Source organism: Glycine max, chromosome 4 (genome assembly GCF_000004515.6).
Source record: "Glycine max cultivar Williams 82 chromosome 4, Glycine_max_v4.0, whole genome shotgun sequence".
Lineage (NCBI taxonomy): Eukaryota > Viridiplantae > Streptophyta > Magnoliopsida > Fabales > Fabaceae > Glycine > Glycine max.
Window position 1 is genome coordinate 49894872 of NC_016091.4, and position 144179 is coordinate 50039050.

Here is a 144179-nt window from a genome sequence, read left to right on the forward strand (position 1 = left end):
CACGAGAAAATGCAAAAGCGAGAAAGTGAAGCTGAGAGGATTTTTTGTTTTGAGGGAAATCATCGCTTGACGGTGGACCCTGTAAAATGGATAGCTCAAGAAGACGGTGGCGGTGGCAAGGGCAAAGAAAGCCAAGTTCCATAGAGTGTCCAAGACGATGGTGGTCGCTGCCTCCCGCACCACCACGAATGACTCTCCCTCTCCTTTTTGGCTTTCATTTTTTTAAAATTAAAAAAAAACAAAAATTAATGACGTGGATGTTTGTGCCTACGTGTTTAGTGACTAGACGCGACCACGTAACACTCTGTCTGCTACGTCATCACTTAACAAATGCAGATTAACAACATGTATTAAAATGAAACGCAAAAATTTTCTAGGTATCTAGGAAAAAATGAATGTTAGGTAGTTTTTTAAAAAATGAGCTATATTCTAGATATGAAAAAATTAATTAAACCAAAATTTAATAAATCAGTTTGATATTCAAGAGTCACAAATTCATTAAATTGAAGAATAATTCTCAATTATTCAATTTATTAGATCTTGAATTTTGGTGAAATTTTTTTTAAGCGATTCATAAAAGAATAAATAGAGAAAAAATGTATGAATATCTCAATTACAAGAAAGGATTTCATGATAGTTAATATGAGGAGAGACAACGTCTAGTTCAGTTGGTGGAATAAAATATATAAATTATTATAAACTTTTGATACTTATTTTTTATTTTTTATAGATAAAAGAAAATAAATAAATAATTTAGTTGGCGCTTGAAATAAAAAGAATCAACTAACCGAACTAATATTCAAACCAATTTAATTTATTTATTTGGATTGCCAAAGTTCTCATTCACGAAATCTGATTTGATAAAGACCCCACATATGTATGTTATACAAGATAAATAAAAAATTCATTTTCTGAATGCAGAAGATTAGGTTAATTAAAATAATATGTACATTTATTTATTAAAGCCCAAAGATTAGAAGTTTTTTTTCTTCTTTTTTTTACAACAAAAAAGATTAGAAGTCTCACCGATCCCCGCGCTTCTTGCACTATCCTCAAGGAATAAAACTATACTTATACTTATAGTCAAATAAAACTATAACAGGGACTATGTGTTAGTATATATTTTTTCATTTTTTTAACACATAACAATATATATTTTTTATGCAGTGCACGTAACAACATTGAGGAGATTTGGTCAAAAACAAAGAAAAAGTCCCTCATCCATGATCCATCGGTAGTAAGATAATCTTACCCAATTTAAGTAAGATTGTTTTTTTTATAAAAAAAGATACGTTCAGTTTATAAATAAATATAAAATCGTAAAAAGCTATGCTATTTCTTTTTATTGTTATTCTGATTCTTCTCTTTCTCCATTTTTTCCTTTTTAAAACTTTTCTTATAACAATAGTTTTTTTTTACAGCGTTTATAACAATAATTTTAAATATTGAAAGAAGCATAATAAATCATTATTCCCTTAATTTAATTGTGTTCACACAATATTTGTATTTGTTTGGTTGAGAATTTTCAATATTATAATTTTCATAAATTATGAGATTGTAGAATAATTACATTAAAAATAAACACTAATTATAAGTGCAAAATATCATGTAATATGTTTATATATATATATATATATATATATATATATATATATATATATACACGTTAAAATAAATGTTAGCAAAAAATTGTAATGATTACATGAAAGTTTAAAATAGTTACTTTTGATTATTAAAGGGTTTTTAGAAAAATTAAAGAGAAAAATGATTATATATTAATAATGTAAAAAGTTTTACACAATCATCTAATTATAATATATCATGTATGATAAATTTGTTGACTTTAAAAATAATTATTTTAAATTAATTCTAAAAAAAATTGTGATTGGAAAAAAATGTAAAATATAATATAATATAATACTTATAATATAATATATATTGCGAACAAAATTAGAGACTTTTCATTTTTATTGCTTTCCTAAAAATTTAGCTTATATATTGATAATTATTACATATCATGATTATTATTATATTAATATTTATTATGGAGGACTTCTGATTACATCTCGAAAACTATCAAAAAAGAACATGGTGTTTGCGTAAGAAAATAAATTATTAATAATGATTGATATTTTAAAATATCATGGAAAAAATATTTTCATTTTTTTTATTGTATTTTAAATTTTGAAAGAAAAAAAAAAGAAATCTTCTTTTGTAATAGTGTGATACGTGTGTTGATAGATCGTCAACAACTTTTATTTTATATTTTATATACAATACATGATATGATTCAAGCTTCGAGAATGTACAAGTGGAGTGTCAGGTATTATTTTTGAGTATGAGTGAGTTGATGCAGCTTTCGGGAAATTTGTCTCAAGTGCCTAGCTTTAGTTAATCCATGCATTTTTAACTTATCTTCATTTAAACATGCCTTTGAAGCCTTGAGGATTGAGCAAAGGAAAACCATGAATTCCCAGGAATGTCTACATACGCACTGAATCTTGCATGGGTTTTCGTCTGAGTGCATTCCATCATGTCATGGTATAAAAAAAGGAAAGAAATTAGGGTAAAGACCCTAGCTATCTCAAGTACAAACTTTCAAAATTCAGGAAGATAATCATTGTGCAGCATGGGGATTGATTCAATCATTGAAGGACTCGTATTTTCTTATAAAAATTTCATTTTTAATTCTTTGTTTTAAATATTTATATAAAATCATTTTTTTTATTTAATGTGCAAAACTGAAAAAGTATACAGAATTGCATTTTTATAATTATTAATAAAAATATTTCTTTAATTTGGAAAATGTTTGTTGAGTTGATCAATATTACCTGACTACTTCTTGACTAACAAGATGGTTTGATTTTATTAATTTAAAATTATTTAATAGTTAAAATAAAATTATTTAATAACATTATTAATATATCATAAAACAATGCATAGTCAATTAATTATTTTTATATTTATATTAAATTCATTGAATATATACATAACCTACATATTGAGCTAAGTATAATCAATTTTATTCTTGAAGAGAATGTATATATATGTAGATAGAGAACGTTTCTTTCTTCCGCCCAACCGTATTCTTAAATAATAAGGAGATATTAAATATTTAACTTTTTTTTTTTGCTGAGCTTAAGAAAATCTCTTAATCAAAAGTTAAAATTTATTTTTTTATGATATTGAGATTCATTTAAAAAATTAACATCTTTTAATAATAAATATTTTTCTTACTCAAACAGAAACTAAGCATTTGGAATTGCCCATATGTTTCTGTCATTAGAAAATTGAGAAAGGAAACTTGTAAGACACTTGCATCACATCATAAATGAATAAAGAACCCATAAACTATCATTAATACAGTTTTTTCTAATACTTGTTTCCTCTGATAAATAATTTAATTTTGTAATCCCCTTCGGCATCGGAACATTTTTTTTTCAATTACTTGACGTGCTATATCTTATCTTAATCTGGACAAGCAACAACTTTGACCACTTATCATTACCCGTCTTTGCTTGCGTTTCAACTTTCAAACCAGAATTGGGACGTAGCCGCGTAGGTAGCTTACAGCAACCAAAATCCATTTTCTATGTGTTTCTTTATGTACTAGTATGTTTTTAATTAAGATCCAATTCAATTTAATAAAAAAATTACATAGTAAACTTAAGTTGGATCTAGTTGCCGAGTCAACTCATATTTTACTTAGGATACTTTATCACCATCAATGATAAACTACAAATCGATTATTCAGGAATTATAATTTATGATTATGTATAGTTACAAACAAAATAATCCTAAACGTGTAACATTATCTTTAAAAACTTGTCCGCATAATATGTAAGTCCCTCAAGATATAACAAGTTTTTTTCAAGATTAATTTGAGACAATAGAAATAACAATTTTTTTTAATAAGAAAACCCAAGAACTCAGAGTAAGAATAAAGAGTCTCATCTTCATTCTCTAAAATTTTTCAATATAAATATTCATAATAATTAATCAGAAATAATTGTTAATCAATATAATTAGAATGAAATTCACATTAAAATATGTAATTGAATTGATTAAATGATATGTTATCCTTTTGAAATATCTAACCAAAATATACACCAAGTAATATTTCAATGAGTAAAATCGTGGCATGTCATCACGAAAACTCAAGGCTATCCATCTTTACTTGTTTGGAAAAATTGAAACAAGTCAGTTGTACAACAAAATCACACATATCAACTCAATTGTAGCGACACTCTAATGGAGAAAAAAAAAGGAAAAGATAATTTCATGTCGCAATATATTTCATTGGAAAAAAAAATGTTAGTGTCAACAACTATATTTAAAATTTGTAGATCCATAAAACACCAACATTCATATGGTAAACGGAAAGGATACAAGGAGATTATAAATGATTATTCAAATTAGGGGTGAGAATAGGTCAGACCGGTCTCCAGGGACCTACGATCTGACCTACATAAAGTCTGACATGTACTGACCTATTTAATAAAAATGTTAGGGTCGGACTTTTTTAAAAGCCTATTAAATTAAATAGACCAAGCTTAGACTTACTAAAAAACTTTATAAGCCTGATAGATCGGCCTATATATATATACTTATATTATTTTTTTGGATACCAATATATATGTGTCATTGCATTGAACAAAACACACATAATTAATATTTTTTTTTTTTGAAACTAGCAGATTTTGATTACACACTATTGCTCTATAACTTTCATTCCTATAATTAAGTAAGACTTTAATTACAATTTAAGTTGTGTGAGTCATGTGCTGTTGTTTCATTCTCTTTACTAGTTTTCATTCCCTTTATATTCATATTCCTCTTAACTTTTCCTTTTCCTATTAGGTTTCTATCTCTGTTGAAGTAAAATAGAATAGAGAACACAACTAACAAAAATTATAAAACAAAAATTGTATCCTTTTCACTTCAAGATTTGATAGAGGTAAAACTTCAAAACCTTGCCATTTTTTCTTTGATCTTCTTATTCCTTTAACAAGTTTCATTATGATTCCTGATTTAGGCGTGTTCACGTTGGTTTTTTGTTACTTGGTGATATATGATTTCTATCAATACTTTTTTGCATGTCATTATAACTATTATATTTAGATAGCTTTTTCATTACAGAGGCAATGTAGTTTTGGGACATCAATATGCAAACCCTGATGTTGAGGATTATATTTGAATGTGGGCCTTCCAATATGCAAACCCTGATTTTCATAAGGTTACTCATAAGGTTATAATGACTCATGCATAAGATTACAATGGCTTATGCCTTCAAATTCAAATAACCCTTTTATGATTCTCGGTGTTAGATACTACAATGAAAAGATGAGGGGAATAATTGCAACTGCTATCATGGTTCATGAATGAGGTTCTCTTTTGTAATAGTTAATATGTTAGTTTGATAGACTTGGATAATGTTACCTCAAGTATGAGGTTCTCTTTTGTTTTGGATTATTTTATATCATATGGTGATTTCAGTTTATATTATTAATATATGGCAAAATTGCAAACTTGATTTCCCACTTTATCTCTAGTTTCTGATTTGGTCCCCTATTTTTTTAATTCACGAATTTGGTTCCCCTATTTTGTAAAATCGTGCAATGTTGGTCTTTAGACAATAATTGGACGTTGATTGTTAGCAAGTGACGTTGACTGTCACGTGTCACGTTCTTATTGGATGATGACTACCACGTGTCATGTTCTAATTGGATGTCAATTCCATGAAAGATGAAATGCATTGTTGTTTTCATTGATCAATCAGAACATGACACATGACAATCATCATCTAATAAGATCGTAACACGTGGCAGTCAACATTCCTTTGTAACAGTTAACGTCCAATTGTGGCCTGGGGGACCAACATTGCACAATTTTACAAAATAGGGGACCAAATTCGTGAATTAAAAAACTGGGAGACCAAATCCGAAATTGGAGATAAAGTGGGAGACCAATTTTACAATTTTACCTTAATATATTTGTAGGATTACCAACCAAATTAATGTTAGATTAAAAAATTAAGTCAAATTATATATTAAGGTCTTGTTTAGCCTATTATAGAATGTGTGTTATTTTTTTTTTGGTAAAAACAACTATCAGAGGAATATTAAAAATGTTTAATGTGAAGAAGGCTTTTAAAAAGACTATCAGGTCATGTTAGGCTTTTAAAAAGACCAGATCGAGTCAAAATAAAAGCCTGTAATAAGCTATAAGTCAGACTCAGGCCTAAAAAATTCATCATATGCTAGGCTCAAACCTTTTAAAGTCTAACCTGCCTATTCTCACCCTAATTCGAACCTTGTCAATGCATACTGATTAGCAAAGGATTGATTGTAACGGTGCTTTCCATTCATTTCAATTGTGTTCATCCAACTATAGCCTAGAAATGTAATTGAGGATAATTTTTTTTTTAGAATCAGTCAAGAGAATAGATCATAATAGAAAAAACAAAAGATATAAATAATATCCATGAAAAATTATAAGGTCCCGATAACTAATTTAAGACCATTTAATACAAATTATACATATCCAAGGTTATAAAAATTTGAATAACATAGCATCCAACAAAACCAGAATAATGTCCACCGCATAAGACACAACACAAGCATAGACTAGAAAATGAGCACGTTATCCCTCACAAACACAGAAAAAGAAAAAGAGGTTGAGCCCACCATTTCATAGAAATCAAGCTCCAGAAGGGACCTCAAAATTTGAAGGAAATAAAATTATACTATTTATTTTTACTTGTCCAGCTTGTTTGATGTTGATTGCTATGTAATGATCCGTGGCCGGTCCAATGTTGTTCAAATGTTTTCTCTCTAGTTTATACCTTCCAATTTGTTTCCTTTGATTTGTTTGTAAAGTTGTTGGAGGAGTTATCAACTTGCATAATTTATATGGTTTATATTTGATAAGATTGACGAGAAGTTGATAAATAAGTTTGTAATTAATTGAAAGTTGGAAATTTAATTTTTTGAATCATAAGTATTTATTTGATAAGATTATTTATTGAAATAGCTGAAAAATATAAAATGATAAAAAATATATTTATGTGATATTTTATATTAATTTTAACTTTATTGATAAAAATATATTTTGAGATATTTATAATTTTAGTTTTAATTAATTTTAAATGGTTGTAATTTTTTTATTTATATAAAAATTATTTTAATTATATCTTTTACTTTTAATTATTATATTTGTTACATATTGTGATTTTTTTAATATTCATGTTACTATATTCTAAAATATTTTCAATCAAATTTAAAATAAAGTAAAAAACATTATTTTAAGTAGACATCTCACTTTCTTGTATTAATGCCCTTCACTGTTCTCTTTCTCTTTCGACGGGTCTCTCTCTACTGGGCCATTAACAAATTAAAGCTCATATTCATTCTTGACAACTCGATGCAGTGAATTATTGTTTCGTAACACTTTCTTTATTAACGGAACCATCCCTTTTTAATTTAAGAATTTTAATTCCAACATATATTAAATTTTTTTTCTTAGAGAAAACCAACCTCAACTAATTGGGAGTTCAACTAGGTAAAAACTGACAAAAAATCAGTCCAGAACTAAACTTGGATACTATATAAATAATTCAATTTTAACTTCAATACATTAACCATTTGTGTCCAATTACTTAATTATATTAAATTTTCTTTTTGAATTAGTATTAAATTTTTAGAAAAAAATTAAAATATTCTTTTTAAGTTTCAAAATTCTCTTTTGAAATCAAAATTTCGTAATTTAGAAAATGAAAGCACTGGCCTTTGATTTTGATGTATGTGAAACTCACCCGACCCACCCTCCAGTTCCCTATATGTTTTTGTTTCTTTTATGGTACTTGTCATATAGCCAAGATTTGTTTCAACTAAAGATGTTCTAACCAATATAAGTAACACCTAATTTGGATTCAAGCAGGAAAAGTTATAGACTAAAAATTAAAAGGAGTATAATCAGAGTGATGCTAGGTGCACCCAACATTTTAAGTCAATGGGCGAAAATGCCCTTCACTCAAGTTGATCCCTATGACTCATATGGATCAACTTGATTCGTATGCGTAATTTTAACTCACGGATCAACTTGATCCGTATAGATCTTACAGATCAACTCATGCACACCCAGCAAAATGCAACAAAATGGCGTACCTTAAATGCCGACGATGATGAAACAACCACCGCAATAATCACCATCGACCCGTAACACTTTTACCTCAACCCAAGCAGCAACTCTCTCAACAATGAAAAACCAACACGAACCAACAACAGAGGGAGAAAGCGAATAAAAAAACAATGGAGGCGTAAGAGAAAAAATAACACTGCAACCAACTTTAAAAGGAAGAAAACACCAGGGGCATTTAGGGAATTAAAAAAATTGCTGGGTGCACAAGCAATAATGCTGGTGCACCTAGGATCACCCGTATAATCAGGGCCCTTTTTCCTTGTAGCCCAATGGGGTTCTTGATAGATGTCCGGACCAGTCCAACTTAATCAAAGGAATGAGTAGTAAAACTTTTTTTTTTTCTTTTAACAAATAGACGCTCTATTTTAATTTCTTTTCTGATCCATAAATTCTCCTCTTTTTACAAATAAATATTTTAAACTTTAATTTCACCTCCCAACTATTTCTGTTAGTTTTTAAAATACTTATTTTGGAAACAATTTGCAAAACTTAATAGATTTTAGATGAGAAATAGACTGATGAGTAGTCGGGAAATCTTTTAGAAAACAATTTTAAAAAAACCAAAGAGCATTTATTTCAAGGTATATTGCATTACCAAGAACCATTCTCAAGAATATTGTTGAAATATGAAGCACAAATGTGTATCAAACTCATTAGATTGGGTCCCTCTGTTCTTATGTAACTTTTGTTTGTCTTTATTTGCTTGATGCGAGACTTGGTGGTTCTACTATAAATATTTTGCCTAAATAATTACTTCAATTTTCATTCCAATGAAAATATCATATACTCACTTTTCACCGCAGAAATAGGAAATAAAGTGAATATAAAATATTTTATAACTAGACCTATTTAATTTTATATATATATACAGAAGACCCATTTAATCCATCAAAAAGAAAAACAAAACCTATTTAATGACATCTAAATATTAAAATGCTAAAATATCATTTATGATTGGAGAAGGGTAATGGGGGCAGAGAATTAAAACAGGATACATGAGAGATGAAAAAAGTGTAGAAGGCGGAATATAACTGAAGCATTATTGTTATGATATTTAACAATAGGTCAAAGTCCATGTTTGAGATACAAAACAGCTTTATTCTTCTATACATAATCATGTGCCTTTTACTAAGGAACCAGACCATATGCATGATTATCATCATCAGGTCAAGAACCTTTCCAACAAGTTACCAAAGAAGAAACTAGTTTTAGCCCATCCTCGGGTCTCTGGTGCTTTGGCATTGCTTGGCACTCTCTTCACATCCACCATCATTGTCTTACCTATTTCTTTACGAAGTGCTTCCATAGTTTTCATGTCCACAGGGTTCCCTGATGCATCCCTCACGTAGAACACATTCAGTGCTTGCTCCCCTCTTGTTGATACACCTGCCCTACACACTGTCAACCCATTCTCTCGTAGAATCCTTGTTACTTCTGACAGCAACCCCACTCTATCCTTCGCACACAGCTCAAGGCTCACTCCCTGTGTTCACAATCAAGAGAGTCAATGAATGACTTCAGATATTGTCTATTCCTTGAAAACTAATCAACATTTTGAAGAAAGTGACAATAAAGAATATGATAAGAATTTAATTTAAATATACTTATCCGGTGGAAGTTTTTTTTACAAGATCATCCCATCGTAAACATAAATTATTATGTATAATATAATTGTTGATTTTCTAATAACTACTTTAATTGTTATAGTTATGATGATTTCTAATTGGTTGATAATGTAAACTTACAATGTTTGAAAATTAAACTCAAATGACGGTTGACATGACCGCATTATTGATATTCAATTCGTCATAAGCTTAATTTGAATATGATTGAAAAGGAAGTAAATAAATAAATAACTTGTCCTTCATCTGGATTTTTGTGCTTTTAAGATATAGGGATGTAGATGATATTACATGGAGCATATAGATTCTTAAGCTCTATTGAAGACAAATGACCATCATTGTCACTACAGGATATGATGGTCAGATACAATCTGAGTAGCCACATGTATTTGCCGTACCATTGCAGCAATACAAGTAGATAGCTGCAGATGCAAAAATGCAATAATTCTGTTAAATTCAGAAAACTTTCTATTGCAGAATCACATACACTACATACTAAGTAGAACAATAGCCAAACTTTCTATTACAGGAAAATGATAGGTGAAGGATTCTACTCTACTTCTACTCCTATCATTCTACAACTAAGAGATAAATGTAACAATTATGGTTCTTTATTGATTCATTGACAGAGGGATACAATATATTTATAACAAACACACTCAAACAGATTTCTAACAAACTCTATTCTATAACCCACCTATATGAGATATTATCTACATCTATCTATTATTATTAAAAGACAAATAAAGGATATTAATACTAACAATGGACCTAAAAGTACATAGTACTATTAAAACTCTATTGGGCCATAGAATAGTGTATTATTCGTAACAGAAAACTTCCAAACTAAACCAAAATCCTTGTTTAGAGCTAAGATTTTAGAATCAGAAGTTCATCCGTCTTTGTTTTTTTTTTTTTTTTCACAATAGTTAAACAAGCATAAAGAAATCAATTCAAATCTGAAAGTTACCTCGCTTACTCTTCTTCGAATAGCAGCTTCAATACATTGGATGACCCTTTCTTTCTCTCCTTGTGTATCAAGCGTGCATCCATCCATATGTCGAATAAAATACTCCTAAAAGTACAACATCAACTAACTCACTCCTAAAATTTGTTCCAAGTTCAAATATGTTTCAGCTATGTCATTTCTTACAACTACATGCTTCAAAAAATTTGTAACAATCAAGTTGAAGCAAATTTAAACATACATGGATTGAATAAACATAATTAGTGGTAAAACCAAATAGATAAAAGATGGATACATGGATCAAGATATTCCTATTGTCTATAAAACATTATTCTATTTCTTCATTAGACCATTTGAAGGAACAAATCCTCCAAAAGCAATTTCATGTTTTCATACAAATTTTTTTCTTAAGAAATCAAACAAATATGTTACAGACAACCAGTTGCACCCTGGATAAGTGAATCAGCAGACTCAATGAATAAGTCCTCTACATGATTCATAAATTAACATGCAGAATAGAATATAAATGTAATATACCTGCAATGCATAAGGGCCATCTGATGAGACTGTGGCATGGAAAACAACATATTGCATATCAGTAAGAGTGCAAACAATGTCAAACATGAGTTTTGCCCTATCTTTGCACTTCACACTGACCACTGAGTACCCTTTTTCCTCACAACGTTCTATTGTGATTTTTGGCCTTAAAGAGGGAGGACTATCAACCTCTCTTGCTACTGCATAACTTTCATAATCCCGATCAGCGAACAACATTTGGTGAAGCCGCCGATCCATATGGGTGGAACCCATGGAGAAACTGGTCCTAGCAACTTTCTCACCATCACATCCACGTAAGATGTTGTTGAGCTGCTCCTCCATAAGAGATAATCTGTTTGCTTCATCTACAGCTTGGTTTGTAGCATCATTGACATAAAGAACACAAGCGATTCGCCTGTTATGAGTCCAAACTTCTGCTGCAAAAACATTAAAATGGAGGTTGGCAAGAACAGCTGAAATCTCAGACAAGAGACCTGGGCGGTCTCTGCCAATTAGCTCAATGGCTGTATGATCACCAACAGAATGCACTCCAACGCGTTTGCTTGGCCAATTTTTCACCCCTTCTGTGCTCTGGCTCTTTGGTCCTAGAGCCTATTGTAAGAAAAACTGTTAAAAAGTATCTCTCAGTATTTGATATGCATTATTATACAGGTGCTATACTGCTATGCAGTCAAGGGAATGGTAGGGTGAGCTGGTAGTAAGGGTACCTGATCTCTGGTTTCTTACTTTTTTCTACACTTATGAGTAATATCACTATGATGTACCTGATTTATACTACTATCATAGTTTTGGATGGAACGAAAAATAGGAACTCTCAATCATGCCTGGTTTCTTTGAGACAGATAAAGTTTATTCTTCAAAGATTCCTCCCTCATTGAGTATATTTGTATATATTCATAGAGTTGTGATACTTCAAATTTTCACCTATAATTTTCAGTCTTTCACATTGTGGTTACATAGTTAACATATTTAATGAAAGAATATATTTGATAAATATGTTGGAGAAAAAGCAGATGGTTAGATAGTTACCTTTTCAATGAAGTCGATGGTTTTGCTATCTGTTATCTTTTTTCCTTGCTGATCCGTTACATGAAATACTGTATTTCATTAGGTGAACAAGTTAGCTTCTTGAACATTTGATTCAGGTAAGGAGTGTTGGGGCACATGTGAGCGACTGAGCATGTAGGTGTGCGTGTCTGTTTTTGAAAGAGAGTAGATAATGTTTTTCTAAACCTCGTGTCAAACTCATTTTCTTGACAATTTTAGATTAGCTGCAAGACATACAAGTGCACGTTTGCTGTCCAAGAACTCGGATGCAACGACAAAAATAAAATACAAAAACCAAACCTTTTTTCTCAGCAGGTGGAGTTGCCTAATCAGTAATCAGTGATGCAAAGACACAAGAGAGGGAGGAAAACCACTTCATGTTCTCATGGATACATTCATATAGTCAAGAGAATAATGACAGTAATAGAGAGAAACTTGATAGCAGCCAAAGTTTTCTATAGTCATCCACATTTAATTAGGCCAATAAAAAGCATGAACAGGACACATCATTGTAGTTTTTAATGCATTTCAAGTAAAAGTTCAATTCAGTCTCAAACATACCATCCATAAACCAACCCCCATCAGAAGATATGTAAGCTTTGGTAATTATGAAGTCAAGGTCTGTCAAGATTTGCACAACTTCCAGCAGAATTCCAGGTTTGTTAACACTATCAACCTGTGTTTTTTTTTTTTGGGGGGGGGGGGTTGGGGCAATAAAAATCCATTAGTAGAGTATAGCGTTACAGTTGCATATTGCAGTCACTTGTCTCCAAATAAATGATGCTTTCAAGAACTAAGAAAAATGATATTCTGATGACTATGCAGTGGGTATCCTTATGGTTCACATCACTTACAAGGAATAAAGAAATCTTTTATCATAGTGGATTAAATTTTAACAGTGTTTTTATCTGTTTAATTTTCAGTTTGAATTTTGTAATTACTTCTCTTCATGGACTTAAAAGTAGAACAGAACGAAATATTTCAAAAAAATGGTTTCTGCAAATTCCTAGGTGGATTGATCATGATCCTAAAGTCAAATTATGTTTGACTGAAGCTTTGACTTTAGATTGAAGTCACTGAGGGCTAATGAAATCTCATTTGACCTATAAGTTTGAAAATCTAGGTTCTGAACTTTAAACACCACATAAGCTGGTCTTCTTAAGAAGCTCAATGCCCAAATCACAAACCACAACAAAAGTCATAATTTATTATTTTGAGAAATTATACCTTGATCAGTGTACAATCATGGCAACTAGCATTGTCCATAGAGACCCTGCGAAGTGTAAACAAAATTCACCATCAACGAATCATTTCTTTCAACTTTCTAGAAAGTCCTACTATAAAACCCAATTCTACAAGGTGTTGAGTGTTGATTATCTCTTTTTTATAACAAGGAGAAGTGAGGAATTAAAGCAGCATTTTTAAATTTATATATTGTTCCATTCTTGTTTAGTAAGGCTGAGTTAATGCAGTTAATTGACATTCAGGGGATTTTTCTTTTGGGTACATACACTTAGGAAAATGATTATGAATTTATGATTAGTGATCCCTTTCCTTTAGTTAGAAAGAGGCTATTCAATTTGATGGCCATTCAACAACAAACTTGTAATTCCAGAGAATAAAATAGCAAACCTTGGAGGGTTCATTCTATTGCTGAAGTTCTCATACTCAGGATCAAAATATGGCCAACAAACTTTAGCCATTAAACCAACTTCTCCAATCAATGAGGTTCTTCGTTTTCCTGCATGAATGCAGATTAAAAAGCATGAATGCTTGGTAACAGGGAAGAAGCATGCAGATAAAAAAAGTATACCAACAAGAAAAAGGCTAATCATTTTAGGGATGGACAGCAGAGCGAAGGGACCAACAACAGTTTAACAGTTACTAGCATATATTTTTGGACTTAATAGATTTTATATACGAGTATTCAGTGATTTTTTAGTTTAATATCATAGCCATACTATACTTCAGTCCAGCAACAGTTAGTTAGTAATAACTATACAGTTTTTGACTTTGGTGCAGCGATAAGTAGCATTATTCAAGATAAATGTTCACATAGCAGTAACAATGTGTGTTATAGGAAAAAGAGGTGCAATTCTGTTATTTCAATATTTACATTATTTTTGTTTGAGTCGGGAACAGAGATTCTAGTTTGGGTAAGGTGACTAGTAAGTTATGTTTTCTTTTTCTTTTGGTCAGAGATCTTCCAATATAATGAACAACATTGAAGCCCTAGTGCATATTCTTGCTCTTACATCAGACATTGTAAGGTGTCAAACATTGTAAGGGAGCAAGTGATCAGTACAATGCTAAAATGCTTTCAGTCACTCACTATTTCAAGCATCCTTCCTTAGCCCTTAGTCCTTATTACAGAATCTATGATTCCGCATGCTCCTTCTCTTGACCTTTGAACATGATTTTAGGAATAAGGTAAATGCTGACTGTTCCATGTGCAGTGGATTACCAAAAGTTTGGAGAAGGAGATAAGAATAAAGGGCCAACAAGAAGAATGCCTGGAGCATCACGGCATCACCAAAAGGATTTTACTTTTTCTTTTGATGAGCACAGCCAAAAAAAGCATTTTACTTTACAAAGTTCATCATTAATTTGGTTATTTTGGATTAGTTTTCTCATCATATATTTTTTTTCAATCGATACAGTTTCGTTTCATTGAGAATCATTTCATTCCACCTACCTTCATTAATGCAAGAAAAAGAATAATGTGTTGGAGGCAGAACCAAATGAGTAATAATTAAATAAAAAACAAAACCAAACAAAGTTTTATAATTTAGCTTACTCTTTTAAACAACCAAGCTCACTCTTAAAAAAGACACATAAAATTGGAATGTGTTACTTTGAGAAGGAGATTCAAACGAAATTAAAATTTAATTTGGCGAAGAGACATTCTCAAGCCAATTTATGTGATAACAGCCCGAAGGAATTGAGACTGAAACTAGGCCACGCCAGGGACTTGTAAAAAGGCAGCACACGCTTGGGTGAGTAAACACAATAGATTCTCGAGCCAAAAAAGCAAAAACCATTTGAATGTGACATAAAGATTTGATTCCAATTCCAACCAGAATACTAATTTTTATTTCAATCATCACAATGGGTAAGTCCATGCCAAATTGTCATCACCGTATTATCTAAAATTATCTAAAAATCTATAAAGGTCCCGCAATCCAACTTGACCAATACTCTAACAAGCGACATCTTCTAAAATTGGAAAAAAAAATATTTCGAATTAAGAACATAATCCGTTAAGACATTTTTGTAAACTTTTTTCAAAGAAAAAAATAGATAAAGTATAACATAAAAAAACCTAAAATTTGTGTATATTTTTTTTTTCTTCTTTTAACTAACTATGTCTTTGAGAGTATTGTACGGGGTGGGATAAGAAAATTGGCTTCCCCAAGAAATAATTAGTTGGGACTGGGGCGAGTTTGGACAAAGCAATGCAAGTTACTACTTGGGCAATACCCGAGCGAGCGAACTACCTTCAAACATGGATAGAAACAATGCAAACCACATGGTGCTTAACGTTTCGACTATAAAAACTAAAGCAACATCCAAATTAAGCATAAAATGTCACATATACCACAATTTGAAAGCTATTGAAACCTTTTGTTCATTGTTGAAAACTTTTTTAAATGTATTTCTTAAGTACTGTTAGTTAGTTCAGCTCTCATTAAAATTAGAGTTTTACCTTTATAACATGCATAATAAAGGTGATAACTGTGTATATTAAATATTAATATATACTACCACCTACAATACTCTCAAAGATACGTGTTTAATGAAATATACTCAAATTATAAAATAATTTTATACTATCATTTAATTATAAATAATCTTTTTTAATAAATAATTTTATGTTATCATTCAATTATAAATAACCCTTTTATATGAATAATTTTATACTATTATCCAATTATAAATAATCTTTTTACATGACTTTAAAGATAATTTTATAAAAATCAATAAATTTATTGTAATTAAAAGATAATATAAAATAATTTTCATAATATAAAATAATTTTACCCTATCAATATCAATACATATTTTTGTTTTGCTATAAATAACTGGATGTAATTTTGTTTCTAAAAAAGGGCGCAGAATAAAGAACACAAACCACAAGCTCTCAAATCGATGTCCTGTATCCACTAATTCATTTTGGCATAGTTTACTCGACGAACAGAACCTTAACAGGAACACACCCGAGTAACAGTATCTGGTGGGCATGTAGAATGATGGACTAGAAACAGGAACAAAACGATTAGATTTTTTTTGTTTTTGTTTTGTTTTTCCACTTGACTTTGGAAATATAATAACACAATTATATTGTCAACTGAAAACGGCGACGCACCGCAACTACAGCCGCCATATCTCTATCGAAATCTCAACCCCGCATGTTTTTCGCCCCCACCGAAACAAAAACATCCTTTTTTTTTTCTTTTCCAAAACACAAAGAAAAGAAAAAATACAAAGAGGAGTCACCGAAATCAACGACTAATATGGATGAAAACTAGTCTAGAGGCTAATTAGAGGAAGAGAAATTATTCATTGTATGGTAAGTGTGTGAGTAGCTAATTCAGCACAAACACTACTTCCTTAGATAACACAATTCACATGGAAGTTGGAGAAAGAAACACATACATATGTAAACATACCTTAATTTTTTCCAAGGGTGGGTTCTCCCAACATTCTAACACAAGACCAAAACCTTGCAGCTCCCGAATTGTCACATGAGGGACATGACCACCGGTCTGAGTGATGTAGGCGGAGTCACATAGATATATAGAAAGAGAGAGAATTAAAAATAGAGCACTTTAGGAGAAACCTTAGTGTTTCTCCTCTCTGCTTTCGACGTTGGAATACCACTCAATTCAAATCTGTCTCCTTTCTCTCTCTCTCTGTGCAAAATAATAACTCGAGCGAAGCAAATGGAAAGGCTTGGAAGTGGCGTGCCCAGAGGTGCTGGGAAGTGGGAGTCCATTAAATATCAATAATAATAAATAATTACGTGAGAAGAAATATCCTATTAAAAGACGATCAATAAGATACTTTTACAGTTATACAAACTAACAAAATGAAAAAAAAAATCACTTTCATCTTAAAAATAATAAGAAAGGTGAATCAATTGGTATAAAATTGTTTTAACTTAATTTATAATTTCAAATTTATAGTTTAAATATGTAATTATGAAGGATGATTTTAAATCATCAAGAATCGAATCTTGCATAACATTAAAAAAATATGTTAATTATGTCACTCATAATAATCTTATTTGTAGTCTTATACCAAATAAACACTTTTATCCTTAGGATTTTATTTTGTGCACTATACTGTACAAAATAAATATTTTTTTTATATCATTAAATTCATTATAAATATTTTTTAATATATAAACTATGATATAATATTATTTTTTAGCAATAAATAATTTTAAAATATTTATTGACATTTAATTTAGAGATAGTGATAAAAGAATGGTAGTTTGAGATGATTAATAAACACTTTTTTTTATTAGTGACAAGGTTAGTGGGTGAATGAAAAAAAAAATATTGAGAATGTCTAATCGATAAAGTTATTACCAAACTGTCCTTTAGACTGCCGTCCCTGGAAAGATATAAGTATTACACCACAATTCCCTCTTGTGTTAAGATATACACTTCCCTCCCTTGATAAATGCAAATATATTACACTTTATTTTGTTCATAATTTTTTTGTTAAAAATAGTTTTATGACTAAAATATCTTTTACACTCCACTACCTTAAGAAATTTAAATATTACACTTTTTTTTCTTATTTTAAGATATAGAATTTTCCCTTTAATAAAGATAACATGTCATAATTATATTTTTTTTATCAACAACAAATTTATGTCATTTTAAAACTGTTAGAAAAGTGTAAAAAAGAAAAAAAAAATATTAGGTGATCCTAAGTATTACGTCTATATCCTAATTTTTATTTAGATCCGGAGATAGGACTTTTGCAATCTTTCATTACTTGCGAAAGACTGAAAAGTTTGTGTGGTCAAAAGAATGCGAGGAGGTGTTCGATCGGTTTAAAGAGTTTCTTTCAAGTCCACCAATTTTGACAATGCCCTAACAAGTAAGGGCTAGCTCCCTTTAATGCTATATCTCGTTAACTCTTGAACGCATTTCACTCTGATCAAACTCCTCACACTTATTATTGCCAAACACTCATTAAGATTAGCCTCGATACCACTATGCATAAGCATAAACTTGAGGGGCTTACTTGCCTGCACACCAAAAGAACACCACGTGGTACATAATCCTAACCAGTTTGTACATGCATTCAAGTATTTGGTTTTCTTTTTTAAAATCAAAAGAATTAAATATGTGTTACACAAATATCAATTGAAATTATAAACAAATAGTAATCTAAGACGGGCTTAATAATTTCTTGTTAAAACCACCACAAATTGATTTAACAAAAGCAAAATCAACTTTCAAAGCAACTTTAGTATTAGACTTGAGTTCAAGATCTAGCCTTGTGTAGATCTTGCAGTAAAGGGGGACCAGAGATTTTTAGGGTGGAGAATACAAGAATCCTAAAGATCTCTGGCCATACATGAAAAAAATTAAAAAAAAAACATTCAAAACAAAAAATCAGACATCAGCAGAAAAGAGAAAAGGTAGTTGAAGAAAAAAAAACAAGAGAAGAGGAAGAACAAAAAAATGTACTTACTTGGAGGTGGCCGCGGACGATCGCGAAGGGGTAAGCAGGAAGGGGGAGGGGCAGGGAGGAAGGAGAAGAAGGTGGAGGGAAGGGGTAGTGGTAGGAAAGAAAAAGAAAAAAATGGAAGAAGAAAGGTCAGGACAAAGGGAGGAGAAGAAAAAGAAGTAAGTGTGAATGTTGGGGAAAAGAAAGAAAAAGGAAGCGAGAACGTTGGGGGAGCGTGAACATTGAGGGAGAAGAAAGGCACCGTGAAAGGAAGCACTGTGTACACAGTGATAGTAATGGTCGAAAAATTTATACACTATAAATTGGTCCAAACAGTAACAATTTGTACACTCAATTGTCATTTTCATTTGTCAATCTCTATTTTCCAAACTCAAGCTCAATTAATTTTTTTTTCAAATGGATCCAACATCAGTTTGATTGGCAAAGTTATAAAATTTTTTTTACAAAATTACAACATGTTTCCTTCAATAAAAAATTCACAAAATTATTCTCCTTCACCCCCTCCATTTTTTACCACTACCACCACTAAATTATTTATGTCAAACACTCAAACTCATTATACCGTTAATTCTCAAAGTTCGTAAACATTTCCTTCAATCCTATCAAAGAGTTCTATGATGGTTTCAAATGATGACGTTGGTTTGCAGTTTCCACAATTTTCTACCCAAATTGGGTAAACGAGATCGCCGTTGAGGAAATAAGAGGGTCTTCGACAAAAAGGAAGTCTCGAGTCGCCTTTACAATTGAAGAAGACACATACATCATTAGTTCATGGCTCAATATTTCAATTGATCCGATTGTTGGTGTTGGTCAAGGAAAAAAAATTGGTTGAGAGTCACGAAAAATTACAATAAATTTCGAAGTGAACTCCACGGAAGAGTAGTTAATCAACCGAAATGGTTAGAGCAGTTTACTGAAAATTACTCTAAAAGGACAAAGATTTTCGCATTTGAGGCATATTCATCATCATCTAATCTATAAACACTGGTCGAAGATGTTGAAGCTGACAAACCGTCTCCAATTATCCGTCCAATGGGGCAAAAGGCAGCCAAAAGGAAAAACAAGGGAAAAGGAGTAGGAACATTTACCGATCTTGTGGACTTGACTGGTGTAGAAGAAGCAATGAGGGAAATAAATATTCTCAATGCCAAACTAGCAGCCTTAAGGGAGAAATAATTGAAAAAGGAGTATTACGACATTCTAATGAAAGACACATCTATAATGTTTGAAACTTAACTCGAAGACCATAAAGCCTTTTGTAAAATAATTAAGCGTAAACTAGGAATTTACTATTAATTTGTTAGGTAGTTTTAATTTGTTGTAATCATCTTTTAATTTGTACTTTTAGTAATTATGTTTGACTTGAATTTTTTTAAAAAATTTGTAACTGTATTTTAATTTATTCTTTTTTTTATTTGTGAAACTTGATTGTTATGAAACTAGCCAGTATGAAAGTAGTCGTTATGAAAGTAGTCGTTGCAAAATTAGTTGTTGTACAATTTGTTATTTTATTGTTCAATTCTCATTTATTGTTGTATGTATCCTTGAAACAATATTCTTCTTTCACTTGTTTGTGCAATCATTCATTCATACAATGGGTCGGAATAATGACTTTGATAGAGTTTGGAAATAAATTGTTTATGAAACACTTGACAAAGACAATGATAAACAAATCATGAGCTACTTATGTGCGATGCAACAACAAGGAGGCAACAACAGTCAACATAGAAGGCCTAGAAGAATCATTAATCGCAATTGTGAAGATGGACATCTACGATTGCTGAATGACTACTTCTCAGAAAATTCGGTATACATAGAGACTCAATTCCAATGTAGGTTCCCAATGCAATGACAATTGTTTATTCAAATTATCAACGCTTAATTACAATGAGTATTTCCAAATGAGATATGATGTTGTTGGTAGATTGGGTCTCTCGCCACTACAAAAGTGCACTATAGTTATTCGTATACTAGCATACGGATCACCTGCTGATTGTTTGGATGAGTACGTTAAAATTGACAAATGCAGTGCAACTCGATGCTTCTAGAAATTTGTAAGGGGTGTCAATGAGATATTTGGACAAGAGTACTTAAGAAGACCCGATAACAATGACATCAATCACCTACTACAAATTGGATATGCACAAGGGTTTTCAGATATGTTAGGTTCTATTGATTGCATGCATTGGGAGTGGAAAAATTGTCTAGTTGCATGACAAGGCCAATATCATAGAGATGATCATCGCAAATCCACAATAATACTTGAAACCATCGTTTCATAAGACTTGTGGATTTGACATGCATTTTTTGGAGTTGTAGGTTCAAACAATGACATTAATGTGTTAAACTAATCGCCTGTGTTTGATGACATTTTGTAAAGTCGAGATCCTCTAGTATAATTTACAATTAATGAAATTCCATATAATATGGGGTACCATCTTGCAGATGATATTTATCCTGATTCGATCATATTTGTGAAGATCATATCGATGCTACAAGGTCCCAATAGAAAATTATTTACAAAATGTCAAGAAGCAACGAGAAAGGATGTGGAACGAGTATTTGGTGTACTCAAATATTGATTTGCAAATATATGTGATCCATCGCATGTCTAGAACATGGATATAATGAAGGATATAATGTTGACATGCATTATATTGCATAACATGATTCTTGAAGATGAACGAGAGACGTTCAATGATAATGTCGATGTTGATTATGATCACGTAGATAATGATATTTCAAATGTTGGAGTATCTCATGGTATTCCTCCTGACTTTACTACGTACTTGCAAACAAGACAAGCTATGTATACAAGAGGAATTCATCAACAACCTCGAGCTGACTTGGTGAGACATATTTAGGAGCATAGTCACAACAATAATGAAATTTGATTTTTTTTTTACATTAATGTGTTGCATTTTTTTATTATCTAATTTATGTATTTTTTATTTGTTTAACATTTAGTCATAAATAAAAAATAAATTTATGCTCATTTTCATATTTCTTAATATTTATATTTTTTTTCATGTTTCATTAAATTTAATTACTTAATTAAGTATATTTAATTTAATAAAAATAAAATAAAATATTTAAAATTAGAATTCATATGAGACCTACAAAAAGTTATATAAAATCTCAAAATGAGATCTATCAGTAAAAAAAAAATGAGAAAAAAAAATTTTTAATCATACATAACGATATGAGATTTATAAAAAAAATAATTTAAAATTTCAATTTGAGATTTATCCCTAAATTCTTAAAAAGTCCCCTTCCATGTAAAAACTTTTATATTACTTTAATAATTTTTTAAACAAAATATACTAATTTTGCATTAAAGGCGATCACTTTTCTTGCTTCTGACAGTCGCGTGAGAAAAGTATTTCTAGGGCGCGTTACGGTGTATAGCTGTACCAAATCTGTTGGATGTTGTCGTATTCCTCGGATCGACGTAACATCCTGTAGGCTACACTACAGTGATTCTGTGAAATGACGCTGCATCGCCAAAGATAAAAAATAAAATCATAGAAATATATAAAAAAGCATTATGTAAATAGTACTATACAATTTTATTTTATGAATACAATATAATATTTTAACGAAAAATACAAAGTGCTATCTGTGCTGTCTCCTTGATGTGATTTATTATGAATGAAATGGAACTGTCACTAACTTAATATGAAAGCAGCTTTCTGCATAACCTTAATCACGTGCAATTAACCTTTCGTTTTCTTGCATTGTAGTTTGCAGAATAAAAAAATTGCATTTGCAATTTTTGCACACGGTATTTCTCTGCTCAACTTTAAAAATTAATGAAGATATGTGAAAATGTATCCTATTTATTCTTGAAAAAAGAATAGAGAACTGAAAAAATTCATGTTGTGTTTGATTGAGTGAGGAGAGAGAAATAAAAAGGAAATTGTCTATATTTCAGGTAGGTCTCACAGCTCTTACATTTTATTTTAATTAAAAAGTTTTTTTTTCATTCTCTAAATTAAATACATTATTAATGTAACTTATACATTTGTAGAACTGTCAATTTGATCCTTCTTTATGGTCCTAGGGGCTTTAGTCCACCTAATGAAGACCCCTACAAGCTCACAGTCCACACAACTCCACTTAACATGGGATCAAGGTCAGGAGAAGCCCACTTTCATGTTATTTTAAAAATGATTTTCTCTAAATATTCACAACATATATTTTTAATTTGGTCAACCTTGATCAATATTGTTTTTGATTGACATTTGTTAGGGTTATTTTTGTTGACTTCAACTAAGATTATTTTTCTTAGTAAAAATTATTTTTTTACTAATCTTGTTTAGGGTTAAAATTGGTGACCTCTGTTAGGATTATATTTGACCGATTTTGATTAGGGTTAATTTTGATTGATCGCGATCAAGATTAGTTTTTACCTTTTTTAGTTGAGGTTATTTTTGGCCAACCTCAATTAGGGTCATTTTTGACTGACCCCGATCAAAATTATTTTTTGATCGACCTTAACTAAACTATTTTCCGTTGACCTTAGTTAGAGTTAATTTTGATCCACCTTAATTGAAACTATTTTTTTATCAACTTCAACTAAAATTACTTTTGATTAACATTAATTATAACTGTTTTTGGTCGACTTCGACCGAAACTGATTTTAACTTACCTAACATATTTGGTTACCAATTATCGTGACAATATCAACATATAAGTGGGCAATGGCAGACATAGCATATTTTTTAAACTTATTTTGACTTTTTTTTTTATAAAAAAAATTACTCCTTTTTAAAGGCTTGTGTGACATACTGAATTATGTAATAGTTTATTTTTTTATTCAAATAAGTAATTAAAAGTTTTTTAATGTTGATGTTTTTAATTATATATTAATATTTTTTTATTTGATACAATTATAATATAATTCTTATTGAATGCTATTTTAAAATTGAAAATTTTAAATTTCTTAACATATTTAAAGAATTTTAAGTCATTAATTTAATTAATTTTTTAAATATATTGTTTAGGTCAAACTATACGTCTACATTTTTTTATAAACAGATAAGCTGATGCAAGTTAGGATCATTCCATTGTTATACAAAATATATTACGTTAATTTGGAATATATTAATGATGAGAAAAAATATTTTTTATGGTAAGGAGTGAAATAACAAATAGTTATTTTCATTTTTTATAATATTACCATAATTTTGTAAGATAAAATCAGTTCTCATATGTTGTTCAAACAGAGTTTTGTCTTTATTTTTTCACACACACAGAACAGCAAGTTTTTTTTTTTACTGGATTCACAGCAAGTGATAAAAAGAAAATCTTAGAGAATCACTTAATTGATTTTATTACTTTAAAACCCACTTAAGAGACAAGAAAATATTTGAGACAAAATTGAAGGGTTTTTTTTTTTAATTTAATACTAAGTTGACAATTTCAGCTTTAAATTAAAAAATAATTCTTCAACTTTTAATTTCTTATGAGTTATTTTTGTCAAACAAAACAATCCTGCATCGAATCAAGTTAAATTCAAGTTCATTAGTTCATGGTCAGCCCATAAATACTCTTTGTAAAGGAGACCACAAAAGCAATGACAGTGGTTAGTGGACGACATAAAAAGAGGTTGACAACGGAAAGGAATTGAAGATGAAATATCTCACTTTCAACTTTCAAGAGCTCTAGTGGCTAACTCATGACGAACCCCACTTCTTTCTCTCTCTCTCTCTCTCTCTCCAACTTGACTGGCATTAATATTTATTCAAGAAACATATTCACTACTTGTTTCAAATTTGTATAATGCATAAATAATTTTTCTTTTTCTTTTGGTGATCACATAAATAATTTTTCTTTCATCTACTACAACCGAATGAATTTTGCATGCATGTTCCAGTTAAGAATTGGATTGCGATTATACCAATTTGTTTCAAAGTTCAAAAACTTACTCATCTTGAAATTATAAGACTAACATGATGGTTAATTAAAGCAAGAAGAAAAAAGGAAGAGATTGTGTGTTGAATTTTTCTCATTAATAAAAACTCACGCCTAATATTTGTCAATAAAAAAAGTATTTACTCATCTTAATGTTCATTGGTCTGATTAATTGACTGTTCTAAAATGAATATTATTTGAGATATACATAGCGCATTGAATAAATTTAGTAAAGGCATCAGTTGTACATAAGTTTCTTTCGAATGCTAAATTACACTAGTACATGACATGAGAAAAGCAACATGTTTTGAAAATTCATAACGTATCTTATCAAATCCTATGGCTCTCCTATAATCTCGCTACGTTGTTATGTGCTTGCTCCTCATTCCCGGGAACACTTTCCATCCATTGGCTTAGCTAGTAATTTCATGCATGGTCGGGCCCAGACATTAATACCTGAGTAGATAAAGCGTAGGGAAGCATATTATTATTATTATGCAGATTTGAGTTCCAGAGCTGACCAATGTTGTGAAAAGGCTCTCAATAAAACCTTAGAGACATATTTACAAGTTACTATCAATTAACAAGGTCTTCATAGTGACACTGGGACTTGGACTCACTACTAATATAAGTCTGGATGTTACCAATTAGACTAATCATTTTTTGTTTAGCAATAGTTATGCAATCATTTTCTATCTTAATTTTTAGTATGAACTATTTAGGCTCACCTTTGATATATCTTGTTTATATATCATTAGATTAAGGATTCAAGATGGGCACAATTATTTCTAATCTTTGATTCCTTTGTAAATTCTAACACTAAGACTGAAACAAGCTAGAGAGAGCGTGTTCAATTAAGAGTAGAATTGTCAATCAAAAATCTAGATTTCTAATTAACTCAACTTAATATATACTGGTGTGTTAACTTGTGCTATTGTTAATTAATATTAATTAGTATAAGTAATAATTAACTTGTGTCCTTTAATAAAGTAATCTAAGATTTAAAATTTTATCTTAAATATGAAATAAATCATATAAAAAAATAATTAACTTCTAATATATGTTCATAGTCCTCGAATACAATTAATTAGGACTTTGACAAAATTCTTGGTGATGAAATATTTTATGAAGCTAAATCAAATAAATATTTGGGATTTATTTTTTCTCTGAGCAAGATGGTTGTTCATGCATGAGGTGGGTTATGAAGAAGCGACACTTCTAATGGCTCACGGCATGAGGCAGAAGTGCGTCGCCATCTAGAGAATCTCCCACCGAGTAAGACAAAACCGCAATGATTCCTTTTCTATTTATGCGCAACTTGTGCTCAGTAATGTTCGGTCTATTTTCGAAGGATACTGTTCATTAGAATGCACATGCAATTTGGAAGAATACACTAAGCCAAAAGAAAAATAAAAAATTGACCATTAGACCATCATAGCTGCTTACTCCACTTTTAGGATTGGGCATCAATAATTGACCATGTCCGATTGTACACAATTACAATGACTGTTATTGTAATTACAATTTATTATTATTATTTTAAAATACAGTTTAATTTTCATATGCTGTAAATTTATATTGATAATATCACTTTAGATATGTCAGTAAATATTATAAAAATTAACGTTCAAGTATATAACAATTAATTATTAGAAAATATATAAAAAAAATACATGGGTTATTTTATCTAAATCTTTAAAAATGTTGATTAAATAAAAATTAATAAATAATAATATTTTTATTAAAAACTATGATCTTTACTACATTAGTAACATTAAGTAGTACAATTTTTAATAAAAAATATTTTTGATTCCTACACGTAATGATCAGTAAAACCATTGTAATATGCGCAATTATAAAATATATTCATTCAGAATTAATTTGACTCTTATTACTTACAATCGATGAAAAACAATGTGTGCTTTCGGATATTAGTAATAGTTGGGTTCAACTAAATTCACCTTCTACGTCAATTTAATACATATTTTACTTCAACATTTATGTATTGAAAAGTATACAATTTCTGTTTAACATAGATCAAATTCTTTTCTAAGAGCATCTCCAATGAAAATTTTTTAAATGAGTTTATTATTTTTTGTGATTCTCATATTATTTTTTTTAATCTTCAAAATGACATGTTATTATAAAAAATCTATATACAATTTTACTTTAATGATAAGAAATTGTAGGAAACTTTAACAAACTCACATTTTTATATTTTTTTTTATTTTCATTTAATTATAGTTTAATTATGATTTTGTTATGTGTTAGGTAAATATTATTTTTTATTATTATAATTTCTTGCAGAAGATACATATCTTATTTTTAAAAAAACTTTCATTGCCACATAGATTTACTCAAATGAAAAAAAACAATAACAAATAATTTTTCACTTAAAAAACCATTTAAGAAACCACACTAGAGATGCTGGCAAGTTTTTTTTTTTTATATATATACAAATATTAACGGTGGGTTTATTAGTTTTTATTAGTGGTAGAGATTCAAATCTATTACTTTTTCCTATCTCCTTTTTCTTTTAATTATTAAATTAACTTTATAATTTTTCAAACAAATTATTGATACTAGTGATTTCACATTTTGAATCCATTAAGCAAATTAGTGTTCGACTCTTAAAGTGGAAATGTAGTTGCAACCCAAAGTATTATTTTACCTCAAAAAAGAACAATTTAATAAGAGAGAAATAAGGCAGGTGTCTAATAAAAGTCTTGGTTAAAAAGTAAATAGTGGCTAATTACAGAGATGGCTTTATACACACACAAGTCAAGGCAGTGTTTGTGTTTTGTCCCCCTTGTTGGGGGCTCCTCACAAGAGTCATAGTTGGGGTACTTAATTCAACTTTCTACAGTTGCATCTTACGGCACCAATCCAAATAGATGATGTTCCGTGAAAGCAATTCCATCAATGTACATAATGGAATCCACAAAATATTCCCAAATGTTGGTAACTTTTGAGTCAACTTTGACACTTATTTGCAACTTCCACTAAGCCAAGTAGCCAACACTCTCCAAAATCCAAAAAATTCTGCCATTCCAAGCTAGAGGCTGGGTGCTACCCGGCAGAGGATGCTTTGCCGAAAAGAAATTCGCACAATTGAACCAAAGTACCTGTAAAACTCAATTTAATTAAGTGCATTAGGATATATGGTATTTGTAGCTTAAAATATGACTTTAATTAAAAGAATAATTTAAATTTACATAATCTACTAACAACATAAAAAGAGATTTTGTATTATCATTCAAATGTATAAAGAATATATTGTGATGTATGCTAAATTTATTAATTTTTATAACAAATACTACTACTTAGTTAAAAAGTTATGCCTAATATACTTTCTAATTAAAAGTATAAACTTTTCTATAATAGTATATAAAAATTAAACTTTTGAAAGAATAACAGTTATCTTATTCTTTAATAAAAGAACACATATATAGAAAGCACATACCTTACTATTAGTTCTATATATTCTATAAAGGGTACAACTCCTAAAATAATAAATTTTTAATTTTTTTGAAATTTATATTGCACGAAATGTTAAATTAAATTCTGATACACTAACATACATTTCAAAATGTATGTGCCCTTGAGAGGTCATATTTAATTATGTCTCCATAGAATTTACTTATAATATTATTACTTGTAATTTCACGGTCACCCCGGTGGAAAGTATTTTTTATAACTACTGTAATGGAGGAATTTTTCTTTCCCTCTCCAATGAAACTATAAGATATTTTCACAGGCATTAATCTCTGATTGATTATGAGATTAATTTTTTATTTAAAATTTAATAACAAATTATTTCTTTTCAAAAATCAAACTCCGATCTTCCATACACGACTCCACTTTTAGTGTGTATGCTGTCAACTGCCAATTCATTGGATAAGAAGAGTTTAATTTCTTGGTATATAAGGTGTGGGATAGAAAACTACCATACTATCTTCTCCTATATATCTATCAATATAAAAAATGACACGTTAGTTGTTGAAAGAATGTTCTCTTTTATTTACTATTTTTTTCCACCGGGGTGTCATTTTTTCATTGAAGGAAAAGAAGCACGAGTACGTAATTCGTATCCATTCCATCACGATAACATAAAAGGCATTTGTAAGAACCAACCGACGTGCAGTAAGCCATCCTTTTATACAAACTATATAATCTCCCAAGCACAAAAAAAGATGGGAGAAACCAAAGCAGAAAGGGCACGCACACAATGAAGAAAATTACTACAACACACATAGTGAGCCGATGCAACCTTAACCGTTATAAATTGTAATTAGGTACAAGGAGTGGAACTGGCTACTTTCTCACTCAAAAAGTCGCACAACCTGGAGAACAAGCTATTAACTGTAATTTGCAGTAACTAGACAGAAAGGAATGCAAGATATTTGTCAGCATAAAAAATTTAATTTTGATATCTTATTTGATTCCTTAAATTTAAAAAAAATTGCATTTTATTTTGTTTAGAGTGTTTCCTAGAGTATGTTGGACCAAGTTGGTTATGTTAGTTTATCACATTAGTTAATTTGATCAACTTAGTTAACACGTGATAAACTTTGAAAAATGTTACGTCACACGAGTGTTTATCATGTGCATCTAAAATTAACATTGCTAAAAACATTTTAAAGGATTAATTTGTCTATTATTTAAAATTTAAAACACAAAAAAATGAAACTTAAATTTTAGCCAAATAAAAATGAAGTAAAAGTAAAAGGTCCAATAAACTATATACCTCTCCCATTGAAGGACGCATCTCAGGTTTCCTTTGCACACAGAAGTATGCGTCTTTAGCCATGAGGTAGAGTTCATACGTGTCATATGATTCCCCTAGACGAGTGTCAATCAGTTCATGTAAAGCCAACTTCTCTATCATAGGCTCAGCCTAAATGTTTCCACATGTAACATTATTTATCAAGGTCAATAATAATAATAATAATAATAATAATAATAATAATAATAATTTTTTCTTAATTTCTATGGACATGGAAGAGTTTTGAAAATATCTAAAGACATAAACAATTGAAGATACCCATAGTCGGAGAGATTGTTGTTGTTCTGGATTTTTGGAATTGCCAACCTGGCGCCCTGATATCAATAGAATAATGCCATAAGAATACACATCTGTTCCCACAGAAACAATTCCGTCTTCAGCATACTCAGGAGCAAGGTATTTACAATAAGTCAATATTACAAAAACAAAAATTGTTTATTTTAGCTATACTTTTAAGTTTGGAATTCCAAAATTATATGATCTGGCTAGTTAGTAATAACAATCTTGAACAAATCCTCACCCTAATGTGCCCATTATCCTTGTTTGTAGAGTATCATCACCAGTCTTCCATTTGGCAAGGCCAAAGTCACCTAGCTGCATTTGTAACACACCACTTAATTGAAAGCGCACATTCCCTATTTGTCATCAAATGGGTACATGAGTTGCATGTGTAAAGGGAATGTGAATACAAGAAGAAGCCTCTCAGAAAGATGGGAATACTGATTACATGTTTAGATTAAAATTGGGAGAGTTCAAAAGTATTTTTACCTCAGAAGTAATAATTTTTTTTATTCTTAGGGTCTGTTTGGGTTAACGTTGAACGAACAAATATTCTTAGGCATATTTTATGATAATAGGAATTCATAACTTTTAATTCAACAGTGTTAGGGGTCTTTCAATGGATAAACCAAACACACTTAATTCATGTATCTATTGAAGCGTGCAATTTTGTAGTGAAATTGGCAAAAATACTTTTGTAATTGTAAACCAAACATAGGCCGAGTAATGTGAATGTTATCAAACCAAAACTGTTTTATACACTATCCATGAACCTTAACTTGTGCTACCTTACCATGGGAACAAAATCATGGGTGAGAAGTCTATTGCTTGGTCGCATGTCCCGATGAATAATAGGACCACCACGACATTCCTCATGTAGAAAACGCAATTCCTTTGCAGTCCCAATGGCGATGGCATACCTTTGGTGCCACTCAAGAACAGCTTCATTATTTTCTACAAGAATGTTTTCCCATATTCACAAAAAATAAACTTTAGTGGATATAAAATGTAATTTTTGAGACTTGAAGCATAAGATATGTTAGAAATAAACTAAAGGCAACCTACCAAATAAATGCCAATGGAGAGACTTGTTGCAAATATATTCATAAATCAGGATGTTTTTCTTTTCTTTGCAACAGTAACCCAACAGCATCACTATGTTCTTGTGTCGAGAAAAACTTAAGACACACCTCAGAATGAAATTCAGAAAACCCGGCCCGTGTGAACTTTCTTCTTTCCTTACCTTTGCGGCAATTTGCTGTCCATCTTTAAGAACACCGTTATATACGTGACCATATCCACCTTCACCTAATAATTTATCCTTTGAAAAATCATTTGTTGCACTTTGAATGTCAGAATAGCTGAACCTCATTGACTCCTTGATAGACAATCTTGTACCACAGCCAGTACAAAGAAGCGGAGCATCTGAATGTTTTGGCAGAAAGCCACTTTGATTTTGTTTTTGGTCAATCTGAGAAGTAATTAGCCTACATTCTCCTTTGATGCTTATGCCTGCATGACAGCTAAAACTCTTATTTATTACAAAGAACTAACTTGAATACATAATGAGGGAAAACTGCAGTTCCCGCCAATCATTGGACCATAGATGGATTGCTTTACAATTTTCAACTTCAAAATGCATCAAACATTTGAGTTAGTTTCCTGTTTCCACCAATCCAAATGCTTAATGAATATGCCTTTACAGTCTCTAGTATGTACAAAAGAAACACAGAAAGGAAAAGGCATTCTATGAATAAGAAGTGTGTCCAATTGCTTGTTTCAAATCAACACTACTTTCCCTTTGATTCTGTTAAAAGACCAAACATAATTATAGGACTAAACTTCAGACTATTGGACCACTGGACATCATACTATCGAACTGACACATTAGATTAGACTATCAGACTGAAACATCAGACAATGGAAATGAAACATCAAGATTCAAGATCAAACAATCGAACTGAGCATAAATGCAAAAGACATCACGACTAAGCTGCAAAAGTAAGCATTATTACCCCACAATTAGCTATTCCTAAACTAAAGCAGCTTTTAACCAACTTTACAAGAAACTAGAAACTGAAGAGACATTTAATATGACAGCCAGAAAAATCTCAATTTCTTACTGATATTTCTGTTTTTCTTTCTCCAATTTAGGAGTTATGAGATGGAATGAAATGCAATTAATTGATTATTTATCATTCTACCCATTTCTCAGCAATAGAATGGAATCTATATTCCATTCGACACCTCCCAATCAACCAAATAACATATTATAATACTCCACAAGAAGGAATAAGAATCATGCATAAAAAACAGTTTCGAAAATAAATTATATGCTTATATTTTCCTGACAAGCCAGTGATACATGTTCATTTCCAAACACAATGATTCAATACCGCTACAAGAAAAGCTTGCATGCAGAAATCCTAAGACTTATAAGACAGGCTGAAGTGTAATTAAGTACATGATTAAAAAATATTTAAACAGGCTTGCTGACCTGATCTATCTTGCTTAGAAGAAGATCCAAAATCTGATAAGGAACTGTTCTCCCGTGACCTGTTACCATATGATGACTGCTTTGTGTAGCTCCTAATCGTACTAGAGCTATCAGAAGAAAATATAGAATGGGGATAACTTTTGCAAGAGATAATAGAATCCTCAATGTCTTCAACACTATGACAATCTGCTAGCGACACAAACTTTGGCAAAGAATATACGCATTTTGTTTCTGTGATCTTTGTCTCATGTACATAATGAGATCTCCAGATATCCAGAGACAAGTCATATTTAACCAATGCAATCTTGCATGGCATCTTATTAAGGTGGTACCTCAGGTCTCGCCGAAGATGTCTGTTCAAATTTACCCAATAAAGTTGAAAACCATAAGAAGAAAATAAATAGGAAACAAAGAAAAATGAAATTTTATTATTTGGAAAACAAAATTGAAACAAAGTTTCATATATCCACTACTAGATATGCCTATTGACACATTAGGATAAGACAAATTTATTTGGTAATATCCTCATTAGAGGACTAACTAATGGAAATTAATCATGCGTCACATGCAAGAAATAATATGGTTATTCACAAGCGGAGAGATAGTAATGCCTGTCAAGTATTACCCAAGATGCATTATATTTTGTAACCTCTTGTAAAACAACCTGTTTAATTGGAAATCCCGCGGTGACTTTAACTTCGATAACAACCTTCACATGAACATAACTATTACTTAGAAAATATAATAGCCCTTGAAAACATTCTCTCTAAGGTTATGTAGTATTTACAACCACCTACATTGCATAGATACGGAATACTTAATCGGTACCAGATATAGGTAACGGGATTTTTAAAAAATTGAGAATATGGATACGTACATTTTTAAAAATATACATAAATAAATTACAGAATTATATATAAACATGATTAAATTGTATAAATGATAAAAACACACACAATTAAATATAACTATTAAAAAAAATCTTCGACATGACAAAAAGATTGTAATAAAAATTATAATGAGTACATGTTCAGCAATAATTTTTTTTAATTGATAGGAATAAAAATAAATGACAGTATTTATAATAATTCGTGCACAATCTATTCAATCAATTATCAACTGAGTTAGATCTCCTTGACTTCAACAATAAATATTATAACACCTAAACATAATTATGATATCACACTTTAACATTTTTAATCTAATAATTTCTTTGTTCATCAAACTTGCCTCTAAATTTATATATAGTTCATCAAAAGAAAGATTAGCAATTTCATTAAAGTTAATCCCTTAAAATAAATCTCATTCATCTTCAGATGATTCACAATAACAGAATTATTGGAATGAGTTAAACTCAACACTCACAGTGACAAATTGAGAGGTCGAGAACATAGAGTCAAAGGATAATGTTTTTATTTATTAAAAAAATTGAGGAACTACATCTGATGCATACCCAGATAGTACGTATTTATACCCAACTTAAGTATCCATTTTTTTTTTACAGTAAAGAATTTTTATAACCGGAAGTATAAGACTAATCTTTAAAGTAGAGTATCAAATAAAGAAAAACTCTTCTCCCCACATGTACGGCTCTATTCACATATCCAGAGATCAAACCTTAACATATGCTTAAAAAAGGACCCAAGCTACTTGCCTCTTGTACCAATTTAGGAGTCCAAGTTACTAATATATATTCATATCCGCACAATTAATAGGCATGCATTTGCTAGGAGTAATTGCAAAGGTCTCTAGAACTTAAATAATGTACCCCCTTCACTTTCAAAATCTTCATAACTTGGCAAAAGCTTAGTTGCATATGCATCAACTTTCTTCTTGACTTCATCCTCCCTTGCACGAAAGTTGGTTCCAGCAAAAGACTCGGGACATGTTAATGTCTGGTACCCCACTGTCAATCCAAAAGGAGGAACAAGATAGTCATGCAACATTTGATAGAACAATTTATATATCTATATCACTATAACTTTCCATCTATACACAAACTGATGCTGATGCAGATCAACATTTGATAGAATAAGTAAAACAAGGTAGCACAATAACACTCCCTAGGGTGAGACACTTTAATTATGCAAGATAGATAGCACAAGCAACTTGTCACCAGAAGGGAGAAAGACATGCCTTTCCTGAACATGATCAACAACGAGTTTGATCTCGTGTTCAGTGCGCTCCCTAGTGGCATCACATGCAACCACTACGTAAGATGCAGAAGCTGGAGGGCTATCCATACTCATACTCGAATATTAATTATTCTATGCTCCAAGCAGCGCTGTGATGATGATGTTAAACCTTGAACAAACGTTGACATGAAATGAGGTTATACAGAAATGCACATAATAACGTGAAAAGTGTTGCAATGAAGAGTGAGAAACGATGGTCCAATGAATCAAGGACAGAAGCATGCACTTCCCTTGTCTAGTCCAAAACAGCAACAGTAGTCTTCTTTCTCTCAATGTGAGGGTTGGGACAATACCGAGATAATATTCTTGAGGATATTCGGAGAGAGAACATGAATAGAAGGATACTATGCCACCTTGGACAGTGCCAACAGGGGAAGAGTACGAGAAACTTGAAGACAGCTTTTGGTTACTATTTGCTCGGACATGCTTTTTCAAGATTCTGGATTCTCTTCTTTCTTAACTTGTAAATTATTATTTGAATCTGTCATTTCTCAGCTTTATTTAAACTATTCTATTTTCCCTCAACCCTTCTTAGCGTTGACCCACTCAACAATCATTCCTGTCAGAAAAACAACAAACTTGAAGGAGTATCAAACAAACAAAAATTATTAGCTTTATCCGTTTGAGCAATATTCTGCAATGATAGGCCATGATACAATAGTTGCATTTTTATATTTATAGGCAACACAAACTATGGAGCACTATTTTGTGCATCTTCAAAGGCCAGGGTGCCTAAATTGAGCACATAGATATTTGGATTATTCTTGGAGTTTAATTTCTATACTCATCATTTATATAAATTTTATTACAATTGTGTTTGTGAAATTTTGCCGGCGTTTACCCCGTCAGATGCGCAACACCACCCTTCATTCTATCCCTTACCATTTTAATTAGTATTTGAAATCACCTAATACACTTGTCGAGGTTCCATTTGAAAACAAATACATCTCATCGTATAGCCAATCTTTTTTATGGAACCAAAATGACTAATCTGTGCGTGTACAGTGTACTAACCAAGTTTATCGGCTTCTTGATGAATGATAAGTTTATCTTCAATGGCAATCGTATGTGCATTTTTTATTGATCTGTGAACTTATCTTGTTTCAAGTGTTTTCGTTTCAAACTTGATTCCAAGGGCTAAATGTTATATTGAAATGTTACTTTTAGGTAAGATTATTGTGGAACTAATTTAATGGAAAATATCATAAGAAGCATCAAAATAAAAGATAAGGACAGGGCATCCAATCCCTTTATTTTATATTTTGACTGTTAGATTTAATACAATTCCTTGTTTGAATTGGGAATATCTACAAAGGAACATCAGAAGGGTAGTCTTTGGGATGCTTCTGGATGGTCTTTCTAAGTAGTCTCTCTTGCTCCTGAAGGTTTGATGGCAATTGATCATAGACATCACTAAATAAGTCCTCAAGTGGAGGTTTTTGTGCTTTCTCTGCCACCTGAATCGCATGCATTAACTGTAGAAAAGAAACATAAATCCGAAAACAAAATGTCAGAACAACTGAACAAGTTGGTGTGTCATGTGTGTACAAAGGTGGATTAAATGCAATATGCAAAATAAAATTTACCTGCTTCCTAACACTGCTTCTAAGCTCCAATTCATCCTTGTCACTCCACCAATCATTCCTTTCTACCCATCTTTTGAATCGATTCACAGGATTCCTTGCCGTCTTCCAATATTCAATCTCACCGGTTCCCCGGTACTTAGTTGAATCATCAGATGTAGAGTGATGTCCTACTCTATAAGTGAGAGCCTGAAAGTTACGTAACAATTAGCATAAGATTGCTGAACACTAAAATGATGTGGTATCAAACAATGATCATCTTAGCATGAAGGAAGCTCAATGCACCTCAATTAAAACAGGCCTTTTTTCTCTTATAGCGATTTCTCTAGCAGTGTGTACTGCACTATAAACAGCAAGAGCATCATTTCCATCTACTCTGATACTCCAGATGCCATAAGCTTTACCTTTAACTACAATACCATCGCCTATCCAAACAGGAAAAAATTAACATATGCTTTCTATGCTTCTGATAGACTTGAACTTTATATATTTGATCAAATAAAGAGTACACTAGATGAATTTCTCAATAAATATTTATAGGAGAAAAAAATAATAAGGTAAAATGAATTAAATTTCTTTGTCTTCAACTAACAAGCTAATTTTAACTCATAAGTACTTACTGAGAAGTTTATCCAAATAAGGTCTAAAGCTTAATCAGATACCGAAACGGGTATGGAGGGAGTAAAATAATTTTTAACAAAAAGAGTGTGACAAAAAACAATGAAATGAAAGAGTACTTCGAAATTGGTCTTCTACAGGTGTACTGATGGCCCATCCATTATTACGACAGATAAAAACAACAGGGGCCTCCATGACTGCTGCAAAATTCATAGCAGCATGAAAATCTCCCTGCAATGTTTGATGTTGTCAGATAATAGCAATCAGCATGGTGGTGTTCCATTTTATACTAGTTAATTGAGAGAGATAGTTTATCACCACTAACCTCACTGGTGGCACCATCCCCACAAAAAGTGACTGCACATGCACTTTTCCCATCCATTTTAAGGGAATAAGCAGCCCCCACAGCTTGAGGAAGTTGTGTTCTGAATTTATTGCCAAACAACATTAACTTGTTCAGAGAGTAAGTCACCAATTAACAATTTAATTATTAATTGTAATGATTGAAACATGTTTTAGACTATGGTGAATATGTCTTACGCAATGGGGGATGACACTGTGAAGTAATTGTGCTTGTTAGAACCATAATGTATAGGCATCTGCCTGCCTTTTCCAAAATCATGTGTGTTTCCAAAGCACTGATGAACAAATTGCTGCAGTGTAAAACCACGCCACAATAGAACTCCAGGCTCTCGGTACTGCCAGTGAAAACATGATGATGCACATTCTCATTATCAACAAACATGTATCAGCTGGAGATAGATTTGTTCATTTGTGGATGCTAACAACTAAATAATTACATGATCCGTTTCCACATGACACAATTGATAAATTATAAAACTGGGTTTTGTGTCATAAAAATCAGTCAGAACTCAGAACCATAGAGATGTGACAGTTTTAAATTATATAATAATTTCTCCCTAGTGACATGTTCTTTGTAGCACATTTCCTATTAATGAAAATTACATGATCATAAGTTGAGCTCAGTAAATGAGAAGAAAGACTCACATTGTAATTTTCAATAAAATTCAACTAGTGTGTTTAAAATGGAAATGGTTTCAGTGACTTTGTAGTAACTTTTCCTTATTTTTTCATTAAGTTGTTGGGGGCATATTTAAGTTGTTGTCCACTTATATAAGAATAAGAAAAAGTCACCCTGACTGCTGCTTCTCATTAAGTCCGTGCCAGTTTTTCATTTTGCTCACTTATTTATTAGTGAAGAAAAGTTAGGATACTTGAAGCTGAAATATTTTGGATTTTCAGTTTTCCTGTTTTCTCATTAGAGATCCACAATAGCAGAATAATAATAATAATAATAATAATAATAATAATAATAATAATAATAAGAGTTGAACATGCATGACCAGGCGCTATTGTAGGCAAACCTGAGGCAATATGATGTCATCAGGAGAAAGTGCAGCAGCAGATGCAATGTTAACTGCTTCTTCCCCCATTTGGGTGAGGTAGAAGGAAATTCTACCTTGCCTCTGCACTTCATAGAATATGCTGTCCATAGTTTGAAGAGTGACCATGTCAGAATACATCTTCACACCCATTTCCTTGCCAACCTGTTCAATGATCGTCCACACATTATTCAACAATCAGTTATGCAAATGCCAAGCCAATGATAAGTAAACTAATAAAGTCCCCATGTGATGTGTTTCATGCATTGTATTGCCAAAAATTATTCTAAATTCTTGCATAAAATCTTTTTACTAATCTTTCTTACTTGTAAAATAAAATTGTCAAATAATTTTATGTTGTAAAAATGAATTTAATGACTATGTATGTAAAATAATTCTATATTATTATTTAATTATTAATTATTATTTGTATGGCTTTTATAATAATTATTATAAAAGTCAATAAATTTAGGAATTTGTGATTGGATGATTATGTCACTTTATAGCGCTTTTTTTCTCTTTTAGAGTATCATACACAATATACATTATTTATAAAGTATTGTAGAAAAATATAATATTAATGCATTACTCTATCACAGTGCTAAAGTCAAGTTTTGGTTACTGACATAGCTGAACTGAGATACCTGTACATAGTCGCTGTATTTAAGGATCTCACCATTGCCATCAAGAACACGATAACAGGGCACCCTTTTCTGAGGAGACTCAGAAATGAATCTCATTTCAGAAGTAAATCCAACTTTCCCTCCAGGAAAATCAATTATCTGACACAGTGAGAGGCATAATTAAATAATTAATCTCGGGGAATAAGGCGACAACAACATTGGAATATTTTAGTTTCTGAAACAAGTACTCGCTGTATATTTATCATTAAGATTTAGTGGGTTAAGATTATGGAATATTTTAAATTAAGTTAATAGATAAGTATTACTATTTTCTTTAGTTGATTTATATGAATGGAAATGAAAAATAGAAAAATATAAAACATCCATATTATCGGAGATGTCACAATGCGGGTCTAAGTCAAATACACATCGCATATAGATAGGTATACCTCAAACTAGAACGTTGCTAATTCAACCTTAGTTTTTTAGTTATGTATGCCTATTTAGTTAGGTACACTTCAAACTATTCCGACCATTCACATGTTTTTACTTATTTATATAAAATTAAAAAAATATATATGTAATTAATTTATATTAATATTTATTTAAATAAATAAATATTCATTATAAATGACGTTTAAATAAATTGAAGAAAAATAAAGTTAAAAATTTGGATTGTTTAGTTTGTGAATTTGCAAGGTTTTAGATCACTCCTACTTTCGCCAGTCAGGCTGCATCCGGTAAAAGGAAGTCAGACCAAAATAATTTAAAATTCTAACTTAGTATTTTTATTAATTAATTTGTAATATTAAAGAATTAGTTTAAATCTAAAAAAAGTAAGTGATTTGTGAATGGACAATACCTTGGAGTAGGCATTATCACGTGTGAACCTTTCAATATAATACTTTAAGACAAAAATTTAATTTTTATCACGTGTTATGTTTGGATTAAAATAACGCGTTGCTTTGTCAATCAATAATAATAATAATGATGCGTTGCTTTCAAAATTTACAGAAAGAAATGGCAGTGAAATGATATATTAATTAATTAATGGGGGTTTATATTTCTTTTTTAGTTGAATAAGGAAAGGAAAGATGTAACAAAAAAACTATAATAAAAACTTCCGAAACGAATCTGCGCTGTGTTGCTTCCTGCATTTCTTTTTTCCTTTTCGAATGTAATTTTATATTTTGGAATATATTCCCTTTTTGCCTTCAGAAATAATCATTCTAAAAGATTAAAAAACATTTCAGAAAAAATGCAGAAATTAATAGTCTGTGTACAAGCATGTAATTTACTAATTTGTGTAAACTTTTTTTCTTCATGATGGGCTGTGAATTGTGATTCGTGTAGACTGTACACTCATATTTAAATAAGAATAAATAAATAATAGATATAACAAGCGTAATTTTTATATTATTATCTAACCATAAATTATTTTATATAATAATTTACTGATTTTATAATAATTATCTTTAAAATTAAATTAAAGATAATTTTTAATTTATTGACGGTATAATTTTTTAGTTACACATGTTCATTAAACTCTTTTTTTTACTGTATTCGTTAAGCTGATAAAAAAAACAAGGATACATATAAAGATAAATATTGTAGTTTGAAATTATTGAGAGAGAATTTTTTTAGTTAGTAACATGAAAAATATGTAAAATACACATTCAAAATAGAGAGAAAAATATAAAAATATTTAATTAAAAAATGAAAAGTTCACTCTAATTTATAATGTAAAATAAATTTCATACTAACTATAAAAAATTATATTATGATTGTGTGTGTGTGTGTGAATCAAAAAATTAAATTGAATAAAAGTAATATTACTCATGTCCGTACTTGCAGTTACTGTGGACTGGGTAGACAAGAAATCAAATAAAGATTTTAAGGAGAGAAAAAATACAAACAAGTTGTGATCACAGATCTGTATTTCATAATTAGCCGTTCAATATTTTGGAACATATAGTTTTCACTTTTATTTTCTCACGTTTATTTTCCTAGTAGTTCTTTCGTTCGAGATTTAGGCCCGTTGAATAACAAATAAAAAAAGTTTAACTCAAACTTAAAGGCTACAAACTTTAATTCAACTAAGATGACTTTTCTATCGTAGGTTTGGAACGAAAATATTGTAATTAAAAAACATATAAAAATATTTCTTTTAAGAGTATCATTTGAAGAGAAAAAAATCGCGAATTATTAAGGAACTTAAAATTTCACTAAGCCCCCCAAATAAATAACGAAAGAAATTAAAGAACTGATCCATCAATTTAAAGGTCTCACAGACTCTTAACCAACTTCTAATGATAACTTGTTAATTAAAGTCTAGTTTAATTAACGCCACCGAGTGAAGTGGGTCTAGTAGAATAGATTTATCCTACAACATTAACATAGTGAATCAAGGTTTATATTGCCACTTAAAGTGAAGTGCATTAAACCGTGTCTTAGACAGAATTGTCTCTAGAAAAAAATGATTGGGTTCACTAATAGTAATTAAGTACCTGTTTAGGGTCATCCTCGGTGACATCTTGCTCCAATTCCAATTGTGCCTCAGCTTTGGTTGATTCATGACGCCAAAAGCGGAAAAGGGTAGGTGACGAGTTCTTACCCGGTAATGCATCACGGCACCTAAATGGCTCAGTTGATCGAAAAGAGGAACAAGAGCTATTATAGTTAAGAAATGGTCCCTTGTGAAGCTGTTGTTGTTGATGAATTAAGATCCTACTAGACCTTCCCAATAACCAGGATGTCATATTCTTCTGGATAAACAAAAAAAGTTCACAAAGGAAGGGGCTAGAACTAGAAGCTAGAGATAGCTACTAGCAAACGGAAGCTTAATTGCTAAAATGGACTAAAGAAGGAAAGAGTTATAATGGTGTCCAAGCTCCACTCACCACACCACACCTAGTTATTGTCTTTCTTGGGGGGATTGGCATGTGCATGAGATGTAGGTGGCTGAAATTTTTAAATAAAAACATTTGAAGATGTTATCCTTGCGTGGGACCACGTGGGATTCAAGATTATTGTTATCTTCAAAGCTATTATTTAGAGGAAAAGCTAAATAATTGATTGGCAAATTTTTTTTTCTAATATTTTATTATTATTGGATAAATTTTTATATAGTTAAAATAATGTGAATTTTCTATGAATGCACGAGACTAGCATGGGATAAAGAATGGAATTAGGACAAGGTTGGCGTTGACCTAACATTATAATTTATTTTTTTTTTCCTTTTTAGCTTTCTAAAATGCCTAACTATTATCTTAAAAGAATGCCAAATTATTTATTATAGTATGGTTTAGGTTTAAATTCACCTTTAATCTTTATAGTTTGATAATTGTATACTTTTTGATTCCTTAAAAAAATATATTTCAAATTTGATCCTTTATATTTTTAAACTTTAGCAATTTTAGTCTTTAAAAATAAGTTTTTTTATCATTTTTTTAACAAAAATGATTGATATAACATCTAAGTAATGATGTGACACTACACACTAACATGATAATCCAACACATATACTTATCCAACACATATACTTATATGACATTTATATGTAAAATGAATGATTTAAATTATAATTAGGTTGATGTTTTTTCTTATAAGTAACAGAAATTTAATGAGATTATACTAAGATGATGGTTTGTGGTTTATTAAAAAAGTCAATGTAAATGGATTTATATGATAGATTTGTCAAAATGTAGTTTTGTCTTAGCCCTTGGTTGTAGGAAACAATGAAGCATATTGTTACATTGGTCCTGCTATCATCTAATGGAGATGTATGCGATGGGGAAACATAAGATAATCCCAATAGAAAGGTGGCTCTTATGGTGCATAAAATTGATGGTTTAAACTTTATTCAGGTTGAAGTTCTTTTTCTAAGCAAGCGAAACATGATGGACTATATTAAACAAGATTGTTCTGTTTGTGGATCATCAAAACTCAAAAGTCAAGGTAAATGGATTTATTTGATGGATTTGTTAAAAGTAGTTTTGCTTCTTCCCTCAATTATGGGAAGTATGCTGTAACGTTGGTTTTGTTTTTATCTAATGGATGTATGTGTTAAAGGAAAATGTAATCAGGTCGAACTTTGAAGATAAAATTAATGCTGCAACGTTGGTAACTCTTATGGTACATAAAATTAATGTCTCAAATTTTAATCAGGTCGAGCTTCTTTCTCTATGTAAGGTAAGGAAAACTTGATGAGACTATTTTAAACAAGATTCTTATCATGATTTATCAAAAGAAGTCAAGGTATAACATGATAATCCCATATTATGATAATCCAACACAAATACTTATATGACATTGATGATACAAATTTCGGTTCTTATTGTCACATGAATACATTATCATACATTTAATGTCACATCATTACTTAGATGTCATGATATCAATCTATGTTAAAAAATTTGTTGCAAACTAATGATAAACCTTAATTACTAAATTTTAAAAATGTCAAAGACATACTATACAATAAATATTTTTAAAGGATAAAAAATATACCATCATAAAATTATAGGAACCAAAAGTTAATTCAAGTTTATCATTTTATAATTTTTTTTTAGATTACTCATGAATTGTGACTAGAGTCGTTCTAAAAGAATAGATTTTTTTATATTGATCCTTGCTACAATTGACTTCATAAAAGGTGACTTACTGTATTAATTATGGTCACAACAAACGTAAAAATTTATCTTAATTAATAAGCATTGAATGTGTAGATTAAATGATGTAAGGTATTCTAACTTAACTAATAGTTTTGAATTCAAGTTAAATGTTGAAAGAGGAATTTTAACACGCATAGTAATCTTAGCCAACTTAAGACTAAGATTGTCTCAAGGATACTTATTACAGAAAGAGTTTAACCAATGGAAACTTGTTTCTATCAGAAGTATTTTTTGTAATAAAAAAAGGACAAGAATTATAGGGCGTGAACGTAGCAAAATAGAGGTTGGAAATAGTCTAACGGGCCAGGGTGAGTGAGATGGCCCAATAAGAAGAAGAAGAAAAAAAGAAAACTTTTCCAGTTATCTCTTTCATTCGGAACAAAACCTAGTCTTGTCCCTGGTGAGGAAAGAGCGGCATGGAAGTAGCGAAAGACCCTAACTCACAGGCGGATTCAGATTCGGAACTGGAACTCTACACCATCCCAAGCTCTTCAAGTAAGTAAGCAAGCATTCTCTGAACCCTAATTTAGTTTGAAGGAATCTAAGCGGCGCGGTTTTTGGCAGGATGGTTCGCGTGGGAAGAAATTCACGAAACGGAGAGAGCAGCATTCAAGGAATACTTCGACGGAAGCTCGATATCGCGAAGCCCGAAGATATACAAAGAGTACCGAGACTTCATCATCAACAAGTACAGAGAAGAGCCCTCCAGAAGGCTCACATTCAGCGAGGTTCGAAAGTCGCTCGTGGGAGACGTCACGTTCCTTCACAAGGTCTTCCTCTTCTTGGAGCATTGGGCCTTGATCAACTACGGCACCGCAGAGGATGTGGAGGAGGACCATTGCAAGGTTCGCTTCGAAGAAGGCGCCCCCAGTGGGATTCGAGTCGCCGCCACGCCCAATTCCTTGAAGCCTATGCTGCTGCCTCGCAATGGGAAGAGTGCCGCCAATGCCACTGGGGCTTCTCTCAAATTGCCGCCTCTGGCCTCTTACTCTGATGTTTATGGTGATTTGATTAGGCAGAAAGAGGGCAACTGTGCCCTCTGCGCTCACCAATGTGGTTCTGGACATTACCGATGTACACAGGTTGGTTTTTTTTTTTTTTTATGTGTTATCACATTACTTGGCTTGTATAATAGGGGTTGGAAGGGGGATGAAGATGATGAACTTAATGCTCATAGAAGTGAATATGGGAGGGATTTGGAGGATTGCAGGATAATTCTTCATTTCACATACTCTGAATTGAGGAGAATTTTTTTCTGACTCGGGCTATATTTGTAAACCATTTTCACTCTTATTATTCCCTCCTAATTACAATTTGAAAGAGTTTCTAAGAGCAATGAAATTGAGAGAATCTGAGAACAGAAAGTGGAGTTTTGTTTTAATCATTACTCAAATGAAAAAAGGTTACAAGTAGAGCTTATGTAGGCCATTAGGACAGTCAGGATGTCTAAGTAACTGACTAGGTTATTTACATATATATCCTAATACAATTAGTAAAGCTATATCTTTGACATTATTTTGCAACACATATATATTATATTCATCTGCTAAAAAATGGAGTTGATTGATTGATTTCATTTAACGCCCCTATGGTCACAGGACATGTTTGAAGTTAAATTTATATTGGTGATTTGTCTCGTTTTTTTCTGCTTTTTGAGAGCAAGTGTTATCATATCCCATTTCATTGATCTATCTATCTGGTGTTTTGCTGGTATTTCTGAACCAGTACCATTGTTAGTTATTCCATTTTTATGTACCATGGCAGGATAATTTTATTATTTGTGCAAATTGTTTCAAAAGTGGGAATTATGGGGAGAAAAGGTCCGCAGAGGATTTTGTATTTAGTGAGTCAAGTGAAAATAGTGTCAAACATGACACTGTCTGGACTGAGGCTGAAACTCTTCTCCTTTTAGAATCTGTTTTGAAGCATGGGGATGATTGGGAGCTTGTTGCTCAAAGTGTTCAAACCAAGACCAAACTTGATTGTATCTCGAAACTCATTGAGCTGCCCTTTGGGGAGCTCATGTTGGGCCCTACTCACAAAAATGTTAACATTAACGGTGCTAATGGCATCATGAACAATGCCAAACAAGTTCAATCATCTTCATCTGACAACCAAGAAATTTCAAAGACAAAGGACCAGACTCCTGAGCTTACAAATGAAAATGAGCAGAACGGAGATGCAGTGAAGGAAAGTCCTTCAAAAAGACAGCGTGTTGCTGCCCTTTCAGATTCCAGCAGTTTGCTAATGAATCAGGTAAGAGATAATCTTGAATTTTCTTTCCTTTGTTATGATTATAAGTTATAATTTTCCAAATCTGGCTGCATTTCCCTTTTTGCTGACATTCTGTAGAGTTATCTTAGGTATAACATATCTATATTTTGTGAAAGGCTCATGCCTGTGCACACTGTGCAGATGCTTCTTTGGCTGTTACATCTCTAGTATATATTGATTGAGCAGGGAAAATAACACAAAAGAACATGTGAATATTGATGTCATTTGGACCTCATTCATTATGATACCTACATTTTGGTTGGTTTTTGTCCTTTTTTTTTGGAAATAAAGGTGTGTGTATGTGAATCAGTTATTTGCTTTCACCTCCTTCGGTATGACCAAGGGTTATGGTGTTTTGAATTAGGTGGGACTGATCTCTAATGTGGTTGACCCTCATATCACAGCTGCTGCAGCTGATGCAGCTGTTTCAGCTCTTTGTGATGAGGATTTGTGTCCAAGGGAGATATTTGATGTTGAAGAGGATTATTCAGCAAGGTTATCCCTAAACCTATTGTTTTCATTAATCAGATTTTGCTGTATAGTAACTTAATCTTAAATTGAGGCTTCACTTTATACAGTTCTAATACTTGTTATTATCTGTGACAGAGCTCTTGAGGGTGAAGAAGGTTTAGAGATGGAGAGGTCCTCTCTATCAGGTATTTTCTATTGTATGTGTACATTAAGATGATATTCTTTTTGACAAATCCTATAACTTTTGAGTAAATTTGCATTCCCCAAAACTTGTCTAGTTTCCTAGATACATGAAGAAAAAAATTATTGGCTCCTTCAAATGCAAGTTATATAAATAACGATGATGATGGTGATACTTGTCCATCGTTTTTCTTCATAACTTCTGCTGTTTTGCATGTTACACTTCTCAATACTTACAATACTAGTTTAATTTGTCAGTAAACTTAGGTTGTTTAATTAGGTGGACATTATTAAATTAGGAAACCATCTTATGGACGGCAATGATTACTCAGTGGTGAGTTCATGTTCCTTGTTAGATGAATGTTTGACCCAGTACCTTGTGATGGTGCATTTTAGGGATTTTTTATGGGATTGAGCTCCTAGAAGTTACGTTCCTCAAATAGCTAAGCCAAAACCAAGGTTTTTTGCAAGTGTATTTGCATAGGCCTAAGGCAACAAAAACTGGTTAGAAAGCACCAAGTGAGTTAGTAAGGAGTATTATGTGATGTTGAGAGTTAGTTAGAGGATGGAGAAGGTGAATCTGATGTAAAAGGGAAAGAGTGAGTTATGTGGGATTTTGATGCTTTTTTTGTGTTTCTTCACTAAGCCTGAGCTATGAGAGATCCTTCATAGCTTGGGAGCATTCTGCTCTTTTTTTTTTTATCTCTTTCCAGTTTTTCATTAACAAAATTGTCTCCCTATTTCCAGATAGGAATCACTTCCTATTTGATTTTTTGAGCAATCCAGTTTAGGGCAAGGATTGCTTACTTAAAATGAACTATAAAACTTGAGGATGAAGGGGAAAACTATTGAGAAAAAGGGAATAGGTAAAAGGACTGCACTAATAAATATATATTTGGGTGTCGTTTGTTAATATATATTTGTGGATAAACATTGCGTATGGAGTATTGCTGCATGTCGCCTTTAATCTGAGCTTGCCCTTGCAGAAATACCTTTGACACTGCGTGTAAGAGCTGCCACTGCAACTGCTCTTGGAGCTGCTGCTGCACGAGCAAAATTGTTGGCAGATCAGGAAGACAGAGAGATTGAACATTTAGTAGCAACTATAATTGAAGCACAGGTTCCTAGTTCATGATTTTTAAATCTTCAACTCCTAGCTCTAGCCAAATTACTCTGGTTCAGGTATGCATTTTAGGGATTAACTATTTTTTCTTTGCTTATTTGTTAACTAGATTGAGAAAATGCTACGCAAGGTTAAACATTTTGACAATCTGGAGCTGTTGATGGAAAAGGAACACGCTGAAATGGAAAATCTAAAAGATTCTATCTTGACTGAACGGATTGATGTGTTGCGGAGAACATTTAGATCTGGAGTCACTAGATGGAAGGATTATTCTTATGCAAAATCTTAGACCAGTTTGTATGCATGTGTATAGTAAGATTACTGTTCACTGTTATTTTACATCAGGGCCAATGAAGTACTGTAACATTTATTATTTATTATAACCATATAATCCAGTGATCAGCTAACGGCTTTTAGAAGGTTATATCTTAGATACTATCTAAACCTTTTTGGGTAGCTATGTGCTGTTGGATACTTTTAATTTTGGCTTTTGAATGGATTCTATAAATTCATGTAACTTGTAATGTATTAAATTGTACAAAATTCAATTTCTTTCATTTATAAAGTTCCTTGTCTAGATAATTACACCGCATCATCGAAAAGGCCATGGTGCAGAAGTGATCTGTGGTGTTCCAAATTCATCGATTGAATTTATATATTTGTATATCAATTTATATTTATTTTAAAAATATTTAATTAAAGATAATGTTTAAATAAACATTTGAGTACGTAATTACCAAACTTTGTATAACAGTTTATAGATGAAATATTTGATATTTTCATTGTTTTTTATAATATTTATTACATATTTAATATTTTCTTCAAAGAAAAGATAAAAGTAAGACTAAAACTGAAAATGGATTTAGTATAAATCATTTTAAATTGCATTGGATCGGATTTAAATTTTAAATAAAATTGATTGAATGAATCAAGAAAATCATGATTGAATCAAATGGGTTTTTTTTTTTTTTCCTTTAAAACTAATAACAATTTGTTATTCCTATCAGAAAATATGGACCTGTTGGTTTTTTTTTTAATAAAAAAGACTATTTTTTTTCTCTAAAATCAAACGAAAAAGATTGCCTGACAATGAGTTGTCATTTGTGTGAAATTATTTTTAAAAAACATTATCTGTGTTTTTGTTTTTAGAACACTTTGGCTGGAAGGGTGAGACTGTGAGAGAGAACCTTGTCTTGTGTGAGAGCTTGTGGTTTGAGTGGGCCCCTCTCATGTCCTCATCCACGTGGGCATCTAAGTCGATCGAGGAGCCCTATGAGAAAACACTGAAACAGGATTAACATCTTGACCCGGCATCTATTGATAATGTTGAGTTCCAAATTATGTGGAGTTTTGTTTTTGTGTAAAATTTGTACCTTCTAACGTGTTCAGATTTTGGATTGGATTAATCACATCTCTCTTTTGTGTTTTTGTTGTGGGTTCATCTGTATTAATGAAAGTGAGAGTACATGGTGTGTGAAATGGGTGTTACTGTTGAATCTATCAAACTGATTAATATTTATTTCAAACTAATGTGGACTCGTGCTTATACATGATTTAAAAAAAACAAATCAGAAAGTGAAAAAGTAATTCACTGGGAGAGAAGAAGTAAAAATGAGATGTAAAAAATAGTAAGTTTTGTGTCCAACCAATCCATGATAATTCACAGGACATAATACATATATATATATATATATATATATATATATATATATATATATATATATAACAGGACTATATATTTGGTACAATTACTTTTCAGTTAGATTGTTTCGAATTGTGATATGGCAACCATAATTGTAGATGAAATGTCAAGATTTGAGATGTCACCCAATTGCATAATAATTGGGTTTAACGTCTAGGTTAGTCACGTTTACCTGTCTCATTTATCAAAATTTTGAAAATCTCCATCGCTATGATTACAACAACAATTAAGACTCTTTTTTTTTGGTACCGAACAATTAAGACTTTGGAATGAAGGAAAATAAATCATAATTCATTATTAAAAAGATGAGTAAAAAAATAAATGTAAAATGCACTAAATAAAAAGATAAAAATATCCAACAACAGTAAACTAAATTGATGATTTATTGGTGACACAATTTGGATGTAATTTTATGCACAAGAGAAGAGCTTGTCAAGTGGACTATTTTCCCATGATCTTTTGAGTGCTATAGAGCACAGGGTTGTCAGATGGAACGTTGTCATCGAGGGATGAATCTGAAAATGGTCTGATTCCATTTCCTTCCGATGGTTACCATTTTGCGTTATACTAATTTTATGAGATATGATCAGATAAACATGTCCTCTGAAAAAACATGCACTAGCTTTGCTCTTTATCATCCCTATTAAATTGGTTTTATTAATTTGTTGTGGACTTGTAATTGAAATCGTAGATGGTGAGAAGTTGAATGCCACCTATATCAGTCTTGCATGAAAGCGGTTGTTCCATCCTTCTGTTACCAAAGAGTTCCATTCATAGTTATTACAAAACTTTATAGATTATACACACAATTTAATATGGAAAAGATACCAAAAAATTGAGTTGCCACCTTCCGGATTGACCCTTAATGGCGGGTTATTCAAAACATGATTATCACTCTTTGCAACCAATACAATGTACCAGAGCCTTCCTAGGAAAAAAACATAAAATGACATTATCTTTGCAAAACCGAACCTATATTTTTTTTAATACATATAGATTATTATTTTTATTATGTTTTTTTTTCACGTATTCAACCAATGTAGCAAAATTATATATACTTTGTTCTCGATCTTGAGCTTTGATTTTGAATGTATATGTTCTTATCTTAGAAAAAAAGAAACTATGTTGTAGGAAAATTAATCAAATGACTGACATGCTTCTTTTTCATCTTCTATACTCTTTATTTTTAAATAAGTTTTTAGAATACTTAAAGATAGTTAGCTTAGTTTAAAAATAATGTTCAATTTTGAAGCTATTGATACCTAGTAATAAGAAATTAAAATGTTAAAAAACATTGTTGGTGAAAATCAAATCATCCATTTCAATTCAAACCACATTTTATCGGATTGAATTGAATCATTTTTTTATATAAAAAAATCTATCCAAATCAAATCACAAGTTGTTTTAATATCTTGATCTGGATGGGTCTTTAGCTCAAAAACCAATTCAAACCAGCATGCAAACACCCCTAAATATGCCCTCATTCTTTTGGACTTTCATTTATCTTGTAGTTTGGCTACCCTAAAACTAAAGTAGCCTTCCTTTTGCCCTTGACTGTGAGAACTGAGAAGGAGATTGGAACATTGGTTCGTTCTTTTATCTGAGATATGTGCGATGGAGAAACATAATATAGTCACACTATAAGGCGACATTTATCTTTTGATGTGTAAAATTAACAGTTTAAATTATAACTAGGTTAAGGTTCTTTCTTATAAGCAAGGGAAACTTGATGGGACTACAGCAACATGATCGTTTATGGTTTATCAAAGAAGTCAATGTAAGTGTGTTCATTAGATAGATTTGTCAAAAGTAGTTTTGCCTTTGCCCTTGGTTATAGGAAACAATGAAGCATATTGTTACATTGGTTCTGCTATCATCTAATGGAGATGTATGCGATGGGGAAACATAAGATAGTCCCACAAGAAAGGTGACTCTTATGGTACATAAAATTGATGGTTTAAACATTACTCAGGTTGAAGTTCTTTTTCTAAGCAAGCGAAACATGATGGACTATATTGAACAAGACTGTTCTATTTGTGGATCATCAAAACTCAAAAGTCAAGGTAAATGGATTTATTTGATGGATTTGTCAAAAGTAGTTTTGCCTCTTCCCTCAATTATGGGATGTATGCTGTAGCGTTGGTTCTGTTTTTATCTAACGGATGTATATGTCAAAGGAAAATGTAGCATAGTCCCAGTAGAAAGGTTATTCTTATGGTACATAAAATTAATGCCTCAAATTGTAATCAGGTCGAACTTCTTTGCTCTAGGTAAGGTAAGGAAAACTTGATGAGACTATTTTAAACAAGACTCTTATTATGATTTATCAAAAGAAGTCAAGGTAAATAGATTTAGTGATGCTGTGCGGAATATGGCCGCCTAGAACTCACAATCACTTGAGCAACATATGCCTGGTGTAAAAACCACATGCATACCAAATGTGAGAACATTGTTAAAATCCATGAGCCCCTAATATTATGCTCCAAATCATATTTCTGTATGAGCCAAAATCTGTGATGAACGAAGGCGTGAGACAGAGAGGTGAATGCATGGAGACAAAAAATCCGGAATTTGTAATATTTTCTTAATAATTGAATAGTCATTATTTAATCCTATGATAAAAAAAAACATTATTTAATCCTTAATATATCATTTATTTATTTCATAAGCGATGTGAAATTCTATCATTTATTGTTGATCTACTTTAAACCGAGTCAACATTCCATTATATTGAACTATACCTATTCTGAGATGGATCAACAATGAAGAGTATCGTGTCATTAATAATTTCTTTCAGGGTAGATAGTAGATACTATCAAATAATTTCCTATGAGAACTAATATAAAGAATTGATACAATTTGTACTTTGTTATATACTTTTCTGCCTCCTTCCACCCTCCCCTAGCACTATCAGTCTAGTTTATAACTCACTTCAATTCAATTCAACATTCACATTCCTTCCCAACTGCTACATCTTTCTTTCCTCTCTATTTTGGCCTATACAATTTTTAGACATAACCTTCAGTCTCCATCTCCCAGACCAGTAAATTCAACACCAGATAAAGATCCTTGCCACCATAATGCTGTAATTGATTTGACGCAAAAGTGTACACATTATTTTTTATTCCAATCCAACTGTGTCCAATGAACTCTTTAGAACCTCTATTTTCTGCAGCCTTCCTCATTCGAACCATGGAATCCCATCTACCCCTCATTTGATATGCTTGAGCCAACACCAAGTACGGTAAGGATATCAGTGATTCCATATCCATTATTTTCTTCGCCACCCCTTCTATAATTTGCAAGTCTCCATAAATTGCACATGCAGAAAAAATTGACCTCCAAATGTCAGAGGTAGTTCTATATGGCATCGTTTCTATGATATCAATGGCTTCTTTGAGCTTACCAGCTTTACACAACATCTCCACAACACATGCATAATGTTCTTCTCCTGGTTTTACTCTGAATTCCATCTCCATTGAGGAAAATATTTCAATTCCTTCATCAACCAATAACCCATAGTTGCATGCTAGTAGAACCGCAGTAAGTGTTATTCGATCTGGTAGCATGCCTTCTCTAGTCAATAATTCCCTAAAGAGGTCCATGGTCAAAGACACTCTGCCATAGTAAGTCAATCCCATCATTATAGTGTTCCATGATACCAAATCTTTTATTTTCATTTCATTGAAGATATTCAAGGCATCATTAATAAATCCAAATTTAGCATACATATGGACAAGGGAATTAGCAACAACTGCATCTGACTCAAAACCCAATTTAGGAACCAAAGAATGGATTTGATTACCCACTTCAACAGGTAAGAATATCGAAACAGAACTCAGGAGAGAGCTAACCATGTATTCTGTTGGCCTGATATTCTTTCTCAAGGTCAGCACAAAAAGTTGCAAGGTATCTTCCCCTAAATAATGTCTAGCATAGCTTGAAATCATGGAATTGCATAGAGCTGAATCCCATTGATCTTGTTCCTTAAAGAGCCGCACAGAATCCTCCAATCTGTTGCATTTGGAAAAGAGGTCAATAGCAGCACTGGATACAATGCTATTATAAACAAATCCCATCTTGAAACAAAAGGCAAAAACCTGCTTACCCTTGTCCAAGTCTCGCAAGTTAGAACAGACACTCATCAACACTGAACACGTAAATTGATCAGGTAAAAACTCAGCACCTCTCATCCAATAGAACTGCTCCAAAGCCAACTCATGGTGTCCAGCTCTATGACAAGCCCAGATCAAAGAGTTCCAAGATATGACATCAAACTGCTTCATAGTCATAATCACACCAAAAGAATATTCAACAAGACCAAGCCTCCCATACATAGTTATCAACGAATTCCCAAGCACTACATTATCCAAATCCACCCCACTTCTGATCATCCTAGAGTGAATCTGCTTAGCATGAGAGGGACTTGACACGAGTGACATCAAAATGGAGAAAGTGAACCCACTTGGCCTTACACCAGTGCCTTGCATTTCAACAAAAAGCTCCAAGGCATGACTAAAATACCCACAAGAAGCATAACCCGAAATCATGGAGTTCCAAGTAACGACATCTCTAACAGGCATTGCATCAAACAAGTGGCAGGCCTTGCCAAACTGGCCACTTTTGAGCAACCATTTCAAGCAAATGTTCCAAGACGTGGAATTCTTATGGGAAATATCATCAAACACCTTCGGTGCATCGTTAAGGTGGCCGAACTCAGAGTAAAGGTCGAGACAGCGATTGCCCAAGTATGTGTAGGTGTTAAGACCCAATTTGAGGAAGTGGGCATGCACGATTTTGACAAAGTTAAGCGATTTTTTAGATAAACAGTGGTTTAGGAGAAGAGAGCAATATGAAAGAGAAGAATAAGGACCTTGCGCTTGCTTCAATAATGGGTACATGCAAATGCTAATGCCACGCTCACAACTACAAGGCACAGGCACGTTTAAGAGCTAGCGATGGCAATCCAAAATTAAACAGTGAATCACACGCTTCCTCAAATTTAAGGGTACGGTTCCAACCCTTCTTCATACTGATTCCATCAGCTCTATCACAACGTCTTATTATTGTTATAAAAATAGACAAGAGGAGATTCTATTCATTTGGGACACAAGCTAAATGGATTAGTAATCTATTTATACTAGAGCAACATATAATTATTACATAAGTCTTCCATTAACACACTTAACGAGTATAATGATAATGGGTGAGTTTTTTTAAATTAAAATAAACGCTTTTTTATAAGATTTTTTTAAGAAACATATAGAATTAATTTCTTAAAAAAGTAAAAAAAAATATTTATTTTAAGTAAAAATAATTTTGACAAACACATAAAAAATCATAAGACTACTTATTTTATTTAAAAAAAACATTTATTTTAAAAATAAGCTAAAAAAATTAGCCAAATCATCCTTCGAATTCTTAGCGATTACAAAAGAATAATGTCCCTTCCAGCTTACCAACTTATACCCATTCATCTTCTAACACTACTCCCTTCGGATTGAAATATAAAGAGAAAAAAACTAAATTACATTCATTAAAAAAATTAGTTATTAACATTATAGTTCAAAAAAAAATAATTCATTTTATAAAGTACCATTTACATTACGTAAAGACAAAAAAAAATTAAGATAATTAAAAATGAAACTCTAATTAAATGAAGAAGTATTTTGAATATGATAATTAGTTAAAAGTTACTTATATTTTAATTCGATCACATTTTTTTTCTTTTTTTTCCGGTCAAGAGATAATAACTCACAACTTATTATTATTATTATTATTATTATTATTATTATTATTATTATTATTATTATTATTATTATATGTGATGTTAGTATTTGGTTGTACGAGTAAAATACCTATTATTACTTTACCATAAATATGATAAATTAATCAAATTTGAGTTCAATTCTCATATTTTCTCTATTAGTAGATGATATATAAATTTCATTAAATTTTTTTGTTGAGATTGGTAATGTGTTTTTTACCTCGCAAATGAGTGTCTTTCCCTAATTTGAATTTTTATGTACCAAAAAAATTTCGTGATAGTAAAGTAATATAGGAAAGTAACACAAGGTTTTCATTAACTCTATAAGTCTAATATCAAAACCAAACTTTTGATAAGAATTGTACTTGCTTGTTACACATGACAAATGATATATATTTTATAATTTTGTGAGTTTTATGTAGAACTGATTAAATTGTCTTTTTTTTTTCCTTATCTACTGAGTCTTATAATGAATAAGATTCACATATATTGGAGTGTTAACTTTTAACATTCCTCTCGTCTATTTATCTTCAGTTATTATTTGCATTAAATTTGTTAAGTAATTTAAATTTAAATATTTTCTGCAACAATTTTTATTTTCTTTTCATAAAAACACATGCAAGTAATTAAAAAAGAAAAAAAGAAACGAATCCTCTACAATCTTAATATAAATAGTGGAAATAGGTGGGTTGTGGATCAATTCACGTAACCCAGACCAATTGAATTTTGCTCGACTTAATTATTGATCTACATAGGTTAATTTGCAAAAAATGTCGAGTTATATGTGTTTGATTTACGGATTTTATAAACCAAATTATTTACTTATTTTTTGCTTTATCTGCAAAAAAAATCATCTTTTTTTTTTTATAAAAAAAAGTCATTTTGAACTAGTGCGTAGATCATTTAAGTCTACTAATAAATTAGATGTTTTTGAAACAAAAAAAAGTAAGCATATGGGCCAACATCCACTTGGACCGGTGCACAGTGAATCAATCTACACAGTCAATGGTCCAATAGTCATTTACATAATAGGAGTCATTTACAATTACATAGTGTTCAATTTGATGGGAAATGATGAAAGGAAAAGGGGGGAATTTTTCTATAAAAAAAAACTTGTTTTGTTCAAATATTTGGAGAGAAGAAAAGGGGAATTAATGGGATCAAAATTGTTTTCCTCTCATTTTTACTCCCGGTGCAATTCTAGGGAGGCCTAACGTCCCAAAACTTCTGCCTTGTGATAGATAGCAGTAGCACCAATCCAACCCACACATGACACAACCTGTAAGGAACCAACATTTGCAAATAATTCCAAATACTCCCTAGAGGCTTTGTTCCAATAAGTTAGTTTTCTGAACCTCAAGACAACTTCCTATAAACACTTTGCAACAATATGTACAACCGATGTTTGCTAAGATTAGCTGTGCTCCAAATTTACACCCGAATCACAGCTAGAGGATAAGGCTCTTAGCAGAGAAAGAAGATTGTTATGGCACAATCATATGACCAATTCCCTTCCCCATCAACCAAATTCAGTTTGAGATGATGTATAAAATAACTGCAAGTTTACTAGACTACATAATATGCTTTGGTGCAGACAGCATAACATGTTCGTTGGTTAGATTGATGTCACTGACAGTAAAGAATGTGATTGTAAGCGTCAAGTTTTTTCAATTTTTGAAGCTAATAGTCCAACACTCAAAGTGCCACCTGCTAGAGCAAGAAACTTACTTTAACCCAACTAGAGCCACATACTTTTAAGCTGTTCATTCTCTTCAAATCAGTTAGTCAACCTGAAAATGGGCCAAAAACACTTTTGAAAGCTAATGGTGGTTCCAAGCTTATTTCTGTCCAGAGTTTCCTCCTAAGATTGGTTAACCTTCACCTGGAAACTAAAAAGCTCAGCGGAGTTTCTCATTCAACAATCTGCCCAACTGCAACCAGGAATCTTCTGAAAATGTTTATCTCTCATCAGTTCTCTTACTAGTGCTGATCCTTCCCAGTCCCCAGAAGATGCAAGTATGTTAGATAATTGTATATAAGCACCTGTATTTTCAGGTTCAAGCTGAATGATTTGCTCTGCAGCCATCTTGCCAATAGTCTTATTTCCATGAGCTATGCAGCCTCTCAATACTGACAACCACATGTTTGCATCAGCCTGAAAAGGCATCTCTTCAATAAGATCCATTGCTTCCTCAAAGTATCCAGCTCGGGCAAAAAGGTCAACCATGCAAGAGAAATGTTCAATCCCTGGATTTATATTATATGAATGTTTCATTGTATGGAACAAATTTCTTCCTTCTTCAACCAAACCACTATGATCACAGGCTGAGAGAACTCCAGTAAAAGTAATGGCAGAAGGCCAGACACCACCATACGTCATTTCACAAAAGAGTGTCAGTGCTTCAATTCCATATCCATTTGTGGCATACCCCATCAACATTGTGTTCCAAGAGACTTCATCAGTTTTTACCATTCCATCAAAAACTTTTCGCCCTATCTCAACAAAACCACATTTACAATAAAAATCAACAAGGGAGGTAGAAATTATCTGGTCAGATTCAAGCCCGATGGTAATAGCTTTACCAAATACTTGCTCACCAAGTTCAAGGGATGATCTGCAGGCACAAGCACTAATAACACTAGCAAAGCTAAACCTGTCCATTTTCAAGTCCAGCTTATTCATCTGACTAAAAATATTCAATGCTTCGCTCGGACATGCATTCTGAGTTAGGCCAACAAGGATCGAATTCCATGAAATTAAGGTTTTACTAGGCATCGTGTTAAAAATCAATTTTGCATCTTCAATCCTTCCACAATTAGAATACACAGTGATCATAGTATTAAGCAAAATGGTATCATACTCTTTGAGCTCACTAAACAACTTGCAAGCTTCACAAGGGCTTTGACATTTGGAGTAGGCATCAAGAAGAGAACTAGCAACCACTATATCATGAGTCACACCAGCTTTACAAGCATACACATGCATTTGCTTAACAAGTTCAACAACGAGCAAACCACTGGCTGCACTCAAAATATTAGCAACAGCAGACGCATCTCCCTGAACACCATTCCTAAGCATTGCACTGAAAAGATTCACCGCTTCCACCTCCTCACCATTGGACACATAACCTGAAATAATCGAATTCCACAGCACAGCACACGGATCAACCTTACTATCAAAAACACTTCTTGCCTCCCTCATTCTGCCAGCATTGGCATAACCAGATATCAAAGCTGACAAAGAGAACTCATCCACATCCCTCACAAAACTCACAATGCGAGCAGCACTATCCAAATCACCACACTTCCCATACAGGTTAATCAGAGAGCTGCACAAGACCCTGTCAAGCTCCAACCCCATGCCATCGACAAAAACACGCGCATGGACTTGTTTCCCACAGTTGAGAGCCAGCGAGTCAGCACAAGCGCCAAGAGCAGTGGCCAGCACAAAGGCATCACGGTACACTATTTGTGAAGGGTCCAAGTTCATGCTCTTGAAGAGGAACAGCGCTTTCCCGGGATGCCCGTGTCGGGAATAACTATGAATTATGGAATTCCAGACGAGGTGGTTCTTGGAGGGCATGGCATTGAAGAGAGAGTGGGCTAGTTGGAGGTGTCCGGACTTGGCAAATGCGGAAACGACCATGTTCCATGAGAAGTGGGTCTTGTGAGGCATGGCATTGAACAAGTGGAGGGCACTGTGGGTGTGACCTGAGTTGAGGTGCGCTTGGACCAGGGTGTTCCAAGAGAAAGAATTTGTTTGGGGCATTTCGTCGAACAAGTGGGACGCATCCTGGAGATTGCGGCAGCGAGAATATAGTTGGAGAAGCCGGTTTGCTACGGCGACGGAGGAGTTTAGGATGCCGGTTTTAAGGAATGCCACGTGGAGTTGCCTCCCTTCACGAAGCGTGGACCAAGACTGAAGCGTGCGTACCAGGCCATGCAATTCCATGTCAATGATACCATATACTCATTCTGTGACCATTCTCACTTCCTTATTCTCTATTTTTACATATTGGTTACCCGTAACTCATCGGGTTCGGTGTGTTGTGCAATTTGTAAATATCTCAAAAGTTAGTATGTATAATACTCACTAATCGCACATTGATTAAACAAGGAATATTAAAAATAGTTTTATCTTAACATTAAAATTTTATTTTACCTAAACAGTTCTTATGGGATAAGCTTTAAGTTAGTCTATCCTTTAAGATTTTCTGATATTTTAACTTAGTCTATTTAAGACTTTATTTGGGCAAATTTTATCCAATATTAATATATATAGACTTCCATTTTTTTAAACAATATATGTCCCTCTCTCTTGCTCTTACCATGATTCATGAAACATATTAGCTCTCTGGCTCTCTTCTGTTCTGTTATCATCTTCTCTCTTTTCTCTGCGATATTAGTTAACAAATTATTTTCTGTCAATTCTTGTCACCTGAGTTTATCCCAAAAGAACATATTGTATCTTAGGAGATTTTTGCATCATTAAAAACACATTGTGTGAGGCTAATACATGTAAATAAAACCAAGTTTTCAGAATTTCACATATATTCCTTTTAGCAAATCGTTAATATAATGAATTCAAAAGTAGAAATATTACAATTTACAAGTGGATGAGGAAAACAAAAATTAAATGGTTCCCAAGGGAGTGGGTGGCTCCTTGGCCGCTTGGAAAGGAAGAGCGGAGAAGCGAATTTGTTGAGCACAATATTTATTTTTCAAGGCATATATATTAACCATTGAACGTACTACTAAATTGACCAAATGAAAACACCCCCAAATTAAGCAAAAGTATCCTATGAAACCATTAGTTCTCAGCTTTCCACATAAATATTTTGCTGAGAATCCAACTGTATAATGAGATGTAGCTCTCCCCTAATTGAGTAGTTTTGGTTGACGTAACAATCATGTTTCGGCGTGCCCACTGTCAAGACACACTATCATTTGCATTTCCTACCACATTATTTCATCACCGTCTATCCTTGCAATTTCCAAACCAGCTATAGTTTCATCAGAGTTCAAATCCCAAATTGCAAAAAAAGCTTCCTTCTGCAATTTATTCTCCAAACAAGGATCAGGTAGTTCCAAATTACGACACTTCCCCTCAATGCTTCAATATCGTATGATTTCCTCAAATGTATGTTAAAGTATGCTTATAAACTTGAAAAATAGACTCCATGTAAACCTTAAGGCCCACTACGGCACTAGTTCCTTGAAAAATAGACACCATGATTATTTTTCTTTCAGCAAAATCAAAGAATGTCTTGCTCACTGCAACTGCAGAAAGTAGTAGTCCTGTAGTAGCAAATCCAGGGATTGATCCGATTATCATCATTACAGACAGGACCTTGATCATAGTCATATTCCATTGCATATATTTGCCATCTGATGTATGGCCTTTATAATGAAAGTCATGAAACAAATATCAGCTCCCATCGCTGCTTGTTGAAATTACTTAGTATTTGAATTCATTAATTTTTTCTGCAATCCATTCTCCCAATCTTGGGCACTCATTTTTCTGACAGACATCAAGAACTCTTTTCAACATGGGAAGTGTGGGCTCCATTGTCATTGTCCTCATAAAATTCTCGAGCTCGTCCATGTATCTATGCCGACTGTAGAGTTCAATCATGCAGTCATAATGCTCCATCCGGGGCAGGACATGGAATTCACTGCTCATAGACTTAAAGCATCCAGTGCCAAACTCAACAAGGCCTTCTTCAATGCAAGCAAGCAGTATACCCTTAAAGGTCACATGGTCTGGCTTGATGCCTTCAGCTTCCATTATCACAAAGAGTTCAAGCGCTTCTTTACCCTTATGGTTGTGAACACATCCCATAATTATGGTATTCCAAATGATCACATCCCTGGAAACTGCCCTCTTCAGAACCTCAATAGCATACTCAAGACAACGACATTTACAGTACATGTAAACCAAAGCAGTTCTGGTTACAGTATCTATGTGAAATCCATGTCTAATCATGAATCCATGAATTTGTTTGCCAAGACAAAGCGTAAAGGTATTTGCACATGCTAACAAAAGGGTTACAAATGTATACTGGGTTGGTTTTGTCTCCCACTGCATCTTTGAAAACATTGTTAGTGCCTGTTCACTTAATTGATGCTGACCATAGCTAGCCAACAAAGCATTCCAAGAAACCCTGTCACGCCTATCACTCATCTGGTTAAACCAAACCCTGGTGCTGTTCAAGTTCCCACATTTGCCATACATGTCAAGAAGGGCATTGCTGAGCCTAAGGTCTGAGTGGAAGCCATGTCTATAGATATATCCATGAACCTGTTTCCCCATTTCATGATCTGAAATGCCCGCCGAAACATTTAACAACAAACCAAGAGTCACATGATCCACATCTTTAATCACATCAAGCATGAGATACACAAAGTCTAACGCCTTGGACCATTCAGAGCACTGAGTATATCCCGCCAACATTGCATTCCACGAGATCACATTCCGTTCAGGCATCTCATCAAAGAACTCTCTTGCCTCCAAAGTTTTCCCACTCATCGCATACCCCGACACAATGGAAGTCCAACACACCAAATCTCTAAACCCAAGCTGATCAAAAACCTGAAAACCATCCTCCAGCCTACCACACTTGACATACATGTTCACAAGCGAGCTTGAAACAACATTATCCTCACGGAGACCCAACTTCACAACCACCCCATGAATCTGCACCCCCTCCCGGAGTGCAGACACGCTGGAACAAGCAACAAGAGCATTAGAGAAAGTAAAATTCATCGGCCTAACCGCCGAGGTGGAAAACATCCGCGAGAACATGAAAACCGCCTCCTTTGCATCACCGGCATCGAGATACCGCCTCACTATCACATTCCAAGTGACAGCATTAGGCTGCGGAATCTCATGAAACATCCTGCGAGCATCAGCCATTACCCCGCACTTTCCATAAACATCAACAAGGGAACTCCCGAGAATCACGTTGCCACAAAAGCCAAACTTTGTCACCAACCCATGAACCTGCTTGGAAAGAAGAAGCTCAGAAGAAGCAGCACAAGAGGCGAGAACGCTAGCAAAAGTAACCTCAGTAGGGAAAAAACCAGACCTAGTCATGCACAGGAACAAGGAAAATGTCTCGTTGGGGAAACCCAATTGGGAATAAGCGGTAATGAGGGCGTTCCAGGAGCCGCCATCTGGTTGGGGCATTTCGTCGAACAGTTCGCGGGCGTCGCGGAGGCAGTGGCATTTGGCGTAGGCTTCGATGGCGCGGTTGAGGAGGAAGGTGGGGGGGTTGGGGGAGAAGGTGAGCAGGTGGGACTCGACCTTGCGGGCCTCCACGACGGCGCGGTGGGAGGAGCAGAGGCGGAAGAAGAGGGCGTAGAGAGAGAAAGGGAAGGGCTTGGGGAAGGCGAAGAGAATGGAAGTGGCTTTTCGGATGCGACCCGCTTTGAGGTACGTGAGGATCGTGTTGATCACTGCATTGGTGGCGGGTTGGGTTTGAGAGTGTGGATGTGGTTTCAGGTTTTGCTTGCGGAGGAGCTGGTTCAGTATAGAAGCTGCACTTACACCCATGCAATGCAACACGATTGATTATCACTCATTCACATTCTGCTTCATTGTCTATAGAAGATCAACTTTTCTCCCCTAATATTTACCACAGATGTTAAATTAAAACAACCCTTTGTCATTAGGACCACACTTAGTGGTTTAACGGGTCGTCCTATTAAAAATTAATAAAAACTTTGGACTAGAATAACCATCTTCTCTCCATTAATTGTTATGTTCCCTTCCTTTGGTCAATTGGTGCTCAAGCTCTCCCTTTTGAATCCAACGTTAAGCAAAATTTATATAAATGAAAAGCATAAACAAATATTTGAGAATCAATACTTGAAAAAGCGCGGTAAGTACATTAGTTAAGAAAACTGTTTACTTCTACAAAAGAAATTGCTTAGTGGCGTAATACAACAAACCCTCTTATTATGAAATAATCTACATTGATGAATTTCTTCACCTCTTCCTCTGCTATGTTTTTTTTTTTTTTTTATGAAATTAGGAAGGAAGGAAGAGCAGTGAGAGCAAAAGTGAGGCTCATTATCTCTTCCATTGTTTAGTTTTGCATTATATCTTCCTCTTTTAGTTTTTCATAAATAAATAAATAAAAAATCTTGTTTAAGGATACGCGTGTGGGTGGGTCTGCGTCTAGAGATAGAGACCGCATAAACAATGGGCTTCATTGGGATAGCTTTGAACCAGGCAAATGATTGAGCCCAAATCTACACCATGACAAATCAAGCTGAGAGTTACTTTGATGAATTTTGGACAAAACACATCATGACGAGTTTATTAATATAATCTACCTTTGGAAAGAAGAAATAGAGAAAATACGAAATTAATGGTTACTTTTTTAATTTTAAATTAAAATAACTAAAAAAATTATCATATTTTTATTTTATTCATATCATTTAATTTTAAAAAAAACTAATTACTTAAAATAATTAAACAATTTCCTCTACTTCTTTTCGCTCTGAACCGCGCATCCAATCCTAAATAGTAAATATTTAAATAGAGCAAGGGTACAAATGAACCAAAACCATGAATAATAATAATAATAAATAAAAGATCATACGCGTGGAACACTTAACACAGTTAGAAGGAAAAGCATACGAGATATACAGAGTCGTGATTGTGAAGTAAGAAATCCAAATAACCACAAAAAATAACTCCACGGAATTTGGCCGCTAGCAGTCTTCACGCCACTCGTGGGGAATGCAATTTGTCACTTTGTGCTTCAACTTATAAAAAATATTAATAAGGAACAAATAGCCTTCTAGATGAGTTGCATCATTTTTCTCTAGAGGTTTTATTTGTTTAGTATTAGATTTCTTGGTGATTGTTTGGTTCTGTTTGTTGGCTGTAGCTCAAAAAACATACAATTTGATGAATGAAAGAGACGCATGCACAACACTATTCTCCATCCCAAGTAATTAATTGACCCGGTGGTATGGTAGTCTATCTCACGTTCGCTTTTATTGTTCTATATATGTATCTTGAGACACACGTAAGATATATAACTATCCACATTCATAAATTAAGTCCACGAAGAAGATTTTATTTTCTTTTCAATTTTCTTTTTCCAACAGAATGTGTGAAGTGAGGAACCAGTTGTCACTTCTAGAAAGCGGGAAAATATTGGAAGAATATTCACAATGTTAATAACCAGTCTATATATATAAATTATATATATAGCTAGGAGAAGAAACACAAAATATGTTTTACTCAGCACTCACCAGTCATACATGTGCATGCCATTCAAAGTAAAAGTGCATATCCTTAATGAAACAAAATAAAAGGTAAATATCATCTGCATGCGTCTTCTCAAGAAAAAAATAAATAAAAAGGAGAAAAGGTAAATATATGTCATCAGTGCTAAATATAAAAATATCATTGAAAAATAACAAGAAGGAAAGAATATGAGCAAAGTCAAATATTAGCCGGCAGGTTTAGAAAGCATAGATAAATCCTTGGCTGCTACTGCTGCAATAATATATGCATACATCATAAAAAAATGTCTGATTGGATTTGTATATATAATATATTGATTTGAAGCAATTTAAACAAGACAAAACTGTGTAAATAAAGTTCTTTATAAATAAATATTTAAAAACAAAAATATATATTACCTCCATCTTTTTTATTCTGAACCGTACTCAAATTTAAAATCTTTGGTTAAAAGTGAAATAATGCAATTATCTTTGGTATATTATCTTCATTTTTATATATAAGAAATGAACATCTAATTTATTAATACCAATAAAAATAGTTAAACTAGCTCTTTTTTATTAATATTTTCATAAATTTAAATTTTATTTAAAAATAGTCATAAAATTAATTAATATAATTGATAGTGAGATTCTATTCATGATCATATGGATAATTTTTTCAATCAATGAGCATAAGTTCAGACTCTGCACGTCACCTCAAGGGACGGTTGGTGGAGTAGACCTCCTTGCGTGATCGATAAGGGACTCGGCCATAGTAAATATGGAAAGTGGAAAAGTTTATCACTACTGAAGAAAAGATAGAGTAATATAAGATCAAACTTAAGTTTATCATTAATTATTTAGTTTTTAAAACTTTAAATATGATATCTAAATATAATAAATATTTTATAAATCATTGAGATTGCTATAATGACCTTTTTTTTGTTTTGCAATGACAATAATTAAGATCAAACTTAATTTCTCCTGTATTTAGGCATATTCAACTCCTCTCGACTAAGCCAACCTAATGGGTTTACTATAATGAATATCTTATATTTTTTGTTTCATTTATATAATTTTAATTTTTTTGATATGTGATAAATTATTATAACTTTTTGTTGGTTAAATTTAATATATTAATTACAAATATAATTTAATTTAATTTTTATATTTGATTCCTTCAAAGAAAATGAGTGAGCTTCATCACTATTGTATATCATTCACAAAATATCATCATCATTTCATATTTATAAAGTTAATATATATATATATATATATATATATATATATTTTATTTTGATTTGATTAAAATTATAGTATTTTCACATCCAACTTGATCAATGTCGATTTGGTTTTCTCCTCTCTTTTTCCCCCAAACCACGTCAACGAAAAGTATAATAAAAAGAGAGAATTACCACAAAAAAACACTACCTTGGTCTCATCATAGAAACTCAATTTTTGCACCAAAAGGATGCCAAATAAAAGTTTATAATTGTCGAAAGAAACTCAAGATATAAACAAAAAATACATTTGATGAATTGGGCTTGTTGTTCAAGTCACACAAATTAGTATGATTTCACGTTAATTAGCAGCAACCAGAAGGTACTCGCAGCAACCATCACCATCATCATAATCACAACTACGGCTTGGAGTTGGTGCGTGGTGGTTCTTTAACCTCTTTTCCAATAAAATGAGTTTTGCTTGTAAACCCAATAGCAGCATGGTGATTGCAAATTGCAAGGGAGGGCCAAATGCTGCTGCTGCAAATAATAATAGTTATAAGTACTCATTTTTCTTCAAGTACTTGTTATAAATAGTACGTAGTACGTGTCTTCTTGGATAAATGCTCAACAAATGTTTATAAAGAAATAAAATAAAAAACAAATGAATTAATTTTTTTGTATAATTAATTTTTATTATTCTATTTTTTAAAAAAATCTCTCGTTTAATTTTTCCATGGATAACTTGATTTTGATTTATGAAAAAAAAATTATTATTATTATTTTAGAAGTTATGCAACCGTGTTTTACATTGAAAACTTTTTTTTTTATATAAAAACTTTTTTTAAAAATATTTAAGCAGTTATTTAAGGTTTGTTTTTCTTTAAAATAATGAGAAAAGGAAGAAAAAGAAAGGAAAGTTTAAGTGATCATTGAGGACTTGTTCGATATTATATTGTAGTGGAGCAGTAGGGTCCAAAGATTTTGTGATAATGATCATAGGATCAATATTTAGGATTCTTTCGTTGGAGCAATGAGAGGTAAATGAAATAATGAATATGATTATTTTCAACAAAATCTCAACGCCATTAAAGCAAAGGAGTTAAATATGATATATATCTTTCGCTTTCAGGTAGAGTAATGAAAACTGATACGCAGAAACAGACAAGGGCTACTGGCCACAATTTATTTAGCAACGTTAAAATGAAGCAGTGGTGCACAACGAAGATAAAAAAAGAAAACTCCTAAAGTCCCAATAATTGATGAATGAGATGACCTTCTATCTGCTTCAATTCTTCAGTCTTCTCTATCTGTCACACAGCAGCATGTGCGTCTACATATAATCGGTTTCCAGCATAGAAAACTAACTAATACGTACGTAATGTTAATTTGTTGTATGGTACACTCCATATTTAATGTGACATGTTTTTAAGGACGAGGCTTCTCTCTGATTTTATTTATTTATAATATTTTAATATTATGTTAATTATTTTTATTTGGGGATTTAGTTGCAAATATAATATTATTATTTAAGCATTGCCCATCTTTTTTTTCTAGTTTTTAATATTTTATTTTATTTTTTTACATAGTTATTTTGAAAATAATTGTATTTATTTCTTCTTTTAGACAATATATTATTTCATTTTTATAGTCTTCATGTGAAGGTAATTATATTATATATTTTCTCATTTTTTAGACAATTTTTTCAAGTATTGTTTTTCCCTTTTTAATGGTCTTTTCCTGTTACAATATATTGTTATTATTTTAAAGTTTATAAACGATTATATTTACAATCAGATATCCTTATTATTTATTAATCTTTGATGTTTCATTATTTGATAGTTATGATCTATTTTGGAATAGAAATTGTATGGATTTGACTTTTATGGAAAATAACAGTATAACTGTTTTTTCATTGATAAAACTTATCCAATTACCTCTTCGTGGGGGCTGTGGCTTAGTGGGTGACGTTTTAAGAACCATTATTCTAATAAAAACTGGAAGTCTTAATTAAAACCTAAAACTTGACTAAGACCAAATAAGCCTCATCCAACCAACATTTGTGGTTTACAAGATTCACAAAATACACTTGTCAGATGATTACGTGATACTTTGAGATATATATCATTCCTTCACTTCAGCCTTCACATAAGCTATTATCTTTGAAGCTCACATTAACTTCGTTCATCCTGATCTGGGATAAACTCCAAATTTTAATAAGTACACAATATATGAATATATGATGTGTTAAAAGCTATAAGAACCTTAAATTGTGGGTACATATTTCCTTTGTCAAAGCAATGATACGTGTTGGGGAGTTTGATTAACACTCACTCTATAAGAGCTGATTTTTACATATACCAACTACCCATCTCTCTGTAGCTACACGTCCATGATTGTATGTGCTACTACCACGTTGCTTGGGAAACATTCAATATTAATTTGTTAACAATTAAAATGATAAGCAGATAATGATCCTTGAACAGAGATTCGTAACGCGGAAGGTAACTACGATTAACTGTCGATGCATTGAAAAGAAAGATAAATTAAGATGACTATGATGATTCATGATAGCTAACTAATTCACTCCACATTTTAATTAGTGCTGCACCTTATGTGGGTCTCTGAAGCCGTTTTAGATATTCTGTGTCATTGAATACTTATAATGAAGAAATAAATAATTCCAAGTTCCGGGTCCTTATATAAAACAAAATGGACATTAAGAAGCTTGTGATAAAAAAAGAGGGGCAGACATGAAAAGGTCACAGTCACACCCATAGGAGGCGGAGGGGTATTGAAATGAAGTCCATACATAATGAGGGCAGTGCCTTTGAATCTAATAGGTTTTTTAATCGTTTCCTTTTTAAATGATTGATTTGATTCAATTTATGTGTAATATATCTTTCATTGTCAATGGTTCAAGACTTTAAGTTGGGAAATTCTTAATTAGTTGTTTGACTTTTATACTCTTAGACCTCACCTAGGTAAAAAAACTGAACTTCATTTCGTGTACTCTATCTTTTTTTTAAAAAAAAAAAAAAGAAAATAGACGTGGTTACTATTGATAAATGAATAACTTTCCAATCTAGTAGTAGTAAATGTGGTTTATAGAAAACGAGGTGATAAATAAGTCATATGTGGTGAGACAATTGTCAGGTTCATTTCAAATGAGGGATGTGTTATGGAATATCTGCTAGTTCCACTTCCTAAATGGTAAATCTTCTTGTAGAATTCTGGTATGAAGTTAGGTAAGCTCACCTGATGGGATAACATTAGATTTATTAGGGAGACGTTTATTTAAGTTTTTGAAAAGGTATTTTTTTTACATGAAAAGCTAATTTTAAGAATATATAAAAAAGAACATATAAAAATGTAATTAAAATTAAGAAGTGTATTTGAAGAGAATAATTTTTTTTAAAAAAAATTAATGTTCAATTTGAATAAGACTGGCTTAGTGAGAGTTATAATAACTACTAAAAACTTTCTCATTTAAGAAAGCATCCTAAAAATGCTTTTGTCGAAGATGCCTCGTAAAGACTTAAAAAAAAAACGACTCATAAAAACCCTCTTATTCAATAAGAAGATTCAGATTTATAATAGAGTATATCTATAATAAATAAATATTTTAAATATATAAATTATATTATAATTAAAATTTATAACATCTAAATATTTTTATATGTAAATTATATTTTATAATTACAATAAATAATTTAAATTATGATATAAAATTTTAAATTATTGATGATTTTTAAAAAACATTAGTAAAATTTAATTTTAATATAGAGATAAAAGATAATAAATAGAAAGGTAGACACTTAAAAAATATCAAATATACTAATAAATATACGTTAAGAAAGTACTTTGTGGTTGACAATTTTTTTTAGCTAGTTGTGAAACTCTTACTCTCCAATTTACAATTTATTGGGTAGAAGTATATTAAAGTTGATTTTTTGTTTGGTTAAAAATGTAAAAAAAAATTCATTTGAAAGTAAGTTATAATTTTAGTCTCTTTTAAAATTTATTCAAAAATAAATTTAGTATAACAGAATTTTTTTAAAATTTTCATTTTATAAATTTGAACAAACATATTTAAATTTTTCAAAAACAATTTTTTTATGAAAACAAATGGATTCAACAACTGCTGTGGTGTATCGTAAAATCTTTAAAAGAAAATCATCTTTTTTTTATCTCCTAAAAAACATTGTTCAAAGTTTAATAACCACACCCTAAAAACATGATATGAGAATATTTTTCTTAAAATTGTATCTGCAACAGAAACATGATCTGAGAGGATGCAGTGCACGTTAGATTTAAGATAGAAAATTGTTAGCAACCGGAAGTTGAAAAGAAAAGGATTAGGATGGGAACATGCCAAAATTTTGGTTCCACGAAAATAAAGAGAGAAAAAAAAAACAGGAAGTTCTATACTTTAATCCTACATATAGCAAAAACTTTGTTGAGAAAACAAAAAAACCCACATCCATGATATCTATATCTCGAAAGTTAATCTATGGCTTTCAATTTCTAGGATATTTTGCTTCTAAAAAAAAATATAGAAAAGAGAGAAATGTGAAAGGAACTGCGTACAAATCTACAATATATCTTCCCCCATCTAGAATCCCTTGACTTTTGGAACGCTCTTAATTCTCTCTTTCATTTAAAATCTTCCTCACCAAGAAATTGATCGTTTGAGCCAAACTCTTACGTCCTTCAACACATCACATAACCCTGCACCTTCCTCTGTTCTCAAACATATTTATTCATCTTTTTCTCCAAAAAAACAAAACAGAGAACATAGCACCCTCCTCTGTTTTGAAACAGAGAACAAAGAACCATCGCCATGCTTGATCCGAGAACACACCACCCCACCAATTCTTTCGAATTGTACGACGCAACACGACACAAACCCCACACATGGGATGTTACGAACTCCGGTTTGTGGCCTTCGAAACCGGCTTTGGAGGAGGCAGAGGTAGATGATTCCGGGATTTGTTCACCTCCCATGAGGACCACGAGCCCCCCACGCCGAAAAAACAACCACCGAAGCCTCTCGCCAACGTCGAGGACGCAAGCCATAGTGAGAGGGCAGAGGGAGCTCATGGAAATGGTGAAGAACATGCCCGAGTCCAACTACGAGCTCTCCTTGAAGGACCTCGTTGAGCACCACATGGTTGTTGATGCTACTAGACATGAAAAAAACGCGGTGGAAGAGAGAAACTTGAGCAGCGTGTACAACAAGAGAGAAAAAAATGGTGGTAGTAGAAAGGTTGATAATAATAATAATAACAAAAATATGGCACAGGTGAAGAGGAACGGGAACATTGATCGTGGAGGGTTCTACCTCAAAATGGGGCTTCCTTTTCCTTTTGGATCTAAGGACAAGAAGAAGAAGATAAAGAAGAAAAATGAGCCCTTGGGGAATAGTTGTAGTTCGAGAGTTACCCCTAAACCTTCTGATGGATCAGCAAAGGGTGGTGTTGTTGATAAGGAGTGGTGGAAGAAGAGTCCTTTAGCGTGTAAAGAGAGTGATAGTGGTGAATCGAGTATCAATAGTGACAGTGGGAAGAGTTCTGGTAGCAGTAGTAGCAATAGCAGCAGTAGCAGGAGTAACAGCAGGTATGTTCTGACTTCATTCAAACCAGTTTAAATCAGAAATGCAATGTTTTTTTTTTTGCTTTCTTTTTTCTTTTCTTTATATGTGTTGAAATGAAATGGTGGACAGAAATCCAGTAATTAACTGGGTGCTCTTCCTAAATTTGCTGAATTTATTTGGGTGAACTGGTTTGAGTGATGATCAGATAGCTATTAATTGCAAAGTAGATGAACTAAAATCTAAGGAAAAAATTTATACAAAGTTCTTTAGAGGTGCTTTTGATGCAATTCTCTAATCAGAACTCGAGTTTTACATAATCTATCTTGACGTTTAATGGAAACTGCAGAATAGTGATAACAGCATACAAGAAACTGCATCTTTTTGTCCACATTGAAAATTTTAATTTGTGGAAGATTGAAGAAAATAAAAGCTATTCACAGCTATAGATTTTTGCTGCAATTGCAAATTGAACTTTGTCTGTGGATTTTTCCATTGGTTGTTTTGTTCTTGTAACAACTCAGACCAGAAAATTTAGTTGTTTATCCTTCAAATTTAACTATTTCTTAGGAAATATGTGTTTGAGCCTTGAAAAAATATCATGGTGTCTGTTTTTTTCTTAACTTCAATATCATGGTGTCTTGATTGTTGCATTTTGCTCAATACGTTGATAACTGAAGAAGTCAAAGAAGGAAGTTCAACAAATAGACAACGGACACAAGTTGTCGGGTTGATTGAACTTGCTTTAACATCGTATCCTCGTAGTGCCACTGTCAACCCGTGACACAGTCTTAGAGTTGTAAGACAACGAAAGTAAAAGGAGCAACAACTAGGCCTTGTTTATTAGCCAATTGCAATTATTTTTCCCCAATACTAATCTGATTAAGCAAGGAATTATGGTGAAGCAACCAACTGTATATACTTTCAATAATGGAAATTGCATAACAAATTGAGTAATACTAGTAACTACATTGTTTGTGAACAGTAACATAGATAGAAAAACTTGACCTACCAAGTACCAATCACACTTAACATTCAGTGGATGTGTAATATATACTAATATGGTGTTTGTCATCTATCAGTTACTAATTAATTTTTGGATGTGATGCAGGCGTGAGAACAGTGGTAGGCGTTGCTGGCCTTTCATTCGCAGACCCAAAAATCGAACACAAAAAAGTAAGATATCCTTCTGATGAAACAACACAGTGCTCTGAGAACTACACATGTTCATGATCCTTAGAAGCTTTATCTTCATAAACTCCTCACAAGTTTTACCGCGAGTCATTTGATTACAACCCAGTAGTACCATGTAACTTTTTATGAATGATGAAGGCACATTCAACTAGGAATCTCGAAGAAATGTATTGTGAGGATGAAATCTGTATAAATGTCACTGTGCTTCATGTAATTAAGTTTTTCTAATTTTCATACATGATAAGGCATATACAAGCATGCCAAAAGAAGGTTTACCAAGTTTCAATTTTTTATCTATACCCTCAGATAGTCAGATGAATATTTGGAAACTTTTTATGATGGCTTGGATCCCACAGTTGAAGCAGTTGTTACTTCAAGTTATAGATTTCCGAGTGATCTATGAGCATGAATTAACATGTTATCTGATGGTACTTGAACAAAAAATTTAAGTACTAAATGAGCATTTACAGTTAATTATTCATGAACGAGAAAAAGTATAACTATCAACTCAAATTATTTTCTTGAATGAAAATAATTACACAAAAATTTTATTTTAATGTGGATAATGTGGAATATTTATGATCAACTAGCGCCGATTTCACATTATTCACAGAATGATGTATTGATGTTGGAAGATGGATCTTCTAGATTTCTATTAACATAGGCTACTTGGCTCCATAATTTTTCAGGAAACAAATGTACAAGTCAAGAACCAAGTGGATCTTCTTATGTAAAATAAATCAAGTGAATCTTATTTTTAATTATAAAGTATCACATTAATTGTATTTTATTTTTAAAAAATTGCACAGATTTTATTTACCGCAATGCTACAATTTACTTGAAAATACATAATATATTGAAAATAAATTGGTTACATTTTTCATATGCTTCTTTGCAAAAATAACATAAGAAAAATAATTGGTATTCATTATATAAGATTTATTTAAATACTACAAAAAAATTATTATATTTCATAAGTAGGAATCCAATTTGTTGAGCCGCATTTTCATATTACCACTTACGCTATTTAGAAATTTCGTAAAAGTTGCACTATATAAGCAAAATGCATAAAAATAAAATAAAATAGATAATAAAAAGCTTACATGTTATGCTACCATTCACTGTATAAATATTTAAAAGAAATAAAAAAAATGTTATTTTTGTAATTATTAGTGAGATAAAAATAAGAATAATTTAAAACTGAACAAGCCTTAAGATAATGCTTAATTTTTTTCAAACGATAATTTTTAAATGTTTATAAATATATCGTCATGTCTTTATTATGTATTTAATATTTGGTAACAGAAATAAAAAAAGGGACTCCTTTGCAAGTTTTTAGAATATAACGTTTTTAAATATTATAAAAAAAAATCAAGTATAGAAACTAAAGGTATGGGTCATTTTGGGCCATCTATTTGCGTTTACTAACGCCTAAATTAGGCATTTATATCCATCTCCCATTTCGCTTTCTGCACTTCCCAAAAAATTATGGCGGATAAAAATATTCCTTTATTAGGCACCTCTATTCCACACAGTTATTTTATAATATAGTTTTTGATATTTCGGAATAGGTATTTTAGAAGTAGGTTTTTAAAATAATTATCCTATTCTTGAATAATTATTTTAGAGTATGATTTCCATATTTCAAAATAACTATTCTTGAATAAGATAAATATTCTAAAAAATAGTTATTTCAGAATACCATAATACTCTAGAAACCTATTCTAAAATAGGTGTTTTGGAATACCAAAAATTATATTGGAGAAGAATATCATATTCTAAAATAACATTTAGCAACTTCAACCGCGTGAACCTTCCTCCCTCTCTCCCATTGCATAGTTCAGCAACCTCAAAATTGGGCTATTCGAACCCCTTCTCCTCCTTACTTCCCCGTCCCTTTTCACCTTCAACAACCCACAACTCTCTTGGTGTAGTGGTAGAGGAAGAAGATAGAAGAAAGAGGGTGGGATGTTTTAATTTGTTCATTCAAAATGGGAGATGCATGATTCAAATTTCATTGACCTGGGTTATCTAAATCTGTCCATGTAAAATGTGCATAGTGTAAACAACATAGTGGCCACCTTGGGCCTTCAAATGTCCTTGTCTGCCAAAATTCGTTTATTTTTTAATTTGGTCTCATTTTCATGTGTTTGTTGGAGATTATCTCCATAAGTGATTGACCTTTGATGTTGATTCCGCTCCATTATCACCCCAAATTGAGGTTGGTCCTGTAACACAATCTGAATGACTATCTTCAACCTATAAAAATTTCAAAGTGGTTTTACTTATGCATCACCTCATAAATAAATTAAAACGTAGTTAATTATTTATCAACAATGCTGTTTTGCTAGAATGTTTTTTCTAGAACGGTATGCACGTGTCCCACTTTTCTCCATTCATGTAATATATCTAGTACATATACGTGGAACAAACAAACTGTTTTGTTTATTTTATAATAAAATTTCAAACTCATATTCAAAGAGAAATGAATTAGCCAGTGGGAAAATGAGAAATATGTCCTCACTCCTCATGTATGATCGTAAATGTTTACACTGTTAATGCTGGTGAGTGTAAGAATTAAGAAAACCATCTCTTAGATTATTCAGCCGCATAGGTGACTAATTGATACTAGTATCTAACAAGCCAAAATACGAGCACGTACATGCACTCCTTACAGCTACGCACGTGCCAACAGTTTCATGCAACCGTTAATCTGTTGAGACGTTGTTGGTGTGGTTGGATTGGGTGGTATTCTTCCCTGTTAGCTTAGCTTGAGGGTGTAGATGTCAATCATCCTCGAGAACAAGAGAACAAGTTGTCAATAATTACACCATCAAATATCAAATATGTTTAAGGTTTCTTATATAAATAATTTAATTTTCTTTATGGATTTTAAATAATTTTTTTGTTATTGTGAGGCTTTAATATATTAAATTTTTTATTTTGATTATCTGTTATTAGTTAAGTGATGATGTATTATCTTATAAACTAATTTTTCCAACATTATTAATAATTACCACAATATTACATTTTCACTTAATAATGAAGACTTGGAGCAAAAGCTTTAATATATAAGAGACATCTCAAAACAAATATTTTTTTTTATTAAAAACTCAAAACAAAATTCTGTAATTTATAAAAAAATTAAACATATTTGCATCATAATTTTATCAATCACTAGTTGTAACTTGACCAAATCCATTTAGGTCAATATTGATATTCATTCTTTCACACCAATATCCTCCTTTTCAAGATTATATATGTAATTACTGTTTATAATTAAATTAGTTATGTTTTAAACATATTTTCTTATATAATTACATTTTTTGTGTCAGATGCCGTGGCTTTCAACTTATGTGATGAATTCTTGCTTGTAACTTATGTGGTCATGATTATAATAAATAAATTTTAATAAGAAAAAGTAACGTCCATTATTTATTTTTCATAAATTCTTTGTCCCATCCTTTCTCTTCATTTTTCTTATGACCTTTCTATTTGATAATATATATATATATATATATATATATATATATATATATATATATATATATATATATATATATATATATCATATTTTTCAATCCCTTAAATTTAGATTTATCTTTTTTTAATCTTCAAAAATTTAAAAATGCTATTTTTTAGTTCATCCCCCATGAGTGTGTCTTTTAATTTCTTAATTCAAAACAATGACCTATCCAGATTTTTAAAACTATGAAATAACCTACAAAATTACCTCAGGTTCCAATTTTTCTCAAACAAAACATATCCTACATAAATTACAGTACTTAACGAATAAGGAAAAAAAAGGATAAATTTCTTTAAAAAAACAAAAACAAACAGTACATTCGATTTGACCAAACTCACCAGAGTGTGAATGAATTCGTGGAATAGCATTCGAGAAGAAAAGTCTACTATTTTATTGAATAATTATTAGTTATTATTTTTATTAACTATATTAATAACGTACAAGCTTCATAAATGTACAGTGTATTATAAAAATATTTGTTACAAAATTTTAAAACGAAAGAATATCAATAAAAATATAATTATTTTTGTTTAATAAAATTATAGTTTTTAATCCAATAATATGAAATATCCATTAATATTTGTTTATTGTTTTTCACCTGGAAGTTCTTAGGTGCGTTAAAAAGAAACATTTGACCAGAAGGTTGATTAGTGATCCCCACAAGTATAATTCTCATTTAGCTTCCAAATTCCAATGGCACCCCGTGATTTTCAAGCCAATCCAATCGAACAGAGACAAAGAAAAGAAAGAAAAACGCGCTTATGACTTCCATCTTCCATCAAAGTCAAACTAGGAAACCTCACCAAATACTATAAACAATTAGCTTCACTTCATATTTTTATTTAATGAATGAATAAGGATAAAGCAGAAACAATTTTATTTTGCCTACCCTTGTAAGCGTTCTACTTTTCTTAATTTTATCGTAAAATTGTTTGGTTAGACGTCACTCCAATGAAAATATTATCAATTCAATTATGGCACATATAATTGATATTTTGAGGACACAAGTTAAAAAATAATAATCACATATGAAATACCAATGTTAATTTTTTTTATAATTGGATATACTAATAAACATCTTTTAATATTTTTATACCTTTAGTGTGTTTAATAACGCTTAAATTAAGAGAAATTGTTACTTTTTAAAAAAGTTTTAAGAAATTAAAAACAAATAATTGTTATTTTAGAGCAAGTTAAATCAAACACATACTTATTTTTTAATTGGGATACTGAAATGTTAATAAGTAATTTATAGATTTGATTAAAAAAATAATTGTACTATATTATGGATGTCTTCCCCTCAAATAAAATCCCTTTCAACAAAAATTATTTATATTAAAAATAAAAAAGTGTTAATTAAATGATTAAAAATAATTTTTTTATGCTAAATAGGATATAAGATGTGTCAGCATAAATCAATTTATTTGTATAAGAGAAAAGTTTGAAGGAAGAAATGATGTCTCGGTGTCCAAGATTTGTTTTAAAGAAAAAAGTGAGAGTTCGAACTTATTTTTGAGAAAAATATTATACATTTTCATAATTTTTAATAAAAATTTATTTAATAAAGGTTAAATTAATTTATTATTTAAGTTTAATTTATTCCTATAATTATTTTAAATTAATCCTCTAATTTTTTAAAATAATTGAATTTAGTTCTTCGTCTAAAGGATAAGAAATGATAATATAATTTATTAATTAAAAATCATCACAAAATAAATATCAAATTAAATCTAAATAATAAATTAAGAGTAAAAATACTAATTTAACCTTTAATAAATAATTGTCCTGTTGATAATCAGGACATATATAAAGCTGTCGACATTGAAAATAACAAAAGAAATAATAAATTGATAGACGAAAAGAGGAGCGGGCGGTGGAATAAGTATTGTTTTTGTGTTGGAATCCCAAATTCATTTCTTCACTTTCTCCTTCTCAACTCTTCTTCTATTCTGATTCTGATTTGTCACACACACACACGCAGGTAACGTTTCTTCAACCTCTCTATACGTAATCTATGACTGGGTTTTTTCTCTTTGTCAACACTTCACTATGTGTGTGGGGTTTTAGGTTCATTCGATCTCTGCAACATAAATCCTTAATCTATTTCTTTCGATTTCTCTTCTCCTGCCTCATGTTTCCAACTTAGTTCTTTGATTTGGCGTGATTATGATTTGCTTTTTTCCTCCTTATGCACGATTCAGTGTTTTACTTCCCCATAGGGTTTATTTGACATTTCTGGATTTCGATCAGCTAGTCAATTGAGCCTCTCTTCTGTCAATTATTCAGTTTTGATGCTCATTATGTTGCATTCTTTCTTTCTGAGTCTGTTTTTGTTTTTATTAACCACCTATTGAATTGACGGAATGAACGTGGATTTTTTGAATCCTAGATTACTGATCGGATAAGTGCTGTTGATATTTGGTACGATGCACTCTACAATTTTGACAGGTATTTTATTGATGTTGTTACATTGTATTTGGGTTTGCAGAAAGGTTGAAAGTAGAGGGACTTGATTCAGTGGAGGTGGAGAGAGATGGCTAACAACGCAGCTGCTTGTGCTGAGAGAGCAACTAGTGACATGCTCATTGGTCCTGACTGGGCAATCAACATAGAGTTGTGTGATATCATTAATATGGACCCTGGGTATTGTCCTCGTCTCTTTCTTTGTTTCTCTTTATCACCGATCACTGCTGAAATCTCTACCTGTGCTTTGCTTGGAGAGTCAGTGGTCTGCTGTATGATTAGTAAATTTATTTTTCCAATCAAACTGAACTAAACTGGAATCTTAGTTTGCTGGTTTTATACCAAAAATGCTTGTATTGTGGTTCAGTTTATTCATTGGTAATCTTGCACCCCGAAGATGTTAATTAATTTGATGTTTTTTGTTTTAGAAAATAAAGACTGATTTGGTACTTCTTTTACTCTCTTATATGTTGGTAAAAGGCGGGAGGGTAAGTTTTATCTTGCACTCTTTCTGTGCTAGAAAGGGTTCTGTGTTGTCTATATAGTGTGAACAAGAAAACTGCCTGGCCTATTGTATTTGACAGAGTCAACATTTATTGTGCATCTTGACATCAGTATATCATTATTGTTTTCTGAAGTTTTGACTTGCTGTTTTTATGTTATGGACTGAACTATTTGTGAATAAAATGGCTATCTTAACTGCTGCTAGCCCATTTCTTTCTCATAAAGCAACTTCCAATTGTTCGGTTTCATTGAAATTCTTGAAAAGGGGGAAAGTGGGACCACTAATAATGTATCACAAATATAACTGAACCAAGAAAAGTATAGGTTTTAATTTTTGAAGGATTGTTAAGTTGGAAACTATTAAGTTCTTATCATATAGAAGACAATTGCAGGCCGTCTCAGAATTGTTAAGTTGGAAACTATAAGTTCTTATCACATAGAAGACAATTGCAGGATGTCTTAATTCTGAGAATCAGTTAATTTAGTTGTATTTAATGGCTTAATGACACTTTTGGTACCTAACAGTAATTTCTCCAGTGTTGATTTTGGCCTGTTTATTTTATATTGGAATAAACAATATTGCCCCCCTAGTATTCAAATTGATGCAATTTAGTTACCTTTTATCATTTTGCTATTGATGTGATACTATTTTGCTGACATAATATCATGCTACATATGTCACAGTGAAAAAGTGCACTTGAATATAGATAAATCCATGTCAACAATAGATGAGGAATTCAATTGTATCAATTTGAATATTGTGGACATTATGTTGTTTCATTCAAAACTAGGGAGGGGGGGGGGGGGGGGTGCGCTAAAACCAAAATTTGATGAAAACAGGAGGACCAGAAGTGAAATTAAGCTGCTTTTGCATTTGATCTTGTATTTTAGTTTTGGATCTCAAGTATGTAATTGATTCAATTCATCCTTATGTTGATTTCTCATGGGTATTCCTTAATTATATTGTTCCTGATATTCTGTGTTATAACTAATTCAATTTGCAGGCAAGCAAAGGATGCTTTGAAGATACTCAAGAAGCGTTTGGCCAGTAAAAATCCAAAAATACAGCTTCTGGCTCTTTTTGTCAGTATTTTTTTTCTTTTACTTTTCAATAATTGTTGAGTATTTAACGTACTTTGATATAGTGTATTAAATATGTGTTATCAGTTATTACTTATTACTATATTTTTACATTTTTAAAGGTATGTTATGCAAAAGTCCTCATGGTCATAACTCATAAGTTTTTATTTTTCCATGATAAAAAGAGATTAGGTGTACAATACTTTAAAAAAGAAAATTATCCATAGATTTGTGCAGGTGGTTACAAAAAGCAATGATTACCTGACATGGGTTCTTTGTATTTGATCTAGGTATTGGAGACTCTTAGTAAGAATTGTGGTGAAAGTGTATTTCAGCAGATCATTGAGCGGGATATCTTACATGAAATGGTTAAGATAGTGAAGAAGAAGGTATTTATTTGTTTTGACACTCTATATTTCATTTTTAATCTTCCTTCTGTAACTGTATTTTGGAAATGGAAGACTTTCTTATCCATTGCTGCTTTCTTTTAATGTAATTGTACAGCCGGATTTAAATGTGAGGGAAAAGATACTGATTTTAATTGATACATGGCAAGAAGCTTTTGGGGGGCCAACTGGAGTTTATCCTCAATACTATGCAGCATATAATGAATTGAAGGTGAGCTTGTGCATCTAGATATTACTTTCTGAGATTAATTTATGCTTTGCAAGCAATAATTTTACTGTTAAACGTTATGCATGAACATTTCTGTTGCTGTACATTTGTACTGTGAGAAATGTGAAATGCTTTCCTACTAGAGTCTGATTGAGGTCATCATTGTTTTTTCTGGTATTTTTATTAACTTGGTTAATGTGTTATATTGTTACATGAGCTGCACCCAACTGTGTGCTTGCATTGTTGACTCTTCAGTATCCAATCTTGGAAATCCCACTCTCTCGAACACCTGTATGCTGATAATTAATAGGCTTAATTGCACTTTCTTTCCACTCATCTTTCATGTTTCTGCAAAATTTGCCCCAAACTATGAAATTTGCACATTTTGTCACCCAACTTTTTTTTTGCACATTCTACCACCGAACTTTCTAAATTTCGCGCATTTTGTCACCCAATTTCAAAACAAAATGCCTAATTATAATATAGGGGACATACATGTGCAAAATTTTGAAAATTGGGTGGCATAATGTGCGGATTTGCAAGTTGGGTGTCAAAATGTGCAAAAAAAGAGTCAAGTGGCAAAATGTGCAAAATTTCAAAAGTTGGTTGGCAAAATTCATGAAAATGTGAAAGATGGTTGACAAAAAGTGCAATTAAGCCTGATTAATAATATATAAAAAATTAATGTTCAAATCTAACATATCATTAGGCACACCGATAACATATCAACTCATTGTTCTAAACTAATATTTCATTAAGTTGTTGCTTTTTGACTTAGAGCTAATGTAATGTTTTGATAATTAACAGTCTGCTGGAGTTGAATTTCCACCACGAGATGAGAATAGTGTACCATTCTTCACTCCCGCTCAAACTCAGCCAATTATTCATTCTGCTGCAGAATATGATGATGCTACTATTCAGGCTTCTCTTCAGTCAGATGCATCTGACCTTAGGTGCTCTTTGAACTTTTATCACATTCTTAATATTCTGATCCTTGTTTTTATTGTGTGGCATGGGGTTAGTTAATGATGTTGTTATATATTTTAAATTTTGTAAGGAAATTAGCAGGGTATTTATCATAATAATGAATAATGTAAATTTTTGGTTTCTTAATTTTGAATTTATGCATTTTTGGATAAGTTCCCTGCTTTCTATAACTTGGATGTATATTGCAAGGTAGGTCGCCATTGGTAGAAATCTGGTCAATTTCAATTGCAATGAAACTTCATGCTTGGAAAAGATGATAAAAAATAACAAGTTGATAGGTTATTTGAAAATTTGTTCATAGCTACCCTATGCCACACACTCACATGTTAATGATGCTGTGTGGCCAGCAGTTATGCTGTCAATGACTTCTATACCATGGTGAAAGTTATAAATTTTATTTACCTTGTTATCCCTTTCTGAAATTGTTCCATCGGAACATTGGACCATCTCTGCCTCTTATACATTTGCTTGTAATTTTGTCGTGTATAATTCTATTTTAATGATTATGATGTGTTTATTATAAATTGTAACAGATGACTTAGAGGTTACTTGTTAACATACCTATCTGCCATAAATACAAAGAAGTTAATCATGTCTATTGGATTTTATCGAGCATCGTTTACAATTATATGCCTATTCTTGAATTTCTTATTTCTGTTTTTAAGTTTCTCTGCCCATTTAAATATGGAGCATACTTGTGGTTTAAAGTCTGAAAAGATGGAATTGCTCATAATTTTGTACAAGCATACTTTTGTAGTATATTTGATTGACTATAGTGCCAATGTGTCATTTCCTCCATAATTATGAGATTCTCCCTTTGAACACGTACGTCTAATCGTAGAATGATATTTTGGAACAAAGCTTTATACAATCAATGCAAAATAGGATCTAACCACAAAAAGGTTTACCATCTTAATTCTTAAGGCATGTGATTTTTTTGGTTCATGGGTTGAACTATAATGGTATATATGTTCCTCTTTGGGCAACCTTAGGGATGCATCCCTCACATTGGCCTGATGCATTTAGGACTTGGGAGTAGTGATTCCCTTATAGGTTAAGATATGCTGGTGGTGTTAATTTATTTAGCGAACCCTTTCTTAGATAGTTACTAGGAGAATTTTGAAGCTCTTCTGAACTGTTGCTCTCTTTGCTCTATTTTTGGTTGTTCTAGGAGTCCTCCCCCCCCCCTCCTCTCTTCTTTATCTTAACAAGTCATTTTTCATGGGAAAAAAATGTTAGGGTTTGTTTTATCTGTCTCTAACTTGATTTGCTTATAAGCAGTTTGCTAGAGATTCAAAATGCTCAAGGACTAGCTGATGTATTGATGGAAATGCTTAGCGCCTTGAGTCCTAAAGACCGTGAGGTGATATTAGTATTATTATTATTATTTCTCGTTCCTTTTCTGCTAGCTTCATTCTGGAACCTCTGTTTTTCTTGTTTATGAAGTATTGGTTTGAGCTTTGAAATTGCTGTATTTCTGTATCCATCTTTTCATATTCTGCTAGTTGTTGTGTGGTACTATGGAATTCTTGATCTGGAATCCATCCAATTTAGCAAATTGAAGTAAGCAGGTTGTGAGAATTAGTAATTTTCTGATTAAGACCTAAAGAAGTATGCATTCCCCCGCTACCCTGGCACTGCTGAAATGTGTCATTTTTAGGTTAGACTCCTAAATGTTTTTGTGAGACTCCAAGGTTTTCTAGTTATTTTTCCTTCATGCTAATCTTTGGCCACAGGATATCAAATTTCCAGTTCCAATATCAAGATCATTCAAGAGTTACAAAACTTAGTGGGCCCAAGATCAAGTTACTTATTATCTAGCCATTGTACAAAATTCAAGCATAATTTATCATCTAGAAGAATGAAAAATCAGTCAGGGTACATTCATAGCTTTGAATGAATCACTGATTGTTAATCCATTCCCCTTTTCTAATCTTAAGTCATAATTTGTTAACTCTTGCTTAGGTTGAAGTTCTGAATACACATTGTATTTAGCTGAGGTTCAAGAGTAGCTAACCATGAATTTTTTGAGGCATTAGAATCTTGAACATGATTGGGTCCTGTCCATGAAAACATTCCTTGCAAGTGCAGAACAAAGATATAGTTCAAACTTAATGCTTTTGATTGTCTTATATTAACTTTTTAGCTCAGTGCAAAACTGTCATGGCAAGTTGTCATTTTTCATTTGTTTCTTAATATTCTGGGCAAAATATGTCAGGGTGTGAAGGAGGAAGTGATTGTTGATCTTGTTGACCAGTGCCGTTCATACCAAAAGCGTGTCATGCTTCTTGTGAACAATACTACGTAAGTTTTTGTTTCTCTTCTTTTAGTTACCAAGTCTCTTTGTGCAATTACAAAGAGTGACTGTAATGGTTACTTCACTTTCAGGGATGAGCAACTTTTAGGTCAGGGATTGGCACTGAATGACAGCCTTCAGCGAGTACTCTGTCGACATGATGACATTGTGAAAGGAACTGCTGATTCTGGTGCCAGAGAAGCAGAAACTTCAGTTCTACCACTTGTAAATGTAAACCACGAAGATGATGAATCAGAGGATGATTTTGCTCAACTAGCCCATAGGTGAACCCCCAAAAGTTCTTGCGAACATTAAATCCTGGTTAAAGTTACTTCATCTTTTTTAGTTGGGGGGGATCAAAGGCTTGACATATTTTCATTTGATAATTGATATGATACCCTATATAGTTGATATATATGCATTATTCCCCGTGAAAAGAGGTCCTCCATTCCCCTTGTCTTTTTCTCTTTATCTTCAGTTTCATAAACATTTAAATTTGAATACCATGATTTCAGGTCATCACGTGATACTCAGGCACAGAATCAAAAACCAGCCTATGACAAGGCAGAACCAGGGAGGATAAACCCACTCATTCCACCACCACCAGCATCAAAGAAGCCGGTCTACTCTGGCACCGGCATGGTTGACTATCTCAGTGGTGATACATACAAGACAGAAGGATCTCCTGAAAACTCAGAACCCACTTCATTTACAGCTCCCCTTCATTCTAGCCCTAATCCAACCTCGTCAACTATTCCATCTCTGTCTTCCTCTCATCCTCATGCTGTGAGTACTACCTCATCACCAATTTTTAGCAGCGAGCCTGTGTATGATGAACAACCATCTTCTGAGGACAAATCTTCGGAGTGTCTGCCTGCAGCTCCCTGGGATGCTCAATCTCCTGGCATCATTCCGCCCCCACCTTCAAAGTATAATCAAAGACAACAGTTTTTTGAGCAACAAGGTGTATCTCATTCAAGTAGTGGATCCAGTTCCTCTTATGACAGCTTGGTGGGACAAACTCAAAATCTCTCCCTGAATTCATCCACCCCAACCAAACAACAGAAGCCAGAAGATGCCCTTTTCAAGGATCTTGTTGATTTTGCCAAATCCAAAACCTCATCATCTTCCAAACCCAATAGGTCATATTGATATGTTGTGTTTGTTTGATTGCTTATGCTGGTACAGTTTATAAATGTTGTTTATCACGTTTTACTTCAGACCGCTGAGACGACCGTTTTGTGGTTGGTTAGGACCCTTCGGATATGAACTGACCATGCGTGTACTTACATATATTTCTTATATTCATGTATATTGTTCATATTGAATTTGTTGCCTTATGTTTTCAATAATATCAGATTCTTTAAGGATCAGAGTCTCTTCAAATTTGCTGGTCGCAAAAAGGGAATAGGTGATTATAGCATGGGCAATTTTAAGCTCTTGTAGCTCCGGGCTCCAACTGCCCAGACCCTAGTTGATGACCGACAAATTAGAAAAAATGTTCAAGCCCAAAAGATAGTAAGACACAACATGGAAATTATATAGTAAACAATTTTTATCAGTGTCTGCTTCCTCACCCAGAGTCTTGAGAAAAGTTGCATGGCAATTAGAGTTATCCTTAGTCAGTAGTCATCACTGAAAGCCACTAGATCCTGCAATCCTTTTCATAAGGAGTTGGACATAGGGTGAAACCTCTGGACTAGATAACATTAATTTGCTTCATAGATGAACTAATTCATTATTGAGGAGGACAACATTTAAAAGAAGTTATTGAAGGAAAAATATTTTTTGCTAAATTTTGTTGTGTAATTGCGTGTTTTGCCTAGCATTGAGCAGCACGTACGTTTGCAATTTTTAACATGAAGGCAAAAAGTTACAAATAGTTGCTTCTGCTTTAAACATGGACACTAAATAAAGTTAAATATTCGTGTCTTATACCTTTCCATGGCCCATCGTCAATTTTATAACAATTACTTTTCAACATAATACTATATTGCCGTTGGGACTGGAGGAACCTTCGTATCGCATTAGCATGCACAATGTAGTGCAACTAATTTGTCCGTTTTAGTGCATATACGTGTGCATAGATCCAGTCCCACAGATAACGTAAAAGCTTTTTTTTTTTTTTAAGGAAAGGCAACGTTAAAGCTAATGTCCTATTTCCATTCCTTTTTCATCAATTTACCAAATAAACGCTAGTTTATGATAGATGGAAAATGATCCTTGTTTAATAGTACTTCAATCAGTATATAGTAAATCTATTTAAATGAAAATCTATATACTTTTGTTACAGGCTTTAAGATGATATGTTACATGCCTGAGTGGTGATAATTAAAGCTCATATATTTACTTTAATTCGGTAACACTATTTCCAGCTAAAAAAATAGAAATAATATAAAAAAGGCATTGAATGGTACGTCTATTTAATGATTCGAAATGCATGAAAATAAGAAATAACTTCATTTATTTAGTAAAGAAATATTACATGTTCCATGAGAACCTGTTACGATCAGACACACAGTAGGTAGTTAATTAAATGTGTACTTTTACGTATGTAGATATATATGAAGCACATGTATAGCATAGTTTTTTTTTAAACAAAGAGAATAATGGCTTGCTAAGTTGAGCTGACCATGTAAGCAAGGATGCGTTGCCTTATCTTTCCACATATGAAGATGAATATTTTCCTCTTGATGCTTCCTCTACTTGGAGGGAATGAGTCTTTTCTGTTGCTATTATATGATGATGCTGGCCTAGTTCGATGCACTGATCCCATTCCCACGTGCACTTTCTTTTCCATGAGAATGAGATATATAACCTGATATATCTGATAAGATATATATAGTGGGTTTGCAAGAGAGGTAGTAAGTGATATATGCATATATATATGAATACAATATGTGCTGTATAAACTATAAAGTTAGAATAGGAACCTTCGTGGTTCATTACAATTTGCTAGTTAATGCTTATAAAATGCCGATAATAGCAAGGTTCAAGCAAGAGCAACTATTTTCGTACTAACTTAATTTATATCCAAGCACAAAATGTGTATAGTCTAATGCGCAACGCATTTGATTCTTGGGCATTGTTTACATCGTCTACTTCAAAAAAGTTAAGACTGAATTGAGGTAATGTACGGTCACCACCACTATAGAGGGGGAGGGACAACATCCGTATTTAAAATTACAGTCGTCGGATAAGATCTGTGATCCAGCATGCTATTAGTTCGGAAAAACTTATTTACATTTGAATTTATCTTATGACATATTTGAAGAATTCATGAAAATAACTTATGATTTTTATATATATAAACTCTTTTCAACTTATTTTAATAAACCTTTTAGGGTAAACTTATGAAAATATTGTAATGTAGTGTATCATTCTTATATTTAAAAAGAATCTGCCTCAAAAAGCTTTGAAATTAACCCTTACCCGTTTCAAAAATTAAATATATAAAAGTTAACTTGTAGATAAATATTGTTTTCTATCCTGTATATAGTCAAATTAAGTTTTTTTTTTTTTTAGAGTAACATTCACACTCTCTGTATTTTTTCTCAAATTACATCTGATATCCCTTATTGTTTTTATATTACTTTTACTCCCCTTCTGTTAATAATGTTGTTAACTAATGTCAATTGAAATATGTGATCCTAATATTTTTGTATTCGCATCGCTTGTGTTTTTCTCAAATTACACTCGATATCCCTTCTTTTTTATATTACTTTTATCCCCCTTTTATTACATCATTAACTAGTGTCAATTGAAATATATGAGCAGAAGAAATAGTCTTAAAATTATTATTAAATGCTCAATAAAAAATTAACAAGTGATCTTGGGAATGAAACTTTTTTAAGGCAATATCAATTTTTTCTTTAATAGTTGACTCTTACTTAATTGTTGTTAATACTTGAAGAAGATGTAGCTCTTGATTGAGATATTATATCAAGCACCTAGTCATCAAAAATAAATTTCAAAGAAAAGAGTTAAAAATACAAATGCAACAACAAAACACTAAAATTTGAAGCAAATGATCATATTTACTCAATAAGTATTGTTGGAAACATGTCCAACAATAATGCAGTAACCAAACGACTCAACACGTACCAAAAAAATTGTACTAAAAAAAAAAAAAAGAAGGAAGGATGCTAACACATGCGTACCAACAAGGTAGGTTAACGTCCAACAAAAAGCTGGATTCACATCCAATCAGAGAAAAAAAAAAGAAGGAATAATATTAAAATATTTTTAGGTTGAAAATAACATCATGTCTTTTATAGAGTTAAGAGAAAGAAGACTAGAGTATTTTAGACATAAATTTTCATTAAAAGTCATGTGATCATCATATGTCTACTTTCCGTTGTTTAAGAGGGGAGAGAGGGGGTATGGGTGTAATGTGAGCTAAACAATTAAGGAAAAATTTTAGGATGCAAGAAAGGAAAAATGTCAGATGCAATTTGAAAAAAAATATAAGAGATGCAAGTGTAATTTTTTTTGTTAACTCTTCAGTTTATCAGAAAAAAAAACTTTGAGTAATTCGAAATCCAGCCAAAAAATAAGTAAAATCTCTCTGAGAATTACTTTTTAATTCTATAGTCAAAAACTAAATATATAAAAGTTATATTGTAGATAAATATAAGAAAAGCCTTGAAATTAAGTTTTTTTATCTTTTAGTCAAATTCACAAATCATAATAATAATAGATAAATATTATTTTTATTTCAACAAAAATGTTCTAAACATTTAATTTCTATGTAGTGTTAGTGTTACCATCTACCAATTAAAAATTAATTAAAAATTATTGTGAATATACTTTTTAAGATAACTATTGTAAAATTCATCAAATTTACAATACACACAACAATTTGAGACCGGATGAGAGTATGGAACATACCATTTACTCGTATTTGAATGGAAATTATGTAATGTTAAAAATTATCCACGTATCATTATTTAATTTTAAAATTTTACAATAGCAGTCACAGAAATCATAAAAGCAAATTGCCTTGGTGGCACAAGAAATCTGCTTTTGTGCAACTTTACATTTTTCTTTTGGTTTTGGGTCTTCCCAAAGATACATAGTTTCTTTTTGGGATTAGTTCATTCTTGCAAGCTGAATTTTGCTTTGTCTAACCCACCTGAATTGCTGAGCTGTGGGAGGAATTGGGATACAAACAAATAATCCAAGTTATTGATATATTTCAAAGAAGAAAAGCAAAAAGAGCTTGGAAGATGGACTTTGGGCTCCGCAACTTTTCAGGACTATCTCTTCTTATTGACCCTTGGAACTGATCTGCTTGTTTTCCCTGAAGACAGAAGAGACAAAATTAGAAAAGCAAAATCAGTTATTGCTTATATCAGTCATTTTATTTATATTTTAAATCCTCAAACATGAACGGTTATGAGATATTGGTAACAAATAACATTGATTAGAAAAATAGTAAAGTACGATCAGAAATTTCCTTTTTCTTTTCATAAGTAGAGTTTATTTTGTTTAGAATTTATTGAAATCTTGATGGTAGCAAATTTGTGTTCTAAGCAAACAAGTAAAATTCCAAATCCAAATTCCCAATCATTGTTCATTTCCACATGTCTTAATTTTACCTCCATTGCATCCTTGAGAGGTCCCCAACATTCCATCCTGTTGTATTTTTCTGAGCAAGAATGAAAATATACTCTAACTATAGAATCCAGCAATTCAGGATGCTCACGGAAAAGTGCAGAGTCTCCACAATGAATTGCTTTGAGTACCTGGCATACCCAAGTCAAGAATCCAACCATGTGTCATATATTAGCATTTTTATAAAAAAATTCTTTAAAAAATCAGAGACTCATCCTTGCAATTAATAATACGAGAACATAGCAACCTCCTCAAGAATTCACTAATTATTTCCAATTGAAGCTAGAATTTGTGCAAATACAAGATAGAACACATTTTGCACAACATACAAGATTGAAGAGGAAGTTTAGGAGACGACATATTATTCCATTGTAAACATCCTTTATAAGCTTTCTTATTCATTTTGAGCAATGGAAAGATTTGATAAGGAACAGTTCACCAATACCCCCTCCCACAAAATACTCATGAAAGCTTTTGAGGAGGTTGTCATGCATAGCATAATACTTAGATCAGTCCTATAATTCAGATTTTTTTGTTTTGATGGGATCTACAAGTTTAATGCAAACATACCAAAGGCATCTCCTTGGAGAATATGTGATATCTCAATTCAGCAGCCAGATCCAGGAAGGAATTGGGACCACTGACAAAGCAATGAACATGTAGGCACATATCATTTTGCACTTTCTTCCATTCAGCTACAACATCATCCTTCTCATACCACCCTCTCAACTGTCAGTCACAGAAGGAATTGTATACATAAAATACGCATAAATTAAGAGAACTAATGTTCTTGCTCAACATATGAATTAGGCCCTAGTTTCCAAGCTAAGCAGTAAGCATGCAAGAGTAAAGATACAAACCTGCTCTAGGTTTATCACATTGGACACCGCTAAAGTCAGATTAGCTGTAAAGTCACAATGGGATAGAATGTAGGTTCTTGGAATAATACTAGCGTGTTTGTTTATCTGATCTTCCAATAGAACAACCTTCAGTTTTGAAGCTTCAAATCTTGCTGAAGGAACCAAAAGCCTAACAGCCTAAATAAAATAAAAACAAAACCCTCTTATACAAGGAATATCAGTGATACTAATTATAACACATCAAATAAAAAAAAAATTGTATTGCTATAACGAAACGAAACAAAGATATCCAATGTTGTAAGATTAAACTGAAGTCAAGAAAGAGAAGGAAGGTATTTGGTGTTCATGGACTACTGTGAGAAATTATTTGGATGGATCTCAAATTGCAAATAATTATCTCTCGAAGCATATTGGTTTTGTGCATGAATCAAGAAACGGAATCTTAATTTTGTAAATTGGAACTGGAAGCCAGAAGCCAGATTACCCATTGAAGCTGTTTATCCATAATTCAGTGATAACTGTAATGCAGCCAATAGTCAAAGAATGCAATTGCAATAGGCCAACAAAAGTAAAAATCTTTTACAGGTATAATCTTAATATCTCTATAGATAAGGAAGTGAAATACAGGAAGCATAATTCCATCTACAAATTTCACATATGAGTAATAAGGAATTCAAAATAAATAAATAATTTCAGGAAATGAGGACTTTCTGTTGCATCTGGTCTAAATTTAAATTTCCTGCTTTATCGTTAAGATTGGCAAAACACAATGCTGGGTCTTGGGAGTTGAGTTCAGGTTTGCATACTCCATTCATTTCAAAATAATTGTCACTTTTGAAGTATTAGTTTATTTCAAATTATTTGCCATTTTAGAAAGGACAAAACTTAAATGCAGTTTCTTAAATACTTTTGGTGTTGTTCTTCAATTGGAATTAGAGTTTCACTTCGGTAATTTGCATAGTAAAGGATTGTGTTAAATATCAACAATGGCAGATGGATAGGACATTCAACATGCAAATTCATGACCCAAAAAGCCTAACAAACTAGTCACATTAAACATGTAAATATCCACAACAAAAAAACCAACAATTTCAATTCCCTTATGCTAGCCACTAAAACCAAAATGCAGGCAGGCAACACTGAATGCATGACAATGGCAGGACATATCAAAGGGTATATAGGGGAGAGAAGGGCACCTCAGAAACAAGGGTGTTGTAGGATGGTGTGGCATTGGTGATGGACAAGAGAAAGGGTCTGCATCTAGTAGTAGTGGATGATGTTTTTGACATGATGTGGTTGGTGGTGGTGGTGGTGATGAACTCTCTGGTTGGTGAAAATGTAAAGGCATTGTAAGAAGCACAATGACATGCCATTGAACATGCATAACACAGTGCTCCTCTTCATGTTTCACAAGCCACCATTGTCTTCTTCTCAAGCCTTAACAGTGGCGGAGAAGGAAAGAGAAAGTAAAGTGGTGTTCTTGGTTTTGTTCCTTCGTGTGGACTGTGATTCAGACCCCACATTCGAAAATCTCCGTTGTCACTCTATTTCTTCCACACGTTTATTTATTTATTTATAATAATGGAAACTTATAATATATTGTACGTAGTTTTAACACGATGCATGATTTGAGAATGGAGTTGAACGTTGTGCCACGCCATCAAAGAGCTCAAATTTTGGATAACATGTTGTGGATGATGTAGTGACGTGGCTTTACTTGGGTCAACAGTTCGGTGTGACACCAATCCTGATCTGCTTCAGGCCTTCAACTTACTTGGACTTTGCTATTCCCACTTCCTTTCTTTTCTAAGTTCATCTCATTCTTCCTAATTTTTCATTTTTTTCTTTTATAAAATTGACATACACAATCGAAATTATTCTATACCACGATAGACCTTGTCCAGACACACAGTAGAAATAATTTTCATAGTATGTCTCCACAAAGATTTTTCAAAATACACAACGAATACATGTTAAAAACATATTTCCAACTTGATTTATTTTATTATATTTTTCTCTTATAAGTACTATCTATATCAGGTCATTTTTTTATTATTAAGAAGACATTTCAAAAGAAGACAAATCCTAGTGATACTGTTTTTAAGCCTCTCTTTCTTACACTCTTTACTTGATTAGTTAAAATTTATTTAAAATCATCAATTTTTATGAATTTCACATTTTATTAAATGATTCTCTCTTATGATTTAGATGTGAGACCAATCAAAATTAGTGATTTACAATAAATTTTAATTAATCATAGAAAAAAAAATCTAAACAAGACACTAGCATTCCTTATAGGGATATATAACTTTAATTTAGGTTGAAGAAACAATCTCTTGTTCACCGTTGTATTTTAATTAAAGGCAAAATTATAAATTTAGTCTCTCTATAATTTAATTCATGAATTTAGTCTCCAATTTTTTAACAATTTTGTTATTGGACGTTGACGGTTGTTTGTTATTATTGATCGTCACGTGTCGCACTTTTATTGAACGTTGACGATCATGTGTCGTGCATGTATTGAATGTTAATTTTGTGCACTTAATTAACGTCAACCTCCAATACAATCGTGAAACATAGTGGTTAATGTCCAATAAAAATGCGACACTTGACGGTAAACATTAGCAAGCAACAATCAACATCCAACTTTGAAATTGAAGACTAAAATAACGGAATTGCAAAAAGATTAAATTCATAAATTAAATTATAAGAGGATCAAAATTGAATTTTAAGACAGATAAAAAGACCAAATTTATAATTTTATATTAATTAAATATCACCATATTGTATTATATGTCTAAAGAAATCTTAAAAGTCAAAAGTTAAATATCATAAAATTTATTTATATTATTTTAAAGTCTTAATTAAATAAAAAGATATTTTTAAATTCTTTAAAATTTTAATCCAATATCCCTTAAAAATCTTACTTTAACTTTGATCGACACCTATGATTTAAATTGTCAGTACTTTAGTTTGAACTAACCCACCCATACTCATTGGACCTCTAGTCCAATCCAAAACCGAAAATATTATTGTACTTGAGCAGAACAGAACAACTCACAAAACCACGAGTGATGAATGATGTACAGGACAGTGAAGACACATGTCAACTTCTTCTCATAGTCAAATACTCAGCGACAAATACCTCTATGAGCTTGATATTTTTAGTTAGCACACAGTAAAAGATAGTGTTCTCTCTCTCTTTTTCAGTTTTTCCTCAATCAGGGGTCATTTCCTTATTATATTATAGTGACAGTGTTTGGCCTAAACGAGATTCCCCACATTCTTCTGCAACATCAAACTTGTCCTTCCTAAAAAATCTCACATTCTTTCACCTCTGTTGTGTCTCCAACAATAACATATACCTGTTAACGTGCTCTACTGAGTTGATGACGGAGAAATGTGAGCAACGACTGCTCTAGGAATCTCACCTCCTGGCCCTTAAGGTACAGTTCTATCCCCTTTCCTTGTTTTCACATTTTGCTTCCTTTCCTTCCAGAGTAGGATCTAAGGACCTTGCATCTGTGTATTGATGATCTTGCTATTCCAGAAGAATATTCCAAAAATGTGCTTATATGGGTGTCTGTTTTTTTTTGGGGAAAGTGAGTTTAAAGCTGGATGTTTTTTTCTCTTGAACCGTTATCTTCATTTCCCTTATTTGGGAATCTCGTCTCTGTTTTCACTTTTCATGTTTTGGGCTTTTTGGTATTTTCAGTTTCTTCATGGTTTCCCCCATAAGGTGTGTTCAGGTTTATGCAATTGTTGGTATTTGCACTAAATTTGCTCAGTTTTGGCTCACACATTCGCATCCTTGTGTGAAAATTCCTTTACTGGTTGGACTTTTGGGAGAAAGCTTTGATTTTTCTTGATAAAAGTTTATCCTTTATTCATGAAAATTTGATTTTTTTTTCCTCTTTGAAAGACAAATAGAGAAACCCGAATATAGAACATTACGCATCTATAAACTTTGATCGTGTTTGGTTGCTAGTAACAGGTAGGTACTTGTCAATCTCTCGCTTTCTGTCTTATTTTATGTTCATATCGTCATTGCTAAAACTGTTGATCTATGTTTGTTCTCCCTTCTTTCAACCTTCAAATTTGGAAATTTAGAAAGAACATTTGTTACCCTCTAGGGTTAGGCTTTTGGGTTTTATGCATTTGATATGCTGGTTTATTTGAATAACATGGTAAGGCAAAAACAAGATTTTCCTTCCAATTTATGTAAAGGAGATATCCTGACAAGTTACTCTCCAAGAGTTTTTTAAAAAGAAGAAAGCATCAACATTTAGCTGAGCTACATGATTTTTTTATAGATTTGATAATACTTTGCTCCCCTTTCTTGCTGTATTTATCTTAAAATAGCAGTAATTAGCCAACATGGCGCTGGGAAAGAATTCCCGAGGTGAGGGGAGGAAGTTGTCGAACTACTGTTCAACGGTCTCTGTCGCTGTGTTCGTTGCATTTTGTTTAGTTGGTGTATGGATTGTAATGTCATCCATTGTTCCAATTCAGAATTCAGTCATTCAGGTATCTGAGACTGATACCATTAATGATGTTAAAAATGTAGCAAGTGATTCCAAGCAATTTGAAGACAGATCTGGTGATATATCAGAAGAATCAACACAGGGAGATAGCCAGACTAAAAAATCTCAGAGTGGTGATAGCCATCCAGAAAACCTGGATGACCAAAAGGGAATTGAAAAAGTGTCTGATAATACCGAGGAAGAAAACCAGGAGGCTGTTGGGGACAACTCAGATGAAAAGAATGATTTGGAGGAGGGTCTGGGGAATACTATTGAGGAGAATGATCAAATGAGGAATGTCAAGCCGAGCACTGACGAGAAGGAGAAAGAATCAGATGGAAGCTTAAATTCAGAATCCAAAGAAACATCAAATGATCAAATTCATGATGATGAACTTAAAGGATCAATGGAAACTTTAGATGAAAAAGAATCTGACAAGAGCGCAAATGATAACAAATTAGGGACAGAAAAGAGTAAGGGTGAAGTCACACAACAAGATGAGATGGTTGGTGAGACTGAGGAGGAGAAAATAAAGAAAAATCTGCATTCAGAGACAACACAAAGTACTGGAGGGAGTAACACAGAAAGCCATGAAAACAATCCAGCTTTAAAAGAAGTTTCTATTACTGGTACCCCATCAGAAACTTTGATTGAAACTAGCACTGAAAATGGAACATGGTCAACTCAAGCTGCAGAGTCACAGCATGAGAAGGAATCACAGAAGTCTTCGGTTTCTATTGACAGCAGAACATATGACTGGAAACTTTGTAATACAACTACTGGATCAGAGTACATTCCTTGCCTTGACAATTGGCAAGCAATTAGAAAGCTTCAGAGCATAAGGCACTATGAACATCGTGAGAGGCACTGTCCTGATGAAGCTACCACTTGTCTTGTTTCTCTGCCTGAGGGTTATAGAAGCCCAATTAGGTGGCCCAAAAGCAGGGAAATGGTATGCAATACATAAAGTGGATGAAAGCCACATGCTGTTACTTAATATTAAATAATGAAATTCCATATTTTGGTGCCTATTGCAGATATGGTACAACAATGCTCCACACACAAAACTTGTCGTAGATAAGGGTCATCAAAACTGGGTCAAAGTTACTGGTAAATACCTTACTTTTCCAGGTGGTGGAACTCAGTTTAAACATGGTGCTCTTCATTACATTGAATTCATTCAGAAAGTAAGCCTTTCTCAGGTTTCTGTGTTGCAATGCTATCATTATCTCGTTAATATGTTGTTTTGCATAGCCAACTGCTCTTTGATTGGAATTCTGGCCCAATGGTTCCTGAACAGCCCACTAAGGCCCTTAAGTTAAAGTTACAATTATAGGCTCCATATAGGTAGATTCCAATCACTCTTAGAATCTGATTCTTAGTGATGGGAAAACAGAAACTTCTTAAGTAACATTCTAGCATGCAAAACACATAATATGTTGACATTTTTTTGAGGAAGTTACATCATTTATATTTTTAAGACACAGTAATAGTTGTCCATTGTCCTTAATATGAACTGACCTTCTCATTTTCATGTTAGCACTTACCTTATTTAGCTTTCCTTTTTCTGCTTTGTCATTGCAATATCACATCACACTGTAAGCTTGTTTGGTTCAAAAACATTTTCAAGTGTAAGCTTGTTTGATTTAATAAGTCAGCTTAGCCAATCCTTCATTTTGATAAATACATTTCCTTGACCTTTAATTCTTTTATGCAATGAGTTCAACAAACTTGTGAATACATTGTCTTGGAAATCAACCAGTGCCTTAGCTATCCTGCTCTCATTTGATTGATATATCTGTTATTTGACTTATTACCCCTCTAAATGGATACTTGTCTAATGATGCAGTCTCTTCCCAAAATTGCATGGGGGAAGAGAAGTCGTGTGATATTGGATGTTGGGTGTGGGGTAGCCAGCTTTGGAGGCTATCTGTTTGAAAAAGACGTTCTGACCATGTCATTTGCTCCAAAAGATGTGCATGAGGCACAAGTGCAATTTGCACTGGAACGGGGAATTCCTGCCACATTAGGTGTCATGGGCACTGTAAGATTACCCTACCCCGGTTCTGTCTTTGATCTTGTCCACTGTGCTCGTTGTAGAGTCCCTTGGCACATAGAAGGTGTGATAAAAGTTTTGATAAAGTTTTGTTTCTCTCAATACTTTTAATTCTCACCTATGCTTGACTCTTCTTGTAATACTCTATTGGTATGTACAATGCAGGTGGCAAGTTGCTCTTAGAGCTTAATCGTGTCTTACGACCTGGAGGTCACTTTGTATGGTCTGCTACTCCAGTGTATCAAAAGGATCCAGAGGATGTTGAGATTTGGAAAGGTAGAACCATTGAACCCAAATTCATGTTACTCTAGGAAATGAACTTATGGGTTGATTTTATACAAAACCATTTTGTTGCAGCAATGGGTGAAATTACAAAGTCAATGTGCTGGGATCTGGTGGTAATTGCAAAGGACAAATTGAATGGAGTGGCAGCAGCAATATATAGAAAACCAACTGACAATGAGTGCTATAACAACAGAATAAAACATGAGCCACCAATGTGCAGCGAATCTGATGATCCAAATACAGCCTGGTACTTCAATTTTTGACTATTTTTTGGCAATAGGCATGAATAGGATTCTCAAATAAGGAGGAATGGAGATAATGCTTTGAAAATTTCCTAATATGAATGCAATTTTTTTATATAAAATAATAGCAATACTAATCCAGACAATCCATAGTCTTTCTACCAAGAAGTATGAATTTATAATTGTTGATATACAAGTGAAAACAGTTTTTCCCTTGTCAATTTTTTGCAAGCTTTCTTTTGTTTGGAGATGCATAAATTTTTCTTAAAAGTTTTTCTACAGTAATTTGTTGGTATCTGGAGAGTACTGTTATGCAATGTCAGTCACCTAGCAATTTGTGTGTGTGAAGCTTAAGAAAAAGAATGAGATTCCTAATAGTTGACACTAAAATCAATTTAAGTATTCTTTTATTCAAATCCTTGACGTTCTTTTCTTCTGGGCTTGAATCACTAGAGCTAATTAAGAGAAAAGAATGGAGTTAAACATCTCAAAATAAATCACTCAGGTTCAAATTGCCTTCTATGCTAACATTCAAGAGTGTTGACTGTTGATAGTGCATAACTTAGTTGTAGATTATTCCTTTTTGAACAAGTTACTCTACTAACTTTAATGATATGTTCCAACTTCCATGTCTTCAGGAATGTATCACTACAGGCTTGTATGCACAAAGTGCCCGTAGATGCATCAGAGCGTGGATCAATCTGGCCTGAGCAATGGCCACTGAGGTTGGAGAAACCACCTTACTGGATAGACTCTCAGGCTGGTGTTTATGGAAGAGCTGCATCAGTGGAATTCACTGCTGATTACAAGCATTGGAAAAATGTTATTTCCCACTCGTATTTGAATGGAATGGGTATCAATTGGTCTTCAGTAAGAAATGTCATGGACATGAAAGCTGTCTATGGAGGGTAAGATATTATTTGTACTCGTGCATATTCCTGGTTCCTCTTTGAATGGAAATGAATTACTTTTTGCTTTTGTTCTGCTGGAAAATTATTATCTTTTGATACTGCTTCTCTTTCTTTCTCGGCTAAAAAAGTTTCCACTAGCAGGAGTAGGAGGAAAATGAGTACATATTCTACTCTAGTACCCAATAATTTCATGTGGTGTCTGCCAAAAGAATAAAACATCATTTTGGTCCTTGAAAGATTTGAGATTGGTCACATAAGTCCCTAAAAGATGAAAATCACAATCTTCATCTCTAAAAGATGAAAAGTCAGATCAATCTAATCCTTTTTTTACATCAATATAATCCTTAAAAAGGACAAAATCGATTGGCATTTTCATCTTTTAGGGATGAAAATGGTGATTTCCATTTTTTTGCTAACTAATGTGATCCTAAATTTTTTAGGGGCCAAAATGGCATTTCATTTGTGCAGAATGATCATCAGCCTTTTCAAGTACACTTCAGCGTTTCACACTTTTTCTTCTGTTAGTTTTTTGTCCTTTTAATTAACCCTTTTGAAAATGTTTACTGTTTTGAATATTTTCTTCTATAACTATTCTTTTAGAAATATACTAACTTGTGAATAATTGCTTGTCCTAAGCTGTAAGACTTTTTATTTGGGTGAATGCTTATAGACTTCATTATTTTTTGCTTTCTCTTGTGTCTTCAGCTTTGCTGCAGCACTCAGAGCCCTGAAAGTGAATGTTTGGGTAATGAATGTGGTTCCAATTGATTCTCCAGACACACTGCCAATAATATATGAGCGTGGATTATTCGGTATTTATCATGATTGGTGTGAATCATTGAATACTTACCCTAGATCATATGATCTTCTGCATGCCGACTCTATATTCTCAACACTTAAGGAAAAGTATGTTCAGTAATTTTAAAAATTATCAACAAAGAAATCTCCTTAGTCCTTATATTATATATCTCTGATTTAGCTGACACATTTTTGGATTCAGGTGCAACATACTGGCAGTGATTGCAGAAGTTGATAGGATCCTGAGACCAGAAGGATATTTGGTCATAAGAGACAATGTTGAAACTATTGGCGAGATAGAGAGCATGGCTAAATCTCTACACTGGGATATTCAGTTGACATATTCCAAAAATGGGGAGGGATTCCTTTGCATTCAGAAGACATTCTGGCGTCCAACAAAGGTTGAAACAGTTGCATCAGCCATTGCATGATTAGGAGACTTCAGCTTCACCATCTCAACAAGGCTGGCACACTCCTTTGTTTTGGCAGAATACGTCTTCTTTTACTTCTATGGTTGTATTACTAGTATTAAAGAGTGACACATTTACTTCTCTATGTAATATCTATTTATTATTTATTATTATTTAATGTAAATTCGTGCTTTATTATTCATCTAACACCCCTCTTACTTTATGTTATTTTGTTGATTCAATATTTTTATGTCCTGTCACATGAGCTCAGTTCTACTGATGAGGGTGGGTTGCAGTTGGAATCGAAATTATACACACATGAATCCCAGTAGAGTGGTAATTTGTTAGGAATATTGAATATGAATTTGCGTGGTACATGGTCACTATCTAAAATTCAGAAATTTTAATAGCTTTCATATACGTTTGATGTGGATAATTCTGATAAAGGTAAAAGCTACCATTTCTTACAACAGATGTTTTCTAAGTTCTAACTTCTAATTATTGTAGTTGTAGTCAATCCAAACAAGGACACCATTCGTATGTACCAACTTTTTCCTTAGTTAAACTAATTTAATTTTTAAGTTATACGTAATTAATAAAAAATGAAAACTCTAATCCTCTCAGGGGCATTAATCTTCCAAATTTTCTTCCAATTTCCAGACTCATTCAAAGTATGAAATTGATTGATTCTTTGAATAGGTTTTGTTTTATTTAAGCTAGTATAAGAACTTCGCCGAAAAAATTGGGGTAAAATAATTGACTCAGAAATGAAGAGAATCACGATGCATTTTCCACACTGAGAAAGGAAGCACACGCTTATTTCATCTTATTATTTACATAAACCAAAAAATAAATATATGAAGCGCATTGAGAAATAAACCAAGCAATCAGTTAATTACTTTAATTTTTTCATTTATAAGAGAAATATTTTTCTTGTTTGCAACCTATTCAAAGAAATACAAATAGTGTTTGCAAAAAAAAAAATACAAATAAAAAAAAACTATTCATATAAATTATGGGCTTATCATGGATATTATTTAGGAAAATGCTTGACGGTACGAAAAAAATTCGTACTTTTCACACGAAAGAGGTTGCTTAGCTGTTATCCGCAATTAATAAGTAGGAAAATAGAAATTCACCCCAGTCAGAGATTTAAAAGTAGCAACTTTAGATACAAAGTCCAATTATATAAGGAAAATATATAATCTAAAATTGTAAGAATTATATTCCTCTCTGCATCATTGAAAATAATCTTAAAATCTTAAGTGGTAGCAGAATGCAAGTATGCCAGGGCCCTGGCAGTTTCTGTTGCTATTTGCAATCTTGTTTTCCATGTAAGTCTTAAAGATTGACCTTGATTGTGAAGATGCTCGTAAACAGTACCATTGGGAACAAATTCATAAACAAGCAAGGGAACTTCTGTCTCTAAACAACATCCCAATAGTTTCACCACATTTCTATGGTTGATTTGAGAAAGCAATATCATCTCATTGATGAAATGCTCAACTTGGTTTGGGTTACCAATTCTGGACATTTTTATTGCTACAATTCTATTGTCAGATAATATTCCTTTGTAAACTGTTCCCTGGCCACCTTGGCCTAAGACCATGCTTTCATCGAAATTGTTGGTGGCCTGACTTAGTTCCTCCACTGTGAAGATTTTAGTCATTTCAGTTGACCCACTATATCTGACAACCTGTTGTTGTAATAACAGGCCACCGTTTTGTTGAAAATATTGCTCTCTAAGCCTGATGAGATTTCTCTTCTTCGATGTCCAATACATATAAAAGGTTCCCCCAAGAAGTGTTAAGATACTTACACTCACAGCTGAACATAGACAAGTGGAAACAAAATTATTTCCTGTCTGCTCTTGATGACACGTGTGATAAAAAATTATTTTGTAACTTGAATTGTATGAAAATCGCCTCAAAATATGAATTTAGATTCACAAAACAGTATGTAATTTATATTATATATTCTTTATACAAATTAAATGCCTTTTAACGATATTTATTGTAATAGTAAATCTGTGGTTAATCTTGTATGAATGAATCTAGAATAGAATGTTTTGTAATTCTAACAGACAATAATATACTCACTCAAAGCAATTATGATTATGCGGCTACTGCTGACTTTGGGACGACATCCTGTTCCATTATTTTTTCCATCTCCTTCATATCCTTTTGGACAAGAACAACTGTAGATCCCTGGACTGTTGCTGCATATTGATCCCTCTGTACAGTTGTGGGTTTTCTCATTGCATTCATCAACGTCTAAAAGATAATTAGTTAGTTATAGTTTATGTTTTCACAATGAATGGGAAGTTTTGTTATCGAAAAAAATGAATAGGAAGTTTCAAAGAAAAAATGTTGAGCGTTGTTTATAATCTGTCATTAATGTTTTACACTTGATAATAATTACACAAATGAAGCAAAAAGTACTGGCCGATCTCAAAATAAGAAATAGTTTTAACACTCCCAATCTCAAAATAAATGACGTTTTAACATAATTAAATTTTAACCAACAGTTTAGATTTTTTTAATAAAAAAATAAATTTTTTATTTCAAATTTATCCCCGAATAAATAATTAATGAATAGTTTTTTCGATAGATTTTTTCTGATCGACCAAATTACCGAAGAATTTTTGTTCTTCAAAAATTCATTAAAAAATAATCTCTTTTATTTTTTTATTTTTATGCTTACCAATGGATTTGAACGGTTAGAAATCATAAATTTTTTATGCAGTGAGTAACTAATAAAGATAAATTAAAAAAATTATATACTCATTAAGTTATGTATTAATATTCTTAATTTTATAAAAGAAAGTTTAATTATCTCTTACTTTCAAATGAGTAGAATGGAGTACGTACGTACCTTGGCAACCATTAGAGACGTAAGGGTTGCCCCGATAACCACTGTAGCATTTACAATGGTAACCAGGTCCCACCTCTGCGTCGCGACATTCACTATAGTTTGACTTACACAGATAACTTGAAGCATTCTTCATAGCATCTTGGCACGTGTGAGTCCCCACTGCCCAATCCGCAACAACAGGAAATTTGTTGTTAGTGCTAAGGTTGAAGATGTCTGTGATGTGGAACTTGTAGGCTCCGTCCTTAACCAGAAATGTATAACCACATGGATAGGACTCAAGTCTCTTGGTGTTATTTCTGCGGAAGATATTTGTAGAAGATTCATAGAAGAATTCTGATAGCCTTTGTTGTATTGGAGTCTCGCAACATAAGGTGCCAGAGCATGACTTGTCAGGTGCTGAGGCTGCAGGAGCGTACACAGACATGCATGCAATAGTAGGGTACAGTATTCCTGATGCATTTTCCAGATTATATACCATTCCAGCCGCGTCAGCACCAAACACAATTAACTTGTTTTGGTTGGATGATAGGTGAAAAGGTCCGAGATTCATTGCAATAAATGATTCCCCAGTTAGATTATTGATGAGGCAATTTCTGGCCACTGGCAATGAAATGCTCAATTGGCCGTACTCGAGTGAGATGTCTAGCACGCTAATTTGATGATAATCATTTTGCAAGAATGGGGTGGGTGGTGAAAGGTTTCGGTGGCAAGTGATGAGAAATGAGGTGTTGAGGGAACAAGCTTCCGTCATGCCGAAGGGAAAGGGAATGATAACGTTGCCACACTTTTGTTGGCAGTTTGGCTTTGACAAAGGTGGTTCAGTTTTAGTTGCTGCAATAAAGAACGCAACAAGTAGCAGCTGCAACAGCAGCTTTGAATATTGGACACCCATTTGCAGCTGCTTTTCTTTCAATTGTGTGCTCTTGTAACCTATAATTTACTTCGCAGAAGGACCGAAACAGAATATTAATGGTTGCTTCAGGAAGACTTTGGGGTCAATGCATGATAAGGTTCAATTGCGCCTTCCATTGATTTTCCTAAACTTCACTTTCTACACGTTGATTGAGTTAGCTAGAGGTCAAGTAATGATAAAACAATTTTTAAAAAAAAATTAATGGATTTAAAATTATTGGATATCAAAATTATAATTTAAGTTGTATATTGAAAACAGTACGTTAAGAAATTAATATATAAAACAGTATTATTAAAAATACAATAATTAAGAATTGTTAAGAACATTAAATATTATTTTTAAATTATTTTTTCACTTTTAATTCATTAAAAATTATCCTTAAAATAATAGTTACTAAAACTGTTTAATCAATAGTGATAAAGTAGAAATAAAGGAAAAGAAAATAAAAAAAATCATTTTAATTTTTTTATACCCATTTTTTCTTTTCTTTTATGTGTTCTTTATTTCTCTCTTTCTTTGCATGACATACATTCTATCTTTCTTTTTGGTAAAAATTAGTGTTATACTTAATAAACTTAAAATTTAATTTTTCCCTCTCTTCTCTCCGTCTTCTCTTTTTTATTTTTTATTTCTTCTTATATTGTTATTCTTCACTCTTTTTTAATTCATAATAAATGTATATGTAAATTAATTAAAAATTAAGAGACATATAAGAATATAATTAATAAAAAAACAATTAATACGATCTTAAATTTTGCAAAATGATAAATAAGTAGAAATAAATTTTTTCCAAAAATCAAACAACAAAAAAGAAACTGTTGAGTATCTATTACATGTATCAAACATGACTTTCTCTATTTCAAAATGACTGATGTTGATATGCAATCCGCGTCTCCGATGACTTGCAAGTCATACACCTCGTTTCCACACTTGACTCTCCCATTGAACCCTCCAAAGCCATTCTTGCACTCTACACCTAATTTTGTTTTTGTCCACTCCTTTTTGTTTATTTTATTCTGCATTGTTATCTGATTTGAGCTTGCATAAGCCCAAAGTTAATTATCCTCTCTTCTTCAAAATCAAATTGGACTATCTTGAGCCCATTTTTTATTATAAAAAAACATCCAAAGTTGGTTCACCACTCTCTAGGCCTAGGGAAACCACCTTGCCTATAAATTTGCTCAACAATGAACAGAAAAGGGGCTACCAGGCTTCTGTGAAAACAGAGAAACAAAAGGCACACAAAGAAGCAAGAAAGTGGATTGCTCCTGAGGAGGAGGAGACCATGAACAAACAATCAGCAGTTGGTTCATCAAGAGCTCATCACCCTCTGTTTGCCGTTTTTTATTCTTGTGTTTTTATTTTTAGTAGCCTTCTTTTATTACTTTGCTTGTTTTGCTATGTTGGACTTTTTTTACCGGTGGGCTCGGCTCAACGTTTCTTCTATGTTCAATCGAATTAAGGGAACTGCGGGGGCACCCAGCATTTTTGCAGGTAAACTCAGCGATTTTCCAAAATACTCAAAATAGCCTTATGGATATTTTTGGTTACAAATAACATATTACTTTTTTCATTTTTGCAGTGTCTTTTTCTTTTTTTGTAAAATCGCACTCCCTTAATGTAAGTTGATTCCGTTAGTGTTACTTTGTGAGTGTTTGTTATCGTCGGTAGTGCACGTGCGTTGTTTACATATATACGGTGAAGTTTGGTGATTTTTCATCGTCGAAGAATAAATATGTATTAAAAAAATTCAAAACATACGGATTATCAATCTATATGTTTTGAATTTTTTTAAAATTATAATCTTTTTATACATTATTTTTTTTACAAAATTTGATAATTAAACAGATTTGATATTTAATTGAATGATGTATTTGGATGTTTATTAGAGTAATTGAAAATTAAACAAATATGATATTTAATTGAATGATGTATTTAAATGTTTATTACAAGTATTGATAATTAAATATATTTGGTATTTTTTTACATATGTAAATTTTTATTAAACCTATGATTTTTATTTACAATTTATATATGTAAACAAATTAATTATTAGATAAAAATTAATTATCACAAAATTTATTATGTAAATTTACATGTGCATTAATTATATATTAAAAATTTTAATATTATATATAACGACATTAATTATTTTGTAATATAATTAGTTTATTAGCTTGATTGATTAGAACATTGTGAAAAAAAAATCATATGAATCTCTTACAGATTAACAATCTATAGGTCCAATAGAGATTACTAATCCGAGATTTATGGATTGTCAATCCGTATTGGACTTACGGATTGTGAATTTGTGTTGACTTACTTATGCCCAGCAAAATTGCCGGTGCCTTAGCAGTTCCCTCGACTTAAATAACGCACCCCAAGAGACTCCAATAGCAGTCCAAGTTCAACTCACAGTGCCCTCTTCGCCTTTCAATTCAATCATGCATTATGTGTGCTCTTTTTTCATAGTCAATTATTTTTTCCCGTTCAACTTTTTATTTCCCATAAATACAGTTGACTCCTTTTCCCTAAGCTTTATTAAGAACGGAATTCAGTTTTCTTTTTCTTTTCTTAACTTGAAGAGAGTCCTATGTTAAGTTAAAGCAGATAATTGTGCAGCGGGTGACATTTTTAAGTTTTTTTTCCATAAATAGTACCATTGGAAATGAATTCATAAACAAGTAAGGGAGCTTTTGTCTCTAAACAACATCCCAATAACTTTCATCACATTATGATTTATTTGAGAAAACACAATTATATATCCTATTAGTGAATTGCTCAATATGATTTGTTTGACTGATCAAGGAATTTTTAATTGTCACAATTCGATTATCTCGCAATAGTCATTTGTACACTTTTCCTTAGAATTAGTTAAGGTTAATAGAATAGAAACGATTAAAAAAACCCTTAGGCAATCAAGTAAGTTAAATCGAGTTATACTTCCTCAAATAAACCATAAGAATGTGGTGAAGTTATTGCGATGTTGTTTAGAGACAAAAAACTTCCTTACTATTAATTTATTCCTAACGACACTATTTATGAAGGTTTTCAACATCAAGGTGAATTATTAAGAGTTTCGTGGAAAACAACATTGTAAATAGCCACAGGAACTGTTAGAGCCCTCAAAATAATAGCGGAAATTATTAAGAGAATGATAGATATTAATACATTGATCATGACAACCATGAAGTAGGTAAGGGTTTCCCTCGAAACCACTTTAGCAGTTACACCAATGAATGGTAGCATTTACTAGTACTGTTTTGTGCCCTACACGGATAACTTGAAACCTTCTTCATAGCTTCTTGGCACGTTTGGTTCTTCACTACCCAATCCATCCCAACGGGGAACGTTGTCTTGTCGAAGTTGACGAGGTCCGTGAGGAACGCGTGCCCGCACAAGTTGAAGTCGACCACGCTCCCTGAACCGTAGGAGAAACCCGACAAACCGCGCGGGATCGAAGTCTCGTAACAACCGGTGCCGGAACAAGACCCGTTCGTTTCGATGTCTTGGAGCCTGTTGCACAGGGACACGCATCCCGTGGTGTAGTTCCTTCCCTTTGAATCGATTCCCACCACTACTCCCAGCGTGTCGCACCCGATTACAGTAAACTTGTTTCGGTTCGAAGAGACTTGAAAAGTTGTTAGGTTTATGTCTTGGAATGTTTGGCTCACGAGTTTGCCTCTTTCAGCGTAGCAGTCGCTGGCTACTGGCCATGAAATCTGCAGCTCGCCGTTGAGTGAAATGTTTAGCACGCTTAGGTTGGTTTGTGGCAGAAAAGGGTGTGTGATGAAGAAGATCGAGGTTCGGTTGCAGGAGACGAGAAATGAAGCGTCCAAGGAACAATCCTCAGTCATGCCGAATGGGAAGGGAATGGTGACCTAGCCACAGTTTGGCTTTGACATGGGTTGTGCTTTAGTTTCTGCAATAAGAAGCACAACAAGTAGCAGCTGCAGCTGCTTCGAGTGCACAGCCATGACTTTGTTTCTTAGGTTCTTGTGGTCCTGCCATTATTAGATGAATACAAATCTCAAGAGTCAAGATGATCTCTTATGGTACTACTGTAATGGTAGTTAGAGAGAGAGAGAGAGAGGTCAAAAGGATTGACTCTTCTACTGCATAGGAGGATCAATACAAACAAGGTCGCCCTACAAAGAATCTCAATATTTATGCTACTGAATTAATTAAGTGTTGTTGGTTTGGTTTTGATGGGTTTGTCATGTCTCTAACCTCCTGAGACTATTAATATGGTATTCCAATAAGTAAACCATTAGTCCATGTTGAAGACAGTTCCCAAGACTTATTTACGCCAATAGATTTAGCCTAAATTAATTTACTAACTAGCATTTTAACTAAGGAGGCGTTTGTTTGATGGGATCTTCTTTAATTTTTTTTATTTAATTTGCAACACTTTGAATCGTATCAATTTCTTTTAAATTCAATAAATGGTATCTTTATAAATAGCACTGGAAAAACTAGTAGGATGATGTTTTGGGAGAGAACAGCGTTGCTTAGTTGATAATGATATATCCATTCCTTCATTAGTGCATTGCCAAAAGGAAAAATCATTTTCAATAGTTATAATCTGAACAATGGTGGCAGAGCATTCAATGGTAGATCATTGTATTTGTCAATCCACTTCCTCAACACACATATAACCATTCTGAAAATAAGACAAAGCAACTTTACCACATGACTTCTAATGCAGAACTGAATAACAATGAACTAAAAGAACTTTATCGTAGCCACCACAATATATATATTGAATCTTCGAATTGATGAAGTGCCACCAAGGCACCAAGTAGCACTCTTCATCTACCATCCCATAACGGTGACATCACATCGTTGCAAATGGTGTCATCCTCATGCCCAGCACATGTAGTATAATGACAATTAGCATAGTCTGTTGTTTCTGTTCGACCTGATCTTTCACCAATCACATATTCTGTTGAATTTGATGCGGCATTAATCCATGTAGTTGTTGTTGTCATCATTCTAAGACTATCCAATTCCATTGCCACTTCCTTCATGGTAGGTCTTTCCTCACCTCTAAGCCTCAAGCACCATTGAGCAATGTTAGCAACTTCCTTCACCTGCTCACTATTTCCCTCACTCACACAATCCTCTACAATTTGGAACAAGCAATCATCCTTCACAGCTGAAAGGAAATACAAGGCTAAGTTTCTCTCTTCCTCTGGCATGTCAAAAGAAAGTGCCCTTCTTCCAGTTAGCAACTCCGCAAGCACGACACCGAAGCTATACACATCGCTTTTCTCAGTTAGTTGGCTGGTCTGAAAGTACTCAGGGTCAAGGTAGCCAAGAGTTCCCTGAACCAATGTTGTTAATTGACACTTGTCACGTGGAACCAATCTCGAGGTTCCAAAGTCAGAAACCTTAGCTGTGTATTTGTCATCCAACAGTATGTTAGTTGACTTAAAGTCCCTATGGATGACTGGTATGGAGGCAGCAGAATGCAAGTATGCAAGCACACCAGCCGTTTCTGCTGCTATTCTTAGACGTGTTACCCAGGGAAGTGTGGTGTTTTTGTTGTGAATGTGGTCAAAGAGGGTGCCATTGTTCACAAATTCATAAACCAGTAGTGGCATTTCTGTCTCTAGACAGCAACCTAGGAGTTTGACAACATTTCTGTGGTTGATTTGGGACAGTACAACCACTTCATTGATGAATTGTTCAATTTGGCTGTGGTCTACTAGTTTTGATTTCTTGATAGCAACAACTTTGTCATTTGGAAGTATTCCCCTATAAACCGTACCGTATCCTCCTCTGCCAATGATTCTGCTCTCATGAAAGTTTTCGGAGGCTTTCTTTAGCTCAGTTGCAGTGAAAATTTTGGCTCTCTCAGATGATCCTTCCATGTTCGCAATTTGCTGCTGCAACATTAAGCCACCATTTCTCTTAAAATATCTTGCTGTGAGTCTCACCATTTTTCTTTTACGGAACACATGGAATAGCCAGCCACTACCAATTAACAACAGCATAAGGCCTATGCCAGTGCCTACATTGACAAAGTTGCTTGTTGAATCAGTCATTAATTTTTCTCTGGTTTAAATATGTCATTCACAGATATCTTTCTATTGCTGATCCAAAAATACAGATATCTTTCTATGACTTTATTTTATAGGTGAGTTATCCCTTGAACTTCATTTTCTGTAGTAGATACTAATCATATTACACTTCATACTATTACTTGCAAACAAATGTCACCTCTATTACTAAGATGGGAGCTGTGAATCTATATTTTTTCTATAGAATAGATACTGACCTAGTTGCAAAAAAGTCAAAAGTTGTAGCTTAAAGAAAGCAAAAAGATAACACAATAGACTACACGTGAGGAGAAAAATCAACAATATTAGAGATCAAAAAAATGTTCGAACAGATCAAAGATCTTAAAAATAATGGAGCAAAACTCAGCATTTTTTTTCATGTCATCCTTTTGTTTTGGTATTTGTCTTGTTCATTTATTTGCACTTGGTGCTATTATGTAAACCAGAGAAATAACACGTACCTATCACAATCTGATTAACCACATGTGGTAGATTCGAGACACAGCCACTACCTCCTTTTCTGCCATCTCCCTCATAACTCTTGCTCTTGGGACAAGAGCAATTATAGCTCCCAGGTAGGTTAAGGCAAATATCTGAACAGTCATTTAGACTCGGATTGGCGCACTCATCAATATCTAGTAAAGAAACAAGCTAAAAACAGTTATTCATTTATCAACAAAAAAAAATTACAATTTAGTCTAATTACAACTTTGTGGAAACATAATCTGTACCTTGGCATCCACCATGAAGGTATGCATTTCCCACATAACCTTCTAAGCATCTGCAAAGGTACCCTGGTCCATTGTCAGAATCAATACATACACTATTTGCTTGGCAGGCATAACTAGTTAAATTCTTCTTAGCTTCTTGACATGTCTGATTTCCAACAGCCCAATCAAGCACTGTGGTAGCTGTTTTTGTCTTCTGAAGTTTGATGAAGTCATCCGTGGAGAACTTGAAAGAGTCCTCTTCAACCAAAAGAGAGTAGGCACAAGGAATATTCATATCACTATGCATCAAATTTGATCTCAGGACACGAGCTTGATATGCCAAAATGTTTTTTGGGATAGAGGTTTGGCAGAAACCAATGCCAAACCAGGATCCATTGGCTGAACTTTCTACACTACTACAAAGTGAAAAACACCCTCCAGCTGAGTAGTTTTTCCCAATTGTTGCATTGATGGTTGAAAGGGTGTCACATCCAATTCCAATGAACTTGTTCTGAGAGTATGAGAAGTGGAATGCTTGCAAAGTCATGAATGAATTTCCGGAATCCACTAGCACACCCTTTTCATCATAGCAAACATAAGCTACAGGGGATTTTATCCTCAAATGGCCATTCAACGACACCTCTAAAATCTCAATATTTTTTGTCACATTCCACAGAAATGGTTTGGGAGGGTTGTGACTTGTGTTACAAGCAACATAAAAGTTTCTGTTCAAGCAGCAGTTCTCAGTTGTACCAAAAGGATATGGAATGTTCACACTTCCACATTTATTTTGGCAGCTAGGACGAATTGTTTGCGACATTGCTGAGATCATTAATAGAAACCATGCAACTAGCACAACTTTTGTATCATCCCGTGATAAAATCATTGCTGCTTGCAATTCATCATCAAGAATTTTGAGATTAAGCAACTGCTGACATCGCCATGAATTTTGAATCTCTCAAAGTTGAGGCTGTAGAAGTCAAGCTTCAATTGTTACTTTTTTTTAATAATTATTATTATAGTATATTGGATTTTTCTTTTGGTTCATGAGAATAAATATGGCTTTCACACCTTCTTAATTAGTGTAGCTAGGCTTCTATTGGACCTTAAAAAAAAAAAGAATAATTTGCTTTAGAGAACAACTACTATGTACTGTATGCATAATGTAGAATAATCGTTGTTGTGGAGTCAAGCTCATTTATAGCGGGTATACCGGTTAATTAACGCAGTAAAGATAACTTGTGTATTAGTGATTTGAGAAAGTTTGTGCCAAGGTTTTACAGTATATTTGTAAAAGACTAAAGTGGTGGGCAAGGGGCGAAATCTTTATCTAAGGATGTACTTTCGGGGTCAGTAAAGGTCATTAGAGAACTTAAAAAACTTTTGGTGATATGGTAAAGGCAATGTTGAAGCTTCTATATTGACCGTAGAGGCGTAGACCGTAGTCCTATGAAATTTACAAGGCCGTTTCGATGAGCGGCCATTGAACTAGAAAGAAAGAAAAAAAATAATAGTAATTCTAGGATTCCAAATTGTTTATGTAATTGGACGTCAGTTCTTTCTTTTCTTTTTATCACGGGTAATCGGGCAATTCAGTTGCTTTTCATAGACCTCGGTCCAATGCAAGAGAGAAGAATGTTTGGACTGGGCATAAAATAATAGACATGTGGGCATTTTTTTCTCTTTTGACAGCTACAAACCATTCCTGTAGAATCCTAAACACAAAAAATAGACTTGTGGGCATAAAAAATAGACATCTGGAATCCTACATACACAAAAAAATATGTTTTGCTTAAGAAAAGAAATGGTTGAGAATACCTTAATAACATGTCAATTTCTAAATGTTAGAGACTTGAAATATGCAATGTGTTTATAAGTTTCAACCCATAATACATAGTTAAGTTTAATATTTATACAATGCAAATTCTAATTAAAAATAACCCCTACAAACTTTTTCTTATAACTTCCAAAACTTTTTTCCAATAACTTGTATCTTTATTTTTAATATCCACTATTGATAGCGTTTGTCTTGGATATCCACTTTTGTTGCTTTTTCTAGTCTTTAATTACACTCTCTACATCTTCATTTTCTAGCCATTTTTCGACTGAGTCAAAACAATGTAGGTGTTAACTACAAGCCCTTCACGTTGAAGCGCGGTTTTTCGATCGTCTATTGGATCCTCTAGAAGCAAAATTAGCTTTCGGTGTAATCGCTCGCATAATAGTATGCAAAAGCTGATTGAGTTTTACCCTATATGTACTATATGTGTTTTGATCCGTGTACATTTTCTACACTTTCTTCCTCGGTCTGATTGCCTACCAAACCAAAATCGAATCAGTAAACTATCAACCTACACATATATTAACCTACTAAATAATATCAAAATCCGTTTTCCCCAACATTCATGTTTTTCTTTGTCATAACTTCGTAAATGGAGTAGCACTACCCATCATTGACAACTTTGTAATGCTTCTTCAACATTTGTTTTGGAAAGGGTTGCAGAAGGCATGAAAGGTTTTCAAAGGAAAGGGTTGCAGAGGCCATTTGATTTGTCTTTTGCCTCAATTTCATGAATCTTTAGCACCATTCTATCCATGTAAAATATGTGGTTGATTTGCTCAAACAAAATCATAACCGAACATAATCTTACCCCCATATAAACCATTTTGATTCCTCCTACTTATCATAAAGAACAAAAAATCACGGCTCCTCACCATTGCATCTGACCCACCTTGCCTGCGAACGTATCTGCTCCTTGCCAAGCCATTCACCAAAACTCACCAAAACTATACTATCTACATTAATTCTTCTAACTCAGTGGCGGAATGTTATGATTTTTGTCGCATTTATTAAAGGTGTGGGTTTTGCTGGTTCTGAAGAGCAGCTTGGAAAATTCGTTAATTACTTCAAGTCTACAACAAATGAACATAAATTTCACTTTAATTAATTAGGTGGTTCAACTCACAAAACACAGCCACGATCGCATGACCAGAGAAAAAACCATTTATATGTTCTGCAAAATGAGCTTAAATACTAGTTATAAAAAGTTAGTTTATTAAATTATAAATATTTGGTATAATTAATTGTTGAGATTAAAATAGTTGAAAAATATAAAATATAAAAAAATAATAAAATTATGATTTATTTAAGACTTAAATATATTTTTGATTCCTAATATATATCAACTTTTTACATTTGATCCCTAATAAATTTTTCCTTTAAATTGAGTCCTGAATATTTGTAAAAATTTTCCGAAGTCCCTGTCGTTAGTCCAAAATCGTTATCTGTCAATGTGTCTACTAACCGGTCACGTGTCGTGTCACATGTACCCGTTACCTAAGTGGAATTACACGTAGAATTATATAAAAAAAAAAAACGAAGTCATTTGGATCTAGGTTAAAAAATACTTGGGACTTCCCAAAATAACTCAATTCAGTTTCCACGCCATGGTCCTCCGGTGGAGTCCAATTCGGAGTAGCGCAATGCGTCATTGCTAACGTTGAGCAACAGTTTTCAGAATTGACACCCACCAACAATCATCTCCTCCCTTAATGTTTATTGTGTCGTCATCTCTCTTCCAACCCCATCACCACGATGACGCGGGCCGCCACGTGACCTCCCTACATCATACCACACCATCATCACTAGAGAAGAAATTTGGGCCTAACTCAACCCTAAAAGCTAGCTCATAGAGTGAGGGTTGCCCTCATTTTATATGTTCTATCTTGACATTATCTCTAGTCAATGTGAGACTTGGGTTTTTTTTTTTCTAATTCACCCCCTCACGCCCAACACTCTTTGGGCTTTGTGTGTGGTCCTTTTGAATGGATGTAAGATAGGCTCTGATATCAAGAAGAAATCTGGGTCTAACTCAACCCTAAAAGCTAGCTCATAGAGAGAGGGTTGCCCTCATCTTATATGCTCTATCTTGATACTATCTCTGATCAATGTGGGACTTGGGTTTTTTTTTTTTCTAATTCACCCCCTCACGCCCAGCACTCTTTGGTGGACTTGGTGCGTGGTCCTTTTGAATGGATCTGGGATAGGCTCTGATACCAAGAAGAAATTTGGGCCTAACTCAATCCTAAAAGTTAGCTTATAGAGCGAGAGTTGCCCTCACCTTATATGCTCTATCTTGACACTATCTCTAGTCAATGTGGAACTTGGATTTTTTTTTTAATTACCAGATCTACCAAATCCACGCCCAAAACCATCACTCATCACCAAATCCAAACAAAACATCATCAAAACCACTACCCCGCATCGCAACCACCTTCACGACTCCACCCATACCCAAAATCCTACGAGCTACCCTCCTTGACTCATCAGTGTGGGCCTTCCTTGAATCCTCAAATCCTTAACCACAATGCTCAAAAGCCCACCCACGTAGGGGAGGAGGGGAGAATGGGGGTGGGGGAGGAATGCAGAGTTGGGGGTAGTGGTTGTGCTGGGGAGAAGGTGGAGAGAGGGCATTGGGAAAGGGAGAGAGAGAGAAGAAGAAGAAGAAGAAGCACAGTGGAATCGCATGTGGCATAGAAAAAAGATGAATCGCGTCAGTTAATTAGTTTTTTTTTCTTTTAACCTAAATTCAAATGACTTCGCATTACTTTTTTAAAAATTAAAAAAAAAAAACTTTTTCCATGTAAGCACATGACATCACACGTCGCATCTTAACGTGTCCAGTTAATAATCACATAAATAGTTAATGAATTCCGACAAAATTTTTAAAATATTAAGGATCTGATTCAAAGGAAAAATTTATTAGGGACCAAACAAAAAAACAGATATATATTAGGGACCAAAAATATATTTAAACCTTTATTTTAAAAAAGTAACTATGAAATTAGATCAATATATTGAGGATAAAAATGAAAAAAAAATATAAAAAATTAGAAGTTAACATTTAAAAAAAAAATATTTCAAGTAGCATTTTAAAAAATGTTAAAAACTACTAAAAAAAAACTTATTTATTAAATAGTCAAATAAGTTTTTCAATTAATAAAAAAAATTAAAATTAATTGAAATATTTTAACGAACCAGAACCATTATGTTTCATAGTCATGTTGCATATCATTTTCTTGAAAAAGGTAGACATGATGGAGGCATATGTAAAACTGTAACAATGATCTTTGACGCTTGTACAACCTATGGGCCATATAGAGAAAAGGCAGTATGTTGAATCTTGTACAACCTATGTATGGGCCATATAGAAAAAAGGCAGTATGTTCCCAATTGGTGATATCACTTTTATCTTTTCTTTACAATTATTGTACATAATAACTACTGTATATGGAATGTGGTCCAGGGAAAGTATGATTGTTTTCCATGCATTTTCATGTTAAAAAGGAAGGGGGGGGCTTCAGAGGAGGGGGTCCCCTACGTACAGCCCCTTCCAAATTAATCCAAACCATAGTGGTGTTTGGCCTTATTAGTCGTGTTCTCATCCTCCTCTAGCACGGTCGTTCAATGGGTATGCATATATATGACCCCTCATGGATCATGTCATTGGTGTTTATATTTGCATATTTTGGCTTTTTGATTCCTCAATTTCCATTTACTGATAAATAAATAAAAACAGGTGAAAATTGCAGAGAAAAACAAAGATAATTATTTTAAGGTGTATGGAATCCTTGAATTGAGAATGAAATATCATCCTCCAAAGACAAAGACTGAATTCGAGAAAGAATTTTTGTGTACACAGTAATAAGATTAAAACTTAAGCTATCCAAACCTCCGGCCTTGCTTTGAATTCGTAGTCACACATGCATTGTAAACTTTTGCTGAGAGATTTATAGTTTGTCCTTGAAAATATCTAAATGTATACCCTATTTTAGGTGAAGAGAAATTAAAACAAAGATAAAAACAAGAAAAAAAGTAATAGATATAATAAATGATATGAAAAAAAGAGATATTTTTTTAAAAAAATATGGTGAAAATGAAATGAAAGATAAAATAGGTCTATATTTATAATAACCCTTTGTCCTTCTATGTCGAGCTTAAAAATAAAGCAATAAAAATAGAGTGCCAATAAAGGTCCATCCCAAAATAGGGTATACGGAAAAAAGAAAGGGATATGAAGAAAATATATAAAAAAAAAGTAATAAATGTAATAAAAAAATGATAAAGATAGAAAGAAAAAAGTTTTAAAAAATTAAAATATATTTTTGGTTTCTTATCTTCTTACTAGAATTAGTTTTGATTCTCTATCTCAATACTTATTTTGGTTCTTTATTATTTTTCAAAATTGGGTAAATAATGTTGCACTTTCAAAATAGTGGTTTTTTAATATAAAAAAATGATAAATAATTTTGAACCTTATTTTTTTTACTGATTTAAAACAAGAAAATTATCTCATTAAATTTACCAACATGAAAATTATAGGTCACAAGTACTGTTCAAACCGAAAAAGACTACAAATATGATAAAAAAAAAAATTGTGTGTATAAAAGTCAGTTCCACAAGTAACTTGAAAAGAATCTATATTAATTTATTAGTTTTATAATTGTTCATAAGACTTACCTTTCACGTGTTTTTCAACATGTGTTGGGGTCTTTTTTGTTATTAGTTGGGTTTCATAATTTTTTGGTAGAGAATTTCATATAACAAATTTCACATATTTAACTATTCAAAAAAGGTTAAAAATCTTGTCACAAAATAAAAAGATCACCGTTTCAAAATGAAAATAATGATTTGAGAGATAACGAAGTAAAATGAATATTTTAAAAAATAAGGATTAAAATAAATTTTAGTGAAAAGATTAGAGAAAAAGTATAATAAAAGAGAAAATGTGTGAGAATTTGTGTTTGTTGATCAAAATATTACATGATATTAATATTGCATAGTTTACGTTGAGTTTGGTTGGCTAGAAATAAAACGGATAGTGCAAATAGGTGTGATAAAAATAATGTTATAGTTATTTGGTGTCACTGAAATAAAGTGAAAAAATTTGAAAAAAAAATGGGACTCTCTTCTCATTTTTACTTTACTTTTCATCTATTTTTACTCGCATATTTATCTTTTCTCTTATTCTTTTAAAAACGAACATTTTTATTTTTATTATGTACTCCTCACCTATTTTTATTAACATGTTCTATTTCCTTTCATTCTTTGTTCTTCTCTTCTTACTGAACGGACAATTACATGTAACTTAATTATTGTTTGATTTGCTAGCTAGATATAGAAAAAAAAATCTGGAGTGACTTTACGTCAACAATTTCCCTAGCAGAATATGTCATTTTACTATTTTAGTACGTAAATGCATTGATCTTTCAATCAATCAGCCATTCAGCCTTGCTCCTATGTCCTATTCCCGTCCCGTTATTCTTTCGGCCCTTCCTCAATCCATAAAAGGTTAAAGTACGGAAAAGGTGGATAGGGTTTGAGATTGGCAGCAAAGTGTCTGCTTGCAGTGGTTTTTCAGTCTCTCAGAATGCATGAAGACAGACACATTTTGGCGTACTATAATGGAATATAATAATTTTCACGCATTGGTAAATGGTGACCGACTATCGAATATACTCCATGTATGACTCAAATCAAGATTTTTTTCATATATGCACACTCTCTCTTCATATATTTCTTAATATACATTAGTTTTTAATTTTATTTCTTATTTATGCTTGTTTTCTAATGGTAGTTGGAAGTCAAGTTTGATCATCCCGATTTTAGTAAGTAATTATTTTTTTAATTTAAAATTTTATAAAATATAAATATTATATTATATAAAAATTTTGTTTAATTAATGTCAAAATTACTTATTTATTTAATTAAATTTTATAATTTTGTTTTTAATTTTTTTAAAGAAAAATATATAGATAAAGAAAATAAAAAAAATTGAATAAAATTAGAATACAAGTTTTTAGTTACATTGTATGTAATTTTATAGTTAAATTTATGTGTTGTTGATACTTTTTTTGTTATGTTCATGGGATTTAAAAATAAAAAAATTAGTTAGTAGTATTAAAACAAATTAAAAAACACAATGAAAAAATAATTGATACATCTATCTTATACAATAGACATAAAATTTCAAAGTATAATAACTGAGATGATAGTTGAGAATAATGAAACATATTAAAAAAAATACAATTATAACGCAAATATGACAAAACTAATGATGATCTGAAATATGTTGTACAGGATACGTGTCTTCTTCTATTTGGATCACTTGTTTGTTAAAAATAGTCAAAATTTCTGTTGTACAAAATCGTTTCCAATAGTTGGATTGTGTTAACACCTTTAGCGCGTCTTTATCATTTTTCAATTCTGTTATTTCATATTCAATAAATTTTTTGAATACTTAGCATGACCTGATTGTCGAAAAGAACAATCGTCTAACCAATTTTGATTCGTGAATTCCATGAGGAACCCCTATAGGTGCAACTTGCTTAATTAAATGTTTGAGTTTGTCTATGCTACATCCCAAAGGAATATCAAATCTTATTGGATTTGTTTTAGTAAAGGAGTAATCCAAAAATTCACATTGACGTGGTATGTTTCACTTCCCGTTGTAATACATAATTGCATCATGAATAGGAGTGATAGTTGATTGAAGCAGGTTGAGTGTAGCATCTGATGTTCTAATGATGGTACATAATAATTCTATAGGGCCAACAACGAGCATTGCTCATTGCACATTAACATTGTGTAAACATCATCATTTTTTAATGGTAGAGATTGAAAAAAATATTGCTGACCTACACCTATGAATGGTTGTCGATAGTAGAATCCACTAATTGATTGTTGGTTAGTTGAAAGGTGTTGTGCATTCTACGCTTGAGTGTATCAAAAAAACAGTCATTAAGAACTCGCATTGGTGTTGGAGTGGGACTTTAAAAATAAACACCAGTTTGATTGTGTGTGATTGATCCATTTGAAAAAATGACGGTTAATATGGAGTTAGCAATGGTCTGGCTGCTTGTTTATCCCTAAAATAACATAGTAATAAGATTGAATTTGGTTTATGAAGGTATGATGTGTGAAATTATGCATTTGTATTAAGTGAGTTTTGTGTTATTTATAGTTGTATGAATATTTTGTCATGTTGATGTGTATTGGAATCCAATGTTTCTTTGTCTGTAGTAACTGATGTAGTAGATGTTCATTATAATTTCAGAGTAAAAAAAAGAGATTATGAGTTATCAATTTCATGTCAGTTATGTTAGTGAGACATTTAATTTTTTGTAGAGACTGATGCAAATTGTAGAGTGTTGTCAATTTGAACAATGATTTTGTCAAGTAACTAATACAGGAGACGTTCATGATGATTTTCAGGGTGAAAAAAGATATTATGAGTTATTCATCTCATGTCACTTTTGCTTAAGAGACATTTAATTTTCTATAGACCAATGCAAATTGCAGAGTGTTGTCAATTTGGACTGTGATTTTTCTTATGTAATTAATGCAGCAGACGTCCATGATGATTTTCAGAGTGAAAAAGAGATTATAAGTTGTCAATTTCATGTCAGTTTTGTTGGTGAGACATTTAATTTTTAGAGATGTGTGCAAATTGCAGAGTGTTGTCAATTTGGAGCAGTAATTTGTTCCTTGTAATTAAGTCGTTAGACGTCCATGATGATTTTCAGAGTGAAAAAAGAGATTATGAGTTGTCAATTTCATATCAGTTTTGCCGGTGAGACATTTAATTTTCAGACACGGTGTAATGTAAATTGCAAAGTGTTGTGAATTCTGACAGTTATGTTACCATGTCACCTACCGTAGTAAGTGGATAAACTGAAAATTGCTAATTTAAATTTAAAGAAAAAAATTATTTCAATACGTAAAGTGATAACTGAACACGAACATAAGACACTACATGAAAAGCTCAAAGCAGAAATAATTAAAGCATGAATGATCAGTAGCTTACTAATCCCATTTGAATATTGTTTCATGAGATGGAGACATATTACTTCCTTCGAGCCCGAAAGAGGAGTCAGTACCACTATCATGATTTTTTATCCAATAAATCTCGTATTCATCTGATAAATCCTCATGATCAAGATTAGAGGTTGAGCCATGTTAGTTGGTTGGTGGATTATTATTGTGACAGATCTTATTGCAACATGGTCATAACAGAAACAATTGTTCTAATATTACTTTATCTTAAGTTTTTCCTTAGTCAAGTGTGATTCTATAAGTATTTTATTAATAATACAGTATAATGTTCTTCTATAAATACATTGTTAAACAAAAAGTCTTATCATTTTTAATTAAATCTAATAACATAAACAAAATAATTATATTTATAAATATAATTATATTAATAATAACTATATTACAACATTTAGATTTAAAAAAATATTCACCTAAAAATATGTTAAGTTAATTAAATAATAAAAGAAAAATAATTATATTTAATAATATCTTTTTCTTATTAAAAAATTATAAAATTTAATTAAATAAAAAAAGTTATTTTAAAATTAATTAAACAAAATTTTATATAATATAATATTTATATTTTATAAAAAATTTAATTTTAAAAAAATGGCAACTTAAGGAAGTCGGCCGACTTCCAACTACAATTAGAAAACAAGTGTAGACTGGAAATAAAACTAAAACTGGAAATAAAACTAAAAGCAAGTGTATATTGGAAAATACATGAAGAAAGAGTGTGCATATACCCAAAAAAAAACCCTCTAATCAATCTTGAGCGGGCTTGAAATCTGTGGCTTCTAAAACTAGCACATTAATTTTGAGCCCTATCCTTCAAATAAATTAAATTGTGGTATAAGGGGATGCTTTGTGGATGTTGTAGGTAATGAATTTAAGGCAATTTTAGAATAACTAAACTACTTGTAAATACGAATTATAACATTTAAATCATCATTACGTGACCGAGATAAATCAAGAACACGTATCTAAATTCATACTAGATCATTCATAATGATTGTTTAGATAATAGGGAGATTAGAAAAAATTATTCAGAGAGATACTATCCTTAATCCAGAGAGTGAGTGTACGTTAATAACTATATATGTCCAAACTAAACAGAAAAACATATTATTAACTTGATGTAAAATTTGTTTTTTTATTGATAAATGTTAATTATTATTATTATTATTATTATTAAGTTTTATTAGAGAAAGAATTTGAACTTGTGATTTTTTTTCTTTTTTTCTTCTCCTTTCAGCATTAGATTTTATGTAAAGGTAATTAGGACTTCTTATTTCTCGAGAAAAGGAGGAGAGGGGATATGATACATTAACCAATGAATTGATATAACTAATAAATAATAATTTAAATAATATTTTAATTATTGAATAATATTAACCTACGTACGTATATATATATATATATATATATATATATATATATATATATATATATATATATATATATATATATATATATAATGTTAAGTTTATACTACGTGACTAGTTTCAATCCAGCGAATATGTGGGTTAAGAAACATGAAAGATAAAGGCCAATAGATATGCATGTAAAGTGACATAAAAAGTAAAGGTTTTGAAGTAGTAGAACAACATCAAAGAGTTATAATTCAGTTGGTTAAATAATACATATAAAAAAAAAATAGAACAACCAAATTTATTAGTTGGTTTGCATAAAAGCTGGCTAGCTAGTGTGTGTGGTTTTGGAGGATAACAACCACTTGGTGAAGTTTGGTAGTGTAGCTTGGTCTGCTCTATAGTGGTTTTGCGTGAAGTGAAGCAAATGTGACCATGTAAAATCGGGATAGTGTTTGGTGCCATCCATGCTCACAATATCATTTGGGGCTCTCACCAACTTGTCTTCTTTTGGGCATAGAAAGAACGCCAAGGACTTCCTCTCCTTGTACTTGTTCACCACTGCCCTATGGAGGCAACTTTTGTATCTCCCATTCGATAATGCCTACAAGACACAACAATTCCATGATTCCTCTTGTCTAATATTTAACCTCACACACATACATACAAGATCCAAATTATATATATCCACTGTGTTGCATCAACCCATCTCTACTCTCTTAATATATTATCAATACATACATTATAAGCGATCAATACAATCCAACCATTTAAATGGGTTGACCTATGGATTCAATCTATTTTGACATTTGTTCTCTAAGTAAATGAATCATTATAGAGTGATGACATAGCATATGATAAAAAAAAAGGATAAATACAGATATAAAGTGAGCTGATGTTAAAAAAAACGTGTGAAAAAATCATGACTCAAAATAATAATTTTTTTATCGATAAATATTTATAATTAATTTTTATTAGTAAGAGAGATAAAATCCTATCACTATTCTTTTCTTTTTCTTTCTTCGCCGTCTAATCAGTCTTATATCTTCTGTTACTCAAGATAATATAATGAAATGCATATACATATAGGACCTACCGTGAAGGTGTCTCCAATGTTCACTACAAATGCATCCAGACGAGGAGGAACCGTCTGCCATTTGTTGTCTGCAAATACATGAAGGCCTCCAACATGATCTTGGTGAAGTATGGTTAACGACGTTGGATCACAGTGTGGTCCTGTCCCGAGTGTGAGGCTCGGTTGTTGGCAAGATGGGTAATTGTTGCATCTCATGATAGAGCACCCTTCTTCAAACAAGTCCCTATAATGCAACCGATCCACGCCTAAGCTCATTGCCAATAGCTCTATCAGTTTCATTCCCAATTGCTTCATAGCTCCACAGTATTTCTGGAATGTCTCTCTGGGAAATCCACAACATGGGGAATATTCTTGTATATGGTTAGAGATCATCACGATTTGTCTTTCAATGTCATAGAAAGAGCAAGCCAAAATTCAAATAAATAATAAAATATATATATAAAAGATTACTTTTAAAATTGATGCATGATATTATACCCATCCAAGCTAGTTGACAATCGAGGAGAGAAAGATACACGAGAAAGAAAAGACGAAATACGATAAAAAAAAAAAAATGACATGATAAGAGAAAACTAAATGATAAGTATTAATAAGAAAAAGATATATATTATACCGTTTAGAACCGTTGTGGTTCACATCGATATCTATTTAACACATAATTTAGTTTTATTAACTTTTTTTTTGTAAATTTAAAATATCAATTATAAGTCATGTAAAGAGTAATTAAAAACATAAATACATGATATTATGAATCATTTAATAATTTCATGTAACAATTTCTCGTTAATTTTGTATTTACACTTTTGGAGTGTCCAAATATTATTTCTCAAAAAGGATGTTATAAAAATTAAATCAAGGTATTGGTCCATTACTAGTCTTACCCGGTTTGTTCAAAGTCTTCTCCTATGGTGGATTTGAAGTAGTTTGTTACAACAGGCTCTAAGGTGTTGTCATGGTATGGGAAAGAGAGGGTTTCCTTCCATGGCAATTGGGAGGAGAAGCGATGAGCATGTGCACCAGAGTAGCCCCACATGGAACCGGGTGTCTTATGAACACTCAATTTCCTATGAATTGGGAGCTTGAAGAAAGTGTCCATTTGATCATGTGCTTGACGAATGAGGTGTGGATCAACCCCGTGGTTGATCACTTGGAAGAAGCCATGTTTCAAGCAAGCTTCACTTATGAGCTTAGCAGCATGTTTTGTAGCCTCGTTTTCCCCTCTGAGAAAGCCATAAAGGTCCACCACTGGTGCTTGGAGCTCGTGTTGTGCATCCACCAAGTACTCCTTTGGCCAAATGAAATTGGTTGGCACGTGGGGCAGAACCTCTAGTTCACACCGCAAGAGACCACCTGAATCCATCGTCTCACGTTAATTGTGTTGTTTCAGTCAATTAAGGAAGGAATTAAGGAACTCTAGCTAGCTAACTAACACGTACAAAACCTATTGATCAAGTACTGAGCTTAAATATTAGACAAGGAAAAGACAGGGCACGTTATATTGGGCAATGCATATGGCATGTATTTATAGAGTTGGGGAGATAGAAAAATCAGTCGAAAACATTTTTTAAAAATAACTGTTAGAATATATGATATATATATATTCTATATTTGTGTATATCTCCTATTTTGATTACGTAATTAATCTTATGTATATTCTATCCATATTCTTAATTAATTAGTTTTCTACTTTCTAGGTTAATTAATGCTCTTATAAATTGTATATATTCTCACGTTAATGATGAGAAAGCACGATTCAAACTCTTTTATGATATCAGAATAGTTTTGATTTTAAAATCCTTAACAACCACCTCTTTTCCACCCTTTTTTATTCTCTTTATGCTGCAATTTTCCATGGTCGATCAACCCAAATTCCATCCTGCTTTGACTATCACCAATGTCAAGTCTCTCATTCTCGTAACGTTGGGTGCGGAGCATGGCATATATCACTCTTGAGCGGCTTTATTCAAAGTCCTCGTTAGGGTTCATGATTTACATCATCACATTATTTTTCCTACGATTTTCTACTTTCTAGTTAATTGGTTTTCTACTTTCTAGGCTAATTAATATTCTTCTATATTATATATATTTTTACGTTACTATTGAGAAAACACGATTTAAACTCTTTCAATAACCCCAAAAAAAATATAAACATTGAGCAAGATATATTTCGTAAGTGTTGCTGTTAAATTGATTTCACGGTCATGGTAGCGGCATTGACTACTACTTAATATTTTTTTACACAAATTATATTTTATAATGAACAGAATAACATTTTATTTTTATGTTCAAAATATATATATTTTTCCCTGTCCACCACGTTTGGCGTTGGGAGAGTTCGGGAGGTGGGGCGAAAAAGAAAACATGGATGCAGACTTGCAATCTTGCGTGTCATGTTTTTCATTATTTTGTATATATCACCCCAAATTAGGAAAACAAGATACGAATTATATTAAAATCTTTCTTTCACTTATATCTCTCAAACAAAGTAGTGTAATGAGAACATTATTTCATAGACACGATTTATCATTATTTATTAGGTATTAGAATTATTATTTGATACTGGTAAAATAATTTTAAAATTACGATATGTGAGGGTAAATAATTTAATTAAGTGTTTCTTTAATAATTTATTTTTATTCAAAAAATATTTTAAATATTAAAATATATCAAAACGGCTATTTAAAAGTCAAATGGTTTTTTTCTTTCCTTTTTTTGACGCTTCTGTTACTAAATAATATTATTAAGATAACAAGATTTTAGTATTTTATGTAGAATCTAAATAAGCACGCCTCCATCCAATCACCCCATGCCTACTTAATAGCATTACAGTATTACTCTTAGCGTTTCTACCCAAATTAAAGGTATAATGTTTCAACTTTCAAGGATCTGGCAACAAACAAGATATCGATTTTCATCTACAAATCAAATTAAAACGATATTAAAGATGCTTGTAACGATAAAATAATAGCAAGGCTTTTTATGAGCGAAGCATAAAAGTAATCACATAAAAAAATACAATAACAAAAAATAGATAATTATTTGTAATGGAAAGACAAGGAATAAATAAAATTAACAAAATAGTTATTAGAGAAAGTGAATAAATTAGAAAATTAGAGGTTTTTGGGAAGAAAAGGTTTTATTTAAAAAGAATCTGCGTTCATACAACTTAAACAATGTAATACATATTTTATTACGATACGCAGAAGTGCATAACATTTGAAAATTAAATAGTTACGTAAATATTATGAATCGTTGTAAGAACTAAGAAGAAGAAAAAAACCAAGGAGAAAATATTTTTATTTTAATTAAGATAAATTTATTGAAAACCGAAGAAACTAATCTTAGAAAAAGATCATATATATGTTTATTTTATAAAAAAAAAAAAAAAAAAACTCTTAAATTGTCTTTTGGTACGTTCCGACGTGTTAGTACATGACATTTTATTTCTGGCCAGTCACAATTATTTATGGTATCTAAAACTAAAATTTGAAATCGGATTTTGACTACTCCTCAAATTGCCCTTTTAAATCCAATTACGTGTAGTCAAAATCCGATCCGTGTTGGAATTTGGAAAGCATGCGTATACTCGTGTCATGTTGTAATGTTTTTTTATTATTGGAGACGGCAACTTTGGAAGAGACAACATGAAAATGAAAAGCAAGAGAATTTTAATTTTAACACACTCACTTTATTTTCTCATCACTTCTCTCTTTCTATTTCAATTTCTTTTATATATCATGCCATTTATCACATTTATATACTAAATTTCTTTTTTTTTTTTTTGTGTCCTCTCCTTTTATTCCTCAATCTGTTCTTTCCACTCATCTCGCATGAGGAAGCAAAGTTGAAGAGCAAAGCAAAACAACTTTAGGTGAAGATCCAATTACCAAATATAAACTGATTATATGCCACTCAGTGGCCCTATCTAACTCTAATAGTTGGGCCTTGATGCTTAATAACTAGATCAAAAAATACAAACACCGATTCGTATTCTAAGAGCTGGGCTAACATATTAGATCTACAGTGATTAGTTGCATTACTACATGTAGCTAGTTTAACTTGGATTGAATTGTCGAACGAAAAAATAAAAACACTTGGATCGAGTTAAAATATATGTTTTTTTCTACTTCTCTACTGAAAAGTTATGGGATATACAATGAGAATGTTTGAACTCAGCTTCACTACAGTGGAATTAATTAAATATAGGGGTAGTCACCATCTATCATTAAATATATCTATCTCACTTCTCTCTTTAATTAGCTATGCATAAAATTATTTATTAATGATTTTTTGAATTAATAATTCTTCGTTAATTCTTTATATTAGACTCAAAGACATATAAGATGCATGTATATTTGAGTAATATACTGAGCAATTTGAGAAGTAGGCGAGTATTTAGTTGAATAACTTATTAAACGCTATCACAAAAAAAAACTTAATCAAACACCTTTTCAATGTCCATAAATACTTATAGCAGAAAAAAAAATACAAAAATATGAGTTGAGCTTCTCACATAAGTTAAAAGCTAAGATGCATAAGTTAACTAACTTATTAAAAATTTCAATGTATTTTATATACTTATTTTCTTTTCTTATAAGTATTTATAAAAAAAAATATTCAAACAAAACTATGTGAAGTAAATTGATAAAAAAAAAAAAACTTACTTTAATAAGTTATACTATATGTATTAGAATATTCCACAACCCAATTAGACTTAATGACTTATCCTCGTCAGTTATTTAGGGTACAGACAAAAAAGGTTCTAAAAATTCTAAGCTAAGCCTCCCTATGTATGCAATATTCTATTCATTATCTCTTGACTTTGGTTGTTACTAACTTGAGTACCTCAGTATGTCTCTCGCTCGCTGGGGAGTTTGTGCAGAAGACTACTATTTAAAGGTCTTGTTCATCCACCATTGAAGGTTGAACTCGCTGTCTTGAAAATCACAGGGTATGTGATCGATCTTTTCCCTTTAGATTGACTGAACACTAGAAAACTTATCAAGATTAATTTAAAAGAAAAACTTGAGTTATAATTATTTTTTTATATAAATTTGAATGAGCTCCCTGTTTTATTTTAGCTAAAATTTCATTACAAAGCTAAACTTAATATGAGCACAAAATATGCCCAATTAAGCCATATCACATCAAGTTAAACATAAATGGCGATATTTGTGATTTGAATAGAATTTAGTATATATCCATGTGTCCCCTACTACTTTATTTCTTGTAGTGGTGTTTGTTAGTACCAATACTACTTTACATTGAAGCTGTTCGGCTTGTAGTGTGGGAAATCAAGGTCGCCTACTCTTTCGTACTTTTTTAAGGCATTGTCCATGCATTAATATATGAATACAAGGATATATAAGTTGGATTAAATGGTTAAGAAAGAAGAAAAGAAGAAAAAAAAATGAAAGATTTCATCCTCTCTAGTAATAAAATTAAAAATTTAACAAATTAATATTTGTCTATTAAAAAAAAGTTAAGAATTTTTTACTAGTTATAATTTAAACAAGACCATCATCATATTGTTAGACTATAATGAAATTAATGTAAATCAGATCTTAATTACGGTCTCACATTATACAAGACTTCTCTCATTATGCTCAAACATAACAAATTCAAACCAGCCAAAGGAAAACACACAATAGTGTTTTTAATCCTACATCTAAAAGGTTGAAACAATAATTTCATCAACCTTACAAACTTCTAGTGGAGTTAAGAATAAATTGTACTAATATTCAACAAGCATAAAAAAAGTAAAAATAAAACAAACAAAAAGAAGCAGAAAGAAATTGGTTTCGAACTTTCTATGGACACCAAAATATATGAATATGTAGGACACACCGTTCTCTACAAAAAGATAAAACAATCCAAGGATATAAGAGGGTTGTCAATATCCTCCATCAGAGTTAAGTCCTTGTCATGGTCAGACACCACATCCTTAACCACGGTTTCATCAACTTTAGGACCAACCCCTAAAGTGCGAGTCTCATGAGTGTTTCTCAAACCAGAATGAAGTACTCTTCGTGAACAATTATTATTATTGGGACTCACCGCTTTAACACTCTCTTTCCTCGTAGAAGGCAAAACAGAATGATGGTGAGAATTCGAATGAACTCCACTAACACTACTAACCTTGGAACTGTTGATCGTTATACCCAAATTAGCACTTCCACATTTGTCTCCGTTGAATCTTCTGCTGGGAGAGGGTGACCTAATTAGCGTCCTACTCTGCATGTTGGAAGCATAGTTAATAGTAACGGACCTCTCCGTATCCTTTCGGAAACTCTTCTGTCGTGTTAGGTTCGTTGGCGAATTTGATCGCACCCTTTTCTGTGGCATGGAAAACGACCCAACAGTATTTTGTGGTGGAGACTGCTTCAGTGTTGCTAAGTTGGGTTTGGGTGGTGAAGGGTTTATGTTTACAACCTTTCTATTAGGTTTAGTAGGTGGCATGAAGGAGAGAGAGGTGGAATCCCTGAGTGAGTTGATGCGAGTGATGATGTGAGGGTTGTCCTTGTAGCACGACCAGAGGAACTCGTTGGAGAAGGACCTGTCCTTGGAGCTCAAGGAAGAGGAAGCGGTGGAAAGGGAAGAGGCTGAGGAGATGGTGTTGGAAGTGGTGCATGTGAAGGATGAGATTGAGGAAGTAGAAGAGGTTGGAGAAGGTGGGGAGGGTGAGATTTTTGTTGAGGAGTAAAGGGTTGGTGGAAGTGGTGGAGCTTGAGAGATTGGAAGCTTGTCTTGAACATGGTTGAATTTGAAGTGATGTTCTTGTTCTGGGGAGGGTTTGTATTCGGGCCTGCATTTGCTAACGCAGCAACCCATTATTTGGTTGAGAAATTAGAAACGAGAGGATATTGAAGTGGAATGGAAGAAGGGGAGTGAGTGGTTTATGTTTGATAAATGAAATTAGTTGCATTTGAAAAAAGGAAGGGAAAGTCAGGGAATGTCTTTTGCTTTTTGTGGTGTTGCTCTTTTGCTTTTTCAGAGGTGGTGTTATTTGAATTTGGGTACCGGGGACGGGTTCCGTTGGGTAACGGTTATATAATATATACCAACATGGTAGTGGTGGATAGTTCATAGTGGATACTATCATCACTCCTTGCTTTTGACCTTGATTAGGAATACCAAGTAGGAAGTAGGAAGTAATGGTAGGGTCTAAGTCTTCGTGTGCAATGCCACAACGTTTTGGGTCAATCACCAACTACGTACTTTATCTTAGAACTCAAACCAAACAAGGAATGATTATTTTTTCATATGTTTAAATTTAAAGAAATAGTTATTTTTAATTTTCACTAGCAAAAATGTTGCCGACCCAATTGAAATTTGACACCCACTCAAAAAAGAAAGGGAAAGAAAACAAAGGTTCCATTCTATCGTCGGGTAATAATGAAGAAAACAAAGGTTCCATTCTATCCTTCTAAGTTGATCGTTTATAAATTATACAGAAAAAGATTACATCAGATACGATAATGCATAATTGACAACCGTAAAGGATAAGACATCATATCCCGCAATAACAACTAACTGTTGGATATAAGGAATTAATGTGTGTAAAATTAAAGTTAACATTAAATTGTTCAATTTGAATTTGATTAATGACAGAAATAATTAATCTGACTTTATTTATCTCTTTATTAAATTTTAAATTAATCAGAATTTTTTCTCTCTAATGAACCAAAAAATCAAGAAAAATAAATCTTAATCTGATCACTTACATAGCTTTCAATTTGCCTTTTGTTACACAACCAGCTCCGCCAGACAAGCACGAGTCGAGGCAATAATTAACACATCAACTTATATATGTAGTGAAACCGTAAACAAGGATACACATGTGTACACAAACATACCATATAGATACCCACTTGTAACTTGTGATAAATAACTTATTGTGAGGTAGAGTCTGCGGAGGAAGAACTCAAGATGTCATTCACAACCCGCTTTAACACTTTTCCCCTTTTTGTAAGCACAACGGGTTTAAGGCCCCTTCATCCAAGTGGCAGTGCTTACTGCAACAGTAGTAGATTTGGAGTCCCCATTTTGCAGTGATTCTGTTGTGTTGGCATGGCCCTGATTTGGTGATTTTCTTGAATCCGTTTCGGCATCCTTTCTAGCTAGCTTGCTTTACAATTGTATTTGGCACCTTCTATATACACTTCCGTTTTTGCTAAGTGCACCCCTTTCTCCTTTTTACATTTTTACTACCAACTTTATCCATTTAAACTCTTATCTTACACCCTCCACGGTTTGTTGGTCTTTAAAATCTTAATTTTCACCCATATTCATTATATAATATTATATTTTTCATCAATATTATATGTAATATTGTATGTTTCCCTCCACGTAATAATGTGTTTCAAGGTAAGTTTATCACTAACTTCATCTATTGTAGTGTGTAAATCAAACTTGGATTTTTTAAGAGACACTTAGAAAACATACCTTGCAAAGCAAAGCTTTTGATGGTGGCTCCTCACATTGTGTTGTTCATCGACAATATACATTTTTAGCCTCTTAACTTCAGGTCTTTAGTGTATTAATAATTGTGTTGCATACGTATATTTATGATTAAATCATACAAAAATTGTTAGATTTCCCCCTCTTTTATTGCTCCTTTCTGTGTGAATAATTTAGAATTTTAGTATCATCTATGTTTTTGTCTAGTAGGTGTCTAAACTAGTTAATTTATACTATTTTTATGGTGTATTTGTTGCAAAAACATAGAAGAAAGCTTGGAAGAGAAGTTGAAGATCTGAAGACTCTCGCTCAACGCGCAATACTTGCTCAGCATGCAGTACTCGCTCAATGCATAGAAGTCACATGCAGAAGCCAAATACCACATGAAGGTGTGCTTAGCATGAGTCGCGCGCTAAGCGCGAACTCACTCGCTAAGCGCAGTGGTCTCACTTAGCGTGAGGTTGCGTAAATTTTAAGCTGACTTCACCTATAAAAAGAAGAGGAAACAAAGGAAAAATATACACTAAGACACAAAGCTCTATAATGAATACCCACAAAATTAGAGTTTCCCAAACAAGGGAAACCAACCTTTATGGGTCATTCCTTCCCTCCATCTTCATTCTTCTCATTCTTCTTCTCTCCCTATCAATCCCTTGCAATTGTAAACCTTCTCATGACAATAAAAGACTAAATTCTCCAATGTTTGGAGTCAAACAACCAAATGCTCGTGATGTAATTTCTTTTCTACTATCTATTTAATGTTATTTTAATTACTAGTCTCTTTTTTGTGCTTAATTCCATTGATTATGGTCTGATCACCCATATTCATGGTATATTTTAAGGGTTTAGGCAGTGAGAAATGTTATTCTCTTCAAAACTGGGAAATGAAATCTAAATGATTCATATCTAGGGATATAATGATATTATTTACCTATCTCATGCATCTCTGTTTATAATACAATTTAACTAGTTTATTCTCTTAAGGGATTAGGAGAGAAGTCAGATAAATTAGACTCTTTCACTTGAGGGATCATGATTAGAGTAATTGATTAAATGTATGTGATAATTGAAATAATATTAAGTAAAGAAAAATAATTAACATTACATTGAGAGTAATTTGGTAAGTTAAGCCCCAACATATTCGCATTCTGAATCAACTTTTGTATTACAATTCCAAAGTGTTTGTTTTTCTTTGCTCCTGCCTATTTTAGATAATTAGTTTAATTTTATGTCAATTTATCTTTAATATTTCATCTCTTAAATCTTTAATTGATTAATCACTTAAAAATTGAGAATTCATCCATCTAAATACCAACAAAGTCTTTGTAGACTCGAGACTCGAACATTTTACTTTATTGCTTAGGATAATTTGGTGTACTTGTCAATCGTTCAACATGTGTCTTTCAACTCTTGGTCTCAAATAAGTGTGTGCACATGTTAATGATTATTGTGATGACTCATTAAGGTATTATGGCTTTTAAAAATGTCTTTTTGAAACAACATATATCAATACATACCATTTTCAAAATAGCATAATTATCTAATTTTTCATTGTTAGCTAATTAAGAAATTAAATAATATCTAAATTATGTAAAATTTCTCACCAAATTAATTAAGGAAGAATGGATACTCTTAATGGATTTGGTTTATGTATGTCTACAAAGTTAGTTTTGAAAGCTTATAATTTACAAAGAACGACGGATCTAAAATAATATTTTATTTAAGGTTCAATCTTTAAAAAATTTGAGTCATTATCGCGTTTTAAAAATGATAAATAAAATATGTTGCATCATTATGCAGATGCCGGAGGTGCAGCTAGCATGAATGTGCTATGAACTATGACAGCACAAAAGAGTGAAAAGACTTCTTCCGTTCCTCCTTATAAATTCTAGTTTTTTACATGATTGGCTTCGGCATCAAAACATAATAGAATCAAATCAACACTAGCTTCAAAACTTTGATCTTTCTCGTCATATCATCTCTGAGCCACATGAAAATGGAGTTTATGGAATCCAAACCATGTCAGGAATTCCACCACAAAGAGGACTCGATTCCCAGGAAAAAAGAAGGAAGAAATGTAAAAGCATTGTTTTTAATATTTTATTTTATCATGTCATCAACGATCACAAGTTATGCTTCCTTTTTCACCCCCAAAAGAAAATTATGTCCCTTTTTCTTTGGAATGTATATCTACAGGGTTTCCTTTTTTAAGATAGTTCCGTGAAGGCTTGTATGTTGTATCAACCCATCTTTTTTCAAAGATTATTTTTCTACCAGATTTAAACTAGAGACTTTTTCTATGAAAATATTCCTATATATATACATTCTTATCATGCGAACTAACTCTAGACCATCCTTTACTATTTAGGTGCTTCAATAACATTTATATGCAATTCTACCGGCCAGATTATGTGGCCTTGTGGGTTTTGGTTGGTCTCCTTGCGGCACTACAAATTGCATGCATTTTGTGGACAATCCATGAATTAGGAGTCAGTCCCTAGTAATTTTTAATTTAGTGCAGTCAAAGGTTAAGGAAATACCAGTGCATTACACTAGTTTGCTTGTACGTTGGATCTATTTTGGAAAAATATTAATATCATATTTTTAATATATCTTTTATCCATAAGAAGTAATAATAGTTTTCAATAGCTTATGCGTATTATTCAACAAGTTACACCCGTTAGTTCTTTAATACATATTTATTGTTATCGGTTTGAATTTATCAAAATTTACAAAATGATTATAAATTTTAGTTTTTATGATAAGTATTTTACTCATAATTTCATGAATTTAAACAAATTATGAAAATGTAAAATCTGTTAAAAAGTTATTATACTAAAAAGTGTATCATTCACATTTTTATTGAATGTTCAATTAATTATCAACACAGAAGTCATTATTTTCTAACAAATAAAATTATAATGTTCGGACTTTATATATAAAGGAATAAAGAGGTATAGTGACTAATTATTGATAGCTAGTGTAGAGAAAAGTAAAAATAAAATAACTAATAGAGCTAGAAGTAAATGGAGAATATATATATATATATATAAAAGGATTGACATATAGACTGTATGTCATTTATATTTGTAATAATTAAAACCAATATAGATTGGTCGGTATGAAAATTTGAACAATTGTGAGATTTTCATAAAACTCACAACTCACAAGTTTATTTGTGTTTATGGATAAATTATCATTTTGATCCTTAAATATATAAGATAATTTAGTTTTTTAAAGAACAAAAATTCCTATTTAATTATATTTTTAAATATATAAAAAGTATAACAAATACATCATATCATATAATCTAATGATAAATTAATTTGTAAATTTTACAACTTAGTTTTAAGTTACTCCTTAAATGTTAAAATAGCTTTATAAAAACTAAATGGTAGAACATAATTATCTTACTTTTTATATATTGATGGACTAAATTAAAATTTTCATTTTTTTCTTGAATTAAATTATCACCAATTTACACCATCAATCACCATAATAGTCATTTATCCTTCTTTCTTTTAACTTTTAAATAAAAAGAAATATTGTTGTTTGTCAGAAAATTTGTTGTCAAAAAACTATACGATACGAAACATACTTCCTTAACTTTTATTGGAGAATATAATTAAAAAAATAAAACTAGAAAAATTGATGAAAATCAACTCCACAATCTTGGTACCTGATATTTGTCTATTGAAATTAGTACCGAATATAAATTTTTTTCAAGTAACTAAAAAAGTGTACATATATTAATGTTTTTTGGTACTATAAATAGCTGAACTCTAGTAATAAATTACAACACTCTGTTATTCCTTATTCAAGCATCAAGCATCAAGCAGGAATATTACAACAATTTCCCTCCCCACCATCATATCTGTAAAGCAGAAAGAACACTAGGAAGCTGTGCTTATTTCATTTGCCAGTTGCAAAGAGAGTACCCTTTGATTAGTTTCCATAATTGGCTGCAAAACAAATGAAATAAAAATCAATACATTAGTACCACCCAGTAAATGGATTAGAAGCTAGACACAATTAATCATGAACATATACATCTCAATTGGGCAATCGTAAAGTAACAACGTACAAAAAACAAAAATCACTGACATATAACATCAATGAAACATAAAAAGCCAATTAGTTATTACCTGAACCATACACAGCCTTTTTGGTCTTGGTCTTGGTCTTGGAGCACTTATCACAGATGCATTGGAGAAAACAGCTACACACCATTTTCTTGACACACTTTCTCTTTGCAGGAATCACAGTTGCATGATCCCTGGATTTATTTAAGGACTCTGTTCTAACGGGAACAATAATTTTCTCCTTATTATTTGGCTGATCAGGTTCCACGTTTATGTCATACTCAGCAACCCCTTGGCAACACAACCCCACCCCTCTCATCTCTCCCACAATTCTAGTGAACAACCCCTACGCTATTGCCAACTCCCACGGTGTTAATTAAATAAGCAACCACTTTAGTTAAATAATAGTTTGTTTAAAAAGGAAAGAATAATGTGAATGGGGTTAAGGAGAGAAGCTCTGGCCGGGCACTCTAAGTTTGTTAGGACAAAAAGAAGGTGAGAGGAAAGAAAATAGAAAAGAAAAAAAATATAAGGAAGTATTTTTTTTTTCTTTGCTTGGAGAGAAAATGAAGAAAAAAATTGATTTTTAAAAATAAAAATTTATATTTTTCTTTCTTTCATTTTTTTTTCAATTCAAATGTTAAACATGTAATCCAAAAGTTTGAGGTAAATTCTTACATTGAATATAAATAAAAAGTTGATCATCATAGAAGTAGAAATAAAAATTATAAATTTAAGTTTTAAGATTTTAAATTAAAATATAATATCAAATTCACTTATGTAATTTGTTAAATTATTCATTGTTTAAATCTCTTATATATTTGTTCCCTCGATTGCATACTAAAACTTTTTCTTCTATCTAACTAAAGGGAACATAAGTGCTCTAATAACAACCAAAGTTATTTTGGATATACAAATTAAAGAATAAGAATTTCTTTAGTCAAGATAATAATTGCGAAATATGAACTAATTTGATAGTTAATTTTAGCTAATAAATGGGTGTAATTTCTTTACTTTATTATTGTTTTTAAGGAAATAATGAAGAAATTAACATCTTTACTATTTTTAATTAGCAGAATTTATAAGAATAAGATTTTAAGTGCTTTAGAGGAAAAATTGATGTAAAAACTGAAAGAAAAAACCTTGAAGAAAAATTAAAGAAGTGGACAGCTCGCTTAGCGCACCACCTAGGCTTAGCGTGTGTCTGTGCTTAGCACACGGAAAAGTCCACAACAAAGTCCAAAGGCACTCTTAACGCGAAAGCCCGCGCTAAACACCAAGTTAGCGTGAAAAATAAGTTATCCGGTGATATAAGGAGGAAGAAACCGAAGGAAAAGACACAATCTCAGAACAACCCACACATTGGGTCTATCCCTTAAGGGAAACCTTCTTTCTTAGTTATTCCCCTTTTGCTTGTTACTAGTAATGCAATCTCAATTTCTATTATTTTTTCCTGTTTTTCATTTTTATTGTGTGGTTTGGTCATCCATTCATATGTTTTTAGGGGTTATTCATTGGAAAATGATAATGTCTAAAGAACTTGGAAAATGGTATCTCAACATTGCATTTCTAAGGATAGAGTGACTTTGTTGAACCTTTGCATACATTTTTATACTTAATGTTGCTTATTATTTCATCTTTGTAAAGGAAATTAGGAGAGAGAATGCATAAGTTAGACTCTTCAGCGTGAGGTATCCAAGTTAAGCATAAAACCATTAATATTACATCAAGGGTACTTAGGTATGTTAGACCCCAACATTATTAGATCCTGAACTTTTCTTTTGCATTTATGCTATTGTTTAATTTTTTTATTATCTTTTTCTTTTACCCTTTTTATCCTCAAATTTCACATTTACAATTTCTTTTATCTTCTACTCCTTTTATTGCTTATAAATTGAGTATTTACCAACACAAGTACAAATAAAGTCCATGTGAATTCGACACTTAAACTTTCATTTTAATCTTTAATACTTATGATAAAATTGATACATTTGTCGATGATTAACACAAGAGAGTCTCTTAATTATGTATTTTTTAATTAATAAAAAAATATATTTCAATCATTTCAAAAGTATTTTTATTTTATCTTTATGTATACATAATTTTCTCAATTATCAAATGTTTTTAATTGATCTTTTTTTTTTTGTCTCATGCAGTATTTTATATAATCTGCAAGATAGAATACCTTTTTTAATAAACTTATTTATATTTTGAGTCATAAAATGTAGTACTGATTGTCCGCTAGGAAAAACACCACACAGAGAAAAAGAACAGAATAACCACATATGAAAATTATGACGAAGTAAACATGACATGTAGCAGCTTACGTCAATTATTTAACATCGAGAAAGAAAAATGTGATAGGAATATATATATTTTTTAGAATAAAACTCGGTATGTTGCCGGTGTGCTGTAGGAATCAACCACAAGTAAGACGCCATTTTTTCATCCTCAACAAGATCATTTTTTTTATGCTCAATTACTTATAAGAAATTTACTTTTACAATGTATCCCTATTTAATAATAAAAAAATATTAAAATTATAGGAGAAATCTCTAAAATTACTCCCTTCAATATCTCTTTTATCCAATAGTGTGATATTCGGATAAAATTACTTCCTTCCATATCTCATTTTAAAAAAAAATTCTTTTAATTTTTTAACAGAAATTATTTTTACTTGATTATACTAAAAAATGTTAGGATGAGAAAATGGTGTACACACTTCAATCTAAGAAGTAAAATAATAGGCCAAGGCAAAAAAAAAGTCACATATCTCTCTTTTAACGAAACGAGTGAAAATTTGAATATTTATTATATACACAAAATATTATCTTATTCCACTTTATCATTTTTTGGGGATTTTAGATGTGATTCTTTAAGAAGAATAAATTAACTTATCTAATGACTTTTAAGATAATGTAATGACATACCGATAAAATAAATAAATACTTCATGTGTCTCAAAATAAAAATTGTCTTAGATTATTTAATATAAATCAAGAAAAAATAATAAATAAATTAATAATAATTTTATAAAATTAATCTTATATCATCATTAATTTATTTATAAATTTTATTATTTATCATTAATATTATAAATGATATAAATGAAAAAATAATAATTAATATTAAATTAAAAAAATAATAATAAGTATTTTAGGGTAATTTTTTTCTCTTAAAAAATTATAATTAGAGGAGGAAATAATATACTTAGATAATCTAATGTATAAGGACTAATTAACGATAAGAAACTTTAGACATGAACTATTATATGCAACCATGGAGAAACCCATCAAATGCTTCACCGGTGGTCCACTAAATAAAGTGGCTACAATAGTTTATTTTTTAATTGAAAATAAAATTCAAATATGAAATGACTAATATACCCCTCTTGTAAAATGTAAAGTGACCACTGAGCTCCCATTGCCTTCTTCCTTCCAATTCCAAACCACGATGTTCCCTCCTTCTCCAATGCGAAACCCACAGCTTCTATTTTTCTGAACCAATTTTTTATGCAACAAAACGCCATTTTATTTCTATGGCAACAACAAACATATCAACAGGGTTCCACAAGTTGCTATCGACGGGAAGAGAAATTCATAGTGGCCGGAGGAACATCCAACGCAGTTGCAATTTTCCAAAACAAATTATGAACCCTTACGTAGTCCCAAATCGCGATTCCGCTCTACTACTAGACCATTTATACTCCATCAGTGTAAACAGTATTTTCAAGAGATCAATTATTTTAGAAAATTAGATAAATAAAAACTGAATCTGGCACCAACATAAATCAAATCCTGTGAATTCATAAACCTATTTTTTTGGGCAAATTTGTTTCTGATTTGTGCTTTTATCGATTTTTGTTATTATAAAAGTTAGAGGTTTGTCGTTATCATCCGACGCGGCAAAGGATTTTCGGCACGGTGTAGGCCGGTGGGCCGCAGATGCTGAGCCTCGCCGCCATGTTAACAGGCCTCATGTTTTCGCCTTCAAAAATGAGGCACACGTCTAGTTGCTCTTGTGATTCAATGAGTTTGATTTTGATCCTCTAACTACTCTACACTTAGGGACCGAAGCAGAAGATTAATTTTATGGGAGCCAAGCTACATTGTAAATATATAAAAAAAAAAATAATCATAACACACTATCTGGAGCTAAATTATAAATAAATAAACAAACATAATAATATTTTATGTGATACCCTAACTTAATAAGTTTTTATTTTTTATTTTAAAAACAACAAACAATTTTAAAAATAAAAAATAAAATTTCCTTCATTAATTTTCATTTCTCTCCTCTTGGTAGGTGAGGTATCAGGTCACATTTTCAAACCCAAAACCTTTTCTAAACAAAGTTGAAGGACTCAAATTAAACAGAATATGCCAGTAAAATAACGTTTAATACAAATTTAGTCGAAGGATGTGCAACTTTATTCGACGATTTATAAAAATTGTGTGGCTTACTTTACACAAACTCTAAGAACATTCCACAAAAGGAAACTTATTTGTATATTGTTCCTTGGTTGACTTGTGTTGCAAACTTGGGATGAATTGCATTTGCATATAATAACAGATCGACTGCCCAAGTGTCAGAATCCATATATACCACCGAAATAGGACGGGAGAACAAAAAACAGGAACGTAGCTTAATTGCTAAGTTAAGACTAACAAATAAAAATGTGCAAATTCAAATTCCCCAATGCTATTTCGTTCTCTTCTCCTATCTCTGTCGTTCTTTTCCTGTGTATAAGCTTTGTCCCTTAACAGTGAGTTTTTCAACTAAAAAATAATTTGAAAAATTCCTTATAAATATCTTACATAATTGATATAATTTTTTTACCATAATATAATATTTATAAAATTTATTGTCTTTAATATCATTTTTATAAATTTAACAAACATTTAAATAGTATTTATTTCATTTTAAAAATTTTAATTAGTAAATTTCAATTTTATGAATAGAATTTATTTATTAATTTTTAATTTAAAAAATATTATTAAATATATTTTTAGTACCTATTTTTTTAATTCACTTTTAGTCTCTAAACAATAAAATGACCAATCTTAATCTTTATAATTTTCATTTATTAATATTTTTTGTCTCCATTGTCAAATTTCACAGTTAAGTAGTGAATATCATAGTCACATTGAGTTTTCATATCATTAACTAATTTGATATGACGACAATATGTAATCTTTTAGTAAATTATGTTTTTAATTTTTAATTTTTTACAAAATTCACTTTTAATTTCTCAACTTTTTTTTTATCAATCTTTGTCCTTCATTTTTTTTCAAGAAATTCACATTTACGTCAGTTTTTTTTTAAGAATCTTAGTCTCGTAAGTGTTGTTCATTATTGTTTTTAGTCCTTTCTATTAAGAGTTAATTCGTGATATTGCACCATGTGGACTATTATTAGTTTGAGGTAACACTCACATGGTAAGATGTTGATAATTCGAGGCATTTTCTATCCATTCTAAGATGTTATATTTTTTTTTGTTGTGATGTAAAATTTTCAGAAAATGGATTTGAAAATTTGAAGAAAAAAAGTATAGAAAAAAATGTAGTAAGCAAAATGAACAACTCATAATATACAAATCGACAACCGACTTGAAAATTCTTGTAATATTAGAACATGTCATCCTCACCTAACTCTTTTGCTTACTCATGTTCATCCTCTTTGCTAAGTGTTACTCATGGAACAAAATGTTCATGAATTTTGTGAAAAAGATAAGGGTCTAAGGCCAATAAAAAATAATGAAGAACTAAAAGTGAATTTTATGAAAAGCTAAAATATGTTAATGATCTCTAATATATACTTGAATTTTTTTTTCATTCCTAATAAAAAAATTATTCATTTTTGCTTCTTGATATTTTTATTTTTGTTTATATCTCTACTGTTATCAAAGTCTATTATCGATTGATATGCTTGTTAGCTTTGTATGTGTTGTGTCACATTAGATAAAATGTGACACATAAGCGACGATGTGCCTAATGACATGACCACCAATAATTAATAAATTAAGAAATGGATAAATAGTTATTTCTTTCATAAATGTATAGAGTGCTAATAAATTCATTTTCCAAAGATGAAAATTTAAATTTTAGTTTTTGAAAGTGGAAAAAAGGTGCAATAAATTCATTCATCCGTTAACTTTCATTGGTTATCGTTAATGAAAAAGCTTGTGTGACATAATGGGAAGAAAATGTTATAAAGATGAATGTCAACCTGACTGTTGAATTGATTGGACCAAAATGTCAGTAAATTTTCATTTGATTAAAATGTTAATAAGTTTTCATTGGATCAAAATGTCACTAAGTTTTCATTTGACTAATTTGTTAAACCCTAAAATTTGTTTCATTTAAGGATAAAATATAATTTAATCTTCATCTTACACCCTTTTGTGATTGAAAAATTTGTAATAATTGGTATACTATTACAATGTTTATTTTGGTACACTAGTAGAATGTTTATTTTGAAAATTTTATATTGTGACAATATTAGGCAATCACAAAATCAAGTTGTGTCTCGTTTTTTTATAAGAATTAATTGAATGATTGTGCATTGTTGTTTGAGTATCATATTTTGGATGAGGTACTCTCACATTAAAAATTTCAAAGTAACGAATAGAATGTGTGTTTATTAATCAATATTATGCTTATTGTTATGTTTATTCTAATTTATGTTTGCTTTCATATTTTTTTAAGTGTTTAGTGTAATATTATGCTTGTAATGATAAAAAAAGAAAAAAAAATATTAAATTATACTTTGCCCTTAAATGAAACGAAAGTTAGGGTCTGATAAATTAATCCAATAGAAATTTATTAACATTTTAGTCTAATCTATTCAATAGTTATATTGACAATTATTTTTGTAATATTTTTGTTTCTTTATACCACATAAACTCTTTCAATAATCATAAGAGATGAATTGTTACACTTTTTCAGTTTTAAAGACTAAAATTTGAATTTTGAGAACGAATTTATAAATAAGGACGAAAATGATTATTGATCGTTAAAGAATATTATTTTATAATTTTTTTTTCTTCTCTTTTCCGGTTCAGCCTTCGTTCTTTTTTCTTTGTTCTGTTCCGCTTGTCACCTATGCAAATGCTCAAAACAGATATGCAAATTCATGCTCGCAAAGAGAAATTGCCTGATACACCGTTTAGCTTTTGCGGCGACGTCGAAGTGTTTGAAGGTTGTAACGAAGGTCTATAGTTTGGAGGCAAGAACTGAGCCACTCTTTTGAGAGACAGTCCGAGGCAGCAGGAGAGGACATTGATAAAGTCCTCATCGTCGAAAATTTCAATGGAAAATGTGGTTGTGGCTTTGGCTCGAAATGGAGTTGGAACTGAAGGGGGTCTTGTTCTTCTCCATCGGAATCGAAGTCGAGCCTGAGATGGCGTACGGGCATTTTTGCACGACAATGGAAGATCCAGACAGCGCCACCGCAGAACATCAAGATCCAGATCTGGAGGCAGGCGTTTCGATTTTTCTTTTTTGTTGCATTTTGAGAAATCTGTTGTTAATTCAAGGCTTTGATGTTTTTTTTAGATATTGGTTTTTGGTTGAGAAGTTTGGGAGGAGGAAGATGAAGGGGGTTGTATTGTTTTTCAATTTCATATTCTATGGGCATAATTTATTTTCAGATCTGATTCTTTTGTGATTGAACTTCGACATATTGTTGTGCGGGTGATGGAGGTGGTAGAGGGAAGCGCACTGTAGCAACATCCACGTCAATGGAAACAACGGTAGAAGAAGGGATTAGTGGGAGAGAGAAAGAACTTATTTTTATTTATTAATTATCGGATATTGTAACAGTTAATAAATTTTACTAACGATAGAAACATAAACTAAAACAATTCAAATATCAGATAATAGAAAAAAAATCATGAAAGATAAAAAATGAAATTCAGACTAGATATCATGAATCATTAACATATTTTAACTTTCATGAAAAGATAAAAAAAAGAAACATTTTACCAAAAAAAAATAAAACATTAACTCAAAATACTAAATGGAGGTGATATATAATTCTTATGAATTTAACTTCTGGCAAAATTCCAGTCCAATGTTACTTCACATGGTTTGCTTTTCTAATGATCTAATATAAAAAAAGTTCTAAAGTGTAAATCTAAACTGAGTTTGAACTTAAGAGCATTTGTCAAAGCCCAAGGATGGAGTTTTAGTTTGTTGCTATGCAATCAAGGGTATGACCAAAAATCAAACTTACAACAACGAAGACCAGAAACAGGGCTTTATTAAGAGATAAAAAAACATTTCAAAAACATAAATTTGATTACATTAATTAATCAAAATACACTTGAGAGTCCTCTTCAGATAGGTTTCCTTTGCAAGAAAACAGAGCAGCAATGAAACGGACAAGGGTTTCCGCCATCATTCGCTTCACCGATTTCCTCGGAGCAGGGATTACAGTGACACTGACCTTGTTCTTGTGTTGCTCTGTCTGTGCCCACAACACCATGCTCACAGTCTCCACTTTTCTCCAAACCGTGAGTGGTTTTTTCTCGAGTCTCTGTGTGTTTCTTTCCTTTTTAAGATTGTTGATTGATCAGTAGCATTTTAGTGGACCAAAAATATGGTAAACGCATTGTTGCTACGAAGATACTTACGTCTCGTACATATTCTTTTGGAGACAAATACAAAATGTGAATGTAATGAGAATTTCTTAGTCTCAAATTTTCTAACGTACGTAGAAATCTACTTGTTATTGTCATCAAGTTAGATGCGTGCAGAAGTTCAAGTGGTGGTCCATTTCCATGACAACGACCTTGAATCACAGATTCATAGGTGCACACCCAATCAATGCAAATGAACCAACATGCATTATTACATGTTCAGGTTTTGGAGAAATTATTATATGATTTTGAATCATTATTATTGATTCTTATCAACATTTACAGTTAAGTTTTATTAATTTTTTCTCTTACATTAAAAAATTTAACTATGTAGCACATAGAGATTAGTCCGACCATAGACAAATGTTGTCTTCAATTATTAATAATTTTGCTTGTCTATACACCTTTGAGCTTTCTCTCCCTTTTGACCTTCCAATAACACTAGGACAGAACTGCAACAGAAGAGCCTCTTTGTTTCT

At 32.0% G+C, this 144179-nt stretch overlaps 14 protein-coding genes and 1 pseudogene across 17 annotated transcripts; 4 read left to right on the forward strand and 11 right to left on the reverse strand.

Annotated features, from left to right (window-relative positions):
- Window positions 1–9227: 9227 nt before the first annotated feature.
- LOC100789173 (ACT domain-containing protein ACR3) lies at window positions 9228–19339 on the reverse strand. The gene is made up of 10 exons (XM_003523362.5): window positions 19108–19339; window positions 17234–17370; window positions 17064–17159; window positions 14026–14134; window positions 13621–13666; window positions 12955–13069; window positions 12376–12443; window positions 11326–11937; window positions 10792–10896; window positions 9228–9682 (listed from the first exon to the last, which is right to left on the reverse strand). The coding sequence occupies exons 4-10, from the start codon at window positions 14094–14096 to the stop codon at window positions 9362–9364; spliced, it is 1338 nt and encodes a 445-aa protein (XP_003523410.1). The 5' UTR covers window positions 14097–14134; window positions 17064–17159; window positions 17234–17370; window positions 19108–19339; the 3' UTR covers window positions 9228–9361.
- Window positions 19340–29311: 9972 nt separating this feature from the next.
- On the reverse strand, window positions 29312–34825 carry LOC106798604 (proline-rich receptor-like protein kinase PERK14). The gene is made up of 8 exons (XM_041014679.1): window positions 34699–34825; window positions 34351–34488; window positions 31151–31597; window positions 30879–31039; window positions 30367–30400; window positions 30065–30120; window positions 29768–29917; window positions 29312–29398 (listed from the first exon to the last, which is right to left on the reverse strand). The coding sequence occupies exons 1-8, from the start codon at window positions 34823–34825 to the stop codon at window positions 29312–29314; spliced, it is 1200 nt and encodes a 399-aa protein (XP_040870613.1).
- Window positions 34826–35997: 1172 nt separating this feature from the next.
- On the reverse strand, window positions 35998–42038 carry LOC100789693 (2-oxoisovalerate dehydrogenase subunit alpha 2, mitochondrial). Its single transcript, XM_003523363.4, has 9 exons — window positions 41512–42038; window positions 39026–39163; window positions 38364–38546; window positions 37519–37676; window positions 37304–37403; window positions 37098–37209; window positions 36646–36785; window positions 36364–36549; window positions 35998–36252 (listed from the first exon to the last, which is right to left on the reverse strand). The coding sequence occupies exons 1-9, from the start codon at window positions 41761–41763 to the stop codon at window positions 36085–36087; spliced, it is 1437 nt and encodes a 478-aa protein (XP_003523411.1). The 5' UTR covers window positions 41764–42038; the 3' UTR covers window positions 35998–36084.
- Window positions 42039–44017: 1979 nt separating this feature from the next.
- Window positions 44018–48149, forward strand: LOC100790238 (SWI/SNF complex subunit SWI3A). The gene is made up of 7 exons (XM_003523364.4): window positions 44018–44172; window positions 44242–44759; window positions 45442–45933; window positions 46316–46446; window positions 46558–46607; window positions 47589–47722; window positions 47835–48149. The coding sequence occupies exons 1-7, from the start codon at window positions 44094–44096 to the stop codon at window positions 48012–48014; spliced, it is 1584 nt and encodes a 527-aa protein (XP_003523412.1). The 5' UTR covers window positions 44018–44093; the 3' UTR covers window positions 48015–48149.
- A 4036-nt stretch (window positions 48150–52185) lies between these two features.
- On the reverse strand, window positions 52186–54542 carry LOC100819993 (pentatricopeptide repeat-containing protein At1g43980, mitochondrial). The gene has a single exon (XM_003522513.4). It carries the CDS (start codon window positions 54326–54328, stop codon window positions 52436–52438), a length of 1893 nt encoding a protein of 630 aa, XP_003522561.1. The 5' UTR covers window positions 54329–54542; the 3' UTR covers window positions 52186–52435.
- Window positions 54543–56091: 1549 nt separating this feature from the next.
- On the reverse strand, window positions 56092–59280 carry LOC100790756 (putative pentatricopeptide repeat-containing protein At1g77010, mitochondrial). Its single transcript, XM_003523365.5, has one exon. The coding sequence runs from the start codon at window positions 59144–59146 to the stop codon at window positions 57110–57112; it is 2037 nt and encodes a 678-aa protein (XP_003523413.1). The 5' UTR covers window positions 59147–59280; the 3' UTR covers window positions 56092–57109.
- Window positions 59281–59891: 611 nt separating this feature from the next.
- LOC100775626 (pentatricopeptide repeat-containing protein At3g26540) lies at window positions 59892–63304 on the reverse strand. Its single transcript, XM_003522515.5, has one exon. The coding sequence runs from the start codon at window positions 62747–62749 to the stop codon at window positions 60653–60655; it is 2097 nt and encodes a 698-aa protein (XP_003522563.1). The 5' UTR covers window positions 62750–63304; the 3' UTR covers window positions 59892–60652.
- A 7046-nt stretch (window positions 63305–70350) lies between these two features.
- LOC100791820 (uncharacterized) lies at window positions 70351–72680 on the forward strand. The gene is given in 2 exon segments (NM_001317424.1): window positions 70351–71276; window positions 72362–72680. Coding segments are annotated over 2 exon segments (858 nt in total). The 5' UTR covers window positions 70351–70500; the 3' UTR covers window positions 72444–72680.
- Window positions 72681–77802: 5122 nt separating this feature from the next.
- LOC100792343 (TOM1-like protein 4) lies at window positions 77803–85243 on the forward strand. Of its 3 annotated transcripts, none has more exons than XM_003523367.5 (10): window positions 77803–77951; window positions 78459–78613; window positions 79942–80020; window positions 80308–80406; window positions 80522–80635; window positions 81440–81585; window positions 82901–82982; window positions 83838–83923; window positions 84008–84199; window positions 84431–85243. In XM_003523367.5, the coding sequence occupies exons 2-10, from the start codon at window positions 78504–78506 to the stop codon at window positions 85065–85067; spliced, it is 1545 nt and encodes a 514-aa protein (XP_003523415.1). In that variant the 5' UTR covers window positions 77803–77951; window positions 78459–78503; the 3' UTR covers window positions 85068–85243. The 3 variants fall into 3 exon arrangements, with proteins under 3 accessions (XP_003523415.1, XP_040870997.1, XP_040870998.1); XM_041015063.1 differs by having other exon boundaries at window positions 77812–77848; XM_041015064.1 differs by lacking the exon at window positions 77803–77951 and adding an exon at window positions 78019–78037.
- A 3552-nt stretch (window positions 85244–88795) lies between these two features.
- LOC100792871 (magnesium dechelatase SGRL, chloroplastic) lies at window positions 88796–91967 on the reverse strand. The gene is made up of 5 exons (XM_003523368.4): window positions 91588–91967; window positions 90392–90568; window positions 90102–90260; window positions 89516–89662; window positions 88796–89217 (listed from the first exon to the last, which is right to left on the reverse strand). The coding sequence occupies exons 1-5, from the start codon at window positions 91762–91764 to the stop codon at window positions 89113–89115; spliced, it is 765 nt and encodes a 254-aa protein (XP_003523416.1). The 5' UTR covers window positions 91765–91967; the 3' UTR covers window positions 88796–89112.
- A 1535-nt stretch (window positions 91968–93502) lies between these two features.
- On the forward strand, window positions 93503–99800 carry LOC100793395 (probable methyltransferase PMT25). 2 transcript variants are annotated; one of them, XM_006578887.4, is made up of 9 exons: window positions 93503–93837; window positions 94754–95866; window positions 95952–96101; window positions 96764–97034; window positions 97136–97246; window positions 97328–97502; window positions 98136–98405; window positions 99114–99314; window positions 99409–99800. In XM_006578887.4, the coding sequence occupies exons 2-9, from the start codon at window positions 94769–94771 to the stop codon at window positions 99635–99637; spliced, it is 2505 nt and encodes an 834-aa protein (XP_006578950.1). In that variant the 5' UTR covers window positions 93503–93837; window positions 94754–94768; the 3' UTR covers window positions 99638–99800. The 2 variants fall into 2 exon arrangements, with proteins under 2 accessions (XP_006578950.1, XP_006578949.1); XM_006578886.4 differs by having other exon boundaries at window positions 93504–93837; window positions 94757–95866.
- A 967-nt stretch (window positions 99801–100767) lies between these two features.
- On the reverse strand, window positions 100768–107380 carry LOC102661831 (wall-associated receptor kinase 2-like; annotated as a pseudogene).
- Window positions 107381–107944: 564 nt separating this feature from the next.
- On the reverse strand, window positions 107945–111406 carry LOC113001466 (putative wall-associated receptor kinase-like 16). The gene is made up of 3 exons (XM_026128315.2): window positions 110200–111406; window positions 109930–110103; window positions 107945–109419 (listed from the first exon to the last, which is right to left on the reverse strand). Exons 1-3 carry the CDS (start codon window positions 111062–111064, stop codon window positions 108215–108217), a joined length of 2244 nt encoding a protein of 747 aa, XP_025984100.1. The 5' UTR covers window positions 111065–111406; the 3' UTR covers window positions 107945–108214.
- A 10279-nt stretch (window positions 111407–121685) lies between these two features.
- On the reverse strand, window positions 121686–123878 carry LOC100776707 (gibberellin 20 oxidase 2). Its single transcript, XM_003522517.5, has 3 exons — window positions 123400–123878; window positions 122519–122840; window positions 121686–122026 (listed from the first exon to the last, which is right to left on the reverse strand). The coding sequence occupies exons 1-3, from the start codon at window positions 123876–123878 to the stop codon at window positions 121751–121753; spliced, it is 1077 nt and encodes a 358-aa protein (XP_003522565.1). The 3' UTR covers window positions 121686–121750.
- Window positions 123879–127971: 4093 nt separating this feature from the next.
- LOC100777246 (uncharacterized serine-rich protein C215.13) lies at window positions 127972–129834 on the reverse strand. The gene has a single exon (XM_003522518.5). It carries the CDS (start codon window positions 129347–129349, stop codon window positions 128372–128374), a length of 978 nt encoding a protein of 325 aa, XP_003522566.1. The 5' UTR covers window positions 129350–129834; the 3' UTR covers window positions 127972–128371.
- Window positions 129835–144179: the final 14345 nt, after the last annotated feature.

Excerpts from the sequence above, each read along its gene's own strand:
- LOC100789693 (XM_003523363.4), bottom strand. The coding sequence starts at position 41,763 with ATGACATCCTGGTTATTGGGAAGGTCTAGTAGGATCTTAATTCATCAA. Across the intron at positions 37,677-38,363 it reads ATGACATCATATTGCCTCAG|TACCGAGAGCCTGGAGTTCT; the intron begins GTTTGCCTACAA and ends TTTCACTGGCAG. Across the intron at positions 36,550-36,645 it reads AAAGGCCTGTTTTAATTGAG|GCTCTCACTTATAGAGTAGG; the intron begins GTGCATTGAGCT and ends CGTAACTTTCAG.
- LOC106798604 (XM_041014679.1), bottom strand. The coding sequence starts at position 34,825 with ATGGATAGCCCTCCAGCTTCTGCATCTTACGTAGTGGTTGCATGTGAT. Across the intron at positions 34,489-34,698 it reads GCATGTCTTTCTCCCTTCTG|TGGGGTACCAGACATTAACA; the intron begins GTGACAAGTTGC and ends TTGGATTGACAG. Across the intron at positions 30,401-30,878 it reads CCCATGATTTTGTTCCCATG|CTAGGTGACTTTGGCCTTGC; the intron begins GTAAGGTAGCAC and ends TTACAAATGCAG.
- LOC100775626 (XM_003522515.5), bottom strand. The coding sequence starts at position 62,749 with ATGGGTGTAAGTGCAGCTTCTATACTGAACCAGCTCCTCCGCAAGCAA.
- LOC100819993 (XM_003522513.4), bottom strand. The coding sequence starts at position 54,328 with ATGTACCCATTATTGAAGCAAGCGCAAGGTCCTTATTCTTCTCTTTCA.
- LOC113001466 (XM_026128315.2), bottom strand. The coding sequence starts at position 111,064 with ATGATTTTATCACGGGATGATACAAAAGTTGTGCTAGTTGCATGGTTT. Across the intron at positions 110,104-110,199 it reads CCTTCATGGTGGATGCCAAG|ATATTGATGAGTGCGCCAAT; the intron begins GTACAGATTATG and ends TTTCTTTACTAG. Across the intron at positions 109,420-109,929 it reads GGTTAATCAGATTGTGATAG|GCACTGGCATAGGCCTTATG; the intron begins GTACGTGTTATT and ends TTGTCAATGTAG.
- LOC100790756 (XM_003523365.5), bottom strand. The coding sequence starts at position 59,146 with ATGGAATTGCATGGCCTGGTACGCACGCTTCAGTCTTGGTCCACGCTT.
- LOC100792871 (XM_003523368.4), bottom strand. The coding sequence starts at position 91,764 with ATGGCATGTCATTGTGCTTCTTACAATGCCTTTACATTTTCACCAACC. Across the intron at positions 90,569-91,587 it reads ACAACACCCTTGTTTCTGAG|GCTGTTAGGCTTTTGGTTCC; the intron begins GTGCCCTTCTCT and ends TATTTTATTTAG. Across the intron at positions 89,218-89,515 it reads CTCTCAAGGATGCAATGGAG|GGAAAACAAGCAGATCAGTT; the intron begins GTAAAATTAAGA and ends TTCTGTCTTCAG.
- LOC100776707 (XM_003522517.5), bottom strand. The coding sequence starts at position 123,878 with ATGGATTCAGGTGGTCTCTTGCGGTGTGAACTAGAGGTTCTGCCCCAC. Across the intron at positions 122,841-123,399 it reads GAAGACTTTGAACAAACCGG|AGAGACATTCCAGAAATACT; the intron begins GTAAGACTAGTA and ends TGGATTTCCCAG. Across the intron at positions 122,027-122,518 it reads ACATTGGAGACACCTTCACG|GCATTATCGAATGGGAGATA; the intron begins GTAGGTCCTATA and ends TGTGTCTTGTAG.
- LOC100793395 (XM_006578887.4), top strand. The coding sequence starts at position 94,769 with ATGGCGCTGGGAAAGAATTCCCGAGGTGAGGGGAGGAAGTTGTCGAAC. Across the intron at positions 96,102-96,763 it reads ACATTGAATTCATTCAGAAA|TCTCTTCCCAAAATTGCATG; the intron begins GTAAGCCTTTCT and ends CTAATGATGCAG. Across the intron at positions 97,503-98,135 it reads GATGATCCAAATACAGCCTG|GAATGTATCACTACAGGCTT; the intron begins GTACTTCAATTT and ends CCATGTCTTCAG.
- LOC100777246 (XM_003522518.5), bottom strand. The coding sequence starts at position 129,349 with ATGGGTTGCTGCGTTAGCAAATGCAGGCCCGAATACAAACCCTCCCCA.
- LOC100792343 (XM_003523367.5), top strand. The coding sequence starts at position 78,504 with ATGGCTAACAACGCAGCTGCTTGTGCTGAGAGAGCAACTAGTGACATG. Across the intron at positions 81,586-82,900 it reads TCAGATGCATCTGACCTTAG|TTTGCTAGAGATTCAAAATG; the intron begins GTGCTCTTTGAA and ends GCTTATAAGCAG. Across the intron at positions 83,924-84,007 it reads CTTCTTGTGAACAATACTAC|GGATGAGCAACTTTTAGGTC; the intron begins GTAAGTTTTTGT and ends CTTCACTTTCAG.
- LOC100789173 (XM_003523362.5), bottom strand. The coding sequence starts at position 14,096 with ATGGCTAAAGTTTGTTGGCCATATTTTGATCCTGAGTATGAGAACTTC. Across the intron at positions 13,667-14,025 it reads AATAGAATGAACCCTCCAAG|GGTCTCTATGGACAATGCTA; the intron begins GTTTGCTATTTT and ends TACACTTCGCAG. Across the intron at positions 11,938-12,375 it reads CCATCGACTTCATTGAAAAG|GCTCTAGGACCAAAGAGCCA; the intron begins GTAACTATCTAA and ends TTCTTACAATAG.
- LOC100790238 (XM_003523364.4), top strand. The coding sequence starts at position 44,094 with ATGGAAGTAGCGAAAGACCCTAACTCACAGGCGGATTCAGATTCGGAA. Across the intron at positions 44,760-45,441 it reads GACATTACCGATGTACACAG|GATAATTTTATTATTTGTGC; the intron begins GTTGGTTTTTTT and ends GTACCATGGCAG. Across the intron at positions 46,447-46,557 it reads GAAGAGGATTATTCAGCAAG|AGCTCTTGAGGGTGAAGAAG; the intron begins GTTATCCCTAAA and ends TATCTGTGACAG.